Source organism: Tiliqua scincoides, chromosome 8 (assembly GCF_035046505.1).
Source record: "Tiliqua scincoides isolate rTilSci1 chromosome 8, rTilSci1.hap2, whole genome shotgun sequence".
In the NCBI taxonomy this organism is placed as follows: Eukaryota; Metazoa; Chordata; class Lepidosauria; order Squamata; family Scincidae; genus Tiliqua; species Tiliqua scincoides.
The window spans coordinates 22242405-22345604 of NC_089828.1; the positions used below are offsets into that span (position 1 = coordinate 22242405).

A 103200-nucleotide genomic window follows, 5' to 3' on the forward strand; every position below is an offset into this window, starting at 1 on the left:
TATTTACAGGGCTGGCCCTTCCATGACACCAACTAAAGCAGTCAGCTGAGGGTTGACTGCTGATGGGGTGGAGGCATGTGACGATCACCTCCGTCTACCTGTCTTTCTCTCCACCTTGTATTCCCTGAATTCAAAAGGAAGAGGGGAATGGAACAGGAAGTGTGGAGGAGAGGAGAATGGTGGGCTAGAGATGCTGTCATCTACCACTCTCCTTTTCTTCCCTCTTCCTTTGAGCCCAGAGATTGGGAGGAGGAAGAGAAGTGATGGAGGGTGAGGAAGGGCATTTAGTGCAGCCAGGTGCTCAGGCACCAGCCCTGACAGTTTAGATGTGAAATATTTAATTGGCCTCAATAGGAACATTTCAGGAGTGGCGGTGCATGGCGCATACTTGCATTGATTATGAGAATTCAGCCAGTAACTGGGTTGCTAGAAGACATCTCTGCTGCACATGTACTCAGAGGATTCCACAATGGCAGGTGAATGGTGGCTCCCCTTCTGAAAAACAGAGTTAATACAAGCCTGTCCTTCCCAAGGAACATGGAAAAACAATGTCAGCCAACTTTCCCCTGGCCAACTGTCGAACTGGGCTAATAGAATGTTCTTACCTTTAGCCTCTACAGTTGCTTGGAAACAGTGGCCTACTTACCACCTCTACCACCTTCACTGGTTGAAGATCTCTGGCTCTCTCAAAGGACTCTGCTCATCCTCTCTCAATGCTCCCTGTGCTTTGAACAGCATCTTGTAACACCTGCATGCAGGGGTGGAATCTGGCTTACCTATCTATTATCTTGGAGGGTTTCATGATTTAACCTTTTACTTAGGTCAGCAGAAAACAACACAGATATTTAGAAAAACCAATTTCTCTGAAGCCTTTGGCTCAAGCTTCTAGTCCTCATACCTTACTGTAATTAAACTGGAATGTGTGGCGAGTACTTGAAATAAATGCATATTCTTCCTTTGTTTGACCACTGCCTCAATTTTCCTCCTTTTCTATGTGGACATTTTGAGACTGGAAGCTCCTCCAGGCAGGGACTTATCTGCTTATATTTTATGACACGGAGGTTCAATGGATGACTCCAAGGAAATCTGTATAAATCAGTGAATAAATACTTTTTATACATATTTGCCTTTCATTTATTAGGCTAACTCAATGACTGTGATTCTATTTATAAGGGAGTAAGGGCCCAATCCTATCCAATTTTCCAGTGCCAGTAAAGCCATGCTAATGGGATGTGCGCTGCCTCCTGTGGTGGGGAGGCAGTCACAGAGGCCTCCTAAAGGTCAGGGAGCTTTTGTTGCCTTACTTTGGGGCTGCATTGTGGCTGCACCAGTGTAGGAAAGTTGAACAGGATTGGGCCCTAAGTTCTCTTGAACTTTACATCCGAATAGACCTAGGGTTGCACCATGAGAGAGAGAGAGAGAGAGAGTGAGTGAGTGTGTGTTTCCTTTAAACTTTAAAAGACCATAATGCATTTTATGGATTGAAAATATTTCTATACTGCCTCTCCTAGGAACTTAGTTCAGGACAGTAACATTCTTGCAAGAATACAATACCAATATTTTAACTTTTTGCCATGAAACAGCTTCAGTCATGAAGGTACCAGTACAAGTGATGGGGGAAACAAAGAGCCAAATTTCAGCCACAGAAAGTGAAAAAGAAGAGAAAGAGCCTTTGTCATGAGTGCCTGGACTGATCAATGTTAGCTTGGCTGGCCGGGGCCTTTTTGCTGTTGGCACCTCATTATGAAACTCACTGTAACATTCATCTCTTTTTTCTCCCACTGCTGCTTTGGATCAAACAGCTTTCACAGGTTTTTGAAAGAGTATGGTACAAAAGCTCATCAGACCTATTTTCCAGGGTTGAAAATGATGTATGGGGTGCACACCACAAACAGCGATCGTAGTCTGAAACTGCATTCAGATCTCTGGGAGCCTTCTTTGATTATTACTTGTTTCCAGCCTGTATACATTGTCTATAGCAGTGTTTCTCAAACTGTGGGTCAGAACCCACTAGGTGGGTCACAAGCCAATTTCAGATGGGTCCCCATTCATTTCAAAGTTATTTTTGATATATTAGACTTGATGTTACTATGGTATTCGTCTATATTTGGTGAAATAGTTCAGATCTGCACTTTTAAAAGGCTACTATGTATATGTTTTTAACAATGATAGTCAATGGGGCTTACTCCCGGGTAAGTGTGGATACGATTGCAGCCTTTGGGATGTTTGGGGGAACTTTTAAAAACCAGATCAGCCACTGCTTGGGAGGGTTAGGAGGATTCTTCTTTATTTTAAATATATTTTTAAATGGATATTTATTGTAAACTTTTAATTTGCTTACTTACTTGATTTGATTTGAGCTTGTCATATGGGGATGTTAACCATTTTCCTGCTTGATGATGTCACTTCTGGCCATGACATCACTTTGGGTGTGTCTCAACTGATTGTCATTCTAAAAAGTGGGTCCCAGTGCTAAAAAGTTTGAGAACCACTGCTCTGTAGCTTAATGTACAACAGAAATTAATGCATGGGAAATCTTGAGTGCACACTCAATATTTTTGAAAAAATATAGATGATTTAAATCATTTCTGCCCAACATTGCATATACGCAACAGGGACCAAATGTGTACACCTGTGGGCCGAGCAGAAATGGGTTCTTAAACTTGTTCTAAGGGTCTTGATGCACATAATTATACCTCTGCACGCGCAGGCACACACATTTTGTACATATTTTATGTGGACAAATGTGTGCCCAGGTATTCTTAGAAATCCCCCGTCCCTCGCCCCAATCCAACGACTGGTACCATGCTTCAAAGCGTGGCACACTTTAAGGGAGAACTCCCAGCATCCTGATATTCAGGTGCATGTGATTTTTTTGTCTCTGATGGAGGACTTTGTGCCTTGGATTGTGTATAATGTTGTAAATTGACTTCTTTTCAGACTTCCTACAGAGCCTATGAGTAATCCCGAGGTCTCAGAAGGTTTCACAATGTTGGGCTTTCTTCTGTGGTGCGAGTACCTGAAGCTTTGAGCACCCTATCCCTAAGTCAGTGTGACTGACCCAATTTCAATAGAATGACAACACAATCCTATGCACATCTACTCAGAAGTAAATCCCTGTGTGCTCAGTGGGGCTTTTTCTAGGAGTAAGCCTGTGGGACTTGAGTCTGAGTAGACACACATAGAATTGTGCTCAAGATAGAAGCATATTTAGTGAGAGGATGATTTTAACTGCAGTTTTGGGGGTAGATATTCTAGCAGAGAGAAGAGAGAGAGAGAGAGAGAGAGGAGAATTTGCATCTTAAAAGAGCCTTGGTCTCATTGACATTCTCCTCATGATTACTTAAAGAAAGCTGACTGATCAAGAAATGTTAATTGTTGAATTCCATCCAGCCATTGAGATTTAGCAGCACAGCAGAAAAGCCCTGAGAAATAGCTTTTTTTAGGAGCACTGAATCTCCTCCTATTGCGCTGCCCCTTTGTCCAAGCAAGTATCCATTTGCTGTTGGCTTCTCAAGTCATACAAGCAACTTCTTTCTTTGCCTGACCTTCGCAAAGCTTCAGCATCTTTGCCACCAGCAACAGCCAGCTTGTCAGCCAAAGAAGTAACATCCCAGAACGAGTCGCAAGCAAAGAAGATGACTGAATGCAATGAGAACAGGTAAAAAAAAAAATCTGAGAAGTGAATTATGTTGTTGTCTGTCTTGTCCATGTATTTCATGAGCATGGATCCAATTCTCTTCTTACACAAGTATATGAATGCATTGCTCCTAATCGCTAAAACCATTTACTTGGAAGTAAATAGTGTTGGTAGCTAGGTCTTGTATTTTGAAGTGAGAATGTTAAGGACTGTAACCTCATTCAAAATAGATCTTAATATTAACACACAGAGGCTGAAATCCTATATTGCGTTACCTGGAAGTAAGCCTCATGGAACATGGTGGGACTTACTTCTGAGTAAGCATGCATAGGATTGTGCTGAAAGCTTCCTAACAGCGCACTCCTTGTTGAAGGATGCGTACAAAAGTTTTGACGCAGTTTCGCCTTTCATGGCATTAAGTTGAAAGAAGGAGTTTTATCTTCAAGAAAAGAAGATAAAACTTCTTTTATCTTCTTTTATCTTCTACTTTGCCCCCATTGTTGGTTCTTTTTAAAATTAATTTTAAATCTCCAGATTGGTGCTTTCCGAACGTTTTAGCACCGGGACCCACTTTTTAAAATGACAATCTATCATGACCCACGATGGCATGATATACCAGTAAATGCAGGGACGGAACAGCCGAGACCATAAAAGTTGCAATCTAATTTCAAGTACATGAGGGTGAGGAACAAGTGCGGATCTGTTAATAAAAGAACAAGTACATTTCTGTTGATCTGCTGGCTTTCTTCCAAGAAATAAGACTTCCTTCCAAGTTGTCAGAGTATAGTATGTGCAAAAAGGGCAAATCCACCATTTCATATGTAACACATTGATGATCTGTTCCTGATTGTATTGTCACAGCAAAGATTTCAGTTGTGATATTCTAAAAAAGAAAATAGCTATTATTCTTAGCCCTGATGATGGATTTGCTGATATTTTATAGAAGCTTTTTTTTTCCTTTTCCAGAAAGCTTTCATGATTTCAGTGCTGGCCCTACGTACTAGTGTGCCTTAGACGTGGGTCAGGGCTGGCCCCAGACCCTCCTGGGCAACTGAGGCACCATGCCAAATGCCACCCCCCCTCATCTAATGGTGCACTAGTTGGCTTTGACTCTACTCATCCTCCCCCACCCTGAATTTGACAAGAGGGGAAAGGTGCAGAAAAGAAATGTGGAGGGAAAGAGAGTGGTGGATTTAAGCACCAGAGATATTCTATCCCAGTGATTCTCAAACTTTTAGTACCAGGATCCACTTTTTAGGAGAATCTGTCGGGACGCACCAGAAGTGATGTCATGACCGGAAGTTACATCATCAAGCAGGAAATTTTTAACAATCCTAGGCTGCAGTCCTACCCTCACCCAGGAGTAAGTCCCATTTACAATCATTGTTCAAAGCATACACATAATAACCTGTTAAAAGTACAGAGCTGTCACATTTCCCTAAATGCGGTCACCTACCATGGTAGCATCAAGTCTAATATCTTAAAAATAAAATATTGAAATGAATGGGGACCCACCTGAACTTGGCTCGTGACCCACCTAGTGGGTCCCAACCCACAGTTTGAGAAACGCTGTTCTAGCCCATCTCGCCTCTACATTTCCTCTTCCGCTCCATTCTCCCTGCTTTTTTGAATCCAGTATGTGGGAGGAGGTGGGGGGGGGAGATGGGTGGATGGAGGAAGGTGTCCCCACCAATCTCTCACCTGAGGTAATCCTCTCTGTCAGCCTCATGGAGGGGCCAGCCCTGATAAAGTTTCGCCTCTGTACCCACAGTGCTGGTTCGGTGTCCTTATTCCTTTCCCCAAGACTCCATAACTCTCATTTCTATTTTGCTTTCCTCTTCTCCCGTTTATGAGTAAATAACTGTTTTTAAGATGTCTGTTAATATGTTTTATCTTGTTTTTTATATTATGTTTTTAATTTGTGTTTTTAATCATTGTTGTAAGCCTCCTTGGGTCCCTTCGGTGAGAAAGGCGGGGTATAAATAAAGTAAATAAAATAAATGAGTATCCTTTTGCTTTGCCCCTTTTGTGACCTACAAAATTTGAGCCTTTGATAGTTTAATTTGTCATCGATTCGCTGCTTTATACTTATCCACCCAGTTTACTCTGTTAATGTTTTACAGGCTGCCAAAGTTCATCGCTATTATGCAGGTCCAAACACATTTTGTTGTCACAAAAGTTAGACCTATTCTTGTGTATATTTGAGGTGCTGAATCCAAAATTGGCATCTGTTTTGCCCGATTGGCTCTAGTTTGGGAGGGACAGCACTGTAACCTTATATGTTGATTCAAGCAACTTCCTTGAGAAGACACAATGGCATTGGCTTCTTCATCAGTAAGTTGCTTGAATCAGTAAATACGGTGGCTATGCTGTAACCTGAAAACTAGAGCCATTTGGGCAAAACAGATGCCATTTTTGGATTCAGCACCCCAGAAATAGCCTAAATTCATTCAAACGTCTTTTTTTTTTTTGTAAGCTTGTGTTATTTTTGTACAGTGGTGTGCTTTTATTCTGTCTGCTGTTCTTAGTGGGTTTGACCCAACTAAAACGTAGGCTGCTGGGAAATCTAGGAAGGTATCAGAGCACACCAAAAGCCAAAACAGATTAGTGTTGCCCAGGCAAAGTCCAGCCTGAACAGGAAGGCTTTATATAATTCTTGCATCTCACGGCCAATTGGTCTCACTGTTCAGATGTTCTACCTCACATGCTAAAACACCTTGACTGGCACTGTGTTTGAGACCCCTATATAGCAGTGTTCCTCAACCTTTTTGGATCATGATCCTAAATACAGTTTTTCTGTCATCTGGTGTCCTATGGAGTTGGTATGTATTAATAACAATTAAAAAAAATTACTTTGGGTAATTAATACAATAAATTAAAAATTGTTGAGTCTTTTTCAGTGGCTATCATGATGCTGCTTCATTTTGTGGGTGAGCCCTTTAAGTCTTGGTTTTACATTAATGGATAAAATATAATGCAAGTCATGCTGAGGATTCATAAGATTCCTTGATTGAGTTTCCCAATAACTTGTGGATTTAGATCCACAAGACTCCTTGACTGCAACAAGAACTGCAACAAATCAGCAGCTGAACAAATCAGTAACCAACAAAAAACCAATGGTCAACTTGATGTCAGTCACACAACTGAATTAGCTCTAGTTCTAGAACTAGAATTAGTTCTAGTATTAGCTCTGATACATGGAAATGAGAGCTGACACCTCATTGGTTCCCTGCTGTGTCATAACACCTCATTGGCTCTCAGAACAAAGTCTCATTGATCAGTTTTGAGTTCAGAAAATCCACTTTTTGTTACATAAGGCAGTTGTGTTTTCTTTTTCTGGCTAATTGGCCATGTTTGATAGAATATATATAATTCAACACAGTTTGTTTCATTGCATTCTGCATTAAATTACCTATCAAATGAAAAATAACATGATGGTATTATTCATAAATACCAAGGTTTTCACAATGTTGGCCACTAGTGGTGTCACATTCCCCCCCCGGGGTGTTATCTGGTGCGGTCCACACCTCCGCACCTCCTAGTGATGCCACTGAAAGCAGCTGATCACAATTGACATAGGTGGGTGACCCTTGAGCAAGAATAGTGCCCCACCACGCTATACTTCAACATGGTGGTGGCCGTGCATTGTGGCCCCCAACCCCTAAGGCAAAACCCCTTGTTTGTCTCATGGCACACTGAAAAGGTACTAAAATTGACAAGGCACACCATCCTGTTGGTGCGGGACTCACATCCCCCAGTGGACCTACTCATAAATGACCCTCCCCCAAACTCCCATGGCACACCTGCAGAACGTTCACAGCACACAAGTGTGCCACGGCACAGTGGTTGAAAATGGCTGCCCTAAGTCAGCAGGTAGTGGCAGCCACTGTCACTGCCAGCTATCCTCTTCTTGTATGCGAAGTCTCATGGGATGGGGAACTCTGGCAAAGGTGATCTCTGCGTAAGTAATGGTGGGGTTTGGGAGGAACACTGCACAAAAATTTTATAGGCAGTCATTTTAATGCCCCCCCAAGATGTTGTCATCTCCTCAATGGTGTCACCCAGCACGGTCCATACCCCCCCGGGCGCCCCCTAGTGATGTCGCTGCTTCTTGGCAGCATCTATCCCACAAACATTTTCCACCATTGCTGCTGCTGCTGACTTCAACAGTTCCTCTCCAGTATCATGAGGCTTTTTGCACTTTGCAATATGCCATGCCACTCTGAAGGATGCCAAGGAGGATTTTCCCCAGAGGAAAAACTGAATTTGAGGGAGCATCAACCTTCAATTTATTTTCCTTCATAGAGTCATTGGCGAGGTCTTACAAACACAGAAGGCACCAGGATTGGACATTCCCAGATCTTTCACTTGACTCAGTGAAACCATACTTTAAAAAACTCAGGCTTATGCAGCATTGTGATTTGCATCTGGGCATTTTTTCAATTAAATTAAAATGCTTGTGGCCTGGCTCCCTTTTCCTGCTGTTTACTTGCCTTGCTGCTCTTGCACTTGGCCTCTCAGTGGGCTGGTCTCATGGGAAAGGGACATTCCGAGGCAAGTACTCACACAAAAGGAAAGATGCCCAGGAGAAGCCCAGACGTGTGCCCAGAGGGTGGGCTGTTTGCAAACACTGGAGGCAAACGAGGACACTTGACGGTGGGGCAGATGGGCACATAAACAGAGAGAGGCAGGCACGTATTCCCTCCTCTTCCCGGCACATAAACAGAGAGAGGCAGACACACATCCCTCCTTTTCCTCTTCCTGGCACATAAACAGAGAGAGGCAGGCACACATCCCTCCACTTCCTCTTCCTGGCACGTCTGCTGAGGCAAGAGGCTTTCAAGAACATAGCTTTCCTCTGGCAATCTCAAGACTCACACGCTTCCCCTCCCCCGTCTCACATTCCCAGTGCCCAAGAACCCGTGCAAGGTATCTCACCCCCACTGCCATTAATGTGTGGAGCAAAGTTGCAAGACCAAGAGCAGAACCTACCTCCTGTGATGCCAGCACCAACTCCCCTTGAACCTATGCAAAGGATTTCACCTGAGCACTGGGAACACAGCGGGTTGAGTGGATGCTGGGATCACAAGGGCTTCACTGGAAGGCCTGCAGCTTTCTTGCAGCCATGCAATGTCTTGCACGGGTGCCTGGATGCTAGGAGCTCAGGGGTGTGTGGGTGTGTGTCAAGCTTTTGTGAGCTTCTGGCTTGCTCTGACTCGTCAGCAGGAGGAGGGTAGCATGCTTATCACTCTCTTTCGAGCAAGCACCGCCCAGAAACCTATGCAAGGCTTGGAAAGCACAGCTGGTTGTGTGGGTTCTGAGATCACAAGGAAGGAAGTTTTGCTTGCAGGCCTGCAATTTTGTTTCAGCCATGAGATATTTTGCACGCGTTCCTGGATGTCAGATGCCCAGGGGGTGCATGCGTGTGGAAACCTTCCGAGCCTCTGGTTTGCTCCGACTTGCCAGCAGGAAGAGAGAAGCATGCTTGTCACTCTCTCTCTCTTTTTCCACCACGCACTGCCCAGAAACCCAGGCAAGGCATTTCACCTGGGCAGTGCAGCGAGTTGAGTGGGTGCTGGAATCGCAAGGAAGGAGGCTTGGCTTGCAGGCTTGCACCTTTGCTCCATCTGTGAGACGTCTTGCACTGGCTCCTGGATGTCGGGAACTCAGGGGGTGAGTACGGGCTGAGAACTTGCAAGCCTCTTGTGACCCTCTGGAACAGGGGTGGACAAACCCCGGCCCGGGGGCCATATGCCTCGAGGACCCCCAATCCAGCCCGCAAGGAACCCCCAGTCTCCAGTGAACCTCTAACTCATCAGAAACTGTTGGAGCTTGCACTAGCCTGTGACTGCCATCATATGACCGCCAGATGTGAGCTGCGGGCTGAGTTAGAGCAAGGCTTTTTATAATCTCTGTGTGTTTTCTGCTTTCCCCTGGGCATTATTTTAAACAGCCCCCCCCCCCAACTGCCTCTGAACAACTTATATCTCCGTGTGTTTCTGGCTTGATCTGTATGTTTTCATTGTGCAAGAGGTGTGTGGCAAACAGTTCAAAGTTCTCATGTGGTTGTTTTGTAGTTCTTGTACTGTAGTTCTCATGTGTATTATAAATAAGCTCAGTGAAATTCATTCATTCTGTCTCTAATATAGTCATTTATGTAAATTTATTCAAATTTGAAATGTAAATTAATTATTTTCTTTTCCTGGCCCCCAACACAGTATCAGAGAGATGCTGTGGCCCTCCTACCAAAATGTTTGCCCACCCCTGCTCTGGAACATCCTAGCGACCCTTGTTTAGATCGCAACCCTGAGTTTGGGAACCACAGCTATCTGGGCAATGTCCGGTGGTCATTTTTAATGACTATTTTTTTTCTCCCTTTCCTCAGAGATTCATCAGGAGCCGAGGACATCTTGAAAAATTCTGCAACATGTCAGGAAGATGCCTCAGGTAAATGAATGCCAGAAAGGACAATTGCACAACTTGTGCTATCTGCAGAATGCTGATAGGCCTATCTGCTAGGGCGGAGCAAGGACCTAGTTTCTGGCACCTGAAGGTGCATGTGCGATACTGTTCAGTCTCTTTGTTTGAACAGCACACCCGTGATGGCTTCTGCCGCTGCTCCTCTTCCTTTCAATCTGTGAATTCAAAAAGAAAGAGGGGGTTCAAAAAGAGAGAGGAGGAAATGTGGAGAAGAGGAGAAGAGTGTGGTGAGCTAGAAGGTCTCCAACAATCTATCCCAGGGCCAGGGCCAGTCCAAAAACCTGGCGCATGATGTAGTGTGCTAAATGTTGCCTCTGCCCTTACCAGGAGATGTGGCAGCCTCTGCTCCTCCCAGTGGAGACATTTGGGGAGGGACGCAGGTGCCTCCCCACCAATCTACTACTTGAGGCAATTTCTTTTAATTGGCTTTACGGATTGGCCGACACCTGAGCCCATCCTCTCCTTCACACTTCCTCTTCTGCTCCATTCTCTTCTGTTTTCTCTCTCCCAGAGTAGGAGGAGTGGTGGATAGGCACACACCCCTGCAAATGAATTGCCTGAGGCAGTTGTCTCAGCCAGCCTTGTGGATGGGCCAGCCCCGCTCTCTGCTTTTTAAGTGGTTGGCAACCTTCAGTCTCGAAAGACTATGGTATAAGCCTACAGCACCTGGTATTCCCAAGCGGTCTCCCATCCAAGTACTAACCAGGCCTGACCCTTCATGCTTTCTATGTGTAGCCCGCTAGTTTCTTACCACAGGTCTACTGTTAATGGCCCAACAGCAGAAAAATAAATGGATTGGCTTCAGGCTAACTCAGGAATGGTCTGGTATTATCTCTGATGGCTCATTCACACATGCAAGTCCTGCTTGAAGCTGCAGTGACTGAGTAAGGAACTCATGTGTGAACCAGCCCTGACTCTAAACCAGTGGTTCCCAACCTTTCGTGGCCCATGGACCACCGAGGCTAAAATTGAAATTGTCGTGGACCATGTGCAACCCCCTACCCCCACCCCCTGCACACACAGAAATGCAATTAAATTTGTAATCATCACAGAAGATTTATTAGAGATGCATTGGATTTATTCTTTTATTTTATAGTGAAGATTTTGTTGCCAGCTGAGGCAGCAGGTGCTCCTTTTTCCAATCTCTCTGATGGTCTGTGGGGAAGCATCTCCTGAGAAAGAACTGCCCCATGGACTACCAAAGAGGCTGGAGAATGAACTGCCTGCAGCGGCAGCCAACACTTCAGTCCTCTCTGTCAGGTGGTTTGTGGGGTAAACGCTTATTCAGGCAGATGGTGGAAGAGATCAAAAGTGATCTTGTTTTTTCTGAGGATCTCAAGGGCCACTTGAGTTCTCACGGACCACCTGTGGTCTATGGAGACCACAGATTGGGAACCAGTATGGGAACAGGTATGGACCACAGGTTGGGAACCAGTGCTCTAAATGGTGAATTCCTTTTAAAAAAAAACAGTTTCTGTGTTCAGAAGCAGCAGCATTATATTGCCACAGGAAGAAATGGCAAAGCTCCATCAAAATCTTGCATGCAAATGTTTAGCAACAGAAAAGCCATTCTAAGTCCCCACAAAAGCCGCTTTATTTTGAAGATATCAACAGCTGGCTGATTCTTTCCTAACGACTCTTTGAAATGATCACGGACCCAAACATAAAACGTCGCCACTGTTACTCCTGACAGTGCAATACTGGGACAATATTATACTTGCTTAGGTCACCAGGTTGTTGTAGGAACATCAAGACAATTCACGTGAAGAGCTTTGCTCACTAGGAAAGCACAATGCAAACCCTAAGCACTATTCTGTCATGTGGAAGCTCCACAATTGACTTCCCGGTGCTTTTTCGAAACAACTGAAATGCCAACAAGGGAGCTGCCAATTTGTTCAGAGCAAGGGTGAGATGTGTCTATGCTGGGGCTCAGGGCTGTCCCCCGATCTCCTGGTGCCTGAGGCAGCGTGACAAATGCTACCTCCCTTACTCTGCTCTCCCACTCTCCAATGCTCTAGCTTAGCACTCTCCTCCCCTCCTCTTCCTCTTCCTTTCTCTCCTCCTTTACCTTTTCCAATTCAGGGAGTGAAATGAGAAGGAAGGACAGTGGAGGCAAGTAAGCAAACAGAGATGGGCACCAACCATCCATCTGCTGCCTGAAGCGGCCACTTCAGTTGGCCTCATGGATGGGCCGGCCCTGTTGGGGCTCCATTAGAAGATAGCCTAATGATAGCAGTCACCATCCAGAGAAACTCTGGCACAGTATTGTCATTTTGATCCGTTTTATTAGAAAGAATGCCCCATCCTTGAATGGCTTGACTGCAGAATTCCAACAGTCAGTCTTTCTTTAGGGGACTTGTTTTTTTCACCCCTCCATGCTTGCAAAATGACCTTTGCCTTAGTTCTCATTGCTGCGGGCACAATGGATTCCATTCCGGCTGGCGAACGCTCTTTCTCCCCACCTTCGGAATGATGCCGACTTTGAGGGCTGCTTAAGAAACAAGTTCAGAATCCTGGAGCCAAACCCAGTTCCCTTTTTTTCCTGTGATCCATTCTGACTACCCAGGGCTTGCTTGTCCACAAAGTTGATGGAGAAAATCATCCCCAGGGGATGATGAGGGAGAGTCTGCAGTTTATCTGGTGGGGGACAACAACGGCAGTAAGTACTATAGGTGCTGCAATGTGCCATACAAGCAGCCCCTCCCACCCGCTGTTGAAGTCACTCTGGACAGTGATGGCAAAGTGCAGGCACTCACCAAATCAAACAGCATCTCCTGTGCATTTCCGTCGCTGCTCAGAATGGCTCTGATGGTGAGTGGGGGGGGCCACTCGCGTGGTGCGTTGCGGTACTTACCGTTTTGCCCCCCTCTAGCTACACTACTGGGGGAGGTCATCCTCCACCCATCCGCTTGCCTCTGCTGCTGCTCCTCATTCAAATACCCTGGCCATGTGTTGTAGTGATTTAAGGGTAATTAGTAATTCCCCTTAAAAGTGATCTTCTGTGCAAATTAAAAAAAAAAAATTCCCGTACAGAGGTTGGCTCAAAAACTCTTTGCACTGCTCCCTTACCTGGTGATGTGCCAACCTCTGCTCCTACTGCTCCCTGGATTGGAAAAAGAAGAGGGGAACTGAAGAGGAAGTTTGGAGGAGAAGAGAATGGTGGGCTAGAGAAACCTCTTCTGACTTTGCCAAGTCAGGAAGTGGAAAGAGACAGCAGCAGCAGCAACATCAGCAGCATTAGAGACAACTGGAGACAGGTGTCCCCTTCCAGTAGGTTACCTTTAGGCAACTGCCTCAGTCAGCCTCATAGATGGAGCCAACCCTGACATGTACAATGGTTTGTCCTTGTTTCTACATGGGATAAGCTGTAGCTGGTGGGTCATAATTGCTGCCTTTCTTACCTCGCATGCATGTAGATGGTGTATAAAAAGTTGTGCAAAGGACTACAAAGACAATAAAACAACAGTTATTCAAAAATGGAAGAACTGGATTGGGGCACTGAAGTTGCCTGGCGTACCAGATGGTGTTGGGCTGGTCTTGGATGCTATATGATAATCATCTCCTTGCTTTTCAGCATTACTGTGGACCACATCTGTCAATGGGCTGGTCAAGCTAAGAGTGGATCCGACATGCTCGCAAACCCCAATCACCGTTCATCAAATGTTCCAAGAATCCCTTGAGAAATACGGGTCTCTCAATGCCATGGCCAGCAAAAAGAATGGGAAATGGGAAAAGGTTACCTTTTTGGAGTATTACAATCTTTCTCGGAAAGCTGCCAAAAGTTTCTTGAAGGTAAATGTTTGGTGCTTGAGGACAACTGTCCAAAATATGCAAATATGTTGCTGCCTCTTTCTTGGTGATGTGCCACCATCTGCTGTTTCTGCTCTCACTCTCTAGATTTGAAAAGGAGAAGGGGAGCAGAGCTGGAGAGGAAGTGTGTTGGAGAAGAGAGGGGTTGGCTAGAGCGTCACAAACTTCCCACTCCTTCAATTTATCCTCTCTTCAGTTCCCCTTTTCCTTTTAAAATTCAGGAAGCACAAGAAGAAAAGCCGGAAGTGTAGCAGAGGCAGTGGTGAAAGATAAGGAGGCAGAGGGTTGAAGTGTGGTGGCAGTGGTGGTGCCTGCCTTCATCATTAACTTGCCGCTCAAGTTAAACCTTCTGAGGGCCCAATTCTATCCAACCTTCCAGGGCTGGTGCAGCCACAATACAGCCCTGAAGTCGGGGAGCAAACAATCCCTTACTATGAAGAGGCCTTCATGACTGTCCCACCACTGCAGGATGTAGCACACATCCCATTGGTATAGCTGCATTGTGCTGGAAAGTTGGATTGGTCTGGGCCCTCAGTCTTCCTCATGAACAGGCTGCCCCTCTTTGGAGCAGTGTTACACAGAGCATGTACTGCCTGGTCCTTGGTAAACTTCAGCTTGCAAGTTTTTGACTTGAAAATGATTGCCTGCCCTTTTCGGAACAGGTTGTGCAAGGTAATGAAAAGTGCTCCTTGAATGTTTGAGTAGGCAAAAAAGCAGAGAGCCTTCAGGAAGCAGGTGTGGGGGGTGGGGGAGGACAATAGTGGAGAGTCTAGAAGTACAATTATGGAACTGTAGATGGGGGAATTGAAGCTCATGCCACTGCAAAAAAGAAGGTACCCACTCTTGTTTGAACATACATTTGTACTCAGCCTGACATTTTTTTTGAAACCCACTGAATGTCTGCTGCATTTTATCCTTTCTTAAAGCTTGGCCTAGAACGATTCCACAGTGTAGCAATCCTTGGGTTCAATTCTGCGGAATGGTTTGTATCGGCAGTCGGAGCCGTTTTTGCTGGGTAAGTTTTGGAGGAGATGCACTCGCTTTCTAGTGCTGTAGCTGGACTCGCCCTCACCGGCAATATTGGAATGCTAAAGAACACTACTTTATATTCTCTATCCATCAGTGTCTGCTATTTCACCAGCATATGCTCTGTCATGTAACCATATCTAAATTGTAATATACTAATATATTAAGTCTGCAATCCTGTACACACATTTTAATGACTTACTGCATGTCTTGGTCAAGACAACAGTTCAACACCAGCATGACAGGCTGCTTTCATTTTCATACAGTTTTTTTCTCTTCTCGCAGAGGAATTGTGACGGGGATCTACACAACTTCTTCTCCTGAGGCCTGCCACTATATTGCTCATGACTGCAGAGCTAATATCATTGTGGTAGATAACCACAAACAACTGGACAAAATAACACAGGTGCGAGACTGAAGTTCTATGGGGATTATCCATGTCTCCGTCACACATTTGCCCACAATTATGAGGGTAACTTATTGAGAAAATATGTAAAAAAAATGATCCACACTTCTGTGGATCCTCCAATAAGAAAACAGGCAGCGGTGGAAGTTGCTTGGGAATAGTCATCCCCACCTGTCTTTTAGAAGCTCCAGCTTTAACAACTGTTAAAAGTACTATCCAGCACTGAGATGCTGGAGTCAAACTCCCTGCTGCCATCTAGGGGCCGTTCTGTGGCATTCTTACTTTGCTAGGTTTATCATGCAATCTATAATGAGAAAATACATAAAGGAAAGCAAACGACTGTTGATTAATGTTTCTGTCCAGGAAGGGTAAAGGAGGGAGGGCCAGTCTGTTTGCTGTTGTGTTGTTGGAGCGTTGGATGCAAGTGGGGATGATAAAAAAAAACAACTGGGTAGCAACGGCCTTAAATTTCTGTTTTGAGACTATGGAAAATTTTAGTAGGAAATTCATTCTGTGTCAGTGAAATACTATCATTAACATGACAGTGTGATCAAAGGTACCCTTTTGCAATGGTATCTCTCAAGGCCCTGAAGAAAGAAAAAGTAGCTCCTGGAAAACTTAAGTTCAGTGGCGTTGCTAGGGCGGTGTGTGTGTGTGTGTGGGGGTGCGGGCCGTACCACATGATGCGCACTGGGGGGGGGTGACATCACTATTGTCCAAAATTTTTTGAAATCTTGATATTTCCAAATGATACCATTACGTTATAGTTCATTCAATGCATATTTTCATGCAGAATGCAATGTAACAAATCGCTTTGAAATAGCTCTAATCTATCAAAAATTACATTGCCATGCCCACTGCATGGGAGGAGGTTCATCATGGACATGATGTCCTCACCTGCCACACTGGTTGATGCAAACCCTAGTGATGCCACTGCTTAAGTCTACCTACCCTGAGCTAATCTGATTAAATTTTTAAAATCTACTGGCATTTGAGAATACAATGAAATGATGTGTACCATATTTTATTTCCTCAAATGCTACACAGATCTGGAATCGTTTGCCACACCTGAAAGCTGTTGTGATGTACAAGGATTCTTTGCCTGAGAAACATCCTAATGTGTATACGGTACGCATGACCAGCAATGTGATAATAATTTATGCTATTGTTTATCTTATTCCTTTTGTCTGTCTGTCTGTCTCCCCCCCGTTACTGGAATGTCTGAAAAAAGAAGATAAAATAGTTTTAAGAGTGTATGTTTGTTGAAAATGCTATCATTTTGGAGAGTGTTCCATAGCTGTGACACGACAATCAAAGAAGACCCGATAGCAGATAGCCACCACGATTGGCCCGCTACCTGATAGACCCACGGAGGTGTGCCATAGGCTTCCTTTACTCAGTGATGTACCAGTGGCCACCATTATTCCTCGTCCTCCCACGCTCTGTGAATTTGAAAAGGAAGAGAAGGAGGAAGCTGGTGCTGGACCCAGGTTATTGGGGGCCTTGGGGAAAGGTCTGCACTGGAATTTCCATGGCCCCAGCAGCCCTCCCCTGATGACACACTGGGCACCCACCACTGCCACCAGTACTGAGGGTTTAAGAGTCATCCTGGCCAGATGAGTGCTCTGAATGGCACGGACCCATCAATCATTGGCCATCTGCTTATGCCATCCCTGAATTAAGTGAAACAGGAAGTGTGGGGAGAGGAGAGTGATGTGATCTTGAACATCTCTTTTCCTTTTGCTCTGATTCCTTCTTTTTGAATCCTTGGAATGTGAGAAGACAAGAATTGGCAGAAGCTAGTGGAGGCAGGGTTGGTGGGGGTAGCTAAGCAGAGCAAACATGGAGAAGGGTCTTCAACATGGTTCTTTAGGTCAGCATATATGGTTAGAGGTGCCTTATCCTGCTCCCAGGCCATTTAAGGACCCTAATGGATAGAACCAACACAGTGATTTAGGCCCAGAAAGAACTAACAGCCCAATCCTATCCACACTTTCATGGGAGTAGGTGCCATTGACTCTAATGGGACTTACTTCTGAGTATGCATGCATCGGATTGGGCTGTGGGTTATCTACGGAGATGGTACATTATCAGAGTAATATGCTCTCAGTCTCGAGGTTGACTCCTGAAGCCTTTTCCAGAACTGGATGTAGCCACAAGGCAGTGGAGGTTTGAGGTCAGAGTTTCCTTCTCTTAGATGAGCTGCCTTCCTAGGCTGACGAGTCCCATCTACCCGGTGGCTGTTTAGTCGCCTCTTACGACAAGTACAGCCAAACTGAGGGCCTATTCTTAGCCCCCAGCCCCCAGGGTAAACATCCAGGCCTACATCCAGTTCTGGAAAAGGCTTCAGGAGTCAACCTCGAGGCAAAATCAGGAGCCGGAGTCCCTGAGGCAGTTCATGGCTGAACACAGTCATGTTCTGGCAACTCCTGCGACGCCGCTGGAACCAACCGTATTGGCTTCTGCCTTTCCATTGGACCATTCCAGCGACGTGGAGAGGGGGGATTTGCTGCATGGGTAACAGCCTATCCTCCATACCTTCTTTACCCAGGCTTCGTGCACTGGAGAGGACACTCCAACTTCGCCATACGGCGTCGGCACAACACGGGAAGCAGCAGTTTACCGGTTATAAGTCTTTGCTCGATTGGCGTAGAGCATGACGCCAGGGGCTGCTTCCGACGGTGGGAGAGATCATTGCATCTCATTGGGCAGCTACCGCCCGCCTTAAGCTGGGCAGTCCCCAGCCAGTAAGGTGTTGCCTCGCCACGGTCCGTTAACCTCATGGGGTGCGTGGGGTTTAGGGTGAAAACCGACAAGCGGATCGACAACTCTGCACCATGCAACAGAAAACAGAAAACTACTGCCCTAAAGCTGGGCACCTGGAACGTTAGGACAGACCAGGGACAGACTGCACTTGCTCCCGGTGTGGAAGGGATTGTCACTCCCGGATTGGCCTTTTCAGCCACACTAGACGCTGTGCCAGAACCACCTTTCAGAGCGCGATACCATAGTCTTTCGAGACTGAAGGTTGCCAATACATATGCTCTCTGTACTCAATCAAACCAATACCATGGCATGAATGGTGTTTAAGAATCTAGCGTTGTGTGACTTTGGAGATGGAAACCTTATACTGAGACTGGGGCTGGCCAAGAGGATTGCACCCAGGGCAACTGAGAGCAAAAGGATTAACACTTCATAGAAGGACAGCTCTGTACAGCCCGGGTGACGGAGTATGAAGTGTCAACATGGGAGAGAACAAATCTCTGACGAGTAACCAAAGGAACGGTGTCCTCCCCAAGAAGTTCAAAGAGCAGAATGGCAAGCTAGCGTATATGGACCAATGTAGTAGTTATAATGACAAACACGGATAGATGATGTTTAATCTACTCCAGTGGTTCCCAAAGTCCTACTCGGATTTTGGGAACACTGCAAGTCTTTGCGTGGAGAGGGCAGCAATGCAGTTGCTTCCATCTCATGTTGTCAGACAGAGAGGGGCTTTGTTCACTTACGTGGAGGTTGTTGTAGCTTTCCGAAGGATCTGGGGAGCCTGTGACCTCTTCTGCAGCCCTCCTGGCAGCTCCAAACTCTTGGGGAGGGGGAGGGAGAGAGAGAGAGAGAGAGAGAGAAACCACTTCTGCTTTCACAATGAAAACAGAAAGGGTTTTTTTTTTCTTTTCAACAGCAGTTTGGAGCTGCTGGGAGGGCTGCGGTGGGGGTTACAGGCTTCCCAGACCCTCCGGAGAGCCACGGAGACCTTCAGGCAAGTGAACAAACCTCCCTGCCAGGCAGCAGCAGGATCATAGCGATTGCATTGCTGCTGATCTTTGTTTCCCATGGTAGGAACCCACACAACCTAGTTGCGATCCACCAGTTTGGGAACCACTGGTCTACTCTAAGATCAAATAACACTTTACTCCAAAGGCATGTATTGACTATTTAATTTTTTATAAATAACATGCTGTGAGGAGTGCAGATGTGATTATTGTTGGGGGATAAGGGGGCTTAACACTTTGCTGCCCCCCTCCCATAGTCTTGATCCAGATCATGCACTCCATGTGCTTTGTACCTTAGTAAAAAAAAGTTCCACTGGCACCAAATAAATAGTACATCCATGTGTGTGCGTGTTTGAATGTGCACTTCTGGACTGAAATTGCAGTGGGGCCAAAGTTTTATAGCCTCCTTATGCCATGCCACGGCTCTAGTTTTGTTCGTGCAAACCCTTCTCCCACTAAACATGCTGTTTACAAAAATGAAAAAGTCATTTGAAATCACTTCAAATGGCCTTTAGGTCTTACAGACATGTAATTAAAGGCAGCTCCAGGCATGTCCTTAGCATGCTGATGTTTGTGGGTTCTTGTATTGCTACTGGCAACCAACATAGGGCACAGTCCTAACCAGGTCTACTCAGAAGTAAGTCCTAATTTGTTCAGTGGGGCTTACTCTCAGGAAAGTGTGTTAGGATTGCAGCCATAGCCTCTAAAACACAAGAGATCTCTTCACTTGCTGTGTCACTGTGTAAAATTGCTCCCATCAATTAATCACTAAAGGTCTAGTCCAGTCTTTCTCAAAGTTTGTCATTCGCTGTACCACTTCACACGGTCCACCTATTCGAGGTACCACTGGAAGTAAGTGGCAATGACATCATTGCCAATTACTTCTGGGTTGGGAGGCCAAACTCGATTCAAAAAACACCAGTAAGAGGCTCAGGCTGGACAGGAGGGCTTTTTTGAGCATGGAAAAGCATGCTTTGGAGCTCTGCCCACTGAGCTGAGCCTCCTACTGTCCTTTGTTGTGCCACATTCCTAGTCTTGGCTGGCAGGTGTCCAGAGGTCCTGCAAGTACCACCAGCCACCACCTCAAATACCACTGCTGGTACCCGTAACACTGGTTGAGAAGCACTGGTCTAGTTCAGGGGTGCCCAAACCACAGCCCTGGGGCCACTTGCGGCCCTTGAGGCCTCTCAATGCGGCCCTCAAGGAGCCCCCAGTCTCCAATGAGCCTCTGGCCCTCTGGAGATTTGTTGGAGCCCGCACTGACACAAAGCAACTGCTCTCAGCGTGAGGGCGACTGTTTGATTTCTCATGTGAGCTGTGGGCTCCCTCCACTGCTTGCTGTTTCACGTCTGTGATGCAGTAGCGGCAGCTAAGGAAAGGCCAGCCTTGCTTTGTGCAAGGCCTTTTATAGGCCTTGAGCTATTTCATGACCTTCATTCATTCATATAAGTCCATCTTTAATATATTCGTTTATGTAAACTTATGTAAATTTATTCAAATTTTAAATGTAAATTAATTCTCCCCCCCCCGGCCCCCGACACAGTGTCAGAGAGATGATGTGGCCCTCCTGCCAAAAACTTTGGACACCCCTCGTCTACTTGTTTCATCTACTGATTAAAATCAATTCAGACTTCCAGACTTTTCAGAATAAGGAGGAGTCCTGTGGCACCACAAAGGCTGACAAACATATTGTGGCATAGATTTCTGTGCATCAGATGGAAGCCTAATTTATGTTACTTTTTCCTGATCTGTAGATGAATGAATTCATGGAACTGGGCAACGAAATAAGTGATGAAGAACTTGATGCTATTATTCACTCCCAAAAGCCAAATCAGTGTTGCGTGCTGATTTACACTTCTGGAACGACTGGGAACCCAAAAGGAGCAATGCTGAGTCATGACAATGTAGGTGCCCTGTTAACTAGACCTACCCCAAAATGACAGCTGTCTGTGTTTTAGGCTTGAATTTAATAGAGTGGGTCTGGTCATGTGATGGCCTGTGGATTATTTGAGAATGTGATAGGAAAGTGTTCTTAAAATTATAGACTGATGGTGAAAAAATCACTAGGAGTTGCTATGACAATTTGGAACCTGCCTCCATGTGAATAAACAATCATCCCAGCCCACCTGGCTGATCTCTGATACCAGAAGAAAATATTTCTTTACTCAGCATGCAATTAATCTGTGAAACTCCTTGCCACAGGATGTGGTGACGGCATCTGACCTAGATGACTTTAAAAGGGGATTGGATGGATTTATGGAGGAAAAGTCCATCGCAGGTTACAAGCCGTGAGGGGCATGTGCAATCTCCTGGTTCTAGAAGTAGACTCTCTGAATGCCAGATGCAAAGGAGTGGCAATAGGATGCAGGTATCTTGTTGCTTCCTGAGGCATTTGGTGGGCCACTGTGAGATACAGGAAGCTGGACTAAATGGGCCTATGGCCTGATCCAGCGGGGCTCTTTTTATGTTCTTATGCCCTGGCCCATCACTCTCCGATGCTCCCCTCTTCCTTTTTGGATTCAGGGAATGGAAGGAGGAGGATTGGCAATGCCTGGCCCTCTTTCCTAATTTGCAACTGCCTCAAACAGCCTCATTGACAGGCTGGCTACTTCTCCAGTACCCTTTGTGGCAGGAGGAAAGCAGAATGTAGGATTCTAGATGTGACTGCACCAGAAACCGGTATAAGGGCACGATCATAATTAATTTCAGGGGGAAGGCATCCTTTGAATGTGTCTGGGGATCCAACCGTGTTGATGCTCACCTCCACCTCTGGTTCCTTATCAGCTTCCCACAGAAGCTTGAGTCACAATAATGGCAACTCTTTTATGCTCATGTTATCTCTCTGCTTGTCCTCAGCAAGGCCTGGTGTCATTTCCATTCTGGCTGGCCAACCTATTCCTGTCTGCTTGTTGCAGATGGCTATTTTTAATGCCACCCTCACCCTGGAAAACATCCTTTGCCTGTGTCTGTGCTGAGGTCCTCTATATTAAAAGATGTTCCTCTTCTGTCTGTAATCAAATTCTGAGCTGTGCCAGGTGCTGCTTATCCACTCTGATGACACAGAAAGGCATATTTAGATGCCCGGGAGACACCAAATGGTCGGGTTCTGAAAGTGCTCCATCATGTTCCCTCTTGTCCCCACCTAACCTCTCATGCCTTGTGTGCCCCCAAGCTTCCAGTTCTGATGTCGTGCCTATCTAGCATCACTACAGACTCTTATTTGCAGAGGTGGTATCACGTGTTGGCCAGGTTGGACGCTGGACAAGTGCTATGCCTGTTAGAGGACCCACCTGGCAGACCCGAACCCCTGAGCTTCCTCCCCCATATCAGTCAGCCACTGCAGATTCTCCCAGTTTGCTGGTTGTAATGGAGCGACTGAGTGATCTGGTGGAATGGCCACTGCTAGAGGCAGTTCTGGTAATGGAGGAGCTGAAGGGCAGTTGGTTCCAGCACAGCCAACAGAGGGAGACTCTGTTTCTCTATCTCTGCTTCAGCCAGATAGAATTTCAGTGAACTCTCAGTTTAACAGACTAATGGGGGGGGGGGTGTCTCTTAATACCAATAGGGCACAATCCTAACCAGGTCTACTCAGAAGTAAGTCCTATTTTGTTCAATGGGGCTTACTCTCAGGAAAGTGTGGTTAGGATTGCAGCCATTCTCTACTAAATCTGAATGCTTTTATGTCAGTGGATACGCGTGGTATTAGGGTATTTCTGACCTGGATGATGTGTGTCCTGATCAAATGCATCCTGGTCATTGGTGTCCCTGGCCATTCGCATTTCTTTTTTTTTGCATCCCAGTCATTTGCATCCTGCTATAATTGGGCAACAAACCCCATCTTATATACCCTAAGCCTTTTATCCCAGCCCTAATTCGAACCCTTACCCTGCCTTTGCGCTTTACAAATAAAAAAGCACATCTAACGTAAATATACATATATTGGGACACAAATGTCCGGGATGCAGTAAAGAAGACTGATCTCGGAAGCTAAGCAGGGTCAGGCCTGGTTAGTACTTGGATGGGAGACCGCCTGGGAATACCTGGTGCTGTAGGCTTATACCATAGTCTTTCGAGACTGAAGGTTGCCAACCAGTAAAGAAGAATTGGCGCAAATGTCCAATACCAGGATGCATTTGACTGGGAAGCAGTTATCCAGGATACAGTGGGCCTGTCACTGATATGTGTAGTAATTAGTGCAGAAGCGCTGGGCTTGGCTTTAGTAACATGGCCACCGGCAGGCAGGCAAACCTGCTGCTCCCCCACTCAGGCAAACCAGAGTGGGCCAGTTACGAAAGCTGAAGCCCAGTGCAAGTAAACAAGATGAGCTAGCCTTGAAGATGTTATAGAAAGGGAAGTTATCTAGGAATGTGTATTGCGGTTAGCCAGGCCGGCTCAGAGCTGTTAGTGTACGGTATTATGACACATGTTTAAGGATGAATAAAGCTGGCAAGAGGCGGGGCGAAAGACGGACAGAGAACTCAGATCTGTTCCATCCTCAGCCTTTCTGCACCTCTGAAATCTGTCTCCCGGCTCATTCATTTTGCTTTGCTCCTTGCTGCTCTGATTCCTTGCTATTTCAGTTCCTACTAACCCTTCAGTGCATCTGCTTTCTGTACTCCCAGCAAGCCACAAGGCCCTAGGCCTTGTGGGCTTCCCAAGCAGTGTCAAACTGCGACATCTTTCAGTGCTCTGCACTCCCAACAAGCAACAAGGCCCCAAAAGCCTTGGTTGTTTCCCAAAGCAGCATCCTGCGCTGCTACAGATATGCACATGCGCAAAACACATACGACTAGTTTTTTAACCAAGCAAAAAGAAAAAAATCCATTGTTTCCAAAGTCTGTTAAATCGAGATCCATTCTGTAAAGGTAATGACCTTGTTCCAGGACCCAACTACTCTGTGTTTATCTGAACAGATAACCTGGACAGCTGCACATGCCAGCAGAGCAGGTGACATGCAGCCTGCCGAAATCCAGCAGGAAACAATTGTCAGTTATCTTCCACTCAGCCACATCGCTGCCCAGATATACGACCTCTGGACGGGAATCAAGTGGGGAGAGCAAGTCTACTTTGCAGAGCCAGACGCCCTGAAGGTCTTTTGTGTTTCGCTGTCAAAATCTTGAAGTGTTTTTCGCTGTCAAAATCCTGAAGCCGAGCTCTGTGCTTTTGAGCGAGAGGATGCAGTAGACCAGGGGTGTCCAAACGTTTTGGCAGGAGGGCCACAACATCTCTCTGACACTGTGTTGGGGGCTGAGAAAAAAAAGAATTAATTGACATTTCAAATTTGAATAAATTTTCATAAACAAATATATTAGAGATGGAGCTTATATGAATGAATGAATGGTCTTGTAGTAGCTCAAGGCCTATAAAAGGCCTTGCACAAAGCAAGGCTGGCCTTTCCTTCACTGCCACTGCTGCATCACAGATGTCAAACAGCAAGTAGTTGAGGGAACCCTCGTCCCACAGCTCAGGTGAGAGGTCAAACAGTCGTCCTCACACTGATAGCAGTTGTGTTGGACCAGCATGGGCTCCAGCATGTCTCCGGAGGGCCAGAGGCTCATTGGAGACTGGGGGCTTCCCGTGGGCCGGATTGGGAGCCCCCGAGGTCTGCAAGCAGCCCCTGTACTGGGGTTTGGGCACCCCTGCAGTAGACTCTTAAAATCCTAGGTCACCTCTCTGGAGAACAATCATCAACCAAAAGGCTGATTTACTGCTTATATGGCTGATAATTCAGCTACTATTCAGCCCTTTTAACACCCATTAACCACTCAGTTATAGTCATAATCAAGTTAAGTAAAGTATCATCACATTAGGGCAGCTTTTCTCAAACTGTGGATCAGGACCCACTAGGTGGGTCTCAAGTCAATTTCAGATAAGTCTCCATTAATTTCAATTTGTATTTTATTTTTAATGTATTAGACTTTATGCTACCATGGTACGTGACTGCGTTTGGGGCAGTGTTACAAGTCTGTACTTTTAACAGGCTACTGTGAATATGCTTTTAACAATGCTGGTCAATGGGGCTTACTTCCGGGTAAGTGTGGATAGGATTGCAGCCTTTGGGATGTTTGGGGAATTTTTTTAAAACAGATCAGTCACTGCTTGGTAGGGTTACCAGGGTTGTTCTTTATTTTAAATAAATTTTAATAACTTAAATATATTTAAGCATATATATATGCTTTTTATATACTTTTAATTTGCTTAATTAATTTGATTTTTGTCATATGGTGGTTGTTAAAAATTTTCCTGCTGGCCATGACATCACTTCCAGATTAATGGCATCACTTCCAGTGGGTCCCAACAGACTGTCATTCTAAAAAGTGGATCCCGGCGCTAAAAAGTTTGGGAAGCAGTGTTCTATGTATATTTACAGTGGAAGTGAAGGCAGTCATCTGTATAGGTATTTGTGGGGGCTGAACCAAGGGGTTGGTTATTGCTGGAACTGATAGATTAAAATATTGATTGTCTGCCTTTACAGAATCAAAATTTGAGTGGTGAGTAATTTGAGTACTCAGGGTCTGGATGGCATTGGTGATGCCTAGGGCTGGTCTTTTTCTGGGCAGGGCTGCCTTTTGCAATTTCTTCTTTTGGGTCTTCGCAGGGAGGCCTGGTTGATGTCCTGAGAGAAGCATTGCCCACGGCTCATATGGGAGTTCCCCGGGTGTGGGAGAAAATCATGGAAAAAATCAAAGATGTCTCTTCTCAGTCAGGCTTTGTGAAGAAGAAAATGCTCTCCTGGGCCATGTCGGTCAGTCTGGAAAGAAATTTGAGCTGCTCAAATAGGTACGTGTTGCAAAATAATGCTTGTCTGGGTGACCTTCAAACACTGACACTGATTTTAGCAGGCATCACTCACACATTTGTGAGCACAACTTTGCCATCATAAGGACTAGTAACTTGCTTTTAAAAATAAATGTCGGCAGCTGAATTATGGGGGATCAGAGTCTGCATCGTATTTCCTATTTGCATCGTATTTCCTATATGTAAGAACTGCTGGGATTTCCTCTGATCGCCTTTGTGTTTTGTTCCTTTGCCTTTCCTAGTGATTTGAAGCCCTTTCGAATGAGGTTAGCAGACCATCTGGTACTTACTAAAATCCGCAATGCTTTGGGATTTTCTCAGTGTCAGAAGCACTTCTGTGGATCTGCTCCTCTTCCTACAGAGGCTCTGCAATTCTTCTTGGGCCTGAACATCCCCTTGTATGAAGCTTATGGGATGAGTGAGACCACTGGGCCACACTGCATGTCGGGGCCGTACGTTTACCGACGTCACAGGTAATGTTGTACCTGTGTTGTCAAGTTTCCAATTTATTGGGGGGGGGGGGGCGGGAGCTTGGTTGGTGTAGTGGTTTGGGAGTTAGACCTGAAAGATCTAGGTTGCAATCCATGCTCAGCCATTAAGCTTTCTTAATGACCCCAGCCACTCACTCTCTCTCAGCTACCTCACAGGGGTGTTGTGAGGACAAAGGAGGGGAAGAACTGTGTACGCTACTCTTTGCTCCTTGGAGGAAGGGAGAGAGTTAGTACACCTACATATTAGATAGATTTTGTTTTCTGAGTATGTTTTCTTCCTTTCTAATCTCCCTTCCTTAATCATGATCTCTGGTAAGATGGGCAAGGTTTATTATTACCCAGGCCATCAGCTGTTTCAAGTATTTTTAATTGATGGGTCAGTTAAGACCTTAACACATTCATATATGATTAAAATTGCATGTAGCCATAAGGGCCCAATGGGGAAAAAAAAGTCACATTTGTGCTCTCCTGAGTGGCAATTTCTAGGGTTCCTTGGAGCAAGGATTGTTGGATGCAACAACATACAGTAACTGTTGAAGCAGGTCACCTTTGTAGCAGGGAATGTGTTGTGATGATGTGGAAGTTTTGACTACTGCTGTTGCTGCTGCGGTTATTATATTGAGACAAAAATCTTTGCAAAGCTGCTCCCCCTCCGCCACCTTTTGTCCACTCTTTCCTTGATGTTGCTACAACATCCTCTGCTCTCTGTCTCTTGCAGCTGTGGCAGAGCCGTTCCAGGATGCAAAGTGAAGCTGGTGAACGAAGACTCGGACGGCCACGGTGAGATCTGCTTCTGGGGACGGACTGTCTTCATGGGTTATTTGAACATGGAAGATAAAACCAAGGAAGCCTTCGACGAGGATGGCTGGTTGCATTCCGGAGACCTTGGAAAGATGGACAAAGACGGCTTTGTCTACGTCACTGGAAGGATTAAAGGTGAAATGCTTCTTCATATTCTGGATATGAATATGTACTCGGAATACGTATACTGGTTCAACAGGACGCTCATTACTAAGGGTGTCTACTTGATTGATTTAGATCAGCTTTATATCACTTTAGCTCTCAAAAGGATCATGGAAGTTGCCTTTTGATGTTTACTCAGAGTGTTCTGATGAGTGTGAATTGGTGGCATAGCTGGAGGGGGGGCGCGGAGCACTCAGTCTGGCAGGGAGCCTCGGCGAGGCAGGCAAGCGGCCCCTCCCTTCGGAGCCATTCCCGGCGGGGGGAGCAAATCAAATTTGATTTGATTTTGTAGTGAGAGGGAATTGTCATTTGCATAGCGCTTTCTGTGTGTCCAAAGCATTTCATGTGTATTTTCTCCATATTGTTCCTAAAACAAGGGGAGCATTATTATCCCCGTGTTACAGATTGAGAAGACTGAGGCTGAGACAGAGTGACTTGCCTAAGGCCACCTAGTGTGTTCATGACAGAGGCAAGGTTCAAACCAGGAAGTTCTGATTCATAGCTCAGTTGCTTAACCATGGTACTACACCAGATCCCCAGGCATCACATGTGGTTTATGGGCACTATGTTGTCCATTTCCGACAACTGTCTCTTGGACTGACCTCAGAGTGGTGTTACTGGATCCCACACAATGCTATAATTACCTCCTATTGAATCTTCTAGTATCTCCTGGCTTTTTTGCCAGCTGAAATCCCCTTCTTTTGCTTTAATAGAGCATCTGGCCTTTTCTGGTTTGCCACGGCTGTTCCTGTTACAATTTTGCATTAGTGTTCTAAGCTGCCTTTGATGCAGGATCAGAGTTAAAGGTTGTTGAAACATCAAACTGAGGACATTTGAATCGCCACCGAAGTGGAGAGGTGGAAAGTGGAGTGCCTCAAGGATCTGTCCTGGGACTAGTGCTTTTCAACATCTTCATAAATGACCTGGAAACAGGGATAAGCAGGGAGGTGGACAAGTTTGTGGATGACACTAAACTTTTCTGACTGGTGAAGACCAGAAGGGATTGTGAAGTGCTCCAGAAGGATCTCTCCAAACCTGGAGAATAGGCAGCAAAATAGCAGTTGTGTTTCAATATAAGTGTAAAGTAAAGCACTGGTGATGGGAACCAAAGTGAAAGCACAGTGGCTTCACTATGCACAAGCAACCTCATGTCCCTCACAACTTGGCACATGCCCAGGTACAATCAGCAGCCGGCGCAGGTCTGTTGGCTATGTGCAGTGTGCCCACCTATAAAAACCCTTTCGCGCATGCGCTAGTAGGCGTAGGGGAGGGATTGTTGCAGGGCTTCTTGCTTTTCCAAGATGGGAGGAACCAGACAAAACACAGGCCCACGGTATCGCGATAGTGGGCAACTTACGGAGGGTATATTAATACTCTGTGCAATAGTCAAAGTGGTCAAGATACAACTTACGGAGGTGGTCAATATAGAGGGGTTGGTCTCCCATAGTGTATATGCAGTGTCTGTCCATACTGTGAAAATTAGGTCAGCTTAAGGAGGTGGTCATTATAGAGAGGTGATCTACTGTAGTATCATTTATAGGAGAAGAAACCAACCATTCTCTCTCCCCCTCCCCAATAGTGTGCCTTTTAAGATAAACTTGTAGAGTAGTTGATTGTCCTGGCCTGCCCCCTTCTGGTGGTTTTCCCGATGGCACCTTAGTATAGCATCAAAGAAAGTCAGAAAAATCAGTTCTGAATTATCATTCTACCAGACAAATATGAGCCTCTGTAGTATCACTGCAATATATTTTTTTTTCCTTTTCCAAGAGCTCATTATTACAGCTGGGGGTGAAAATGTGGCTCCCATTCCCATTGAAGATGCTGTCAAGAAGGAGATCCCACTTATTAGCAATGCCATGCTAATTGGAGATCAGAAGAAGTTCTTATCCATGTTACTAACTTTAAAGGTATGGGCTGCAAAAACTTACAAATATGTGCACACATTCAAATGTTTTATTTGTCCTCAAGGCTGAGTGGGAGGTCTGAAAATGGTTGGCAACCTTCAGTCTCGAAAGACTATGGTATAAGCCTACAGCACCTGGTATTCCCAGGTGGTCTCCCATCCAAGTACTAACCAGGCCTGGCCCTGCTTAGCTTCTGAGATCAGACGAGATCAGGCGTGTGCAGACAACACATGGTGGAGGCAGACAACAAATGGTGGAGGTTTATGAAATGATGCATAGTGTGGAAAAAGTGGATATAGGGAAATCTTTCTCTTCGTCGTCACACTAGAACTCAGGGTCACCACCCTAATAAATTAAAGTGTGGTTGATTTAGTTTGGGCAACATAATGTACAGGACATAATTTGTCTGTGGAACTCACTGTCACAGGATATGGCAGTGACCTCCAGCTTGGGGTGTTGTTGGCAACCTTCAGTCTCGAAAGACTATGGTAAACAGGAATGTATCATCATCATCTTCACCTTTATTGGCATAATAAATTTGCATATCGTACATGACATATATTCCCCAATTAGCTATCCTGGCCCACCCCGTCATGTGTCATTAAACATGTTGTTGAGTTCAGTGCAGAGCTTGGATTTCCTGATATGAATTTTGTGTGCACCAAACATCTGCTGCTGTTCCTCCTCCTATTCCCTGGATGTGAAAAGGAACAGGGAAATGTAACAGAAGAGACACTCTAGGCCACCACTCTCCTCCATGCTTCCTCTTCTACTCCGTTCCCTTCTTTTTGAATACAGGAAGTGGGAGGAGGAACAGTGAGGGTAGACAGGCAGGTGGAAGTAAGTGCTGCTCGCTAATCAGCCTCAGCAGTGCCAGGATCGTGCTCCTAAATACAGAAATGCTCTCACGTTTTCTTCCAGTGTTTGGCTGATCCAGAGACATCAGAACCTACTGACAATTTGAGCCAAGAGGCCAGAGAGTTCTGCCAGAAAATTGGTAGCAAGGCCACCAAAGTGTCAGAGATTGTGAGGACCAGAGATCAAGTCATTTATCAGGCCATCCAAGAGGGCATAGACCATGTCAACACACACGCGGTGGCCAATGTCCAGCGCATTCAGAAATGGGCAGTTCTCGAAAAGGATTTCTCCATTTCTGGTGGGGAATTTGGTAAGTCTTTTCAGTGCTGAGTATTTTATGGAATTTAGTAGGAAGTGAAAGCTGCTGGTCGTCTTGAGCTGAGGGGCTGTCAGGTTTCCTGTTGCATTACCAGATTGTGAATACCAGGCATTTTCTCATAACTGGTGGAAACTTCTAGAAATCTGTTGTCAAGCCCGAGTAGTCATTTGTGTTTTAGAGCCTTAGCTTCAGAAAGTGTGCTCAGATTACAGAGTGGGAACAGAGGGATTTTGATTGCCAGAGCTTTTGTGATGACCCCTTTAATGGCTGACTTCAGGGCTAGTCTATCCATGAGACGGGCTGAGGCAAATCAGTGCAGGGGATGGACTGTCTGGTTCCCTCCATCTGCCTTCTCTGTTTCACTCACACCCTGGATTCAAAAAGAAAACAGGAATGAAGGTTAGGAGGAAGTGCGGAGGAAAGGTGAGTGGTGTGTGACAGCATCTTTGACACTCTAGCCCACTCTGGTGAGGCCATCTTGGCTCACTGGGCAGTGACGGGAGAGATGTAAGGCCCACAGCCCAGGTACCTGATCTCCCCATGTACCCTTGGGGACCTCACAGGCAGAAGTGAGCTGTTGGGAGCAGGGATAGTTGCTGCTGCAGAAGAGGAAAGACAAATGTGTGTACCCTTCCATGCCTTTCTCCCACGTGGGCCCAATTACTATGGACCCTTCAGAATGGGAACTGGGAGCCATCTGGAAAGCTACCTCATCTGGCCAGTTTCAGCTCCTTAACAGCCACACAGGGCCTGGAGACACTTGAGATGGTATAAAGCAGCTGCTTCAAATGTCAGGCTGGAGATAATGAATGAAGGATTTGCTCCACACCCCACAGCTGCCTGCCACCTCCGCTTGCCCATTGGCCACCCAGTCACTTCACCTGGTGCATCTTCTTGATTACTGCGAAGCAGTTTGGGATAGCGGTGACCCACCTCTTCCTTGAGTGCTGCTGCCACAAGTAATTGAGGCGGCTAAAGCAGAGTGACCCCTCCACCTCTTCAGCTTCCTTGTTCCTGCCTGGCCACTTCAAACAAATAGGTGCAGCGGAGCATAGTGGGAACTGTAGGTGACTGGGCTCCCAGCAGCTCCACAAAAACCTGTTGCCCCCTGATAATAGTGCATTGGGTACTACCACTGTTGCTGAGGATTCTAGGGTCAGCTCAACACATGGATCCTTGGCCAGTGTGCAACCTGGACAACTTCTGAGGCCCACTCCAAAACAAGGAGTGGCACCCACAGTCCCTTTTGTTTCAGAGAAGTCATCTTGTTTCAGGAGAAGGAAATTGGTGGATACCACCCACTGAGATTGGGGCGTGTGTTATCACTGCATTCAATCTGATTTTCTCTTTCTCTCTTGGTAATTCTATAAGTGCCATAGCTGAAATTTATGCATCATTCATGATGGTCATCATTCTGATAAAGAGCTGTAAGCAATTCTCTCCTTGGGCTCAATCGCTCCACCCTTTCCACCAACATCTTCTCCTTTCCAACCAGCTAATATTGATTTCCTTTTAGGTCCGACAATGAAATTAAAGCGGCAAATGGTGGTTGAGAAGTACAGAGCTGTAATTGATTCGTTTTACAAGGATTAACTGTCAGCACCACCTGACTTCTGAATGAGCTCCTCTGGGACCAGAAACAAATTCAGCCACGGCAGTCTTTATTCAAGAAGCATCTGTGTCCTGTACAAAGCCATCATTCTAGGATAGCTGCTTGCCCCTGGGTGCAGGTGCCATTCTGAAGAGGTGTATCTGATACTTTGGGGTGTCATTGCACAAGTGGCTTTAAAATATTTTAGGAGGCTTTAGAGTCTCCATCACTGTTGAGTGTCAATCATTTGGTTGTAAGAACTGGAGAGGGACATAAGAACACTGGATCAGGCCATAGGCCCATCTAGTCCAGCTTCCTGTATCTCGCAGTGGCCCACCAAATGCCCCAGGGAGCAAACCAGATAACAAGAGACCTCATCCTGGTGCCCTCCCTTGCATCTGGCATTCTGACATAGCCCATTTCTAAAATCAGGAGGTTGCACATACACATCATGGCTTGTAACTCATAATGGATTTTTCCTCCAGAAACTTGCCCAATCCCCTTTTAAAGGCATCCAGGCCAGATGCCATCACCACATCCTGTGGCAAGGAGTTCCACAGACCAACCACATGCGGAGTAAAGAAATATTTTCTTTTGTCTGTTCTAACTCTCCCAACACTCAATTTTAGTGGATGTCCCCTGGTTCTGGTGTTATGTGAGAGTGTAAAGAGCATCTCTCTATCCACTCTGGCCATCCCCTGAATATTTTTATATGTCTCAATCATGTCCCCCCTCAGGCGTCTCTTTTCTAGGCTGAAGAGGCCCAAACGCCGTAGCCTTTCCTCATAAGGAAGGTGCCCCAGCCCAGTAATCATCTTAGTCACTCTCTTTTGCACCTTTTCCATTTTCACTATGTCTTTTTTGAGATGCGGCGACCAGAACTGGACACAATACTCCAGGTGTGGCCTTACCATCGATTTGTACAATGGCATAATGATATTAGCTGTTTTGTTTTCAATACCTTTTTTAATGATCTCAAGCATAGAATTGGCCTTCTTTACTGAGAGAGAAAGTGATGCAAATCACACATTCCAGTCCACAGGTTTTCCAGGTCAGACAGCTGCATTCAAAAACCTGTCTTTGAAAAATAGGGAGAATCTGTTGGCAAGGCAAGGCCCAGGGCTAAAGGGGGGGACGACTCGACAATAAAGGGGGATACCCATCAGCAACCCCAAAGTGGCCTGAGATGACCCTTTGCCACCAGGGACGTGCAGTGGGTGGGGAGGCAGGTGAAGCAGAGCCCTTTGAGAAATGCCGCCATTGTTTGAGGCGCCCAAGCACCCACAACCCACGTGCTTTGTAAGTAGTGGTTGTGTGTGCCTCTGTGCATGTGAAGAGTGCAAGTGTTAAGTGCATGTGAAGAGTGCAAGTGGTGGTTGTGTGTGCCTCTGTGCATGTCAAGAGTGCAAGCGCACGTGTTAAGTGAATGTGAAGAGTGCAAGTGGTGGTTGTGTGTGCCTCTGTGTATGTCAAGAGTTTGAGGGCAATTGTTAAGTGCATTTGAAGAGTGCAAGTGGTGGGACACACACCAGTCAATGATGTCCCTGATTCAAGGAGCTGCAAGGCAGGACTCCCGCATCCATCTCCGTGTGACACCCCAGATTTCTCCCTCTACCTCCTCCCTTCCAGTTCTTTCTCCATGCGTGGCCTCCTGGCTACCTTTCCTTCCTCTGAAATAGAGTCATCTAACCATGGTGGTGGTGGTGGTGGGGTGTTCCATTGTTTCTCCAGAGCAGGTCTCGATATCCTGCCAGGCTTCAGCCACACTCCAGAGTGCCCAGAAAGCTACACCCACCCAGCATAAGGCTGTGTAGGGAGGAGCAGCTTGGCATCTGAGTGTGGGGGGGATCACCAAGGGCAGGAGAAGAGTTCAGCTGCCGGCACCCTGATGGGGCCCCCCTCCGTGCATCCTTTTCTTGCCTGATGCCTTTCTTGCCTTTCAGTGGCTACCACTGATTTCTATGGAGGGGATCTCAAACCCTGCTGCAGTTGGGTTGGGACTAGGGAAGGAGAACCAGGGAAGTGCAGGTGGAGAGCCAGATTCTGGTGGGGAAGTGGAAGGTGGCAGCAGTTAAAGAGAGCCGCCAGCTTGGGGTAGTTGCCAGGAGGGGGCTTGATACCCCCCCAACTGCTCCTCTCTTCTGCACAAGGGGCTCCTCTCAAATCGGTCCCGAGTCAGATGTGCCACCCTTGACAAGAAGCTCCACTTTGCTGCTGCCTCTTCCCGCCACTTTCCAACCTGAACAGGCAGGTCTGCTCAGAAGTAAGTCTAATGGGACATCCTCCTAGGTCCGCATGTACAGGATGGCAGCAGCCAGAATCTCCTCCTGTGCCAGCATCAGCCTGGGTCCTCCTTCCACCTTGCCCTGTGATGATGCCGCACTTCAGGGAGCGATGGGTGAAGGTCCAGGTCTCTCTCCTGAGAAAAGTCCAGCTTGATTCCGTCTCTCCTGAGTCAGTGGCTGAGTCTGGCCCAGAGTATCCTCTGGGAACCTGCACTGATCCATCCCCAGGCAGGCCGACTTGCCCGCAGCTCTCCCTGGAGGCTTCGTACTCAAAAATCTGGAAAAACAGAAACATTTTGAGGAGACCATCAGCCCTGCCAAGTCAACATAGATTATCATTCAGTTTATAGATGCGGGAAATTCAAGCACAATAATATAGAACTTTAACAGTGCGGCAATAGAACTGTTTTCCTATTTTGACATTTTTCTTTGTTTCATGTGATTCTTTTTTGTTGTTTAATTACATCTTTTATAACCAATGAAAACTGATCAGTTTGTACTGCTGGTGGGACTTTTTATTGCGTGGACACAGTTCTCACTGATGCCAGCGATGGGGAAAAAATAAAAATTAGGTGGATTGCACTGAAAGAAGCAGCTGATACTTTGGACTGGAGATACTGGCTGATAATCTCACACTGTGGTTTGCCTGACAACGTGTGATATTGTATTCAGGCTGATGAACAGTTTTAATAACTGAACTCAAAGAAAAGCCCTCTTATGCCCGTAAAGGGCTATCTAGCCCTGTTTCCTGTGTTGGCCAACCAGAAGCTATCAGCCTTCTTCTCTGTTGTTCCCCAGCAATTGACATGCTGTCTCTGGCCATGGAGATTCCATCTCAGATGGCTAACACATGCTGGTGGACCCTTCCTCCATGAACTCACCTAGTGCCATCTAAGCAAGTGCCTGTCGACACATCTTGGGGCAGCTTTTCCCATAAATGATTATGCACAGGGCTGGCCCAAAGAACTCCTGATCCCTGGAGCAGCATGCCAAATGCTGCCCCTTTTACCTGATGGTGTGCCAAGCTCTGCTTCTCCCTCTCTTCAAAGTTCTAGCTTGCCACACCCTTCTCATCCACACTTCCTGTCTGTGCCCCTCTTGCTTTTCTAAGCCAGGGAGTAGAATGAAGGGTGGCGGTGAAGGCACATAGGAGGATGCCCCTCTCCACCAATCTGCTGCCTGAAGCAACTACTTCAATTGGCCTCATGGGTGGGCCAGCCTAGTGGCATGGCTAGGAGGGTGCAGGGGTTGCAGGCTGTCCTGGGTGACACACACAGTAGGGGGGGGGGGTTTGACACCACTACTCACTAAAAAATTTTAAATCTTGGTATTTTCAAACAGTACCATCATGTTCTATATCAATTGATGCAGAATTTCATGCGGAATGCAATGAAATGAACTGCATTGAAATATATATATTCTATTAAAAGTTATAGCCAAAAAACCAGCAGGATGGAATGATGGTACATCACCACACACTCTGCCCATTGCATGGGAGGAGGTCCATCATAAGGTTGACATGCTGGCCTCCCACACCAGATGATGCACATCCTAGTGACGCCACTGGGCCAGCCCTGATTATGTATTCTATAAAAGAGAACTTCTTTTTATCTTTCTCAAGTCCACTGCATGGCCTGATCTAGTGGGGCTGTTCTTATGTCAATCAGGTTCATTGGGTGGTTGTATGTATCCACTTTACCCTCTCTCCATGCACAATCCAACCTTGATTATGCCCTTTCCATAGCAGACTTTCCCCCACTCCATAATCTACTACTTAACTTTAACGTCATACTTTTGAGTGTGCTGCATATTTTCTACTGCTGCTATCCTGACAGCAATATTGTAAAGGATGTTTATTATCAACTCTTATTGTAGCTAAGGCTAAAAGCTTACCTAAGGCCACCTAGCTTAGGTGAGATTCAAACAGAAGAAGTCCTAGAATATCAGAGTTGAAAGGCGGTCTTGGAAGTCATTTAGTTCAACCCCTTGCCCTGTGCTGGCAAGTCCTACCTTGCAACTCAATCAATCCTATGCATACTTTTCTGGGAGTAAGCTCCATTGACTACAGTGGCACGTACTTCTAAGTAGATGGGCCTAGGATAGTACCAGCAGTCTCTTAGCTGCACCAACTTTCTATTAAGAGCCAGGACTTAGACAAAACAGGCCTTTATCTTCAGCTCTTGGTGTTGCAGCTGCTGTATTGGATTATAGACAACTCAGATACAAACTGCCGCTAAACCAATGAATTCCACAAGTTGTTCCTTCTTAGCTTAATCAGTGTCATAGGCTTCTTGTGAAAACAGAATGTGGTGGTGGTGGGTGTCACCTTGAGCGCTTTGGAGGAAGAGAGCTTAAAAATAAGCCAATGCCCATTGATCACCTAGTATTTGGTGCAACATTACAAAGAAATGACCCACAGAGGGCTTTCAGGGTGGCTTGCATTCAGAGGCATTGATGCCTTGATCTCCAGCAAGTTTTCCTGCTTCCTCAAGCTGCCTCATCTAATGCTCCAAAATTCACTAAATTCACCAGCATGATTTTTGGTGGGTCGCAAAGGGTGATGGAAAGATCAGATAACTAATTGCCTCAAACCCTGAGGCTATTCCAAAACCAGATACTATAGCTGCTAATTACACAGCAAAGAGCTCAGCTCTTGCAGTTTGCAAGCCTGTGTTAATATTGGGAGATAAACGGTTGAGGGTCTTTTTTCTGGTTATTATTACTTATAAATAAATGATTCTTTTTAGATGCCTTTTTTAAAAAAAAAAAAGTCTGGTAAACCTAGATGGGTTCTGAGAGAGTGTCATTTTAAAGTAGGTCCTGATGCTAAGAAGTTTGGAAACCACTGCACTAAAATGTTTTGTTGGCCACAGTTAAAGCACTATGTCTGATCAGTACTCAGTATAAGATTGTTCATATACTCCTATCAATAACACTAGTAAGAGTCATTGTATTCATCTCACAGTAATTAAGTAGACCAGTGTTCTCAAACTTTTAGCACCAGGACCCAGTTTTTAGAATGAGAATCTGTCAGGACCCACCAGAAGTGACGTTGTGATGAGAAGTGACATCATCAAGCAGGAAATTTTTTTACAATCCTAGTCTGCAGTCCTACCCACACTTACCCAGGAGTAAGTCCCATTGACTATCATTGTTAAAAGCATATACATTAGCCTGTTCAAAGCACAGATCTGTAACATTTCCCCCAATGCAGTCACATACAATGGGAGCATCAAGTCTAATATATTAAAAACAAAATATTGAAATGAATGGGGGCCCACCTGAAATTGGTTCGCAACCCACCTAGTGGGTCTCAACCCACAGTTTGAGAAACACTGAAGGCGGTTGTCTTCTGAATGGTAATCTGCAGGTCAAAGCTGGCACCTTCCAGCATTTTTGTTGACGTGAACTATTGTCATGGATTTCGTCAAAGGTGTTACATGCACACAGTGTAGTATGACTAACTTCAATAGTAACACTTAAAACGAGTTGCAAGAAAAGCCAATTTGCTGGCAAAATGCTGTTGAGATGGCACTCTTGTTAAATGGGCCATTACCATCTTGCAGCTTGTATCACAAGATTCTAAAATAACCTTGCTGTGAGAATTCCCCCCTTCCCTTTGAGTCATAGTATTCTAAAAATACTTCATACCCTGTCTCCAGAACAGTCTTGTACATCATGCACAATGCCAGTTGTAGTTTTCTGCTACTATGCCAACATGATGCCCGTTATTAAACAAAGTGTATCTAGCCCTATTGTGAAAGGTTGCATAATATTGCAGCATTTACTATGGATATGAAATCTGATCCTAAACCAGTTTACTAGGATCATAGGGCCCAATTCTACCCAACTTTCCAGCGCTAATGCAGCTGCAATGCAGCCCGAGGTAAGGGACATAATTTTTTTCTTAGGCCCATTAAACACTTTTTGTTTACATTTTTCTGGCGATGCACACATACATGTATTGCAATGGGCCCCCATCAAAGAGGACACTACCTATAATGGAATCTGCTACCCATACACAAGTTGAATTAAAATCAATTTAAAGAATTTACCCTTCCAATCAGGAGCATCTTTTTGGTTGATTAAAATAGTGCAATCCTACGCAGGTTTACTGAGAATAAAGTCCCACTGTGTTTAGTGACCATAGGACTGCACTGTTCCAGTCCAATCCTATGCATGTCTACTTAAAAGTAAGTCATATTACCTAAATCTAATGGGATTTAGGTAAGTGTGGATAAGATTGTAGCCTGATTGTGCAATTTCAGGACTACTGCAGTTCCAAAACAGGATTATTATGCATTTATCACTTAACATCTTGGGTTCTTGTGATGCTTTTCTTCACATGCTAAGTACTTGGCTCACTAAGCTACTTGGAAGACTCCCAAAGAGCCTAATTTTACTCTCTCTAGTTCTTAGAAGATATACCAAAGATCAGCCTGACCAGAGCCAATCAGCTTATCAGAAAGTCTGCTCTACTTAGCTGTAGAGCTATCTCAGCAGGCTATCTTGTTCAAACCACTTATAATAGGAAGCTAGTCTAATAAAAAACAAAACCACATAAAGCTGTACATCTTTGGGAAGTCTTTATTTTTCCTCACTTTGTGCGTAATGGTAACTCCAGTCACTTAGTACAATCCAAAGAGACAGAAGCAGCAGCAGCAGCAAAAATATACACAGATCAAGCAAGAGCCCTGTTCCCATGGTCTTTGAGCAGTTCATATCGACATACAGGAGTGCAAGTTACCCTTTCAGGGAACCAATATTTTTTCAGTGCAGAAGCAAGAACATAAAATGATGAACTCCCAAAGCTTTTCTTTGCCTCACCATTATTTCAGGTCATCCAGACATTGGATTAGAAACTATGTGATAAGGCAACGCAATTCGCATGGCTTGGATTCGCTCTGTGTGTGTGTGTGTGTGTGTGTGTGTGTGTGTGTAAGTAAGTAAGTAAGTAAAGACAGGGAATGGCTAGCTGCAGGCCCAGTCATCTCTCACATAGCAGCCCTAGGACCAAGAGGTGGAGTGTACCATAGACACTGGAGGATCTGGGCATGTATGCCCACTATGCAATACGAGACAGTAAGGAATTGCGACTTCAAACACCTTAAAGGCACAGCCGAAAAATAAACTGTACATCTCTTACTAGAGCTGGAACTGATAAAAGATAGATGGTTTCCACAAAACAGCCCTCCTCTCTCATTTGATGCAAAACACACAATATGACATCACTATGTTGCTAATTTCTCTGTTGCCAGATTCACTTAATTTGCTGCTTGTGGAACGGGGCACAGTGCAACAGTGTCACATCATATATTGTGTATTAGTACGTGTTAGTCACCTGAGAGCAGAGAAGATGCAGGCCTGCTGCTTTGGACAACAGCTATGCATCTCCTCGCACAACTTGTTGGACCTATATAGGCTATATCATCTCTCATTTATCTTTCCATTTCACTGGTTGGAAATCCATTAATTACTGAGTAGTATATTTTAACGTAAACCAAAATATATAGAAACTTGAGCATAATACAAAAGTCTTTAGATCTAGCAAATCAGATATTTGGTATCCATCTAGACAGAAAAGCGCTAACATTCCCTTCACAATCTTCAGCAGACAAATCAATTTGCGTATAACTAATCTTCATTGGAGGACATCAGAGCAAGGAAGAAGTGATATGTAGAAAAACTCAGAAGTCTATTTGGATGTGAAGACAAGAGAGTAATCTTACTTTTGACAGTATTTCCTCAGCCCACAAAGGTTAAAAACCCTGCTTTTTATATCTGAAACTCATTTAGTGTTTCCACAGTCTTTATTCATGCTTTTGAAGGACAGGTTTCAGGTGTCAATAGCAGATAGAAAGTACCTCTTCACAGTGACTTTTCTAAGTCAGTTTAATACAGGTCTTTTGCTTTAGAAAAAAATATTGTGCTATTTTAAAGACTTGAAAAGTCTACAGTGTCCCATATGAAGATTACATTGCTAAAACCGACCAAGCCTCTTTTCAAGTTACTTTGATAAATCACTCATTTATCTGGAGACTTCATATCAAGCATTTCTGAAAAGTGAGAGGACTCAAAATGAAAGATGGTGGACAGTTTCATGCAGTGTGCTAATGGAATTTATTTCTACAAAAATGTGCAAAATGTCATTAAAAGCAGAGAAAAGCACTTGGAAAAAGTCCACCAAAAGCAGGCATAAGAATAACTGCATCCATTTGTGCTGAATTTACATAACAAAAACAGGCCCTATCTAAAAAGTTTGCCTTCCTCCAGAGAACAGGCAAACCAAAATGTATACGAACTGCAGACAGCTAATGGGTTTTTGTAACAATATCCATCAAGAGTCACTTGAAGCCAATGAGGGAGGAAGAGGCTTTACTCCATGTTCTTCACTCTGCGACAGATCTCTGCTGTGAAGTCTGAACACTTTGCATTGCCGCCTAAATCTTTGGTCAAGACCTGCAATTTTGGGGGAGGGGGGAGTGGGGAGTGGGAAAGGAGAGAGAAAAGAAGTTGTATTTCATTAAGAGATGTTTGATCAAGTTGCTGCAACTACACTGCCTTTTCCAGTATCTGGAAAAGCTGTATTCTAAATGTGATTTTATGATTAACTAATTGGACTTAGGCCTAACTTTCTTACGCCTGATCCTATTCAACTTTCCACCACTGATGCAACCATGCCAATGGGGCATGTGCTGCATCCTGTGGTGTTGGCACAGTTACAGAGGCCTCCTCATGGTAAGCGAATATTTGTTCCCTTACCTTGGGGTTGCATTGTGGCTGCATCAGGACTGGAAAGTTGTATAGGATTAGGCCCTTAGTCATCACTAATGAAACTTAAGATACAATGCACCGGCTGCCCATGCTTCCTTGCTCCCTCCTCCGTATGGAAAAAAGATGCTCTACTCACGGAAGTACAGACCCTTCCCTTGCTTTATGACTATTTTAACTGAAATTATTGTATATTTTTCTTTCACGAGGCAACTCAATAGATGCCACATATGGCCATTCCTATATGGCCTCCCATCCAGGCACTGACCAGACCAGACCTGCTTTGCGTCATCAAAAGTTGGTATATCATGTACCTTCACACTAAACATGAATGACTCTGCAAACTGACTTGGTTAGCTGCCCTGGCAGCTTTAGTGAACTGAGGGATATTCAAATATTTATTTATATGTACACATGAAACACAAGGCTGCTTCCTAACTGCCATCTAATGGAGGCAAAACATCTGCATGTTCTCCATGAAAAAAAAAAATCTACCTTTTACAGAAATGCAATACTAAAATGTGCACAATTTCACCAGTGCCAGATTTATCCACCCCCCCTTGAGAATTTAGAGAATCGGAGAACCTATTAGTAGTTTCTTTTCCTTCCTTGGCAGGGTACCCACACAGAACTGGTTCCTACTCTCCAGTTCATGGGTACTGCTAGCAATATAATTGCAGAGAACAGTACACACTGGAGAATATCAAGCCTCAAATAACTTACAGAGAGGGCACTGGAGTTTCTGGTCTAGTTAAAGAGACAAGCCCAAAGACTCTTGGCAAAAGAAGATTCTTCGAACCAATTCTCTATGTAGGTGCAATGCGCGCTTTGGTTCCGTCTGTTAAACCCTTGCAAGATATACCTTTCCATCTTTGATTGTATCAAAGCATGCTGCTTCTATTTTTGTGGCGTATTCGTGCAGTTCCATGTGACGCAACATCATTACGGCACTCAAGAGAAGTGCTGTTGGATTTGCCAAATCTTTCCCGGCAATGTCTGGAGCAGTTCCATGAACCTACAGAGACAAGGAATTCTTTATTGCACCAACATAACATTTCACTTGATAAAAGCATTTCACAGTGACTATTTTGCATCAGCAGTTAAGCTTCAGTGCTTTTAACAAAATCTATTAAATATCAGACTAAGGGTGGCTTTGCATGAGATGACAAAAACTTCCTTGCACAGATGAACGATATGCTTTTCCTGTTGCCATAACTCCTCTAACTAGAGAATATTTTTCATGTAAGAAGGGTGCTGACTTGCCAGTTTGCCATTTTTAGTTCCTCCCAAAAACAGAAATACAGGTCTTCTAATCTGCAGATTTTGAATCTGTAGATTTGGGTCAACGAAGATCCTCTGGACCCGCTGAGCCACATTCGGCTCAACCTAAAGCCTTGGGAGGCGACCAGAGCTGTGCAATGAATTCTGTGTGAAATCAAATCACGTGGATTTCGGGCACCACTGAGCTCCGACACAACTGGAGCCTTGGTCCAGTTGTGTCTGCAGCTGTACTGAGGCCCGTGGAGGCTGTGCACAGCCTGCATAGGCCTCTGTAGGGCCTAGAAGGGCACTTCTGATTTTAGGCTGAAAACCAGAAGAGCCCTTTTATGACATCCAGAGGCCTTTCTGAGGCCTGTGGAGGCTGGCCTCAGAATGGCTCCAGACATGACTGGAGCAAGGCTGCAGCCACGTTCGGAGCTTGGTGATGCCCGAAATCTGTGAGATTTTATTTCACATGGAATTCGGTATCCGTGAGAGGTCCAGAAACAGAATACCCGCAAATATCGAGGGTTCACCTGTATATCCAAACTGAGAACCTAAAACGAAAGGCACTTCTGAAAATCCCATTTCAAAAGATTATGCTGGAGTACTGCTATCTAACTATCTGAAGAGCCCTAGAATGGAGACAGCAATGAGCATTTTTGCAGTAAGCCAGCTAACAGCCACCACAATGCAAGGAACAATTAGACTCTAGCAGGGTTCCCATTTCAGAATTTCATTTTGTAGAAGGATTCTCACCGATTCGAAGATAGCAACTCCATTAGCACCAATGTTCCCACTTGGTGTTACTCCAAGACCTCCAATCAATCCTGCACACAAATCACTAAAAAGGGGGAACAAAACACTGAATATGAGGCCTTCTAGTATAGAATATTAAAAAATACTGGGTACAAAAAAGTGGGGGGAGGGGTGATAGAGCCAACAACTGCAGCCAGGTGGAAAAAGAGGTGCACCTTTTAACAGTCATCTAAACAGAGTGTAGGGACTGAAATGCAGTATTGACCAACCCATTTACTGGGTAAAAAGTGGGAGTAGGAAGGTTAAAGCACGGCTGGAGGGATAGAGAAGTGGATATGCAGCAACCCTCTCCCTTGGCCTTGCTGGAACTAACTAACTTTTTGTTCCAGCAAGGTTCGTCTCCATCCCATTCCAGCATGGCAGCAGCTGTTGGACCTGAATATATGCTCCCTCACTGTTGCATCATGTCTAAGGATTGTAAGCTATTAAGCCATTTCTGCCCAAAGTTGCATATACGCAACAGGGATCAAATGTGAACACCTGTGGGCTGGGCAGAAATTGATTAATTTAAAAATTGTGAACTGCCTGGAAAGCAATAGAAGGGAACACAGTATTTATAGTAAACAAACCCAGAAATCCACAAGATGCGAAGGCAGGGATGGAGGAAGGAGCAAGCCTAGCTGGTAGCAGACAATATATTTTGCCATTCTTTTAATACCCTGCTTCAAGTTACATAGGGAGCTGCCTTACACTGTTAGACCCTTAGTTCATCTAGCTTAGCATTGTCTGTGCTGAACGGTAGTGGATCTCTATAATTTCTGGCTACTATTTCCCAGCATTACCTAGAGATGTCAGGGTTTGAACCTGGGACCTTCTGTATGCAAAGCATGTACTCTGACACTGAGCTACAGCACTTCCCCATTCCTTCTTATATAAAATTTATTCTTATGTGGATGCCATGTTGGCTCCAAAAGAGTAGCATGACATCTTCAGTCAAAGCTCTCAAGCTCTGGAATGCCATTAGCTCTTCTGTGCTGTCCTGCTTTTCAGTAAATCACTGATTTTGGAATAAACCCTGAGGGGAAGGAAGAAGAGTATCCAGGCCCGAGGGAGCTTAAAATACCAGCTCCTATAAAAAACAGCACTGGCCTGAGATTTTATTCCTGTAGTGTGTTTTTTAAAATGTTGTAAGCTACCTTGGAGGCCTCTTTGGAGGTAAAAAGGCAGGATATAAACAAGCAAGCAGGATTCTAAAGCAGCTATCAAGAGTTGATCAACAAAATCAAATATAATAAAAACCAAAAAGCAGCAATAACAAGAGACCAACTATAAAAAATAAACACACTGTCAAAGACAAGATGTTCTATTTAATTCAGTGGGTTTACTTCCACGCAAGTGTACTTAAGCTTGTAGCCCGACTTGAGTCTACTTACCTAAGGATGTCACCATACAGGTTTGGCATAACAAGGACATCAAAATGAGAAGGGTCCTGCACCATCTAAGGGGGTGGGGGGGGGAGAGAAAAATAAACAGCTGTTATAAATGACCTGAAATTGCAGCTGTTATGCATTTTTAAATGAGTGGGCTACATACTCACATTTAGACACACAGTGTCGAGATACATTTCATTAAACTTAATATCTTTACAGTTTTCTGCCGCTTCTCTGCATTTCCTCAGGAAGAGTCCATCAGACATCCGCCTGCAAATTGAAAAAAAAATAAAATAAAATGGCTGGAGATGTGCATGTAAGATTAATACTCCAGCCTGGAATGGTGAAAAGGATGACACTTAGCTTCCCTTAAGCCTAAAGTATAATATGGTAGGTTTTTAGTCTGGATACAGAATCCAGTTCAGAATCCAACATTCATGCTTATCACAACTGACCTGATATTTCAAATGGAATCTTCTCTGATCACCTTCAACAGATTACGAGTTTTAAAAAGCCAAACTGAGAAACATGGGGATTAAGTGATGTAAGACTCACAGTTTCTAATCCAACAAGGCCAAAATGGTTTTTATACATTCACCTGTTCACAGCTAACAGCCTCTGTTCAATGTGTCTCACGTACCATTAAAGGCAGCCAAGACTGAACTTATTTGATCAGCTAAGGTAGTTTATAATGCTCATATGTGTCCCAGATGTTAGTCTGCTAGTGTGAATGGCAATGTTTCACCACTGGAGGACTCTTTCATACCATGCAGTCCCAGCAATAGGGTGATGATGCTGTGCCATGATTCAAATCAGCCTCTTCAGAGTCCACAGCTCTGTTAAAAGAATAATCTACGGAGGCCGAGTTGAAGCAAGCATTATTTAGCTGAGCTCCCCTAAAAATGTTGTCTTAAAATCAAAATAAAAAAAGAAACTAAAACAAGATTCAGTCCTTGCACACTCCCACTGCCTTAACGGTCCACTGGCAGAATTTAAATTAATCATTCAAACAAAAGTGGCTGCAGAACCAAAAGGACAGTCTGCCTGTCTGCTTCTGTTGCATCAGCAAAAGACATGGAGGCGAGATAGGTATGGAGGCATACTCGGAGTGCTACGCCCAGGCTAGGGCATATTGGAATGCATCAAGCACGCGATCAGAACTAGAGATGTTTTAAACTGAATAGTCAGTTGCCCAGGAATACCAATTTGATCCCACTATGCATGCGGTTGCTTTAGGTTTAGTTATTTTAGGTTACACTTTTTAGACATAGCTGCACAGTTTAATTGCACTGCACTAGATTACTCAAACATCATATTAACCCATTTCTGCCCAGCCCACAGGTCTATACATTTGATCCCTGTTGTGTATATGCAACTTTGGGCAGAAATGGCTTCTTAATACACAAAACAGCTTTCTGCTCAGTAAAACCTTTATTAAAAGGTCACTATCACAGCTTTGCATTGGCTACCTGCTAGAGAGAAAATAAGGATGAATGACTGTCATCTAGTCAAACTGTATCAGGTATGTGAAAACAGGGAAATAAACCCTACACAATGAAAGGAGGTTTTGGGTTCACTTGCAGCTAAATGGTTAGAAGAAGAAGGTTTTCTTCTAACCATTTAAAAACACTTACGAAGCAAGTCCTATTACGTTTCCATCTGAAAAGGCAGAGAAAAGGGACAGTTTTGGCCAATGCCTTGTTGTAAAAAGAAAGCTGTCAAAATATATGCACCCCTCTTTGACAGTCACGTCGCAGCAGATCATCATGCGCTTCTTCCATTTTTTTTTTAATTTTAGAGAAAGCAAGAGAATTAAAAACATTAGAAGTTGGTTACTCTGTTACGACCACATACATAATGTTTGCTTTGTGCACAGCTGTAACTTTGCTTCTTTGATTGTTTCTGGCATATTCAAAGGCAAAGTCAGCAATACGTTTGCTTGCTTCTTCCGTGATGAGTTTGATACTCTGTACAACGCCATCAACAATCTGAAAGACACACAACAGTTATGTAGGTAGTAAAGAATTTTTTTTTTTAAGCTGAATTATAAAAGGGTAGTTCAGACAGGGTTGCTTTGGCAAATTGGCATGCACACCTCTGCATTTCAAATTAAATACAGCTTTTCATGCAGTTAAGAGTTAATCAAGAACTTCCTAGTTCTGCCTGGCAACTTGTGGAAGTTAAAATGAAAGAGCCCACGTGACCTGCTTCCACTTGACAGACATACCACATGTTCAATTCCACTGTATTCGCCCTCTGTGTTCTCGCGTATTGTGACAATGTCAACATCTGTGTAAGGGGTTTTGTAGCCTTCGATCGACACACAAGGACGGATGTTGGCATAAAGGTCAAACGTTTTACGGAGTAGCAGATTCATTGACGGGTGGCCAGCAGCTATTGGTGTTTTCAAAGGGCCTGAAAAACAGACAAGAGGAAAGAGTGAGGTGCAAAATTATGGGTTTAGAGTCAAACATCAGAGATAATGTGATTCATGACAGTCTACCCAAATAGCAATAAAGGGGAGCGCCAGTAAAGCGCCTTTCTGTTTCAGTTAGATTTCTGCCCAACGCTGCATATATGCAATATGGATCAAATGTGTACACTTATGGACTGGGAAGAAATGGGTTATATGTGATGGTACAAGATGTGCTTATTTGTACGGGACAAAAAAAATACAACAGTCACACAGATTTGTTGGTAAAGATGTGGCAAGCCTTCAACAGGAGTCACCCCCCCCCCCAAATACCTTTCAATCCTATCTTGTTCTTATCCATGGATTCCTTGGCATCTTGAGGGATCATCCATTTCCCTCCTGGCCCTTGAATTGCAGAAACGTTTCTCTCTTCAAACTGAACAGGAGCCTAAACACAATTGTTTCATGTTATCTTCTGAGCTGGTTTGGGAAAAAATAAATAATTGCCAAAGGGATTTTGTGCAAAGCCACAGAAAAGATTTAGCCTCTGAGATCCCTCACCCTACATGGGACATGCCAGCCTCAGGAGCAGAACGTTTCAGGAGTAATCATGGGAAATACTTCATCAGGAAGATGGGTTTAGTAGGAGCAACTACAAACAAGACTTCAGAAATGATGAAAGCTTTAATTCAAGTTGCTATGAATATGTCTTGGTATTTATTTGGTGCACCAAGCCCACCGAAGGATAGTTCCACATCTCCCCCCCCCCCAAATTTCATAGAGGTCTGAAATTGAATGACAGGAGCTGATTTAGCTGTGTTCCGCATCTAAATTTAAACTTCCAAATGTTCCAGTCAGTGGTCTCTCACTCAGCTTTCTTAGTTTACTGCCACCAAGGGAATATCCAATTTTGCAAGATACTTGTATGGTTTTGTCATAGATCTCTGGAAGGTGCAGGCATAGTCCGTCACTGAACTCTTTATCATGTCAACTATAAATTAAAGATACATTGGTCTCATCCACTACTACCTTTGCCTTTGTAACCATTACCTTAGCCTCAGGCGGTCTCCTCCTTCCCCCCCCCCGACATAGAAACGTACTACAAGTTCTCTGGGGACAGGGGTGGCCTTTTGCTTATAACCCTGCAAAATGCCATGTATGTTGTAATTTAAAAAAAAAATGTATAGCAAACAATTTACCACTGGCAAAACTGGTGTTAGAAAATGCCAGGCATACACCAATTCTCACTGTACCACTATCTTAGACAGTACATTGTACAGCATTCTTTTTTTTCCTTGAATGCCAAATTAAAACTGAGACGTGTAATCTGACCCCATAACAAAACACACACACACACCGCAACAGAGGAGTGAGTGACATGAAGCTCTTAAACAGACCTACACAGCTCATAAGTTCTTCTACACTTTTATAGCTAGGTTCCTAGATCTCAGGATTATAATCAAAGATATGTACAACGTGGCAGTTGTACATGGCAGTTTTAATTATTGCTTTGTGTTGATTTAAATAGGATTTCAAGCCTTGTAAGCCACCTGATGAGGTTTTTAACCTAAAAAACGAAGCAGAAATCTCTTAATATATCACTGTCTCCTCCTCATACCTAGGGTTGTCAACTCTCCAAAATTGGCATGCTGTCTCCAGGAATCGGTATCAATCTCCAAGTGACTTCTGAAATTAATCCTGGAGATTTTAACAGATCACCCAGAATTTCCAACATTACACTGTGTTGAGGGGAAAATTTTCAGGAAAACTATCAGTAAGAGTAGGATATACTAGGCATACACCTGAAATGCCTCACTGTGCAGTTCACCAAAGCAAGGAATGATCAATGTGAATTATACTTGCCTGCCACCAGAGCAGATTCTGGATTACTAACATACAATGTACTAAAGTATAATGTGAAACAATTAGTTGCTCAAAGCTCAGTAATAAACATTACATTAAGACGACATCACAGGTTACGATTCCAAAGTCACTTGCTGATATGCCTTGTCACCATAGCTAAAGCATCTGTTGCTACTGCTTCCCCTTAATAGGGAGAACAGCTCTTCCCAGACATAGATCCCTTCTCAAAGCAAAAAGATCCTTGCTGTTCAGACTCTCTCCTTTGATGAACCGTTGCTCTTGTGAAACCTACTCCATTTGTGAACTAATCCTAATATAGTGCTACTAGGAGCAGATGCAACACACTTATCAAAGGAGCAGCTTACTTTAGCAGCTTCAAAAATCTCCACAACAGCAGCAGATATTTCAGGTCCAATGCCATCTCCTGGGATCAAAGTTACTGTCCGTATCTAGGTGCAAAAAAAAAAAACAATGATATGATAAACATCAATTCACAGAGATCTGTAGGTTACCTGCAAGGTACCAAGTTCTTGTCATAACCTATCAACTGCCCAAAGATTGAAATATTGCCAACATTGCATGGGGAAGCACTGCAATAAAAAAGTAGACCTTCCCAGGATAGAAATGCTGTTTAGCAGTCTTGCTAGTCTTATTTGTGTGTAGGGAGTATTTATGTAAGGGGAATAGTCTCACCTGGAAAGAGAAGTGGTACAATGATATCATGTCAGACATTAGTACTTAGGAAACTTAACTTGTTCAGGAAGTTTTATATGTACTGGTGCTGACTATCAACAGCATACAGCAAAACAGAATTCTGAGAGGATTTAGAAACGAGCAATCAGATGAAGAGTGATATCTTTACGTCCTTTACTGTTTATAACCCATTCTTAACCACTTTTCATAGTAATGCAAGTTTCAAAATCCAAAATTTCTCCGTTCTTCACTGTGTGATGCTTGGTCATCACTGTTCTACCACTGCAAACCAAAATCTTTTCTGAAATTCCTGTTTCCCAGGATGCTGGGATTGTTACTTGGAGTGTCTCTTCAACCATGACATTTTTCTAAGGGCAGACTGTGAAGCTATTTGAAGTGAGATGGGTGGCACAGCTCAGTGGCTGGCTTTTCCTGCAGAAGATCCCTGGCACCCCCAGTTAAATGAGACTAGGGAAGAACACTGCATAATATCCTGGAGAACAACTGCCCACCAAATTGTGGGACAGATGGATTAAAGACCCAAGTAACACAGACCACAGTGTCCTGCCAAGGATACATGCTGTAGCTATGCTTGGGGTCACTGCTGTGTGAAATGGCCCTGATCTTTCCTAGAACTCTACCCTCTTTCTGCTCATGTTTATTGCACTTCCACCAAAAACAGGCAATATTAAAAACATATTTTTATGTTCTTAAACATAAAAACAAGCCCACCAGAAAGTTATAAATTATAAATTGAAAGCAATGCAAATATCCAGGAGAGGCAGGCTTCAAGAAGGTGCTAAGAAATAGCCATCTGTGATCTTCTTCAACAGTTAGTGGCTACATAACTATTGATGGGATCGTTCCAAAAGAAAACTTTAGGGTCAGATCTAAGAAGCACAAGAATCTGCCCTAGACAGCAAAACACAACAAGAGCAATTGCTTACAGGAAAGATCTCAAAGCAACAGCGCAGAAAATCAGAAGCTTCTCAACTCTTTTCTCCTACAGAATTTTCCAAACATCAACTGGCTAGTTGAAGCCATTAAATAAAGACTAGTCAAGTCATTATGAATATTACGAGTGAATTTGTCTTCTGTGGAGTGATAATTAATCCTTAATCAATAGGATTTTATCTAAGCATGCAACCACAAAGAGATCTTTATACTCAAGTCAGTATGTATTGAAGCCCATCTCAGATCTAGTACAATTCTGAAACATATGTTAACTAAACACAGGTTGTTTAGCCCAATGCAATGTGCTGCCTTCTAATGACCTACTTGGTAGGTTTAGAAATGCCCCGAAGGAAGAACGATTTTGCAATTGTGGCCTCAGAGAGGTAGACTCTCTTCCACACATTGTTCTGCATTGTGCTTTTAATCAGGTGCTCAGAGACCAGTATCTCCCCTCATTGTCAGGAAACAAAAAAGGTCTCTCTGAGATCACCTCTTTACAACTTTTGCTGGCAGGTGAATTTGAATTTGTGACCCTTCCAGTTGCTAAATTTCTACATTTGAGCAACCTGAAGTGGGCTAAGTTGCTGGTTCTAAGCAACTTGGAGCAACTGTGTAAGCAAACTGGTGTGTTTTAACCCTTATTTCTTATCTATTTTTTAATATATACCTTCATACATGACTGTTTGGAGATATTAGTTGTAAAACTATATGCCTAATAAAGGTTTGTTGTATGTTGTTAAACACAGGTTGCTTTTGGATTAAGCTAAACCAGCAGAAGAATTGCACAACCTGATTTTATTTCACTATTCAGAGGTGTCCTTGAGAAGCTTCTGAAAAAGGAAAAAAAAAAGTTGTATACTAGTATACTCACAGCACTACCAAAACTTCTGGTCACCTGTTTTTGGCTTTTGAAACCCCCTACTAAACGAAAGACCTGCAGAAATGTAGCAGAAAGAGAAATACCAGTCATTTACACAATCAGGGCAATAATAATAAAAGACAAGCACACAGACTAGTATATTTCAGCAAATCTGCATTTTGAGGCATCTCTGTTGTAGCTCTATAGGAGGATGTACATGTGTACTCACTATGTACACGTCATACTGTGGCCAGCAAGCAGTGAAAGAAGAGACATGCACCTGGAGCAGAGTTGCGTGTATACCTTTCCAAACAATGGGGTTGCTTGAAAAACAGCTTGGATGTATTGCAAACATTATAAATTAACTAAGGAACAGAAATTAGTCACAAGTCCTTTACTAACCAGTTACTGATCAATCTTTGATTTGTATATAGCTATAGAACTACTTCCTCCTTACCACTCTAGTGGCAACTGGGTTAGCAACTGGCTACTTAATTACTGAACAAATGTAAAAAGAAAGAACAAGGGGCCTCACTGTTCCATTTTCTGTTTTTTTAAGGAGACAAGACGTAAAATGGACTGCTAGACTATTTCTTGTCTTACTAAGTTCACTTCTTAAGAATGCGTACCCTCTTTTCTTTTCAAAGGGCTAAATGTCCACATACGTATTCTTCTAAATACAATCATAATTTTTAACAGTTACAGACACGCACTAATAGCGTATGTTGGAAGTATGTTAATTGCAACCTTTCGGCCTCTGCAACCATTGCACCGAAGTGTGTATCTGCTGCAGCAGTGATGGTCATACCAAGAACTAATTCTGGCTTTGAAGCTTTGTGAAAAATGCAGAAGCAGTTTACCCAGAGGCCATGGAAGAATGCAAGCCACCACTGGGTGTATCATGGGCAACCACCTCTGCAATACCACATCCAAGTGGTACTGGTCATCTGAACACATGCTTAAGAAAATCAGTTACTGAAAGAGTTATTGCCGTAAATCTGATTGTGCTTACTAGCTGTAAAAGAACACTCAAACTAGCTCAAATAAGAATAAGAACAATTCTGTATTCACCGAGTCCATTCTCTTTCATCTTGTCACCAAGCTAGAAAACACAGGAATGGCAAGACCAAAGGGCGGAGGGCCACGTCACGTTTAATCTTGGCAAGCAAGCACAAGCAGCAGCCTGTTCCAGTGACCTCACATAATCCATGTGTTCAACTGTTCTCCTTAACAGACAAGGCAAGAGAAGACAAAGCCCTTCACCTGTTGTGACTCTTAACCCATTTTGAGTAGAGACTGGCCAACTTAAATTTCACATTAGCCTGGAATAGGAAACACTCCCTTTTTTTTGCCACGCATGGCTTCATCCATATATAGATCACAGTATCGCATGTGTATGCTCCAAATTCCATTTAAAAGTATCAATTCCCACAGCATGAACTGTCTCCCATATTCTTCCACTTTAGAATCCACAGTGGGTTGCACACTGCAATCTGCATGCCTGCCATTTAGCAAGCAGGGAGATGTCCCCAAGGAGGATACTTCTAACCATTCCCCCCTCCCCTGATGCTTCCCAGGATTTGATTTCATGCTGTAAGACTAGAACATGCTCACAGCATAATATAAGCCCCCACAATCTGGTTGTCCACCCAGCTATGATATTTCCTGTGTAGCCATCAGTAAATTACTACAGAACAGACGTATTCAAATAATCACTTTGGTCTTATTTTCCCTATGGAACTCTCTGCCAAAAATGGTGATAGCAGCCACCAGTTTAAAGGCTTAAAAATACTTAAGACAAATTCATGGAGATCAGGAGAGGGTGATCAATGGCTACTGATAGCTCAAAGCCAGCATACCACTATCCCACCTGCAGAGAGAAGTGGTACAAAAACCCTTGACAAAAACCCTAACAAAAACCCTTGACTTCCGACGGGCGGACTTCCCTCAAATGAGGAGGCTGGTTAGAAGGAGGTTGAAAGGGAGGGTAAAAAGAGACCAATCTCTCCAGAGTGCATGGAGGCTGCTTAAAACAACAGTAATAGAGGCCCAGTAGAGGTGTATACCGCAAAGAAAGAAGGGTTCCACTAAATCCAGGAGGGTGCCCGCATGGCTAACCAGCCAAGTTAGAGAGGCTGTGAAGGGCAAGGAAGCTTCCTTCCGTTAATGGAAGTCTTGCCCTAATGAGGAGAATAAAAAGGAACATAAACTGTGGCAAAAGAAATGTAAGAAGGTGATACTGGAGGCCAAGCGAGACTATGAGGAACGCATGGCCAGCAACATTAAGGGGAATAATAAAGGCTTCTTCAAATATGTTAGAAGCAGGAAACCCGCCAGAGAAGCGGTTGGCCCTCTGGATGGTGAGGGAGGGAAAGGGGAGATAAAAGGAGACTTAGAGATGGCAGAGAAATTAAATGAGTTCTTTGCATCTGTATTTACGGCAGAAGACCTCGGGCAGATACCGCTGCCCGAACGGCCCCTCCTGACCGAGGAGTTAAGTCAGATAGAGGTTAAAAGAGAAGATGTTTCAGACCTCATTGATAAATTAAAGATCAATAAGTCACCGGGCCCTGATGGCATCCACCCAAGAGTTATTAAGGAATTGAAGAATGAAGTTGCAGATCTCTTGACTAAGGTATGCAACTTGTCCCTCAAAACGGCCATGGTGCCAGAAGATTGGAGGATAGCAAATGTCACGCCTATTTTTAAAAAGGGAAAGAGGGGGGACCCGGGAAACTATAGGCCGGTCAGCCTAACATCCATACCGGGTAAGATGGTGGAATGCCTCATCAAAGATAGGATCTCAAAACACATAGACAAACAGGCCTTGCTGAGGGAGAGTCAGCATGGCTTCTGTAAGGGTAAGTCTTGCCTCACAAACCTTATAGAATTCTTTGAAAAGGTCAACAGGCATGTGGATGCGGGAGAACCCGTGGACATTATATATCTGGACTTTCAGAAGGCGTTTGACACGGTCCCTCACCAAAGGCTACTGAAAAAACTCCACAGTCAGGGAATTAGAGGACAGGTCCTCTCGTGGATTGAGAACTGGTTGGAGGCCAGGAAGCAGAGAGTGGGTGTCAATGGGCAATTTTCACAATGGAGAGAGGTGAAAAGTGGTGTGCCCCAAGGATCTGTCCTGGGACCGGTGCTTTTCAACCTCTTCATAAATGACCTGGAGACAGGGTTGAGCAGTGAAGTGGCTAAGTTTGCAGACGACACCAAACTTTTCCGAGTGGTAAAGACCAGAAGTGATTGTGAGGAGCTCCAGAAGGATCTCTCCAGACTGGCAGAATGGGCAGCAAAATGGCAGATGCGCTTCAATGTCAGTAAGTGTAAAGTCATGCACATTGGGGCAAAAAATCAAAACTTTAGATATAGGCTGATGGGTTCTGAGCTGTCTATGACAGATCAGGAGAGAGATCTTGGGGTGGTGGTGGACAGGTCGATGAAAGTGTCGACCCAATGTGCAGCGGCAGTGAAGAAGGCCAATTCTATGCTTGGGATCATTAGGAAGGGTATTAAGAACAAAACGGTTAGTATTATAATGCCGTTGTACAAATCGATGGTAAGGCCACACCTGGAGTATTGTGTCCAGTTCTGGTTGCCGCATCTCAAAAAAGACATAGTGGAAATGGAAAAGGTGCAAAAGAGAGCGACTAAGATGATTACGGGGCTGGGGCACCTTCCTTATGAGGAAAGGCTACGGCGTTTGGGCCTCTTCAGCCTAGAAAAGAGACGCCTGAGGGGGGACATGACTGAGACATACAAAATTATGCAGGGAATGGACAGAGTGGATAGGGAGATGCTCTTTACACTCTCACATAATACCAGAACCAGGAGACATCCACTAAAATTGAGTGTTGGGCGGGTTAGGACAGATAAAAGAAAATATTTCTTTACTCAGCGTGTGGTCGGTCTGTGGAACTCCTTGCCACAGGATGTGGTGCTGGCGTCTAGCCTAGACGCCTTTAAAAGGGGATTGGACAAGTTTCTGGAGGAAAAATCCATTATGGGGTACAAGCCATGATGTGTATGCGCAACCTCCTGATTTTAGAAGTGGGTTATGTCAGAATGCCAGATGCAGGGGAGGGCACCAGGATGAGGTCTCTTGTTATCTGGTGTGCTCCCTGGGGTATTTGGTGGGCCGCTGTGAGATACAGGAAGCTGGACTAGATGGGCCTATGGCCTGATCCAGTGGGGCTGTTCTTATGTTCTTACAGTTATATTATGCATCTTTTCTGAAGGGATTTCTGAAAGCATCCAGCTAGCCATTATGGGATGCCAGACTAGATGGACCCTCAGTCCACCAGAATCCTTCTTATTAACCATAATCAGGAATAGATGCTCCATGTTTGGAGACAGAATGCCAGGTGATGGGGACACACAACAGAATATGGCAGCTGCCTTCAAGTTCAAGGAAATGGGTCTGCTTCCTGGAGACATCTGGTTGGCCACTGTGGGGAGCAAGTTAGGTTAGATGGGCTTTTGATCTGACCCAGCAGGACTTTTATGGAAAATGGGTTTATTAGTCAGAATAAATAATAAAACCTCCATGCAAAGGGGAAGTATACCAAATACTTGGGACAGACAATAGAGAAGTGCTATTACCTTCATGCCCTACTTGTGGACTTCCTGAAGGCATCTGTTTGGTCACTGTCAGAAACAGAACACTGGATGAACCTTTCACCCACCCAGTCTAACACAGTCATTCTTATATCAGGGATTCCCTCACACCACCAAAATGTCAAGAACATAAAAGCCCTGCTGACTTCATACTTGGAGAGATGAGTATGAGTATGCATAAGAGAGAGGAGTCTGATTTTCCAAAGCAGACAACCAAATACCTCCAGGAAATCCACAAAGCAAAAGATGAATGCAATCCCTCTTTTCTTCCTAGTGTTGCTCCCCTGCAACTGATATTTAGAGGTGCACTTTCTCTACACCTAGAGGGAAGCATGTAATCATCTGGACTAGGTGCCACTGATAACAACTTGCCCTCCCTGAACTTATCCAGTCACCTTTTGGAAGCCACCATCATCGCCACACCCTGTGGCAGTGAATTCCACAGGCTGCTACCTTGCAACTTATATCTAGAGGCGCACTGCCTTTATACCTGGAGGAAAGCATACAACCACCAGGACTAGGCGCTACTGATAACAACTTGCCCTCCCTGAACTGATTCAATTGCCCTTTGGAGGCCCTTGTCACCACACCTTGTGGCAGCGAGTTCCTCAGGCCACTCCCCTGCAACTGATATCTAGAAGTGCATTGCCTTTATATATACCTGGAGGGAAGCATGCAATCAACGGTACTGGGCAATATACAAGTCTTGCCCTCCATGAACTAATTCAATTGCCCTTTCGAAGCCCTCATCACCACATCTTGTGGCAGCAAGTCCTGCAGGCCGCTCCCCTGCAGCTGATACCTAGAGGTGCTCTGCCTCTGTACCTGGAGGGGAGCATGCAACCACCAGGAGTAGGTGCTAGACAAGTCTTGCCCTTCCTGAGCTGACTCAATCGCCCTTCTGCAGCTCTCAGCACCACATCTGGTGGCAGGGAGTTCCCCAGGCTAGTTCCTTTTATGCCTACCCCCAAGATCTGATCCCAGTATCCTCTCCCAGCCCCCCACTCAAGCCTGATCCCCAAAAGGGGGGTGAGCAAGAGACAATCAAGGACATTCCCTCTCCTGACACCCTCCCCCACTGTCCCTTCCCAAACAGGGGTGGGGGAGGCGGACTAGAGTGCCTCCCCCTCCCCAAGGGGCGGGACAGGGGCAGCCAAGGTCACGCGGGGGGAGAAGGGACAGGACGTCTCGCGAGACTTGGGCGCCAAGGACGCGCGTGGGCCCTGCCGGGTCCCTTCGTGAGGCGAGGTGGGCGACAGCCGCGGCCCCGCTCCGGAACTCCTCAGGCGCGGCCCGAGGCCCCCCGCGCCCCTCACCTTCGGCACCCAGGACGAGGCGGCCATGGCGGCGGCAGGATACGAGAGCAGCTCTTCCTTCGCCCGGCTGAGGGGACACGCGAAGCGGGGACGCTGCGGCCTCCTGCTAGCTCTCCGCCCACCAGCCAATCAACGCCCTGATTGGTGGAGGCCTCGGCCGCGGTAGCCCCGCTCGCATCCGTGCCGAGGCCACGCCCCCGTCCCAAGAAGCCCCGCCCCGCCCGCCACCAAGCGCCGCAATCCAACAGTCGGCGCGCGCCTGGCTGTAAGGGGGCACGTCTACTGGGAAGTAAGTCCATTAAAGTCAGTGGGGCTTCCTCCCAGGTCTGTGCATAGGAGTGCAGCCTCAGAGCCCATGTCTACTCAGAAGTAATTCCATTAAAGTCAGTGGGGCTTCTTCCCAGGTCTGTGCATAGGAGTGCAGCCTCAGAGCCCATGTCTACTCAGAAGTAAGTCCATTAAAGTCAGTGGGGCTTCCTCCCAGGTCTGTGCATAGGAGTGCAGCCTCAGAGCCCATGTCTACTCAGAAGTAAGTCCATTAAAGTCAGTGGGGCTTACTCCCAGGTCTGTGCATAGGAGTGCACAGTCCTAGGCCCAGTCCTAGGCACGTCTACTCGGAAGCAAGTCCATTAGTGGGGCTTACTCCCAGGTCTGTGCATAGGAGTGCAGCCTCACAGCCCAAACCTATGCATGTCTACTCAGAAGTAAGTCCATTAAAGAATTCAGTGGTGCTTACTAGAGGGAGGGGCTTACACAATATGTTGCAGCACCTGAAGTACTTACCATTTTGCCCCCTCCCCGTATGTATTCTTGAGGGAAATAGGTATGTGTTTGTAGATACAGGTACACGCACACACACACAGAGAACAGGACCTTCTATGATGGTGATTCAAAGGCCTGTTCAGCAGCAGTGTCCCTCTGATTGTGACTTGCTAATGTGCAAACAGGGAACATTCAACACATGCTCTCAAATCTTCTGTCTCTTAACATAAGGACATAAGAAGAGCCCCACCAGATATGGCCAAGGCCCATCTAGTCCAGCTTCCTGTATCTCACAGCAGGCCACCAAATGCCCAAAGGGAGCACACAAGAACAACAGACACAACCTGTGTCTGGTGCATCTGGCAATCAGAGGCAGCCTGCCTCTGAAACCAAGAGCTTGCTATGCATGCATAAACCTACTATGACCTGTAACCCTTAAGAACTTTTCCTCCAGAAATTTGTCCAATCCCCTCTTAAAGGCATCCAGGCAAGATGCCATCACTACTTGTGGCAAAGAGTTCCACAAACTAATTACATGCTGGGTGAAGAAATATTTTCTTCTGTCTGTCCTAACTCTCCCAACACTCAGCTTTCGTGGATGTCCCCTGGTTCTGGTGTTATGCAAGAGGGAAAAGAGTGTCTCTCTATCCACTCTGTCCATCCCTTGCATAATTTTGTATGTCTCAATCATGTCTCCCCTCAGGTGCCTCTCTTTTAGACTGAAGAGGCCCAAACGCTGTAGCCTTTCCTCATAGGGAAGGTTCCCCAGCCCAGTTCTTCTGTTGTCTCAACTTGGCCCTCTTCCTTCTGTCCAGTAGTTGGCTGCTCACACTATGAATAGCTTTCATTGCTCTGTCAGCATGATACAGCCAAGGTTTCGGGACAGAAAATAGAGACAGCCCCTGTCAAATAGGAGTGTGTGCAAACATGAAAATACACCAGCTGTAACAGGTCAGAAATGGGGTTGTCATCAGTCCTGTTTGCTTCATTTTCAACAATGTTTATCCAAGATATCATCTGTGAACGATCTGATTGCTTTTGACAAACTTTTCCTGGCCATGTAACCTACAGGCAATTGGACTTTTGCAAACACAGTAAGCTGCAGTGGAGCTGTGATGAAAGCCTTCCCCCGATGTGGCGAGTGTCTGTCAAATATGACTAGTGCTCATGGATATGTACTTACTTTCCATGAGAGCATATACTGTTCAGATAAATATTGCAAGATAGCCCGAGTGACCAATTAAAAATCCTTTGGTACTCTTGGAGAGAATGCAGGCTTAGTATTACAACTAGGGCTGCAGTCCTAACCAACTTTCCAGCATTGACTTAGCTGCAGTGCAGCCCCAAAGTAAGGTAACAAACATGCCCTTACCTTGAGGAGGCCCCCTTGACTGCCTCTCCACTGCAGGATGCAGCGCACGCCACATTGGCACAGCTATGTCAGTGCTGGAAAGTTGGTTAGGATTGTGCCCTAGGTTGCTGCCTGGGCACACAACTTGGCTGTCAAAGATCATGTAATATACTGAATATTGTTTATAAATCAGCATAAAACAGTTTGGGCAGTGCCTAGCTGTGGTGCTGAAAACATAGCAGCCAAGCAAGCCACGTGCCTCCCCTTCTTGTTTTGGAGCAGGAAGCTGGGTGTGTGTGTGTTTCAGTTTGAATGCTGCCCAATTGTGTTACTCTGGACTGCAGCAACAAGATAGTATCCAAGCTGATGATTAATGCTGCCCCCCCCAACACTGTTTATTCCTACTCAGAAGCAGGATGGGGAGATGGAATGGTGTGTGGTGTTGTCTTGGATGCTGTGAGGACATGGCACTTTGGAGAGAACATGGCTCTGCAACAAAGTGGCATCCAAACTAGCATTGCCCCTGATTTATCAGGAGATGTTTGGGAGGCTTGTTAGGTGGGCACCCACCATATTGTCCAAAATAGTGGGCTCCAGATCTCATCCTCCTTGGATTAAAAAAGAAGGGGAGCAGAGCAGAGGAGTGTGAGGAGAGTGATGAGCACAATCACTTTGGGGTGCTCGGAAGATTTGTATGGCCCAATTACGATATGCCTTCAGGCACCAGTGAAGACTTTTGCAAGAGGTCTCTGGGGGCAGCTGAGCTGAGGGATGTTCCTGACTGCTGTTGTCTGTTGTTATTATAATAAAACTATTTTACTGCATTCTTTTGATAGTGCTTCTGAGTGATTTGCCACTTTCAGTTCTCTAGTGGAAGCTGCCTTATACCCAGTCAGACCCTTGGTCTGTTTAACTCAGTGTTGCCAAAACTCACTGGTGGTGACTTTCTGGGGTCAACCAAGTATTTTTCTGCCTGGTGTGAAGATGCTGGGAGTTGTACCTGAGCACGTGCTCTATTACTAAGCCAAAGCTCTTCCCTTCAAGAAAAGCAGGCTAGAATTTTTACAGAAACGAAGATACGGAGGTCTGAAAATGACTTCCTATGTTTAGATTGCAAAACCTCTTGTTCTAATCTTGAAGAAGACTCTGGTAATGCCCAAAAACTGGCTCATGGGTTTTATGATCTTTGTTTTGTGCTTCCTAAAGCTATGATCTTGATCAGTGAAGTTAAAACACAACCAGAGGGCTTTTCAGTGCCACCTAGTGGCAGAAATCCTTTATGGCATAATGAGAGGTGCAAAGAGGAGGGCACTCATAGATTTCCCTGCGAGCATTTGGGATCAGAAGCAGCGGAGATGGTTCTTCTGGATGCTGGATGCTCCCCATCAGATTTCCAGCCTTCGGAAACCTTTCTGTTGCAACCAAGCAACTCACAGAGGAGTGAAGGCATCCCTCTTTCTGGGTGATACTTTGCATTGGATTTTATCTGTCCGGCTACTGACTTGACTGTACAGAGAGAAACGGCAGCCTCCAGCATTTCAATGCAGACTAGGGGATTTTTTCTGGCTTGGTCAAGTTGCATGCATGCTATTATTGCCTGCAGGACAGAGAACTCCTGAATCTGGCAATGGGATCCATTTACACACTGAGAGGATTCCTCCTTTAAAATGGGTAATAAGCAAACAATATTTACTGATGAACAGCTAGATGCCTATCAGGTAAGCTTCATTTACATTATTGGGAATGTGGGCGAGTGGGGAAGCATGCAGTCCCAAGCAAACATGACCCAAGGCATTTTTGTGCCTGAAACAGAAAACCCAGGTGGCATTTCCGATCCACTCCAAGGTGATTAAAAACATGCAAATTAAATAATTGACATTTTCATGCCCTTTACCAGTAGTCACCACCCACATCTGTCTTACCCTGCTTGATGCAAGGCTGACCCGGGACTTAGATTTGCTCTTAAATGCAGTTTGTTACAGAGCTGACCATTTGGGGAGAGGCTGTGTTCATTGGTAGATAACGTGCTTTGCATTCAGGAGGTTGCAGGTTCAATTCCTGGCATATTCATTTTTTTAAAAATCATGGATAGTAGGACTGGGAAGAGTCCTCTGCCTTAGACCTTTAAGAACTGCTGGCATTTGGAGAAGATAGTACTGGGCTGAATAAACCAATGATCTGACTTGGTATAAGACAGCTTCATATAACAGTTATTCTGCTAAGGTAAACAACAGCCCTATGCCATTAATGCATAGTTAAAGATTTAGGGTGCAGTCCTAACCCACTTTCCAGCACCAACATAAGGGCAATGCAGCTCTGAGGTAAGGGAACAAACATTCCCTTACTTTGAGGAGGCCTCCGTGAGTGCCACCCAACTGCAGGATGTAGCACATGCCCCATTGGCCAGTGCTGGAAATTTGGTTAGGATTTGGGCCTTAGAGGTTCAAAAATTTTAATACTATCTATAGGCTGATCTTTAGGGGAAAAGAAAGATTATAGCAAAGGAGCACTGTCTTGGATGCCTTCTTTTGAAGCAAAGAAAAATTACAACCTCTTCAAACATTCTTCATATGTTTTTACTAACTTTTTTTTTTTTTTTTTTGCTACACTGAAGATCATTCCATTGAAATCCATGGGACTTACTTGCCTGTCAATGTGTTTAGCAGGGTCAGCCCATTTTATAAGTTGCTGAAAATCTGGGAGCACCAGGCTGTTCCCCTTGGATGATGGGGGGGGTGGGGAGAAAATTACATAATTTTCCTTGCCATTCCAGACCCTTGGGCCAATAAGGCCTGATGCACAGAGGCAGTTTCTGTGTCCCCTCGGTTGCAGGGATCTTTCCCCCTCCTCATAACAGCTGCCTTCATCTTGTTCTGTACAAATGCTTAAAGAAACACCTGCTAGGAGGATGATGGTGGTACCAAATAGCTTGAGTTGTCCCTAGTGTTTAGGGTGGTTGTGTTTGAAAATGGGTCCTGCTGGATCAGACCAAAGGTTTGTCTTGTTTGGCACCCTGATTCCCAGAGTAGCCAATCAGATACCTCTGGGAAATTTTCTTGACTGACATATGTGAACAAAACTGCCTTATACTGAATCAGTCTGTTGGTCCACCCAGGCCAGAATTGCCTGCTTTGACAATAGGTGTCAGGCAAGGGTCTTCAGAAGGCTGGTCACCAAATGTCCTAGTAAGATTTCCCCCCCCCCCCACTCCTGGTAAGTTATGACCCCTTCTGAAAGGACGCACCAGAAGGGTCTTTTTTGGCTCCTATCCTTGGGATGGGACCTCTCTCAAGCTGCCTTTTCTCAAGGTGTGTAATTAATCTGTGGAACTCCTTGCCACAGGATGTGGTGATGGTTTCTGGCATAGATGCCTTTGAAAGGGAATTGGACAGATTTGTGGAGGAAAAGCCAATCACAGGTTGCAAGCAATGCTGGGTAAATGCAGTCTCCTAGTTCTAGGTGCTCTCTGAATGCCAGATGCGAGGGAGTACCAGACACAATTATCTTGTTGTCTTTTGTGCTCCCTGAGGCATCTGGTGGGCCACTGTGAGATACAGGAAGCTGGAACAGATGGGCCCTTGGCCTGTTCTAGCAGGACTTATGTTCTTAATTTATATACTTGTCTGGTCTTCAATGAAGGATGTGGGTTCTCGTGCTCTGTGATCAACCAGTTAGCAGCCAGGGCTAACCTGAGTTATTTTGCTTCCTGAGGCAGGAATGGGGTTCCTCGCTGAAGCACTGTTTACAACTGAGGCAGAATCCATTGGGAAGCTCTTCCTGCAGAAGAGACGTTCCCAGTGAACGATGGCCTGTAGCTCAGATCTTTAGATCTTTAAGTCTGCCACCCTTAATAGCACAACACTTGCAGCTATAGATGCAAGGGAGCCATCTCAAAGTGAGGCCCCTGCTTCCAACAGGGGACCATTGTAACCTGGAGGATTATTTCGCATGTATGTGTGTGTACACATGCACAGATACAGAACTGGGTGTGGTGATGACTACTAGTTTAAATTGCTCTAGGGGGGACTAGACAAGAAAGACTGAGCAATCAGCATTATCTGTTTAGCTAAGTGGAACCTCAGTATCCAGAGGCAGTGTATCACTGAATACCAGTTTGGGGGGGGGGGGGCAACAGTAGGAAATGGCTACTGGTTTGATGCCCTGCAAGTGATCTTCCTGGAGGCTCCTGGAAATGGCTTGTGTGGAAAGCAGGATGCTGGACTAGGTGGCCGTTGTCCTCAATCTAGCATGGAGCTTCTTATGTCCTTAACCCAATTAGCAAGGCGAACATTTAGCGACAGTGTTATTGTATTATTTATTTTCCACATTTTTATACTGCCCTTCCTCCAAGGAGCTCAGGGTGGTGCACACAGCTGCTCCCCTCCTTTTGTCCTCACAACAACCCCATGAGGTAGGTGAGGCTGAGAGAAAGTGACTGGCCCAAGGTCACCCAGGGAGCTTTGAGGCTGAGGGGGGATTCGAACCTGGATCTGCCAGGTGTAAGTCCACCTCCCAAACCCCTAAACCACCCTGGCTCTCATTGCAGGCATTTTGAATTGAGATGTTTCTGATTAACTGGTTTGTGGATTGGGCTGAGACAATGGCTGCAATCCTAGATGCTCTTTTCTGGGAGTAAGTCCATTGAGCCCCAGTAGGGCTTCCTTCTTTGTCTATATGCATAGGACTGCACTGCAAATCACTTTAGTTCTCATGCTAAATTGATGTTACTTGATTGATCCTTATTAATCTTGGCCAACAGTCTGAGGCAAAGAGGCAAAGAAGGAAGGCCCATAGCCAGGGAGACAGACCAGGGACAGACTGCACTTGCTCCCAGTGTGGAAGGAATTGTCACTCCCGAATCGGCCTTTTCAGCCACACTAGATGCTGTTCCAGAACTACCATTCTGAGCGCGATACCATAGTCTCTCAAGACTGAAGGTTGCCAACAACAAAATTAATGTAGGTACTTAATTAATAGGACTAATAAGCCCAGGTGCTTTGGTCTAAGCATGTTGTGACTTGAAGCAAGATGTACCCCTCTTCCCCTTGACAGCACTTTCCTAATCTTTGCCCAAACTCTTACTTTGGAAGTAAAACTCCAGGAGAGATGATTGAATCCTAAATGCATTTTCCTCACTTTTCTATTAGTGCAAAAGAAGATACTAACTCATGAAGCCCAGAGACCAAGGCTGCCTGTTTTCCACAATTCTGACCAAAGCTAGCATTTGGAATTAGATGCAAAGCCAGCATCTTGAGAATCTGAATGTTCATTTTTTTATTGCAAAAGGGAGCATGCTTGTGGTCATTGTGGTTGCAAAGAAGAAGTAGACTTTGATGTGTGTGGTGATCTGTTGCTGAACCTCCAGAACAGGAGATCTGCTAAGCAGAACTTCTCGAGATCAAGTGATGGAACTCCAGTACAATGTGTAGATGTTTGCTTATCCCTATGATGCTCAAAAGTGTGCCAAATAAGAAAATATGTATGCAGAGAGAGAGAGAGAGAGAGAGAGAGAGAGAGAGAGAGAGAGGTCCAAATCCTAACCAACTTTCCAGCACTGGCATAGCTGTGTCAATGGGACATGTGCTGTATCCTGCAGTTGGATGGCACTCACGGAGGCCTCCTCAAATAAGGGAATGTTTATTCCCTTACCTAGGGGCAGCATTGTCCTTATGTCAGTGCTGGAAAGTGGGTTAGGATTTTGCAGAGAGAGAGAGAGAGAGAGAGAGAGAGAGAGAGAGAGATCAGTATCTCTTTGACCTTTTCTTCACATATAAACTAAAGAGTAACAGACATGAGATGGTGACTGGATTCTTCAGACTTACTTTTATCAGTACCTACTTTAAATATTAGCCATATAGACATAATGAATCCTGCAGCATCTTCTCGATAAGTGGTACAGCGATCTTAACCCATTTTGCCCAGCCCACAGGTGTACGCATTTGATCCCTGTTGCATATATGCAACATTGAGCAGAAATGGCTTAAATGGCCACTATGCTACAACTAGGACCCAGACCCTGCCTTTTTGAAGAAGCCCACTGTAGCAGCGTAGCAATGCTACTTGGGAAGCAGTCCGAGACCCTGGGATTCAAGGACTGCTTGGTGTGGCATAGAGGCCAGAGCAAAGAATAAAATGACAGACATGTATAGAAGTGAGATGCAGAAGGAAGGCTGCTGGGATTCAGCCTTCTCTGGCTTTTATTCCCTCTCAAACAATACACAACAGGCTGAGGTTTTCCATTCTCTTATCTTGTTTACAATACAGTACTAAGCAATGAGTCAGAAGTCTGCGGCTTCTACTTAATGAGAACAAGGCAGAGGCTTCTAGATGTGTCCAGATGCCAACGCAGGTGTGCCTGCACTGTTGCCATGTCTCTAAAAGCTTAATGTTCTATGCATTTTCCTACACCCCACTGTTATTTCAGTGAGATTGCACACAAACATTGGCAGAGTACATTGGAGGGGGGAAAAAGAAAGCTGAAGCTTCTTTTGCTCTGAGCATGGCTAGGCCTGAAGTTGTATTATATCTGTTGCTTTGTGGAATGGTGTAAGTAAAAAATTCAGCTTCCTGCCCCAAGGAGTTGCAATCTTTGTTTTGACAAACGGAAGGGAGGAAAGAGAGAGGCAATGCTAACAGTGAGGACTATACACATTCAGTTAAGCATTGTATCTATCTTCCAGCATGTCGCAGGTGAAAATGAGGACATAACATCCTTGTTCTACAAAAGAAGATAACAAGAGCCATGATGGATCAGGCCCAAGGCCCATCCACTCTATTACTGTTTCCTACAGTGGCCAATGAGAAGCCTTTGGGAAACCCCAAAGCAGAAGATAAAGAAGGCTCTTCTCCTGCTGTTGCCCCCCTACAACTGATATTCAGAGGCTTACTTCCTCTGAATCTGGAAGTAAAATTTTGCCTATTGATAGACTTGTCCTCAATGAATCCCCTTTTGAAGCCATCAAAGCCATCTCCAGATGTTGTGACAGCAAATTCCACAGATTAAATATGGGCTGTTTGGAGAAGTCCTTTCTTTTTCAGTCCTAAATCTCCAGCCATTGGTTTCAGTGAATGATGCTTGGTTCTAATGTTGAGGGAGAGGAACAAAACACTTCTCTCTTTCTTCTCCGTGCTATGCATGATTTGATAATCCTCAGTCATTCTCATTCCTATGATCAATGCCTGAGCCCCTCTTGCCACAGTACATGTGGCTTGAAGATTTCTTTCTGCCTGCTCTGTGCTAAATTCATGTACCAGTAGCCTGCCTTTCGCAGATTCAAACGCCAGGAACACAGCACAATCCTAAACATATTTACTTGGAAGTAAGTCCCACTGTGTTTAGTAGAACTTACTCTCAGGTAAGAGTGTATAGCAGAAGTTCTCAAACTTTGAGGGAGCTTTACTCAGTAAGTTCTTGTGGTGTAGGGGCTAAGGGGCACGAGGGGGGTGCCCGCAAAATGGAAGTGCTTTGCGCCCGCTTTTAGCAAATGTTCCAAGCCTCAGGGAGCCCTGTGCAGGACTGCTCAGGGCTCCCCGCACCTCCTGCAGCCTGCTGCAGCCCTGCCTTCTTGAAGTAAGTGCAAAGCGCCCCCCGCCCGCCCCCCTTAGCTGCCTCCCTTCCCTTCCCCCGCCCCTTAAAGGAACGGGGGAAGTGTTACACGAACTGGTGGGTCGCGACCCACCAGTTTGAGAACCACTGGTGTATAGGATTGTAGCCACAGAGGTGGTGTTTGGATGAGAAAAACCAAGCTGTCCAACAGATTCGAAAAGTGAAATTCTGTAGGGGAGTCCTGTTTCTGTAATGTATCTTTAATATTAAGACCTGGCATTTGTGGTTCTCATACATTTCACACTGAGACCCACTTTTTAGAAAGAGAATCTGTCAGGACCAGAAGTTATGTCATGACCGGAAGTGACATCATTAAGCAGAAAAATGTTTAACAATCCTAGTCTGCAATCCTACCCACACTTACCCAGGAGTAAGTCAGTTCCATTGATTGTCATTGTTAAAAGCATAGGCATAGTAGCCTGTTCAAAGTACAGATCTGTAACATTTCCCCAAATGCAATCACATACGAGGTAGCATCAAGTTCTAATCTATTAAAATAAAATATTAAAATGAATGGGGACCCACCTGAAATTGGCTGGCGACCCACCTAGTGGTTCCTGACCCAATAGTTTGAGAAACAATGGTATAGCACTTAATGTACATAGTGCTTTATGTATAATATATTGCTTTAAGCCTTACAACAACTCTGAAAGGTAAATACGTATTCCCCCCCCCCCAATATTTCAGCTGAGGGGAGGGGAGGGGAGTTGCCTACCTAGTGGGTGGGTGTGGGATAAACGAGGACCCTGGGTCACCCAAGCCTGTCAACAAGGCACAGTTTGAGACCCCATCATTGCCATTTTTCAGTACAGTCAGAATTCTGATGCAGGTCTCTCTTTGGATGTTGGGTGTCTTCAATTATCACATTCCTATACTGGCCACAGGCAACCCCTTTTGAAGCCATTTCTGCTCAACATTGCATATACACAGCAGGGATCAAATGTGTATACTTGTGGGCTGGGCAGAAATGGGTTAAATTTCCCTGACTTCATTTCTCTGGTCTGCATCTACTATTGGCAATATCTACTGAGGTTCAAGCAATATCTACTGAGGTCCATCCACAGTTACGTTTTGCACAGTGCCTACATACGTGCTTGGTGATGAGAAAGCAGGAAACTATCAAGTACAGTACCAGAGAAAGGATGTAAAAGGTAGTGGCTCACCACACAATATAACTATGCACAGAACTGCGGGATTGTGAGCACTCCTGGGAGTTTCTGTCAGCCCCTAAAAACAGCATGTTACCTTTCCCATAAGGCTGAGTGGCAGCCATAGAGAATGAAAAGAGGTTCTGTTAGGGCTCAGTTGATTTCTTGTATCTGGTCATTGCTGTTCCTGCCTGCAAGATTTTTGTATTTGCTAGTCATAATATAATATTAGATGACCAGAAACTTAAAAATGCAACACATCTGGGGTGTGTTACAATCAAACAGAGCTAGTGACTGTTTGACTCAGGAGGACAGAGGGAGATTAAAGAAAGGAAGTATGATTCCTTTGGATATGGGACACTTAACCTACAAGGGCATCAGTGACCCATCAATGGACAGTTAATTAGCTCTTTTATTAAGGGCATTAGGTTAACCTGAGTGGAACTTTAGATATTTGTAACAGAGGCAGATTTTGGTGTAAGGACCAAAGGCAGAGTTTTGATGGATTTTAGATCAACTGCAAATTTCTGCTTCATGGGCTGGGGTGGTGAGCAGGTTCATTTTCAGTGTGAAGGGAGTGCTGTTAACCCCTTCCTATGTGTCATGGTTCCAGCCTGAATCCCTTCCTGTTGCTGGTTTTTGGTTAAAGGAGCACTTCTGCTTTTAAACACACCTTTTCAACACATGGTTAGGAGAGTGTGTATTTTACAGTAACTCTTGATTGCAACAGTGAAGGAAAAATGGACTGGCTTGGATGTGTGAAAGAAACATCAGGCCCTCAAATATGTGGACAAGTAGCCTCACTAAGCAGACAAAATTTGAGGAAATATACTGGTAAGCTGTAATATTTGATCCCTGCCTGGATGGCACCTGCTGCGAGGAAAGCAGGACTTATGAGCCTTTATCCTTCCAAGAAGTAAGCACTCCATGCCACTTGAAGAGTTTCTCCTCAAAACTCATAGTGCGCTGTGAGCCATGACAATTGCAACCTCTCTCTCTCTCTCTCGCACGCACATATGTACACACACACACACACACACACACACACACACAGAGAGAGAGAGAGCGAGAGAGAGAGAGAGAGAGAGAGAGAGGTACATTTCAGAAGCCTAAGAGCACAATCCTAAACAACTTTCCAGCACTGACCTGCTGCAATGCAGCCCCAAGGTAAGATAGCAAACATGCCCTTACCTTGAGGATGCCCCCTTGACTGCCTCCCCACTGCAGGATACAGTGCATGCCACATTAGCATGTTATGTCAGTGCTGGAAAGTTGGTTAGGATTGCACCCTAACAGCCCAATCCTGAGCTGCCTGGGTTTCGGGGTTGCAATGGCGCTGCAAATGGCTGCTGCTACATCCTGCATGCCTCAGGCAGCTACTGGTGGCTCCTCAGGAGAAGGGGACTTTTGTCCCCTTTCCCTGGGTAAATTGACCAGACCCACAATGTGGCTACTTGACTCACCGCTAACCAAAAGGTTGGCAGTGAATCAAGAACCTCTGTGTAGGGCGGCGAGCTCAACATGGAGGCTTGGGATCCAGTGGAGCAAAGCTGTGGAACCAACCCGAGCAAAGCTTGGGATCCAGTGGAGCAGTTCCTGTCTCCCTCCCTCCCTGCTCTCTCCCCCTGGCATGCCTCCTCCCTGTCCTCTCTCCGCCCGCCTCCCCCCCTCCCTGGAACACCTCCTCCCTGCCTCCCCCTACGCCCCCGCTTACCTCTCCGCTGCTCAGCGGTCCCTGTGACTGCCGAGCAGTGGAGCTCTGGTGGCCATGTGCCACTAACCCAGGCCTGGCCAGCGCTGGGCTACCACCAGCTCTCACCCAGCCATAGGGCCTGCAGACGTGCCTTACAGCTCAGGATTGGGCAGTAACTCATCTATCAGAGGCAAGACAGGTAACAGTGACTTTAAACTACTGGAAATGTGTGATTTAAGTGCTTGTTATATTTTAGCAAGTGCATAAAAAAATTTAGACTAGAATCGGTCTTATAAATAATTAAACAATTAAGCATATTTGATTAATTTGGTTGACAATGTTTTTGAAACCAAATTTGTCCAGAATGTGGAATTCAGGGGAGGCTTCAGGAATTCAGAATGTGGCTTCAGGAATAGGAGTATTAAGTGAGGCTAAATAGGAACTCTTAGAAAGAGGAATGTGATTGAAGGTGATGGGAGAATTTCCTTGTCCTTTTGTGTCCAGTCAGGACCTGTGTGTCTTGGATGAAGTTTTCCGGAAATTGACAGAAAGCATGTAGAGGGTTAAATGGGAATTACAGGCCATAATTGGTTCTGAGGGAGGGTTGTGGCTTGCTGCCAGGGGCACTGCAGTGATGGAGCAGAGACACTAAACAGAGTTGGAAGCAGGGTTTGTACTACCGTGGACAGCTCCAAACAAACAAGTTGCTACCAGTGCTGCAAAGGGATGAGTCATAATAGGGATGCAAAACACTTTTGGTTTTGGAGGGCTCTTGCTGGCTCAGGTGAGGGTTTGCAGAGGAGCACTTGAGCAGTTCGACCGTTGGCACCCTGGAGCATTCAAACTGCTTGATGCATTGGTTTCTAGATCCAATGACAGCAAGCTTTCTCCCATAGAGGGTACCATTTGCAGCTTCTCCTTAGAGAAGGCTATAGTTTTGCTTGAGATGTGTGAGCATCCTGGCACTGCTGCCTCTGGTTTAGTGTGTCAGTTAGGACAGAGAGATGGGGCAGGACAGTGACCAGGTAGTCTCAGCAATACTCCGTTAGACACCAGATTCCATGCAAACATTCGAGTACGCATCGTTACAGTAGCCATATTGCTTCTTTGGATATGAAGAATGGCCCTTTCTCTTGGTTTTTGTCTAATTAATAGCCAAAGATGCTGCCTAAATGAACACTGATGTTTGGAGACAATGCTTTCATAGATAAGCATGGCTAATCATAATTAGATTTGTACAGCACTTTTTTTTTTAAGTGTGCAAAGCGCTTTGCATGAATTAATTTGATATAAGCCTTACAACCTTTAAGGCGAGCAAGTATAATTATGCCCACTGGGCACCTGATGCTGAGAGGCAGTGGCTTATCTGAAGCTACTGAGTTAGTTGGTGTTAGAGCAATACTTAAAAGTGGGCAACTGCTAATTTGCAGCTTAGTCTTGTAACCACTGTGCTATACCAGCTATCGTGACTGGCTTTTGATATCTGGTGGCTACTAGCTGTTGGACACAACCTACCTACTTGGATAAGGGCTGCAGAGAAACAATGTAGGAAGTTGGGAGTGTCACCAGTGATGGAAACAGAAGTGTTTTGCTGCTGGTTGGCAAGGAGGAGCCTTGTGGTAGGGGCTTCAAGGGCATGCAGTTTGCTCTGCTGATATTGGTTATGCTGTGCATTCCACGAGAATCTCTTTCAATATTGCCGAGAATGCATCCTTTGGATCACAAAGTGGCTGCAAGGAGGGATAACAAGGTTATTGCTTAGCAACCTGGGAATTGCATCTCTGCATCTTAGGACATGGCCAAGTATCTGGGAGAGACACATGTCAGATCACACACTGGTTTCTTGGTATCCCTAAACCAGTGGTTCTCAAACTCTCCCTCTTCTTCTCCCCCTCCCCACCCCTTAAGGAGGCAGAAGCCAGAGCTCTCTGGCTGGAGCGTCGTAACCCCCAATTTGAGAACCATTGCCCTAAACCTATTGCTTAGGCAGTGCTCTTCTTTTATACAGCATCAGTTCCCCCAAATCAAGCAGCAAGCCCTTGGAGCATGCGGCATCACCTCTCCAAAAGCAAGCAGAATTCTCCTTCTTGTCATTCATCTGCACATAACTCAAACATTTGTCCAATTATTCCTTAGTGGGTAGGTGCCGTCCTGAAAAAAGTAGTGTTCCAAGTTAGCCTTGAAATCATTTGCTTCATCCCTATATTCTGCATTTTGTTCCTCATAAATCCCTATTTTAATTTGGTGTCTGTTTTGCTCTGGGATATGCTTTGTCAAAATGTTATTGTTGGAACCTCCATATACAGAGGCAGTATGTCCCTGACTACCAGATATTTGGGACAGATAGCAGCAGGGAAAGGCCACCACATGTATGTCCTTCTTATGTGCCCTGAGGCTTCTGGCTGCCCTTTGTTGAAAACTGAATGCTGGACTAGACAGACCTTTGCTCTCATTCAGCAAGGCAATTCTTCCTTGCTTACTTGGAAGTTTTGATTACATTCCACCTGCAGCAAGCTTTCTAGTTAAGTAAGAGCCTGGGCTCTTTGTGCAAGGCTATATAGTTACAAGGGAGGTTGCTCTTGCGAGAGTAACCCACTTACATTTGTTACTTTGCACCAGTCTTTCATTGGGTAACAGAGAACCCTTAAGTGATAGCTTCAGCAGTAAGGTGTTTGCACATTCTGGAATGAAGGCAGACTTCACCCCTCTGGCTCCTGTTTCACTTTATGCCATTCCAGACAATGTGACATCACCAGAAGCGGCTCCCTAGAACCCCCTCCCATTGTGTCTCTGTAATCCTATTCAGCCACACAATACACCCAAGGAGAAGAGCTTCTCTCTCCTGTCACTTTGTAGGTAGAGAAGGAAGGGGGACTTAATAATTAATGCACAAGGAGGTACGATAGGGTACCTTGAAACCCAAACTAATTCTATCCAGCCAATGAGAGTAATTCAGCTTTTAACTAATGCTGGCAATTCTTTTTTTTTTTTTTTTTAAAGTTAAATGGTTGATCATGCCTATTGGTGTTGGCTCATTAAGTACTGAATTAAATTTAAATACATTTCCATATTCATCCAAATCTCAATCCAGGCACCATTTTGGTATTGGAAAGGGGGTGTGATAGAGCCAGGATGGTGTAGTGGTTTGGGAGTTGAACGGAGTCCTGAAAGATCCAGTTTCAAATCCCCACTTAGCCATGAAGTTTCCTGGGTGAACCCAGGACCATTCGCTCTCAGCCTTGCCTACCTCAAAGGGTTGTTGTGAGGTCAAAAGGAGGGAAGGAACCATGTTCACCCTGCGCTTCTTGGGGAGGGGGGTACAAAAATGTGAAAAATAAATAGCTTTTGTTTGTAATATTGATCACTATTACTCAATTAATTAATATGGCACTGTCAGTGATGGTGCTTTACAGCAGAGAGATCCCTGCTTTCAGGGGCTTACAGTTTAGGAACAGACGCGAAAGCAACAAGAGGAAGGAGGTGGTGGAATATGAAAATATTTCATGCACATGTACTTAGGCTTAGTTGCAGTAGGATAAAGGGACCAGGAGTTTTTTGAAGAGGGATTTGGAGTTATCAAGCTAGTGATCTGGAAGGGAGATCCAGGCATAAAAAGCAGCAATGGGTGGTAGAACTGGGGGAGTGAAAGTAACAGGCTGAAGTGTAACAGGATATATGAGAGTTGAGAGGCTAGAGGGCCAAGGCCGTGGAGGGCTTTGATGGTACAGATAAGGAGCATGTGCTGGATCAGGGATGTGACATGTGAAGGAAGCACGCGGTATGATCTGAGCAACGCAAGGAGTGAATGATTCTTAGGATGAAATATCGCCGTTAACATTTTATAAATTATTATTTTCAAGAAGAGTACAAGATACATTGCTGCAATAACATAATAATAATAATAATAATAATAATAAAACTTTATTTTTATCCCGCCCTTCTCCCTAACGGGACCCAGGGCGGCTAACAACATATTAAAAAACAATAGAATTTAAAAAACATTAATACAAACAGATAAAAACATTTAAAAACACACTACAGGGCCATAAAAACAGTAGTCAGATTAAAAGAGTAAAAGAGCAGATCACCGAGGAATCAAGCCTGTAAAACTAAAAGATGTATAAAAAGTTAAGAAGGCCAGAAATCAGAAGGCTTGTTTAAACAACAGTGTTTTCAGGCCTCGCCGAAAGCTCTCAAGAGAGGGAGCCATTCTCAAGTCAAGGGGAAGGGAGTTCCATAATGTTGGTGCCACTACCGAGAAGGCCCTATTTCTTGCAGCCACCCCCCGGACCTCCTTGGGTGGCGGTACTTGCAAAAAGGCCTTCTCTGATGACCTGAGATGGCGAGCTGGATTGTACGGGAGTAGGTGGTCTCTAAGATATCCTGGCCCAGAGCAGTATAGGGCTTTAAAGGTCAAAACCAGCACCTTGAATTGGGCCCGGAAACGAATGGGCAGCCAATGCAGCCCCCGGAGAAGCGGGCTGACAGAGTCAAACCGCCTGGCTCCGGTGACTACACGGGCCGCCGCATTCTATACTAATTGTAGTTTCCGAACCGTCTTCAGGGGCAGCCCCACATAGAGCGCGTTACAGTAATCTAACCTCGATTTCACCGTGGCATGGATCACCGTGGCCAGGTGTGCACGACCCAAGTACGGTCGCAGCTGGCGCACCAGCCGAAGCTGAGCAAAGGCCCCCCTAGCCACAGCCGCCACCTGGGAATCCAGGAGCAGCTGCGAGTCCAGGAGGACCCCCAAGCTGCGAACCTGCTCCTTCAGAGGGAGTGCAACCCCATTCAGAGCAAGCCGATAATCCAGCACCTGCATCGAGGATTTCCGAACCAGGAGAGCCTCTGTCTTATCCGGATTTAATTTCAGCTTGTTAGCCCCCATCCAGATCCTCACTGCTTCCAGACAGTGCTCCAGGCCCTCAACCGCCACCTTGGAGTCTGGAGGAAAGGAGAGATAGAGCTGGGTGTCATCAGCATATTGATGACACCTCACTCCAAACCCCCGGATGACCTCTCCCAGCGGTCACCAATAACATCACCAACAAAACATAGGGAATAGGGATAGTTGCTTCCCCCCCCCCATTATATAAGTATAGGAGAACAACCTCTCAAAAGGTGCCTCTTCACTCAATTCAGATGCTGTTATTTACAGGTAGGCAAGTGGATTCCTGATCGTACTGGTTAGGCTTTCCTGTTGCCCATGAAATGAACATGATATTTGCACAGGATTCAAATTGCATGATCTGTGCTTCAGCCAGAATAAAAAAATGACAGAGTTTCCCCTAAACCAGATGTAACTTTGGATTGATATGTTTGTAGAAAGAGAGCAGCAGTTTCCTTGACCTCAGCAGCATTTCTGTTGACTATTCCAATAAAAGCCTGTTTCATTTTTCTTTTCTTTCTTTGTTTACAGGATTGTTCATTCTTCACACGAAAGGAAATCCTTCGGTAAGCAGATTGCGCTCTGTTCCGCCCCGGTACTTTGTGGAGGAAGGGTCCAGTCCTACTCAACTCATTCTTACTGCAAGGAATTCAAGAAGTATGAATTCCTTGAGAGTCCAGGTCATTTTCATTTTTGATTTAGGCTAAAGATCCATCTTTTTGTTTTGAGGCATAATGCATGGTGACATAGAGGCACCACACTGTTGTTATATATCTGTTTGGTTTAAGATGGAGAGGTTCCATGGATGACAAGCTATGGGACTCTTTCCATACTTACTGCTCAATCCTAGTGGCAGCATAGCAATTGCCAGTGCTGGTGTGAAGACCCCACAGGTCCCCATGCTGGAGAGTCTGAGTTCTGTGCTGAGCAGTGAAAGAGGAAGTGTGGAGGAGGAGTGGATGTTGGTGGGTTAGTGTCTCTGCTTCTTGCTTTCTCATTCCGCAGCGCCCCCTTCTCTTCCACGCTTCCTCTTCTGCTTGGGACTCTTCCCTTTAAAATTCAGGGAACAGGAGAAAGAATGGTGGAAGCTCCAGCGCCACTAGTCCCAGTTCCAATGGTGCAGTTCCAGATGGAGGAGTTGGCAGTTGACATGGCAGAGAGTCATGCAAGTGGCACACACTTCAAGTGCCGGGTTGTGTTGTGCTGATTCTGCGAGCACAGGCCTCCAGGGCGCTTACATGTTTTAACCCAAATAGAGAGTATTGCTTCTGTGTTCAGTGTACCTGAAAGATAAAATAAAAATGAATGGCAAATCTCTGCCCAGCCAAGGCTACAGGACTCTCAGTTCTACCCAGGAATATATACTTGGAGGAAGACAAAATGTGTCACATGGGCACTGGAGCTTGGAACAGGAGGACAGAGCTCCCTTTGAAGTGGTTCATTGATACTCTGTCATGCTCACTCTTTCCTCCAAAAATAATTTGCATTTTAAGCAACAGTGCCATACTTTATTCAGCATATTTCCAAACAGACATCAGTCAAGCCATTCAACTCACAAACCAGCAATTCCGCTTTCTGTAAGGACATGGCTGCTATTAAGTTTTTTTGCACGAGTCCCATGGAAATGAAAGAGAGTGGTGGAAGAACTCATTCGTTTCTTTGGGTTGGGATAGCAAACTGCTGGCATTCTACCCTGACACAGTAAACTCTATGCGTGTTTACTCAGAAGTAAGTCCCACTGTAGTCAGTGGAGCTTACTCCCAGGAAAGTTGGCATAGGATTGCAATGTCTGTTGCTTTTACTCAGGAAATGAAACTCCAATTGCATCTTTAAAAAAAAGAAGAAAAGGAGCTGCAAGTGCTTATATCACATATATAGCACAGCCACAAGTAATTACCATCTACATGCCTGGCCTATCACTACTAATTGATTTCGTGGAATTCTGTCTGTATCAATTCCTTATTTTGATGCTAATTTGAAGAAAACTGTAATGATGAGGGAGAGTGATTTATGTTCTGCCACTGCAAAAATATAACATGATCTAATATTGCATTAGCAACAGCCCAAGAGTAATGGATGGTAATAGATGGAGATGAAAAACAGACAGACCTGTCAGGGAAGCTTAGCAGACACCGGCCTGAGCACCATATTTGAGGAGTAGGTTGCAAAATATCAACATGATGTGTCCATGACTCTTTGGGTTGGATGGTACCGCATGGGCTATGCCAGTAGTTCTCAAACTTTTAGGGAGCTTTACTCCCTCAGTAAGTCTTTGCGGTGGAGGGGCGAGGGCAGCAACGCAATCTCCAGGATTGTGTCGCTAAGGGGGGGTGAGGGGGTGCTTTCACTTACTTTCACTCACTGCAGGCTGCTGCAGGCTCTAGGAGGTGTGGGGAGCCCTGTGAAGCCTTCTGCAGGGCTCCCCAAGGCTTAGAATCTTCAGATGACATGATCGCAAAGCGCCTCCTGGAAACCGGAAGTGCTTTGCAGTTGCATCATTTGAAGATTTGAAGACTTGGGGCTGCGCAGGGCTCCCTGCACCTGCTGGAGATTGCAGCAGCCCACATTGAGTGAGAGTAAGTGAAAGCACCCTCCCTCGCCCCCTCAGGGACATCACTGCCCTCATCCCTTTCTCTGCCCCTTAAAGGGACCGGGGGACCTTTACACAAATTGGTGGGTCACAACCCACCAGTTTGAGAACCACTGGGCTATGCCTTTCTACTTGTGGAATGTGGGCAGGAAGGAGAGAAGGGACAGGTAGTTTTGCCTTACGAGAGTATATGGTGTCAGATGGGTCTATCTCGCCCAGGACTGCCTATTCTAATTGGCAGTTGTTTTATGTTAGACATTCCTGTCATAGCCCTATTACCTCAAAGCCTGGGAATGTTTCATGCAAAGCATGTGCTGTATTAGTAGGACAGGCCCCAAACCACCTCCCATACCTGAGGCAAGATGAGACCCCATTTTTTTTGCGTGAACCCACTTCCTTCTTGTCCTTTAAAAAGAGCTATTTTTTAAAAAAAAGTAGGAACAGGAAAGCAAAAGGGGAGGTGTGTGCATGTGGGGGGGGGGAAGGAGTGGCCTAGAATGTCTCTCAGGAGATACTCTATGCCACCACTCTATCCCCACACACTTCCTGTTCTGCTCTCATTTTTCTGTTTTTAAAAGATAACTCATGGGAAGAGGAGGAGGTGGTGGCAAGAGAGGCAAATGGGCTGGAGACTGGCTGAGGAGGGTGAGTGTGGGAAACATGTGGGGAGCGCTCTGGCAATCCACAACCCCAGGCATCCACTTCACCCAGCCTCCTTTGTGGGCCGCCTGCATACCACTAAACCACAGCTTGAGAAATCGAATCAAACATTACAACAGAGTTAACGGGATGTGCTCTAGTGTCAAAAACCACAGTCATTGCAAATCATTGCCTCCAGCAATTCTTTTTTAACTGGTAGTAATTATTATCCCTTCATCAGCCCATCTGTTCTTTTAATTTCTCCCTAATGCAATCTTTTGGGCAACTTCCCAGCAATTTCAGGTGTTCAGGAATGTTCATCACCCACTTGCAAGGACTATTGCAAGTGAAGAAAAAAAAAGATCAGTTGCCTGGCTGGAAAACTGCTGACTGAACATGGTGGTAGCAAGGCTGGCCCATTCATCCATTGAATGAATGGAACATTGATCCTTGGTACTGGCCCAACTTCAATACATCTCATACCTGCTGCAGTGCACAATCAAAGCTTCAGCTGTGGTCTCAGAGAATGAGAGCTGGGGATTTGGCAAGAAAGCAGATCCTATTGGGCAGTCAGTTTGGCCAAAAGGCTGAGATGCTCAGCTTGCAATTTATGGGAGGGGGGAGAATGACCATTCTGTCTTCATCTTTGTGGATTTAGGAAGCAGTGTGGGTATCTTGACTGGTATGTGGGAGGCATATGCGTTCTTGCATAAAATGGTTTGCAATAATCTCTGCTTGTCACACCAGCATTGGCAGCCTGTGCTGTTGTCGGCTTTGTAGGAGAGTTAATGAGATGTTTACTGAATCTCATCGTCTAATGGCCACTCAGATCTGCTCATCAATGAGCCATTTCCAGCTTTTATCTTTTGTGTTCAGCAGTTTGCCTTGTGGGAAGTTGTCAAAGGCAGCGCAGTACAGTACAGCTGGCTAGGTGGTTTCTCCACAGGATGGCTAGGGTGAATGGCTTACATTCTGCTCCAAGGATGCTTCACACCATACAGTTTTCAGTGGGGCTGTGAGTTTTGAGCTAAACCTGCACAAGTGGAGACTGTCAACCTGAACACAGTCCATTCGTCCCGTATGGCTGGTGTTCTGCTGTGGACTTGGTAACCTTTCTGGTTTTTCTGTCTGCCGGGCTGCATGTGATCCAGGGACGCCGCCCCAAATGACATCCCTATGCTGAATTCTTACCTGTGGTGTGCAGCATTGCTTTCTCTTTTACCATAACATCCTATGATTCACCAAGCTGCAGTGGAGTTTGCATCACCTGTGTGGGAGGCCAGCACGTCTCCCCCACGATAGAACTCCTTCCATGCCGTGGGCAGGTCAACACCCTAGGCAGTGGGCATGGTGATGCACCATCGCCCCATGTCTGCTGGTCTTTTTGCTATAACTTTTGATAGAATAGAGGTATTTCAGTGCAGTTTGTTTAATTGAATTCTGGCTGAAATTGCACATTGAATGATATATAATATGATGGAATTATTCAAAAATACAAAGATTTTGAAAATTGTGGGCAGTAGTGGCGTCACCCCCCCCCCGTGTTCATCACCCGATGTGGCCTGCACTCCCTGCACCTCTGTAGTGACGCTACTGCCAAGTTGTGCTCCATATCACTGGAGGGGTGAGGGAAGGTATGCTTTGTGGCCACAGGTGAATGTATGTGAGTATGTGTGAATACACACAAGTGTACACATTCAGGTGGGACTATGCTAGTGGCCCTTTTTCACACAAGCTAAACACATGGTTGCTGAGGGTGTAACCAGTAAGCACGTTGGCACTGGGGTTGTAACCAGGGGACATGATCCTGCTCCCCTCTTGCACAGGTATTGGCATTCATTCATTCATTCATTCATTCAAAATACCTTTATTGGCCTAAAGAAAGGTGTTGGCAAAGATCAGGCTCTGGGCAGTTGGGTTCCAGATTCCAGAGTGAGCATTTGCGCTAAGTGGGCCAGAAATGTTTGAATTGTCCAAAACAGTCAGGGGTTAAGCTCTGGAATAGTAAATGAGGACCAGTTGCAGGTGAGTAATCAAAGCCAAGTAGGAGTTTAGGCAGCAAGCAGGAAATGGGGACAGAAGCTTAGTAGAGTTAGCAGAGGATCCAGAAAGGAGAGCTGCTGAGATCCAGTTTCAGTGCAACCAGATGAGGATCAAGACAGGGGCCAGAGTCAAAAGACAAAGTAATGGGCTGGTGGTTGGGTCCTGGGTTAACTGTATCAAAATCAGAGGGCATGAAGCATGGTTGAAGGCAGGATAGTGGTCGGTACTGCAGGAGTCAAACCACACTTGCTACTTTGGCAGATAATGTTGTTCAACAACTGTTATCCAGAACTGGTTGCTTAGGCCCCTGTCGATTCCTCAGGTCACCTGGGCTGAAGAACTTCAGCATCATCTCCAGCTGTTGTAAGGATAGCACTACAGAACATCAGACCGAGACCTTCCTCTGCCTGGGAACTCCCTTGGTGGCGTAGGAAGCAAGGCACTCAGACCTTGCTGCCAGCTTCCTTGTTTTTGAGGCCCCTAGAATCTTACAGTGTTGATGCAGGAGGCAAATTTCTTGGATTGTGGTGCGAACTCTGATGCTTAGGCTTCGTAAAGCTTGATGGACAGGAATGAGCTGATTCAGGTGGGCTGGTACTGCAGTCTAACTTGATCAAAGCACCAAGCTCAGTCTATAAGCATGCAGTAAGACCAGTGAAGGTAAGGTATAGGAATCTGACTGCTGAGGTTTCTATTTCTCCAGTACCTTACACAGTGACATCCCATGTCTTGCATGAGAAAACTGGTCATGTGGATGTCATGGGGAACTCCACTGATTTGGTTGTAATCTGGCCATCACCACCTGTTATCTTACAGGGCGCTAAGAATATACCGGTGCACATGGGAAAACATGCCTCTGTGTGCTTGTGTGTAGGAGAAAAGTATGTACCACACATTATTCAGAGATGTGCCTATGGATGTTCTTTGGTGTGGCCAATGGCTCTATGAAAAATGGGTAATATGGCCCACAGCTTTAAAAAGGGAATCTCCATCTCTGATTTACTAGAAGAAATTCTATTCAATTTCCCAAATGGCCTCTCTGCCCAGTGCTCGGTGCAGGAGGATCAATGCTGGACTAAAAATTACATCTGAAAGGTTGGGGTGGGCTTTAGAAAAGCAACCTACAGGCACCTGGGACAGGCAAACGAACCCCGAAACGAGATGTATTTGATGAGGAAATCAGGGCCAGGAAGGTTCAGGTTCATTTTGTCTGCTTTGAGCTGCAGAAGATTTTGGCATCAGGCCAATGGACTTTGGTTGCAGTTAACTGCATGTGAGTGCAGTTAAATGAATTATGCTATTTGATGCTCAGTCCAATAACCATCAGGGGCATGACTCAGAGGAGAAAATAAACTTTCATCTCTTTAATGATTATGGATCGTTGATAAACAAGCACTTTTTGCCACCTGATCTGAATTCTGTCACCTCTCCCTTTCCCATCTCCCATCTCCTTCTCTTAGGGTGCAATTGCACCTTTTTTTGTTTTTTGTTTTTCTCCACAGGATATGTCCCAGGAAAAGCTTGGTGCCATTGGTACCAGATTCCAGATTATGTCCCTTTGATCAGCATTCCTCTTCTGGCTTGGCTGCTGGGAAAGTGAGTGCCTCTTTATAGGAGAATGTTTGCTAATTAGAAGAATTGCTCAAGTAAAATTGCCCCTCTATGAGATGAAGTGACTTTCATCAGATGGCAAATTTCAGGGCACAGCTGACCTGGAGTTGTCCCTCCCCTACTACAGTTGGCAGCACCATGGGACTGCCAACACCACTCTAGCCAGCCCAACACTATGGGCGACAGCACTCTAGGCCCAACTCTAGGCAGAAATCTCTTCTCCCTGCTTTGTCTTCATCTACCTTCTCTGTGGCTCCTGCCACTTCTGGACTCAGCAATGCTCTTGCTTTTGCATGCTGCCATACCAACAGTGAAGAGCAGAGACAATGCAGCAGATATATCTATGTAAGGGGGCAAGGGATGAGTGTGCATGTGTGGGGAAAATGGGGGAGGGGAAGCATTTTGTGCCCTACCGATATACCTTGGAACACTACTGAGACTGCTTGAAAATATTATTTACTTTTGATTCAGCACCGCAATCAACCTTATACATTAGCATCCTTCAATGCCCTTCCACACTTTATAGGTGGAGGAGTAAGTTTGTTCCTGGCCAGTGGCAAGAGAGATGAGGCTTGGGGGCTGCTGGTCTGGCATCAGGTCAATTGTCCAGCAGGAAGGCAGGAACCTGCTGGAAACCCATCTTCCCAATGTCATTCCACAATGTTTGAGGCTGGCTAGTCTGTCTGCAGTATGGTTTGAACTGCTCTGGCTGCCTTTATGGAGCAAATAGAAGTTTTCTTTCATAACCCTAATTGAATTTATGAAGGGCTTTCTTATTGTTTCTGCATTGCACTTGAGACAAGCAATGGATACCTGAGTGATACTGCTGAGTGAGGATAGTTTCCTTCTTGAATAGGTCACAACTAGCCCGTGAAGGAGTAAGAGAGAGGAGAGTGACCTTCCTGAGGCATCACTAGAGGATGAAGAGGGCTTCTTCACACTTGCTCTTCAAGATTATTAGTATCATGTGAACCATCCCTGAGCTCTGCCACCATATGCCCCAAGTGAGTAGGTCCTGTGTAGGTGATGGTACAGAAACACCTCCCTTGGCAGAGCGTTGGAAGAGCAAGCAGCAAGGACACATAAGCAAGGAGGTGTAACTGTTCAGGAGCCCAAGAGGTGCTTACTCAGGGGTTGACTGGGTTGGCAACTGGTTGAGCGCTTGTCCCTATCAGAAGATTTATATAGTGAAGTCATTTCCTGAACCTCACCAGTCCCAAGAGCAATGGTGGTGTAAGAAGGCCAAGAGCTTCATGCCACTGATGTGACTGAAACCCCCATCTACAAATAGGAATGTCCCCCAGAACTTCCTGCAACATTGCTGTGTTTCCAAGGGATTATTGCCATGGCTGGTAGAGATGGTGGGAAAAACTACTGCTACTACCTGTCTTCTGTGGTTAGTAAGCTTGGGGAAGTGCACTGTGGAGAGGATCTAGTATCAGGCACCTTGAAAGAGGGACTGAAATGGCAGGAGAAGGGCTCCATCATGTCATACCAAGTAGCTGCTACCAGCATTGAAGGGAAGTCTGCAACGAATCTTAACACATTGAATTACAGTTAAGCAAATCTGGGTCTGGGTTCAAATGCACTTGATATTATTTCCATGGTAGACCTTGAGCTGAGTCTGCATTACTTTAGGAACAAGGGCTAGTTTAATTCTGAGATCTGTGGTTTAAAGATCAAGACAGGGTAGACCTGCAAAACCACATGGACCTGTCTATTGTAAAGAGTGTAGTTATTTATTTACTTTATGTGCACTTGTTTACAGGTTGCACGGCCGATACCATGAACTGGCACCAAACATGGTACCCATGGACTATACCAGGAACCCAGACGTCAAACTACCTATTCAGCTCATAGTGAACATGCCAGAGTTCAAGGTATCACTTCTCATTACTATAGTAGCCTTATGGCCATAACTCTTCCACAGCTTCCTCAGTGTCTTTTGGTTGGGCTTCTCCTTCCCAGAAAATTCAAGATTTAGGATTAAGAGTAACAACAGATAAATTACAATAGTAATAGACCCAAAAGTAATTTTCCTGTGTTACCAGAGCAATTCTTCCCTATGCAAGTGGTGGAACTGATTTATGACCTAGCTATGGCAGCTAGAGAGTTGATTGCACAATATTGGATGAAAGACCAGTGGAAAATCAAATGATCTCCCTTGTTCATGACGTACAAGTTAGGAAAGAAAGAGGTTCATGAGTAACATTACAATGATGGGCAAGATTTTTGAATGCAAGTGTAATTAACAGGACTTGAATTGTTGACTAGTTACTGGTAGCTGAAGGTGATCAGGTGTTAGTATGAGGAATGAACTATGTAGATGTTAACTATAGCCAAGAACATTGTGAGATATGTGTGTCTTTCTATTTTTGTGCATTATTTAAATTTGAAGTGAAATAAAAACTCCTGCCACACATGTGGGGTTGTCTTTTGCTGATTTAAGGTGTTGTTAATTTCATTAAAGCAGTTGTTGAGGAATTTTGCAAAGGGAAAGCACCTCCCTCCCACCTTCTATGTACCCCCTGCAGACTATTCCTTGTGATGCTGTTTGTCAGAGGAGAAGCTGAGCTTTCAAAACATGGGTTTACTGCCAAACGTGTCATTTCAGCTGTTATGGAGAAAAGCTAAATGCGTATTCATATAGACTTTGTACATCTGATTGTATCTGAACATGAATTGACGTGTGACTTTGTGTTCATGCTTGTTACAGGTTCATCTTTTGTTTGCTCTGTTGACATGTTCTTATAAACAGCAAGATAAGAATTTTATATATCTGTGATTCTGTGGGGCACCATTTATATTTTTGCATTCCAAGCCTTTTTCTCTTCCCATTTCCAGATTAGTTTCTGTCTGTTTTTCTATGTGGGTACTTGCTTTATTTCCCCTCCCTTCATTTGTTTCTGAAAGTAAATTCCCAGACCAATCCCTGCTTTAGCTGGAGGTTTCTACTGCAGCTTGTATGCTCTGACCTGTTCACAACCCTGAGGATTACTTTACATCATATCTATGGCTTGTAACCTCATATATTCACAGGGCGACCTGCTCCTAGGGATGGTACAGAGCAGCCTAAATTTTCACCAGATGAAATGGACAGCAGATGAGTTAAAATTAACACGGAGGTTTTGCAAGGCAAAACTTCTGGGGCAATAATGATGCCATCTTTTGCCATAGGGTGGATTAGGGATCATACTGGCATGAAAGAATGAATAGTACATTGATGGAGGGGAATGAGGATGTAGCTCATTGGCAGATCATGTGATTTGCATGCAGAAGGTCCCAAGTTAAATGTTTGGCTTTTCCAGGTAGGGCTGAGAACACCAGTGTCTGAAACACTGGAGAACTGCCTGCTGGTCAGTACTGAGCTTGATAGACTAATTGTCTGAGTATGAGTATAAGGCAGCTTCCTGCATGCGCTCTCTCTCTCTCTCTCTCTCTCTCTCTCTGTGTGTGTGTGTGTGTAGAGAAGTTTGTAGTGCTCATATGCTCTTTTAAAAAAACTGTAACAATAAGATAACACACAAAAAAGTTACAAAAATCACTTTCAGCCTTGATATACTGATGTTCAGTGTGCATTCCAACACAGCTGTGCCACCAGATACTCCATGCCACTTTGTCTATGCACCATGTCTATGCGCCACGCATGCTCTACCACTAAACTATGGGGCCCTCCCCTTATATAAAGCGATGGCATTCTCTTATGGAGAATATATTTATTTAAAATATTTGTCTCCCACCTTTCCGGCCCTCAGGACCTCCAAGTCAGTTGGAAAAATTAATTTGATGGACTCTCTAAGTTGCCGTTAAGTCAGGGCCACTGACTCACCAACAAAATTAATCAACATAATTCAGGCAGGGGACATCACTAGAAAATGCAACAGCCTCACCTCTTGCAGAGTTTGGAAACAACTTTTATTTTTGTAACAGCAAAACTTTGGGCATGTTTAAAATGTGTTGCTACACCTTGATTAAAATTTAGTAGCGGCATCAGGGCGAGATACAATTGTTTGGTGTACCCCTTGGGGCCCCCTGGTATAAGCACAGTGTGCTGTCATTGCGCAATCCGGGTTCATTAGCTAAGCCTGTTTTTGAAGGTCCTTAATTCATCAGTTTGCAAACCGCCACACAGTAACTGGATCCAGTGGTAATGTACTCTGTCTCTGTAAGGGAAACCAATTGGTTGCAATTTTTAAGCAGAGAAAGAAGAGACTGCTGGAGCTTCAGGTAGTCTGCTCGAGGATGCTTTGTCTGTATACAGATGATAATTTTTGCAGATGGTTTCTGCTTTCCCTTAGGCATGATTTGTAGGGTAAATAAAGTATTCTCTGGTCTTCGCTGTGGAAGATCATTTATGCCATTTTACATCTTTTACAAGGCCTGCAACCTGGTCCACCAGTGGGGTTGACCCAAGACCTCCTGGGACCTGCGGCAGTGTCATATGCCCCCTCCCATGCAGCAGCCTTTATGCTGCTGTTGCTGCTCCTTCTGCTCCCTGGATTAAAAATAAAAAAAGAGAAGAATGGAACAGAAGAGGAAGTGCGGAGCAGAGGAGATGGTGGGCTACTACATCAGAGAGGAAGAAGAGAAGATGTGAGCAATGGATGCTTTGTGCTAGTGTGTCACCTGTGGCAACCACCTCCATTGAACTTGGGGGTGGAGTTTACCCCTCTCCTTTACCACCAATACTCTCTTGGGGGTGGGGATCCTGGCAGGTGGAAGGGCATTGAAAAGATTGTGGAAAACACTTTTAGGTAAAGACTATGTGTGTGCCTTTTCTCTACTGTTGGAGTGGATAGAGAGAGAGAGAGAAAGCCATGGGATGAGACTTCCACTGCTTTAATTAATGCAACTTTAATTCCCGACACTTGCATTGTAAAGTCTTCTAATAGCCAGGTGGGGGGAAAACAACAAAGTGACAAGCACCTTAGCTAAATTATCATTGTTATTCGACATAATGTCTGTTTTTGTTGTCTTTTGAGAAATGTTCTGCAAGAATCTCACAAGTTCTGTCTTTCTGCAGGAGAACCCTTTCAGAGAGAGGATTGTCCATTCTTTTTCTGAAAACGAGGAGGGGAGTCTCAGCTTTAACGACTTTGTGGACATGTTCTCTGCACTCAGTGAATCGGCTCCCCGCGAGCTGAAAGCATTCTATGCCTTTAAGGTCTATGGTAAGGGATGGAAAAATGTCAAGTCCAAAAACAGACCATCCGTCGTCATTATGAGAAACAACATTGTAGAAAACATTGCAGAAGTCTTTCAATCCTAAACGAGCATGTATCATATAAATGCATTTCGTGCATGCAAAAACTTTCCCTCTGGTCCCCGATGGGATTGTGGGTATATGTACCTGAGAATATGTGTTCTTTAACACATGGTCTCTGGGTCAGTTGCTGAAGCTAAAGGCTAGGTCCTGTTCAGACAGGTGGTCTGGCTCTCAGTACTGATATCAGGTATGGCCAATCCAGAGGCTTCATACATCTGTCAATCAAAATATTGAGGATAAAAGGGAAACCTTCATGAAAATCCCCATGCACGCATCAGAGCATCCTCTTGCCTACAGGCATCCTGTGTCCTACAGCGTACAGGAAAGAACTGTCCTTCATGATGGGTCACATAAAGATGGAATGCAGCCTTATGCAGAGAGTTGTTGGCATCCTTCAGTCTCAGAAGACTATGGTGTCACGCTCTGAATGGTGGTTCTGGAACAGAGTGTCCTCTCCAGTGCGCGAAGCCTGGGTAAAGTAGATATGGAGGATAGACTGTTACCCATGCAGCAAATCCCCCCTCTCCACGTCGCTGAAATGGTCCAATGGAAAGGCAGAGGCCAATACGGTTGGTTCCAGCGGCGTTGCAGGAGTTGCCAGAATGTGACTGTGTTCAGCCATGAACTGCCTCAGGGACCCCGGCTCCAGATTTTGCCTCGAGGTTGACTCCTGAAGCCTTTTCCATAACTGGATGTAGCCACAAGGCAGTGGAGGTTTGGGATCAGAGTTTTCCTTCTCTCAGATGAGCTGCCTTCCCAGGCTGACGAGTCCCATCTACCCGGTGGCTGTTTAGTCGCCTCTTACGACAAGTACAGCCAAACTGAGGGCTTATTCTTATCCCCAGCCCCCAGGGGTAAGGGTAAGGGTAAGCCCCCAGGGTTTATGTGGAGAAAACAACCGAAAAAACCCCTCAATTACTTCTCATAAGCCCTTCATGTCTGCCACAAAAGCCATCAGCAGAGGCCCCACTTAATAGATTTAGTACACCACCAGCTGCTTTCAAGTATCACCAGAGCATTTTTCTGGAGGGGTATGAGGGTTAAAACCTTTTCCAAAAAATAAAACAAAATAAAAGTCCTTGAGCCTAATCATTTTCCCCCTGTTGGTGCAGCTACACCAAGAAGGAGTGTGCTATATATAGTATGGGGGGCGGCAATTGGGAGGCTTTGGAGATGAAAGGGGATTTAAATCTCCTTAACTTTCTGTAAGCTTCCTGCTCTGCAGTGGGTCTCCTCGAACCTGCACCAGCTCTGTAGCTGGTGCAAGTTCAAGGAGAAGAAAAGGATGGGGAGGCTGCCCCAAAGGAGAATAAGATCCGGCACCTGCCATCGCCACTGGATCCTCCCCCTCCTGCAGCATCCCTGTCCTGTTCCACCCCCTTCCCTGCTCTGGTTCACCCCCTCCGCCCCCTTAGCTGCTTCTGTGGCCGTGGACAGATCCAGCTCCCAAAATGGCTTCCGATGGACCGCTCTGTGTGCTGTTGGTGGCCATTTTGTGACAGCGGAAGTGTCTTCTGTGGTCGCAAAGAGCTACGGTCAGCAGCTCAATCCTGCATAGGATGGGGCTGTTTGTTACCTTTTCTTTACTGCGGTATGGTCAGCCAGTTTGCTTGAGCTTTTTCAAATAAATCCACCTTGACTGTTTTACTGAGGATTATCCAACACTAAACACTAAATGTCAACCTGCAGCTTTGTAATTAAATTTAGCGGATGTTAATCTGGTTTATTGGGCCAAGGACAATAAAACCAGTGCTTGATATGGCCTTTTAATGGTCATCATGCATTTGCAGGATTAATCACCAGGCTCCTGTTGCCAAGAGGAAAATGAAAATGCCGCTGCCACCATCAGCAGCTGTTTAGTAAACTCTTCCGTGTGAAATTGCAGTGGCCACTTATGAGGTTGGAGCTGCCTGTAGCTGCTCGGAGTGCATGTGGAGCTGGTTGTCTTCACTCTTCATTCACAAACCAAATGTCACAGTGTCTTCTAGTTTCCGCCAGGTAAAATCTGGCAACATGTCAAAGGCGGCAAGAGACTTCCAAACACTAGTGTATCTGGGAGGAGCAAGTGTTCCCGGTCTGCATGTCTGGTGGGGTGCTACCACCACAATCCATTGCCTCCCCTGAAGTCACTCAGAGCAGTTGTATGTTACTCAGAGTGGCCGCCCACTTCCTTCAGAGTGAAAAAAGCAGGCAGCCACTCTGAGCACAATGCAACTGCTGGAGCGTGCCTTAAGTAATTGTGGTGATGTCATCACATCACCACAATTACCTCTGGATCAGGCGGGGTAGGGGGGTGGCGGCATTTAAAGGGACGGCCTCAGGGTAGCAGAACACTGCCCCTGCCTCCAAATAGGAACTGCCCAAGAGTTCCACTTGAGTTCTGGCTGCAACCAATGGGCAGGAGATTTTGAATGGACAAAAGCAAGTCCTCCGCATAGCACTTGTTTGTGCAATTTGCTGTCACAAGGTGTAGTGATGGCCACTTGCTTCCAAGCCTTCAGAAGGGAGCTAAACAAATTCGTGGAGTACAAGTGTATCAGTGGTGACCAGTAATGCTGGCACAAGCAACTTATTGGTTTACCGTGAGTATTTATTTAAGAGTTTATATCCTCTTCCCATTCTTCTGAGAGCTCAAGGCATAAGGCAGTAAAAACAATCTATTAAATACAATCCCTGATAGCACATGTCACCTGAGCAGGTTGGGCTTCTCTGACTAAAGAATTGTTCACTGGTATATATCTGGGAGGTTGCTTGCAGATTGTTTTTAAAAATAATACTTGTTTATACCAGTAGCACTTGTTTATACCTTCTTTGGCACTGTTAGTGCTTGTTAGCAGATTTTATTTGGTTATATGCTCATGTTAATTCTTATTAACTGCATGAATAGATGTAATTGTTCTCTAATGCAGTGTTTCTCAAACTGTGGGTTGGGACTCACTAAGTGGGTCGCAAGTCAATTTCAGGTGGGTCCCCATTCATTTCAGTATTTTATTTTTAATATATTAGACTTGATGCTACCATGGTATGTGACTGCATTTGGGGAAATGTGGCAGGTCTGTACTTTGAACAAGCTATTATGTATATTCTTTTAACAGTGATAGTCAATGGGACTTACTCCTGGGTAAGTGTGAGTAGGATTGCAGCCTAGGATTGTTAAAAATTTTCCTGCTTGATGTCACTTTCAGTCATGTTATCCCTTTTGGTGGGTCCTGACAGATTCTCATTCTAAAAAGTGGGTCCCAGTGCTAAATGTGTGAGAACCACTGTGTTCTCAAATCAAATGAGTCAAATCAAATCAAATCAAATGAGAATCAAATGAGTTTCATTTGAAAATTACATAGAAAAAGATATTTTCTGCATAATGTTCAGGTGTGCTTGCTGCAGCTGTGCAATGTGAACTTTTGCCAACTTTAACATAGCTACTGCTAACTGTGTAATTGAATATTCTAGTTTCCTCTGCAATCTGAAGCTTGAATGATGTGTGGGGACAGCTTGAATGCAAGGCTGGCTCATCCATGAGGTTAACTGAGGCAGTCACCTCAGATGATGGATTGGCAATAGGCACCTACCTCTGTACACCTCCCCAGTTTCTCATCCTGCTGCTCTCTGGATTTGAAAAGTGTCTGGATACAGCCTGTTGTTCCTTCAGCATTATTTATACCAGCATTTCCCAAAGTGTGGGTCATGAGCCCATGCCAGGTGGGTCATGAGCTGGGCCCTCCTGCCAGCCCTTGCCTCTGGATGGCTCCAAATTGGAGCAATTCTGGAAGCATTAGGAGGCTCCATAGGCCTCTCCTGGGTCACGCCAGGCCAGTGACCAAGTCTATCAGCTTCCGCGGTCCTCAGAATGGCCCGCAGAAGCATCCAGAAGTAACTTCCTGTTTGACAGCATTGCAAGGTGATTCTTGACGTCATTCTTGAAATGACAGAAGGTGGCTTCTTTGGAGGCCGATAGAATGGGTCACCAGCCTGGTGTGACCCAGGAGAATTGCAAGAATGGCATTGCGAGCATGTTGTGACCCACCAGGAAGGATAAGGTAGGTTGTGGCACCAAAAAGTTTGAGAACCGCTGATCTACACCAACTGAAGGCAGCTCTCTAGAATTTCACACAAGGGACATTCTGTATGTATGTTGAGTTTTCTACCACTAAGCTACTACCCAACCACTTGAGCTACACCCCATTCCCCAGTTCAAGTAGGGATCCTCAAATATGCCTGAGGGAGGTAGGCCCCCACGGGCACTCCTGCATCTATAGGCGAACCTGCAGGAACCTTATATTCTTAGGGCCAGTGTGCATATATCCACAGAAAGAAATACCCTTGAGTAACCACCTAGGTTGGCTTTTGTCTTATGATGACATTGGAGGAGAGGTGGACTGACACACTTTCTGTCCTCCATCTTAGATTTTAACATGGACAACTTCATTTGTAAATCCGACCTGGAACAAACTCTCAACAAGTTGACGAAAGAAGAGCTCACAGAGGAAGAAGTCAGCCTAGTGTGTGAAAAAGTCATTGAGGAAGCTGATATGGATGCAGATGGGAAGCTCGGATATGCAGATTTCGAAGACATGATTTCTAAAGCTCCAGACTTTCTCAGGTATAACAAGACTTGCTTGCACAATCAGGCAGGTAGTTCCTTTACTTGGTGAGATGGGAATGTGATTAGAGGAGGGTATGTATGAGGGGAAAGGAAGATCAGGGCATGAAATGATGGTAGGATCCAGCAAACATAGGCTAGATTCCTGCAGTGTAGGAAAGTCAAATGAAACCAACTGATAAAGTTGAAGATGATATATGGACAAATTCATGGGAGAACTGAAGAAAAGTGGGAAGATGCTGTGGATGAGCCCAGTCCTCTCCTAAGCTGAGAGCTAATGCAGCCATTATGCACACCACAGATATATCTGTTGGCAAGGTTTAAAGTTGCAGCTTGGTTCCACTGTCGTTTATCATTGCTTAATGGGGCGCTGGTTCAGATCCTTTGCTCATTAGGTCAGATGGATTAAATCCTCTTACTTGAAATATCTTCCTCACCCCTCCCTCCTTTTTTGGAACTGAAATAGGAGGCATTACAGGAATAAGTGAGACTGGACAAAGTGGAACTATTCTCAGAGACATTGAACACGTCCTGAGTATGTATTAAGACCCAGTGGATGTATACTGCTGTGAAATAAAAGCTGAAAATTAGAGCTGCATAGTTCAGCATTCATACACATCACAAACCTGATTAAATGAGAGCTATCTTTCCTGTACTGCATGTCATTTTGACTTTTTAAAAGCTCCCTTTTATAATTGTGTTAAAAATCTAGCCAGAGTCGTTTCTAAACAAAAACAAAAATAAATATGTAGTGCATCTTCCTTCTGGATCTTTCCTCCTTTTTGAGATCAATATAATTCTCAAATACTTTCATGAATTTGGCATAATTCCCTGGTGCATATACCCAATTACAGATAATGATCTAACTCTCATCAATTTGTCCTGAATGTCTAAATCAAAATCCCCTAGTATTTCATCTGGCCCAGGGGATTTGTTGCTTTTCATATTCCTTGCATCAAATCTTTCATGGCTACTGGTGACTCTAGCCCAGGGGTGCCCAAACCCTGGCCCGGGGGCCACTTGCAGCCCTCAGGGACTCGGAATCCGGGCCGCAGGGAACCCCCAGTCTCCAATGAGACTCTGGCCCTCCAGAGATTTGCTGGAGCCCATGCTTGCCTGACACAAGTGATCTCAGCATGAGGACGACTGTTTGACCTCTCGCCTGAGCTGTGGGACGAGGGCTCCCTCCAGTACTTGCTGTTTCATGTCTGTGATGCAGCGGCAGCAAAGGAAAGACTAGCTTTGCTTTGTGCAAGGCCTTGAGCTATTGCAAGACCTTCATTCATTCATATAAGTTCCAACTATAATATATTCATTTATGTAAATTTATGTAAATTTATTCAAATTTGGAATGTAAATTAATTCTTTTTTTTTCCTGGCCCCCGACATAGTGTCAGAGAGATGATGTGGTCCTCCTGCCAAAAAGTTTGGACACCCCTGCTCTAGCCTATCAGTGCCATTGCTAGGAGGTGTGGGGGGGCGTGCAGGCTGCACTGGGTTATAGGGAGGGGCTGACACCACTGCTAACCAAAATTTTTTAAATCTTGGTATTTTCAAATAATACCATCATGTTCTATATCGGTTGATGCGTAATTTCATGCAGAATGCAGTGAAACAAATTGCTTTGAAATATCTCTATTATATCAAAATTTATTGCCCAAAAACAAGGAGGTGGAGAGGTGATGGTACAGCATGTCTGCTGCCCTGGGTGTTGCCCTCCCGGCTGCGTGGGAGGAGGTCTATCATAGGGGTGATGTGCTGGTCTCCTGTACTGGGTGATGCAGACCCTAGTGACGCCACTGCAACCTATTGCTTGAGAAAAAGGCTTAAGACCATTGACGGATGACTTCTGAAAGTTATATAACTTCCAATAATACATAATAAACAGATTTGTTGACTCTGGGGTAGTAACTATTGTTTTATCCTCATAACGGACTACAGTTATCAGTTTCTGTTTGTGTTCTGCAATAATGAAGCAAGGGAGTCATTTTCCTGTAGACTAGTCCTTTGCAGGATGGGTCTGCACTACAGAGGGTTTTGCAACCGCAGAAGACACTTTTGCTGTTGCAAAATGGCTGCCAATGGAGTACGGTGCTCCTTCAGCGGCCATTTTAGGAGTGCTGCTATGAGAGGCAGCTGCGCTTCCCATCTGTCGCCAGACCTGTCTGAAAGTTTCTCCGCACCTTTCACTGTTTCCTTACATAGCAACCTTGAGTATTTTCTTCATTTGGTTGCCAAATTTAAACCCTAAATATTGTGATAAGTTTAAGGGCTGTCCCATCTTAATTAATTTTCTCAGTCACTAGCTATAAAATCCTGTTGAGCTTTATTTAGTCATTCCCTCTAAGACTGTATCTAACTCTCCAGAATTGCTTCTCAAAGTACTAAATGTTATGGTTTTCCCTCCTAAAGGGTCTTTATTGTTGTATACTCTGATTTAATGAATACATTTAATTTAAATTATATCCCCTAAGTGTACCAAATCTTTTTGTGTCTGAGCTTCTCAGAAGCATATTTAACTCTCTCCTTTTCTCCAGTGTATCAGATGTAAATCTTTTAGAAGAAGTATTTCTTGCCCTTCTGTTATTAATTTCCTGCCTTATTCGTTCGTTCATTTTTCACATTTTTATACAACTCTTCCTCCAAGGAGCTCAGGGTGGTGTATATACTACCTCCCCTCTTTTTGTCCTCACAGCAACCTAGTGAGGTAGGTGAAGCTGAGATAGTGACTGGCCTAAGATCACCCAGGAAACTTCATGGCTGAGCTGGGATTTGAACCTGAGTCTTCCAGGTCTGAGTCCAGCTCCCAAACCACTGCACCATTGCTATGCTATTAAATGGACGGCTGTAGGTCTAAATATCATGCACTTCTAGAATTTTGGCCCCTACACCCACATCTAGCCAGGCTAGAACACAATTTTGGAGGCTAGACGTATTTTGGGGAAACAGAGGAGTATTTAAGTGAGCCCCCACCTGCAGTGTGATGTGGTAAACGTGTTTCTCGAATGTACCACGTAATCCAGAGCTTTTCTAACTGAGCTTTTCTAACTTTTCTAACATTGCGTTGGTTGCAACGCCCCAATCAGAGAGCCCTGACCACTTTCCTCTTAAGGGGCAGGGCAGGGGGAAGGCAGCAACATGATCCAGGATCGCGATCCTCTCCACTCAGCGACCACTTCTGGTTTTGCAGAGGTGGAGCGCGATTGCTCCACTTTCATTTTTTAAGGTGGTGTGGGAGCCCTGCAGACACTTGTGCAGGGCTTCTTGCATGCCCGACAGGCTGCTGCAGGGACTGGTGGGTGCATCCCAGTCCCTGCAGCCTCTTTAGCGATGTGGTCCTGGGGATCACGTCACTGCCTCCGCCCCCGCAAGAACTTACTAAGGTTCAAACTCTCCCTGAGAGTTTGAAAACTACTGATGTAACCTGTTGTTTGTGAGAACCAGGTTTTACACTGTCAGTGATTAATGCAATAGTCAAAATCAGAAATCTAGATAACTGTCTGGATGGAAAACCTTCCTTGGAGCTGACCAAGCTGGGCTGTAGCCCAGAAACGTCTGCAGTCTTCAGTCCAAAATATTGGATGGTCATTTTTTTTTTCAGTGTGCAGTCTGGGAGGACGGTCATCCCAGCGGAGTTTCGTTTATTCCATAAAAGAGGAAGAGCTGGCGCCAGAGTAACCTGCTGTCTTTGAGTTACTGTCCTGATGTTTCTGTATACTGTTACGTTCATTACTCCTTGTAATGTCAGACAGTTTCATCTTGGTGCATCTCAGCCGACTCTGTTTATACTGCACCGGGAGCTTATCAGATCTTCACAACCTCTGCGTTCTCCATTCGTGCGCATGTCTGACAGTGAATTTCAATGCTCAGAATTTCCAAATCTGTCAAGTGCATCCTAGATGGATTTCAGCCAGTATACTTGAATGGTTGGAGATTGGGAAAACCTGAGTTTAGATCTGCTGTGTGGCAAAGCTTGCTCAGTACCTTGGGCCAATTGCTAGCTCTTAGCCAGTGGTGTCACTAGGATTTACGTCAACTGGTCCGGGAGGCCTGCACATCACCCCTATGATGGACCTCCTCCCATGCAGTGGGTGGGGCAACGCCCTGGGTGGTTAGCATGGAGATATACCATTGCCCCACCCCGCTGGTGTTTTGGCTCTAACTTTTGATAGATTAGAGATATTTCAAAGTGGTTTGTTTCATTGCATTTTGCATGAAATCACACATTGATTGATATATAACATGATGGTATTATTTGAAAATATCAAGTTTTTAAAAATTTTGACCAATAGTGGTGTCACACACACCCACCCCCGTGTACCTCACCCGGTGTGGCCCTCACCCCCCTAGCGACACCACTGCTCTTAGCTTAACTTGCCTAACAGAGTTGTAATGACAGATATGTATGGGGCTGCAGCTCAGTGGAAGAACAGCTGTTGTGCATTAAAAAAATCCTGAGTTAAATCCCTGGCTTATGTATTTAGGGCCCAATCCTATACAGTGTGTGCTGGCTCACCACTGGTGCGCACTGTCGCAAGCATGTCGTATAGCACATTTGCAGGGCCTAGCGCCGATACTCTGCTGGTGCCAGCCCATCGTTGACCAGTGCTGGGCTAGCGCTGGTGGAGTGCAGAAGCTTCGGCAGTCGCTTGGACCGGTAGGCAGCAGAGAGGTAGGTGGGGGCGTGGGGGGTTGCGGGGAGAAGGCAACTTTAGATATTTAGTTGCTGTTTGTTATTTTCTGGGCTGCCTTGGCTTATTATCATTATGATTGAAAACCCTCTTGTACTGGCCTTATGTAAAGGTAGAGGAACTGTTTTAAAATATCTTGCCTGTTTCTCTGGCTAATAAGAACGTTAAGTTTACGAGTCTGCATTAGTGAATTGTTTGGACATGGAGGTTGAATTGTGTCAATGAACTTGATATAGGGTTGCATATGAAGTAATGTGCTTGTGGAGACAGCAAGCGGATCACAGGTTTGCACTGAATGGCTAAAGTAAATGCCAATAGAGCTGAGTACAGATTTGTAGGCCTGGAGGCAAGTGCAAGCAATGTGACAGCTGGCTTCTCCAGGTAAGGCTGGGAAAGGCCAGAAATCCTGGATAGCTGTTGCCAGTCTCAGTGGAAGACAGCCTCCTACCTATGAAGTTGTAAGGTGTACACTGTGTATGCTTGAAACTATCTGTGATGGCCATTCTGAAGGTATCTGCACCATTTTGAAGGAATCTACTGCTGTTAGGTTGGTCACCCTTCCCCCAAGCCCATTGATCCCATAGGAACAATGACTCCATATCCATATCCCATATAGAAATGGGTTATGTCAGAATGCCAGATGCAAGGGAGGGCACCAGGATGAGGTCTCTTGTTATCTGGTGTGCTCCCTGAGGCATTTGGTGGGCCGCTGTGAGATACAGGAAGCTAGACTAGATGGGCCTATGGTCTGATCCAGTGGGGCTGTTCTTATGTTCTTATGCTGATTTGTTATTTGCTTGGTTTTCCTGGAACCTAACCCCAGTGGATAATGAGAATTGACTCTATAAAGCACTAAAGATCATTGTCTGATTTGCATTTCTGTTATTGAGCAAAATATACGGTTGTGTGCCGCTTAATGACAGGGATGCAGACTGGTATCCCTGTCGTCAAGCAGGTCTTGATGCTACATGAAGCATCTGAAGGTGAAGGGAAGCTCTGCTCCTCTCGCCTTCTGGAGGCTTTCCTGAGCCTCCCAGCAGCAGTGCCCAACTGCGTGCTGCCTCTGCAAGGCTCAGAATGCCAGAATTGCACAAGAGACGCAACTTCTGGTTTCCTCCAGGTAACTGGAAATTGTGTCTCTTGTACAATTGGGGCATTCTGAGATTTGCAGAGGTACCTCTGGGAGGCTCACAAAGACCTCCGGAAGTGAGGGGAGCAGAGCTCCTCTTAGCTTTGAAGGTTTGGGGCATGCGACCTCCCGACCAGTGGCAGCCATCGCATATGTGACCTGTCATTAAGGGGTATAAACCTGTATATTGGTTTGAAGAGTGCAAGGGGAGAAAAACTCCCAACAAGAACCTATCCCTCTGCTCTCATAGCTGAACATAGCAGAGGAAATTATCAGTGTTGGCCAGAGTCCCAGAAGTACAAATAAGTTGTAAATGACTGAGACAGTTGCTGGTTCAGAAAATTTGATCCCTGTGGGTTTTTTTTTTAAAGTTATCATTTTAAGGCTGCTTATATTTTAATGGAACCATTAGCACTCGGGGCTGGCAGTGTCTAAGTGTTCTGTTCTACAAGACTGGTTACATTTTCCACAGGAAATTGTTTTATAAATCATTGTGGAAGCTGAAACTTGGTCTTTTTTCTTCTTCTTCTTTTTCAAAGGGTACAGATTTGTACAAATGGTATAGTGAGAGAGAGAGAGAGAGAGAGAGAGAGAGAGAGAGAGAGAGAGAGAGAATCTGGGCCATGGTTATCTGTAGACTGGTAACATCCTGACTTGATTACTACACTGTCTTGTATAAGGGGCTTACCCTTGAAAACTATTTCGAAGCTTCATTTGGTTCAGAAATCAGCAGCGAGTTACTGGATGGCACTGGCTGCTGAGAGCCTGTTTCACAGGCTTCCCATTTGTTTCTGTGTACAGCTCAAACCTGATCAACTTTTGACATATATATATGGCTTGGGACCCAAGTATCCATAGAACCACCTAAACATGCCTGTTAAAATCTACTTCAGAGGCCCAGTTTTGGGTGCCAGTGCCTTCAGTTGGCAGCCTGCATTCACTGCTGGAAGGCACATATCACAATGTCCTCTGTAAGTTGTGGTTTTGTGTCTTTAGATGCAGCACAATTAAGTTGAGGATCTGTAACTTTATTGGTGGGATGACCTCCCATGTCACTGTTTAAAGAATGTAAAAATTAACCCTGACTTACAGCCCAGTCCTGTCCGGTCTTCTGACACCATGGTATAGTGGTGCCAGAATGGCTGCTGCTGTAGCCTGCAGGGCCCAGAAGAAAGCCAGAGGTCTCCTTGGAGTAAGGGAGCAGTAGTTCCCTTAGCTTGATAGGACTTGGCAGCCCCTATGGGGCTACTTGGATTTGTACCAGCTCCATCATTGGCACAGATTTGAGTAGCCCATGTAGGGCTTTAAGGTGCAGGAGGGGGGATAGGATACGGCAGACTTTGCTGCCACCCCTGCCCCTGGCTCACCCTCCCCCTGCCCAGAAATGCCTCCTTCCTGCCCTTTTTCACTGTCCCCCACCTCCCTGCCACCAGGCACTGCACTTACCCATCCAATGGCCACTTCCTCTCCCTTTGGCATGAGAGGCCAGCGCCCACCCATGCTGGCCTTGGCCCTGATGTTGGGCAATGTTGCTTGCTAATGCTGGGCAATCGCAAAGTGCTTTATGGCAATTTTGCAGTGGGCATTGCCCAGGCAGTACGCAAAAGTGTGGCACTGCCACGGCATAGACTATTAGAAATTAGCCTTTCTCTGGCTTTTGCTTTTGCCAAAGCTTGAGTTCAACAAACTAGAAAGGCTTCATCTAAGAGGAGCAGAAGCCTCTTCTTTTTGTAACAGAGAATAGATTTAATTGATTTCTGGGATTTGATGCCACAGTCAGGAACCTAGATATCTTTAAAAGTAGTCTAATTCATGAAGGGCAGATTTGTCAATAACAATTACTGCTGGTAATTAAAAACAGGACTTCTGTGTTCAGAGGGATTACATTTTTGATTTCTAAATGCTGGGGACCGGTAGCATATATCTCTCTCTTATTTTCCATTTCTTGGCCGTCTTCAAAACCAAAATTATCAGGGGTTGGGGCACCTTTCCTATAAGGAAAGGCTAAAGTGTTTGGGGCTTTTTAGTTTAGGAACAAAGAGACTAAAGGTGAACGTGATAAAGGCTTGTAAACTTATTGTGCCTAGTGCGGAGAGAGAGGACATTTCCTCCTCTAATACTAAAACTCAGGATTGCCCAATGAAACTGATGGGACAGTAGATTCAGGGTGCACAGAAGGTAGTGAAAGGCCTTTTAAAAGAGGGGGGAAATGTTTTTTTAAAAAAATAAATAAAATAAGCAAAGTATGTCTTCACACCATACATAATTAGTAATTATAACATAGGGTAATGGTTAATAGCTCACATAACTTCAAAGGGGGATTACACAAATTCCAAAAGGAGAGGTCCACCAATTGGTACTACTCATGATGGCTGCGTGGAACCTGCAGATTCAGAGGCTGTGTGCTGGTTGTTGGACCATAAACATAGGAGAAGAGTGTATGTTCATAGGCCGTATATGTTGCTTTCATACACTGCTTGTGGTTTTCATGGAGATATCTGTCTGTTCAAACCAGAGTGGTGGACCAGGCAGAGTTCTTAGTCTATCTAGCAAGCCCTGATCTGCAGGGTTTTTCTTATAATTGGGGAAAGCATGGATGGACCTGTGATTAGATTGGCAAAGCTATGCTCACACTCTTGCATGAACTCATGTCTTTTTAAAAATGTCTTTACAGTACTTTCCATGTACGAATCTGAACATGTTGGTGTGATCCACTGGAAAGAATTTGATATCTGTCCTGCATCTCGGAATCTCAGACAATGTGATGAGGAGTACTTCATCTTCCAATATGACCTCTCTGAATTCTGCAACAGGACCGTCTTGGACTACCACAGTAAAGAAGCACTCCTGATTTCCAAGAGTTCGGGGGTACCTGTGGACTATTTTTTTTTAAACTCATCACAGTTGGCCAACAATGTTGTGGATGTAAAGTTGTCGGGTTGTTTTTTTTAACCAAACTGCTGCTCAGTGTGTCACCTGTGATTTTTATATTTGTAAAGCTTTGATAATATTGTCCCTCCAAGCAAAAAAAACAAAAAACAAAACAAAAACCACTGTCCCAACAACAGAATGATCTAGGAGATAAGCTGACTCTCCCAAAACTCCATTGATCAAATAACACGGGCCTTAAAAGGAGATGTCTCCATTGTTGCATAGCACAGCTGAAGGTCTATTCACAGCAGTAAACTGACATTGATGAAAGGCTTCAATCAAGATTGTGTTTGGAGCACAGAAGACGATGTGTACGCCTAATTTATCACTAGGGTCAGGTCACTGACATAGGTGCTTACGCAACCCATGTTATGTGGATGCTCATGTCCTTATTGAAACTTGAATTTTTTTTTTCTACATGATTTGCATATGTGCTGAGTTGCATCTTCAAGCAGACTTTTGGGATGGTGTCTTTGGCATCTTCTTTAAACTCATATCCTGATTATAACAGATTGCAAAAAAACACACACAAACTCCTCAAAGACCAAAACAAGAATACATGCATGAAGAAATCCAGGAAGCACATTATCAGTAAAAAGGAAATTTTTGATGCTTTTTTTCATATTATTTTTTAAAAAGACATTTTTTTGCTTTTTGTTGTTGTTAAAAGCCAGCTGTGCAGTCTCTCTCATCAAATGCATGAGCACAGCTCCTTGGTTTTGCTCTTATCCCCTTTCCCCCAAATCAGCATCATGATGTATTTTCTTTAAGTCCAGTTTTGGCCAAAAACTGGGGCATGATGACAATCATACATGTACCATAATTGTTCTCTAACACTTTATCAAGAAGGGCTCTGATCCATACCGGTGGCTTCTGTATCCAAGTCCTCCATGATTAAAACTCCCACTGATTTTAATATCTTTGGTTGATTGTTGTCCTGGGTTGAAATCAAAGCAGTAAGAGAACCTTTCTCCCACATGACTTCCTGGTGTCAGAAGTACACCAAATGGTGTCAAATCAGTGGCAAACGAGATTCTACTTCTACCACTCTTTCTTTCTCCACTTCCTCAATTTGAACAGGAGGAGGGGAATGAAGTGGAAGAGAAAATCTAATGGTGGGTTAAAGCATCTCTGCTCCTCTAGCCCACAATCTCTTCTCTTCCACCCTTCTGCCTGTTTCCTTCTTCCTTTCTGGATGCAGGGAGTGGAGAAAGGTAGAAAAGTGGTTGGAGGTGAGTGTCCTCTGTCAAGCTGCTGCTTGAAGCAAATACTTCAGTTGGCCTCATGGATTGGTCAGCTCAGATTTAAAACCCTCCTTCATTTGTGTTCTAGCCTATGTATTATGTGTGGGAAGGAGATTTGATTATGTGAAATGTTTGTTATTAACCACCCAATATTAGCCACCCAAAAATTAGCCACTCACTGAATTGAGACTGATGAGTATCAGAATCTGCTCTTGTGAAGTTGAGGGTGGAAGAGGTATGCAGCCAGCAAGACCAGCAGCCCAATCTTAACCTCCTCCCTCCTATGGTGCCCAGTACTGGGAAACGTGACTGACCAGCAAATGACCTTGTTTTGAAGGAGAAACTAATTCAGTAGACAGCCATGTACCATGGGAAAAAGTACAAGGGAATGAGTGGGCCACTCACCCCCACTCCTCTGATCTATGGCACCTGGCAAGCTAATTGGGTGGTGGAAGCCCCCATTTGTTGAAGTAGGGGGACTGCTATCACTGTCCACTAGATGTCCCCATTGGACCTGCTCCCATCAGACTTACTAGATCAGTGGTTCCCAACCTTTAGGAGACTTCGGACCACTGAGGCCAAAATTGGAATTGTTGGGGACCACGTGCAACCTCCTACCCCTGCACACAAAAAATGCATTTAAATTTTTAATGCAGGCGGTCCTCATTGTCCATAGGGTTTCCATTCCCGGAACCCCTACAGATAAGGAAAATAGCAGGTATTTGAAACCTGCTGTTTCCTCCCCCCCAACCTGAGTGAAGCTGAGCTAGATGATGGTAGGATGGTGGCAACAGCAGTGAACATTCTCTTCCTGTAATACAGGGCCCGTTTTGATTGTTATTTGATGCATCAGGAGTGGGGCATCTGGAAAATAAAATGGTGCTGCATGAAGAAGGTTATGCGCTGCTGCCATCCACCACTGTCCAGTAAGCCTTCCAGGTGGAAGGGTCCAAAGGGGAGGCTTCCTGGGCTACAGTGGGGGGGCAACAGACTTCCCTTGCTGTCCCATGACAGCAAAACATCTTAATATATAGGCACGTTCATACAGACAGGGCCTCCAAATGCGTTACTTGTTTTCCAGCTTTGGCTCCCATTGGTAGGAGCACTTACTGTCCACCTGTGACCTAATCCTTAGTAGGTTTACTCAAAACCTACTATGACCAGGTGAGTTGGATGCACCCACTCCCTAGTATGGATTTGCTCAGAGTTGCAGCCTTAAACCCAAAAGAGGATTTTCACAATGAGCTAGGCACAGAGTCTGTGAGTGGCCAGCGCTTCTGCTGCAGCTATAGAAATGAATCATGTCGTTATGAAAAGCATAAGTGACTTTTCCTGAATGGGATTTTGGTTTCTTATTCATCTCCATTTAATGTCACATGGGAGGGGGTGTCAGGGTCAACTGGACAGGGCAGAACAGAATCAAGGACATGCTTCTGGCTGCCACTGACAGATTTATACTGGCCCCTTTGAGGACCTTTAATCACCCCTGGGATTGCTGAGACGGTCAATTTCAGAAGTCTTTTTACCATTTAAAAAGCAATTACAGATGTGGGGAGGCAAGAGACAGACGGGTGGCAGGAAAGAGGCCCAACTGTACTAATAACAATCTATTGTGTCTTTTCTATATAATTTTCTTTTAGCCATTTTTTCAAGTGATTCTTGTATACCCAAAAGATTACTGTTCTTTCAGTCATATGCTATAATTTGTTGCTAGTAC

General features: G+C 45.0%; 3 protein-coding genes and 1 pseudogene across 5 annotated transcripts; 2 read left to right on the plus strand and 2 right to left on the minus strand.

The window, feature by feature from the left end:
- Positions 1 to 9120: 9120 nt before the first annotated feature.
- ACSBG1 (acyl-CoA synthetase bubblegum family member 1) lies at positions 9121 to 32620 on the plus strand. Its single transcript, XM_066636565.1, has 14 exons — positions 9121 to 9313; positions 10026 to 10087; positions 13695 to 13912; positions 14857 to 14945; positions 15242 to 15362; positions 16410 to 16490; positions 20890 to 21039; positions 24049 to 24225; positions 25734 to 25915; positions 26176 to 26406; positions 27143 to 27360; positions 29155 to 29294; positions 30213 to 30459; positions 31985 to 32620. Exons 3-14 carry the CDS (start codon positions 13781 to 13783, stop codon positions 32059 to 32061), a joined length of 1845 nt encoding a protein of 614 aa, XP_066492662.1. The 5' UTR covers positions 9121 to 9313; positions 10026 to 10087; positions 13695 to 13780; the 3' UTR covers positions 32062 to 32620.
- LOC136659609 (5S ribosomal RNA) lies at positions 29414 to 29532 on the minus strand (annotated as a pseudogene).
- A 6646-nt stretch (positions 32621 to 39266) lies between the features above and the next one.
- On the minus strand, positions 39267 to 57420 carry IDH3A (isocitrate dehydrogenase (NAD(+)) 3 catalytic subunit alpha). Its single transcript, XM_066636566.1, has 11 exons — positions 57289 to 57420; positions 51359 to 51421; positions 49206 to 49289; positions 47311 to 47425; positions 46792 to 46979; positions 46419 to 46552; positions 44732 to 44834; positions 44568 to 44632; positions 43135 to 43219; positions 41978 to 42130; positions 39267 to 40803 (listed from the first exon to the last, which is right to left on the minus strand). Exons 1-11 carry the CDS (start codon positions 57313 to 57315, stop codon positions 40720 to 40722), a joined length of 1101 nt encoding a protein of 366 aa, XP_066492663.1. The 5' UTR covers positions 57316 to 57420; the 3' UTR covers positions 39267 to 40719.
- Positions 57421 to 57499: 79 nt separating this feature from the next.
- On the plus strand, positions 57500 to 101138 carry CIB2 (calcium and integrin binding family member 2). Of its 3 annotated transcripts, XM_066636569.1 has the most exons (7): positions 57500 to 57577; positions 75271 to 75305; positions 83391 to 83502; positions 84931 to 84978; positions 86646 to 86793; positions 91293 to 91488; positions 99983 to 101138. In XM_066636569.1, exons 3-7 carry the CDS (start codon positions 83425 to 83427, stop codon positions 100002 to 100004), a joined length of 492 nt encoding a protein of 163 aa, XP_066492666.1. In that variant the 5' UTR covers positions 57500 to 57577; positions 75271 to 75305; positions 83391 to 83424; the 3' UTR covers positions 100005 to 101138. The 3 variants fall into 3 exon arrangements, with proteins under 3 accessions (XP_066492666.1, XP_066492667.1, XP_066492665.1); XM_066636570.1 differs by lacking the exon at positions 84931 to 84978; XM_066636568.1 differs by lacking the exons at positions 57500 to 57577; positions 75271 to 75305 and adding an exon at positions 75342 to 75419.
- The last annotated feature ends 2062 nt before the right edge of the window (positions 101139 to 103200 follow it).

What these genes read in the sequence shown, in the direction of transcription:
- CIB2 (XM_066636569.1), top strand. Translation starts at nt 83,425, where the DNA reads ATGGTACCCATGGACTATACCAGGAACCCAGACGTCAAACTACCTATT. An exon ending in CACTGGAGAACTGCCTGCTG is followed by an intron (nt 84,979 to 86,645) that starts GTCAGTACTGAG and finishes GTCTTTCTGCAG; the next exon opens with GAGAACCCTTTCAGAGAGAG. An exon ending in CTATGCCTTTAAGGTCTATG is followed by an intron (nt 86,794 to 91,292) that starts GTAAGGGATGGA and finishes CCTCCATCTTAG; the next exon opens with ATTTTAACATGGACAACTTC.
- IDH3A (XM_066636566.1), bottom strand. Translation starts at nt 57,315, where the DNA reads ATGGCCGCCTCGTCCTGGGTGCCGAAG. An exon ending in TCGACACTGTGTGTCTAAAT is followed by an intron (nt 44,633 to 44,731) that starts GTGAGTATGTAG and finishes CCACCCCCTTAG; the next exon opens with ATGGTGCAGGACCCTTCTCA. An exon ending in GAGTTGCTATCTTCGAATCG is followed by an intron (nt 42,131 to 43,134) that starts GTGAGAATCCTT and finishes TTGTCTCTGTAG; the next exon opens with GTTCATGGAACTGCTCCAGA.
- ACSBG1 (XM_066636565.1), top strand. Translation starts at nt 13,781, where the DNA reads ATGTTCCAAGAATCCCTTGAGAAATACGGGTCTCTCAATGCCATGGCC. An exon ending in GTCGGAGCCGTTTTTGCTGG is followed by an intron (nt 14,946 to 15,241) that starts GTAAGTTTTGGA and finishes CTCTTCTCGCAG; the next exon opens with AGGAATTGTGACGGGGATCT. An exon ending in CATTTCTGGTGGGGAATTTG is followed by an intron (nt 30,460 to 31,984) that starts GTAAGTCTTTTC and finishes ATTTCCTTTTAG; the next exon opens with GTCCGACAATGAAATTAAAG.